Here is a 144,179-nt window from a genome sequence, read left to right as displayed (position 1 = left end):
CACCAATCACATAAATAGCCCCCCCCCCCCCCTCTTTGCCTGCACACAGGCACAGTGTCCACTATTCTATATTCTAACCACGTTTCGGTATTACATTATCTACATTTGTTTCGTTTAATGCTCAAAATTCGTTTAATGATAAATAAATATATAAATGATGTATTATGATGTGTAAACATGTCCTTTTGATATGCAACTCTTGTTTTGTAGGCACTCCAAATGGATCTTTTGTAGAAAGTGAACTAGAAAACAGTCAACAGCCGTGTTTTAGCGCACGTGTTGGAGATGGCCAGACAGGCAGTGTTTCGTCAATGTTTCCTGAAAGGTAAAGAACACTAGTTATTAAGCGCGGTCCTCGTTGAAGCAACAATTTGCTAACTGCTTTCAAAAATATAACACGCACAACAATAATACTGTATGTACATTTAGATTTTCAAAGAATGAATGTAAAACACTTCTCGAAATTTGAAATGATTTTTGATAATTTTATGAAAACGTAAAAAACATTTGTCTCAATATAGAATTATAGAACAGATTAACGATGAGTGATTTTTTTAGTAGCTTCACATCAATACCAAGATCAAGCACAGACTCTACGTCCTCCATAGCACTGATTAGTTTGACAGAAGAATTTGCAGTCGAAGAAGATGCCAGTTCTTCCAGTATCGCTAAAAAGCCAGACGGTTTTTTTAGCTTTCTTTTCAAACGGTAATCTCAAGTTAATCTATAATTCCGATATATTATATATTTTCATATTCGAAAAAATATTTTACTGTATACTCTATATGAGCCCCGAACACTATATTTAAATACAACAAATAACGATGGGGGCCTCGGTGGCAGAGGGGTCTATGTAGTTCGTCATGACTACTAATGATCACTAGCCTGTCAACACTGAGGTGTCACTGTGGCGGGGTGTGTATTACTCCCATCTTAATTGACAAGGATTGAGAAATAGCCAAAATGTGCTGAAAACGTCGTAAAACCCCAACCAAACAAACAGACATACAACGATGTTTAATTTGATGTGAGCTGCCCGTAGCGTAATATAATTGAGCTGGCTTGATTATTATTATTAACATACAGTGAAACCTGTATTAAGAGACCACCTAAGGGAGAGCAAAAGAGTGGTCTCATAAAACAGGTGGTCTTTAAATACAGGTTCAATTTAAATGAAATGCACTACTTGAGTATCTATAAATAGTGATCACACAGGTGATTGCTTAATAAAGGTGGTCTCTTGAGCAGGTTTCACTGTGTATACTATATACAACTCGTCTAAACATCAACCCAACAATGTTAGATCTGTAAATTTGCTTTCGCAAATTTTTGGTTCTTCCCTCGCCGGGATTCGAACCCATGCTACTGTGATATCGTGACACCAAATCGCCTGCACTGCAGCCGTCCCGCTAGACCACACGACCACCTGGGCTCTCAAAAAAAGAGCTGTCGCTGGCCATGTGTTACCTTTCCACGTCAGTTTTAATCTAGCGGCGTACTACAGTACATGATATATAAGGCATGAAGATGTTATTGTTACAGATCAGCTAAATTATCTATAGTAAAGGATCCTACAAATTAATGTAATATACAGTCACAGAAAATAATTATATTTATAAGTACGTCTGAGTCAGTGACAACTCTACAATAGATGTATCCATCGGATCGCCATCAATGATGGTGATACATGGCTGTGTACATAATGTATATACAACTCGTCTAAACATCAACCCAACAATGTTAGATCTGTAAATTATAATTATTTTCTGTGACTGTATATTACATTAATTTGTAGGATCCTTTACTATAGATAATTTAGCTGATCTGTAACAATAACATCTTCATGCCTTATATATCATGTACTGTAGTACGCCGCTAGATTAAAACTGACGTGGAAAGGTAACACATGGCCAGCGAAAGCTCTTATTTTGAGAGCCCAGGTGGTCGTGTGGTCTAGCGGGACGGCTACAGTGCAGGCGATTTGGTGTCACGATATCACAGTAGCATGGGTTCGAATCCCGGCGAGGGAAGAACCAAAAATTTGCGAAAGCAAATTTACAGATCTAACATTGTTGGGTTGATGTTTAGACGAGTTGTATATACATTATGTACACAGCCATGTATCACCATCATTGATGGCGATCCGATGGATACATCTGTCACTGACTCAGACGTACTTATATATATGTCGTGTACAAGTTGCGATTTTGTACAGGTTATAACATGTACAAAAATATTGTACATGTTATAACTTGTATAATGCAAAAATACAAGTTATAACATGTACAAAAGTACCTCGTACATGTTATAACCTGTACAAAATATTGCTTAAAAATGGTTTTAACTTGTACAAATTTGAAAAATAAAGATATGTATCTATTATTGCAACAGATTTTATTAACCTCAATAATTTTTCATCACTTTTTTTTTATTATTCATTAATGCTTGTGTGTTTTGTCCATTTCTGATACAGTTAATGTCCAGGGGTCTGTATTGCGAAACATTCCTAAAACCTTCTTATGACATGTCTTATGATCCTCTTATCTCATAAGAAACACGACGGGTGCCACATGTGGAGCAGGATATGCTTACCCTTCCGGAGCACCTGAGATCACCCCTAGTTTTTAGTGGGATTCGTGTTGTTTATTCTTTCGTTTTCTATGTTGTGTCATATGTACTATTGTTTGTCTGTTTGTCCTTTTAATTTTTAGCCATGGCGTTGTCAGTTTTTTTTTTCGATTTATGAGTTTGACTGTCCCTCTAGTATCTTTCGCCCCTCTTTTATGACTATCTATTTTCCACTTTGAAGGCAACAGTTAAAGACTTTGGTTGGGTTGTTGTTTCTTTGACACATTCCCCATTTCTATTCTCAATTTTATTTACATAAGTCATGCTGAAGGCCAAACATGTTGAAGAGTATAGATCCAAAGATATTTATAACGAAGCGTGGTCCAATGAAAACAATTTCAGCTCTCTCTTGCTTTTACAGAGTAAGTATGTGAGACATTGCTTTAGTTTTTGCGTGCTATAGGGCATTGTTCCTAAAAAATTCAGATGAATTTGGTAACTAGTATCTAATGTATTGTCATTAATGAATTTCAAAGAGAATGTATGCGTATAGTCAATAAAAGAGAAAAGATATGAATGCTTTTAAAAATAGTGTCACACTGATGTAAGCCATGATGGACGGCATAAAACATACAATTAAATGAAAACACATTATGCCAACATATATCATGAAGCATACATTTCTGAAACTTTGTGGTCATTTTATTCTAAAGAAAAAAAAAACACATTCTGGCCTCTTGATTGTTGTTCTTTATTCATTAGTAAATTTAAATGTTTATTTTACTTTATTTAGATTTATCTCAATTTTTGTACAAGTTAAAACCATTTTTAACCAATATTTCGTACATGTTATAACATGTATAAGGTACTTTTGTACATGTTATAACTTGTATTTTTGCATTATACAAGTTATAACATGTACAATATTTTTGTACATGTTATAACCTGTACAAAATCGCAACATGTACACGACATATATATATATATGTATACGTTTGAACGTTGTTATAAATTTAGATTTGTTTATATATATATATACATTTATATATAATTCAGTATATAACTATTAACGTTATATTGTGTAATTTAAAACATTCATTTGTATGATACATGTGATAGATGTAATATCAATGTATTTTAATCTGTGTTTTTACAGTCTCTCATAACTCTTTTTAGAGTGGCTCTTTTATAAACTGTTAATATTATATTGTGTTGTATATCAAATGTTTTAAAGAGGTGAGACTCTAATAAATTATTTGTTTGTTTGTTTGTTTTTGTTTGTGATAGTCACGCCTTGTTAATTTTACAGGTCCTTGAGAAGCAGAGAAGTCAAGCTGATTTGTTGACCACTAAACTGAAGATGGAGATAAACAGAGAAAAGCTTGAAACAAAAAACTTAAAATTAAGAAACACTATAAGCTTCGTTTAGAGATAAGGATGTTAAAACAGTCTGTTCAGAGTGAAGAGAATGCAATGTTAGCATTGTCAGTGGTGCAATCAGACAATTATTGTAGCTAGATATTAATTGAACATACAGTATTGATACTTTTAAATTTTATATGTTTTGTATTGTTCACCAATTAACCAAATTAGGATGAAAAGGGAATGAATGGTTTTTTTTAATTAGAGTGATGTATGGGTTTAAACAGTCATATTGTTTATATACTGCATTGATGTATGCCCTCACGGGCTTATTTATGATTGAATAATAAAAAATTTCTTATTGTCCTGCCATCCTCTGGACCATTGTAGTTCATCTGACCAACATCTTCCTGATTTTCACCAGATTCATCATCTTCCATTGGCTCCCGGAGCATGATAGCTATGTTATGTAGGATAGCACAAGCACCAATTATTCTACAAACTGTGGCGGGCTTCGCTTCCACCAACCAAACACCCTTTCTATAGTGCAACGCGTGCGGGTATGTGCTCTATTATATGCCTCTTGGGAAGGTGTAGCCGGATGTAGATATGGTGTAAGTAGGAACTTTGAGCATGGATAGCCACTGTCACCAAGTAAAAAACCGTCATCTATTGAACGGTGTCTAGTTTGTAGGTAGGTACTGACATCAGAGGCTCTGAACATGTGGCTGTCATGGGTACTTCCTGGCCACTGTGCATCAACGTTTATAAATTTTCCTGTTAAGATTAAAACATCAGTTGAACAATCTGTCAGTAAAAAGTAGCTGTTAAACAATCTGTCAGTAAAAAGTATCTGTTAAACAATCTGTCAGTAAAAATCATCCGTTGAACAATCTGTCAGTAAAGAGTATCTCTCGAACAATCTGTCAGTAAAATACATCAGTTGAACAATCTGTCAGTGATCTTTTATAATATGTTTTTTTAAAGGATAGATAAGTTTACCAGGATCGTTTCTAAATTTTCGGGCACGGTAAACAACATTTCCGTAAAAATGAGGACGTGCTTTCTCAATTGAAATAAGTCGTCTACAGATACAACCAAACTTTAAAACCAAATCTTTATATCTATGGAAGAATTTAGTAAAGATTTTAAGTAATCTGTTGTAACGAAATCCCTGGCTTAATAATTTACCAGTAATACATAAATTACATTTGTTAAAACCAAAAACGTCACAACCGACACGGGCATAGCGAACTAGTTGTGAAATATGAATAATGTAAATTTTAAATTGGTGCCAAAGGAACATCGCCATTCAAAAAGGGGAAATTAACATTAGGGAACGAAAAATCGTCCCTTTTGTCGTGCATTTTAGTGTGAAGTTTTCCCGTGTAAAACTGAAATATATAAATCTATGAAAGGACAGTTATAACCGTATAATTTTTTTTTAAAGTAAGTTCCTTATATTCTGAATATAAGCCCTGATGTTGTGTGACACTTATTGGAAAAAATTTAAGTTCGATTTTTCAAACGGTGGAGGAGAACCGTGAATAAACAATGTGTATCACTCACTAAACAACATACTTTGCCATAAAACAATTGTGTTTTATTTGGCACAATATTATAGACAGAAAATGTAAGTTCAAAATATTGGAATAGATAGAAGACAGTATTATAGATACATACTTGACATTCGAGATTAAGATTTTAAGAAGACAGCCTAGTATACTGTTTGTATTGTATACTTTACAAGTATTTTTGACTTTATTGATATTACAAAATTCGAAAAGTTGAAAAGTTCAACAGCACAATTTTGTTTGTTTTTAACATTAGACTATATGTCAGTGGTAACAATAGACAAAACATTTGTCACAACAGAGTGAAACAACTATAAACAAGAATCAGCGTAACTAAACAACTTTTCATAATATTGACCACAAGTTGATTTTGTTAAGTTGGTAGTGAAATCTTTGCCTTCTGCAAAGCTTAAAACATCATTTTATAGAAAAGAATAACTCTCTATACATAACTTTAACAAAATCAAATCTACACAACAGAAATATTTTTTGCAAGGATTTAGGTAATTTTTGTCAATAATAGTCTAAAGAGATAAAATAAATCACTTGTTTTAAAACACTTTTAAATCCCATTAACTTTTAAAAACTACAAAATCTTTTTACAAATATTTTGATATCTATTTTGTAAAAATCTGGTTATATGTTCCCAACACAAACAATATCATTCATTACAAAATAAATATGAATTATATTTAAAAGTAAGCTATTAAATTTAAATCACAAAATTTCAAGTCTTGAACCAGTATTGCAATCATGTAAGCAATCAGATAACTGAAGGTCTAAGTTCTGTAACTGTGTTAAAATCTGATTTTCTTTATAATGGGGGAAGTAAAATTAAAACTGGTAATGTCAAACTTTAAGACTTTATCAACCAATGGAACGAGTTTACAACGCAAAGACCTTGTTCTATACATAGATTGTACTGTGTTTTTATATAAATATTTCAAATAACGTAATATTCACGACCTCTACCGTTTTATTTTTCGGAGGAACCACATACCAGAAACACAAACAAATACAGGCAATTTGAAATGAAAAATACAATCAGTTACATGTATAAACAAGAATGTGTCCTCAGTACACAAATGCCCCACTCGCACTATCATTTTCCATGTTCAGTGGGTCGTGAAATTGGGGTAAAAACTCTAATTTGACATTAAAATTAGAAAGATCATATCATAGGGAACATGTGTACTAAGTTTGAAGTCGAATGGACTTCAACTTCATCAAAAACTACCTTGACCAAAAACTTTAACCTGAAGTGGGACAGACGGACGGACGAACGGACGGACAGACGGACGAACGGACGCACAGACCAGAAAACATAATGCCCCTCTACTATCGTAGGTGGGGCATAAAAAATCCAGAGAAACTTCAAAGAGAATCGACAGGGTATATAGAACATTTAGTGTTTGTAGAAATATTTAATATCTCTATTTTTTTCTGAAAAAGGCATTATCTCCAGCTGATGAGTATTAAACTATAAATAGCAGAATGACTTATAAAAGATTACTGTAAATTGTTTTTAAACGTTTCCCCTAAAATAGTTCATTGTTTCCTAGGGAAATTATTGTGTGTTCATTCATTGTAACGGATCCAAAATGCTCGTCAGGGAACATATAATTTAAAACTGCTTCACACAAAAGAAGAATATAAACTCAACTTTTTGGGCATTAGATTATAAGTTCGGATAATTCACTTTTTTTTTTGTCTTATTCATAAATACCGCTGTTTATTCATCAGATCCAATATTCTCTAGGCTAGGGAATGTTTTAATCGTTTTTTTTCCCGATACGTTTATCATTTTTTTCCCGATACGTTTATCATTTTTTTCCCGATACGTTTATCATTTTTTTTCCCCGATACGTTTATCATTTTTTTCCCGATACGTTTATCATTTTTTTTAAAAGGACGATACAAAAGAGACAATAAAGTATCATAAGTTGTAGTCACTATAATTTGGGAAAAAAAAACCAACCCGGACAACGTTAAAAAGACAAACAAAATCTGTAGTACAATGCATAAACAACTAAAGACTGAGCAACACGTCTTTCACCATCAAAACAGAGGTCAATGATCCAAAGCGTTCTGGAATAGTAATTTGATCATCTGCTCCAAATGTGGTACTCGTTGTGTTGCGCACGCTATTTGTGTTAAATTCAGTTATTAGTCTCATTTGGAAATGTCGCAATAAAGAAAAAGAAGGTATGAGTGGTGTTATTTCAATTACAAACAGATATTGAAAATATCAAGGGAATATTCAATATTCAAGTCAGAAATGTGGCAGTTGTTATCATAAAAGTCAGAAATGTGGCAGTTGTTATCATAAAAGTCAGAAATGTGGCAGTTGTTATCATAAAAGTCAGAAATGTGGCAGTTGTTATCATAAAAGTCAGAAATGACTTGGTACATGCATTTTCTTACGTAGAAAATGTAGGATAAAGGTGCAATACCAACATTGATTTCCCCTTATAGTTTTTGTTAAATTTGCACTTTTCAAAAAAATGTGTATCTTTGTTTAAAATAAAGTAATACTTGGCATGAGTAAAGTTTAATCCTGTCCAGTACTATAGACAAAATATTCACATTTCATTGCATATGAGAAAATAACCATCACTGGAAGTTAACTATTCAAACTTCTCCCCTTATTTAACCTGTGTACAAGAGTTAGTAACCATGTAACCTCAAGTTTACCAAATTTTCTATAGAAACCCCAAATTAAAAAAAAATAATGGTGCTTTGAAATACCCAAGACATATGTTTATGACACAGAAATGTACTGCAATAAAATGTAGGATTAATTACCTACAACTATCAAATTCAAGGGAATATTTTTTTTTACCTTTTTTTGGATGTGACGTACCATGATTTGGTGATATTACACCTAAAACCTAGTTTTATAACTAGCTAGACCTCTCAATTGTATGACAGTCGCACATAATTCTATTATACTGACAATGATGTGTACACAAACAAACACATAAGAGAGGCGAATGAGACACTACAACGCAAAAAGGGAAAATGACAAACAGACAAACAGACAAAACAAAACAGTAAACAAAACAAATCAAAGAAAACCAAAGACTGAGCAACATGAATCCCACCAAAAACTTCGGATGAAATTATGTGCTCCGGAAGGGTAGCAGATCCTATTCAACATGATGTGGCACCCGTCGTGTTGCTCATGTTAGTACAAACCCGGTGATGTTATCAAATTTTACTGTTACAAAATGTTAGAAATTATCTTAAATCAAGGAATGTATCTCCCTCATGTAAAGCTCTGATTCCCTGTCCGGCTTTGGCTATACTTTTTGTACCTTTTTGGATTATAGTTCTTCATCTTTTAAATAAGCTTTTGATTTTCAAGTATTTTCAACTTGAGCATCAATGAAGAAACATTTATTATCGAAATGCGCATCTGGTGCAGAATTGCTAAAGTTAATAAATAAATCTCCTGTTTACCGGAGGTCTGATGGAACTTCATTTTTGCCTTAAGTCAACGATTTTAATAACTTACAGAAAAAAACACCCTAATAATGTTAGACCAATTGGGCAAATTTACCTGAATACCGTTTTACAAAATTCAAGTTCCCTTCTAGCGTTTGATTTTGAAAATTATGTAACATAAACTTTTGAATTAAACAAACTGTTGATAGACTATTAAGAATATTTGTATAAAAAGCAAACACGAAGACATCGGTTGTAAATAAATAGTAAGAGTTATTTCGCCTGACGCATCCCATTCACATTCATTTCAGTGAATACAATAAACCTTTTGATATATTAATACTAAATAGTACCAAATGCGTCTGTGATTCGTGTATTCGTCGTTCGTCTTTCCTGGCTCATTAGCCAATATGTACAGGCTGATCTTGTGCAAGGGGCATCCATGACTGTACTATTACGAGGGGCGTTCATGAAATTCAAACACAAAACGCACTTTATAAGAGATGTAAACGGTCGACCCGTATAAGGTAGTGTGTAACGTTCCTAACACAAAAAAAGAAACGCTCATTTTTAGAGGTTGAGTAGACCCTACTTACGGTGCCCCGAATGGGACTCTTGTGGTTTTGTACTCGAAATTCAATTTTGTACGGACAAAAGTGAGTTTTGTTCAACAAAAATGAGTTCAGTTTATAACAAAATTTGTAGCATTCTATAAATATAAATTTTGTCATACAAAATTATCTTTCAGTGGACAAAAGTCATTTTTGTAACACAGACTTTACTTGTGTTAGCTAATTTGAAAATTAGGCGACAAAAGTCAATTTTGTATGCAAATTAGTTTAGTTTGGATTCTGTGAACTAATTTGCATACAAAACTTAGATTTTGTCACAAAATTCAATTTTGTGTTTATTTTTGTGTAGACAAAATTGAGTTTTGTTAAACAGAAGTGAAAATTTAACACAAAAGTTAATTTTGTGCCACAAAAGTCAAGTTTGTCTACACAAAAATAAACACAAAATTGAATTTTGTCATGAAAATTAAATTTTGTGTTTATTTTTTTGTAGACAAACTTGACTTTTGTGACACAAAATTGACTTCTGTCACAAAAGTCAGACAAGAAAAGGGGTATCCAGTGGACCATGTTTAACCAGCTAGAAGACCTTGATTTTGCTGATGACATTGCCATATTATCAATAACAAGTGAACACCTCCAAGAGAAGACCAACATACTTACCAACTATGCAAAGCAAACTGGTCTGAATGTCAATGCCAAGAAGACCAAGGTAATGTCAATAAACACCAGAAATACAACACCAATAACAATCAATGATCTGTCAGTGGACAGTGTTGAAGATTTCACCTACCTTAGAAGCATCATAAGCAAAGATAATGGAACAGGGGAGGATATAAAGCCAAGACTATCTAAGGCACGCGCAACATTTGCTAGACTTCATACAATCTGGAAGTCTAACCAGTACAGTTTAAGGACCAAACTGCGAATTTACAACAGCAATGAAAAATCTGTCCTACTGTATGGTTTGGAAACTTGGCGTGTTTTAGTGAGTGACCTTCACAAAGTAGATGCTTTCCATACTAGCTGCCTTAGAAAAATCAACAAAATATTCTGGCCAAATAAGATCAGCAACAAGAGCCTTTTGAAGAAATGCAATGCTAAGAGCATAACAGAAGAAATTAAACAACGAAGATTTAGATGGTTAGGTCATGTACTGAGAATGCCACAACACCGCACACCTAAAACAGCTCTATATTGGACACCACCAGGAAAAAGGAAATCAGGGAGGCCTAGAATCACCTGGCGAAGAACTGTAACACCAGAATTAGAAGCAATGGGCTACACCTGGGGCTAAGCCCAGTACATGGCTAAGGACAGAGAGAAGTGGAGGCAGTTTGTTGTGGCCTTATGTCCCACTTGGGATGAAGAGAATAAGTAAGTAAGTAACAAAAGTCAAGTTTGTGTTCAATTTTCACTTCTGTCTAACAAAACTTAATTTTGTCTACCCCAAAAAAAGTTTTAATTACAAAATCACAGGATTCTAATTTGATCAACATGTTAATTGCGTACACATTCAATTTTGTCTCACAAAATTGACTTTTGTGTTTTAATTTCCATATCAGGTAACAAAAGTCAATTTTGCATGAAAATAAGTTTATATTTGCATACCTATTTGACAAAATATTAAATGAATTTTGTCATCACAAAATTGAAGTTCTCATAAAACAAGTCTGTATCACATAGTTTTGTAAGACAAAAATGATTGTGTTATGACAGAATTGAATTTTGTGTACACAATTTTGATTACAAAAAGTTCAAGTCCAATTCGGCGCCCCGTACTACTTACATCACCGTATATGTTTTAATGTTTTCCCTTTTTCATAACCAGTTGCAAAGGTACAAAGGAACGTGGTGGGGTTCGTGTTACGTATTCTTTAGTTTTCTATGTTGTGTCATGTGTACTATTGTTTGTCTTTTTCATTTTTAGCCATGGTGTTGTCAGTTTATTTTCTATTTATAAGTTTGTCTGTCCCTCTGGTATCTTTCGTCCCTCTCTCTCTTGTATACATTTTTCAGGCATACTTTAACAGTTTATAAATACAAAAGTAATGATCTATTATAAAAGAAGAAATTGTCTGTTATTTCCAAATACATTCTTTACAGTCTATAATATTGTATTACTGTTTTATTAAAGCATATATACATCATTGTTTTATTACATACATTTGGTTAAACATAATTGAATGTTGACTTCTATAACTGTAAAGGTAAGTTTTCCTTCGTTCCAATGACCATCCACCAAACCACCGATCTGAACTCGACTTCAAACACTCATGTTGCTTTTATTTGTAACATTACAAAATCCATTCCAAATGCTCAGATTTCAATTATATATTTGAAAAATGTTGCTTATACTTATAAAAAGAACCCGTTCTTACAAAATAGATAAGGTTTGGAAACGTACTTTTCGTGAGAATTGAGCCTGTAAAAAGGCAGTATTTTAGTTTTCAAAAAAGATTTTTAAAATACAATATTCAATTATAAATCAACAAAAACAAGAGCTTGCACATTGACATCAAACAGTTCGCGTGAAAATCAATCTTAATTTGGTGCAGACACTTTATACTATGGCTTTCTACCTCAGGCATAGATTACCTTAGCTGTATTTGGCAACACTTTTAGGAATTTTGGATCTCAATGCTCTTCAACTTCGTACTTTATTTGGCTTTTTATAACTTTTTTGGATTCGAGCATCATTGATGAGTTTTTTGTAGACGAAACGCGCGTCTGGCGTATATATAAAATTTAGTCCTGGTATCTATGATGAGTTTATTTATAAGAAAATGGTGGGTGAAAACTGATTTTATAGATAGCTTAACATCCCACGTTTGGAACACTTATAGCTCCGAAAGTAACCAATTATTTTAAATATGTGCACTTTCCATAAAAGCTGTCTCTAGTTTCCAAAGTAAGTACCAAGCTTGTTAAATATTACCAAATTGTGTTCATCAGAATTAGCTGCATAAAAAGCATAATTGTTAAATGAACACTAGTTAAAAGTGGTTTATTATTATTAGACTACGGCTCATATAAAAATATCATTCTCTTTGTTGTATTGAAAGTTAAGTATCAGAAGACTTGTATTAATAAAAACGTATAAAATTGATTGACTGGTAAAGATGAACATGCTAGCATTTAAGTCGAAAAACCTAAATACAAGCAATGATGAAAAAAAACATCATAACACAATTTAAAAAAAAAAATCCTTACTGTAATATACGGATGTAAATCAACAGACACTACTTGAAATCTAGAAACTTTAAAAAGGCAACAAAACGCAGAAAGGGTTAAAAAAGAGAGAAAGTAGAATAATAATATAAAAGTTAACGAAAAAATGAAAGATAGGGAAAGACTAGCAAGACTAAAATAAGTGATGTAAACCTTGAAAAAAACCAAGAAAACAAAAGAGAAGAGATGATGTGATATCGTCGAGATAAAAAAATAAATCAAGAAAACGAAGAAATGCAGGCCACTGTCTTTTTCTGTTTGCAGTCATCAAAACTCAAAAATGAAGATTGCGGTCGAACTTGGTGTACACATATGATTCCGAGAACACTAATGCAGACTAACTTGTAACAAGTGGAAAGACATTTTTGGCACATTTTCCAATGAAAATATCGCGATGTAGATAGAGGACAGACAGTCATCTTTACCGAAAACACCAATACACATTTTATTTTAGGAAGTTGATGTAGTTATATAACTAACAATGTCAAAGAGTAGCGAAAATTACCAAAGGAGTGAAGATTCCTACCATGAAAGGGGTGACGATATTTTCGAGAATACAAAAGAAGCCGATGATATTGTCTCACCATAACAGGAAAATGCAGATGAAGTAAAGTAGTTAGATAAATAGCATGCTTTTTGTCAGACCAACCATAATGAGGAATATTATATACATATGTGGTGTGTATCAAAGAAGTTATTTAGCTTTTATATTCGTCGAACTAAGAAATCTGTATACGGACAATTGTGGCAAAGCCAGATAAGAATGCGAACGAAATAAAACTTGATGACAACATTTAATTGTTTGAGAAAAGGTTCTATCTATCTACTGAAGCCATCAAGAGAGGTTCAACAAAAGAAAGAAGTATTTAAAGTAAAAACAGATGACCATTTAAAGCATCCAATGACAATAATACTTCAATTTGCTTAGAATAATTTAGCTCCTTGAATTCAGACCTTAACCTTGGATTCACAATGTTTAAAAAGATGAAACCCGAAAATGTGAGGAAGGTGATAGAAATGATTGTAGATCGTGTCGTCACTGATGAGTCTTATATAGACGAAACGCGCGTCTGGCGTACTAAATTATAATACTGGTACCTCTGATATAAAAAACAAGATGTGGTATGATTGCCAATGAGACAACTGATAACTATTTGTAAGGTTTGTTGTGAAAAAATCGATAAATTGAAGAAACGAATAAATTTATTGAAATCACAAAACATAAGCAGCAATAAACCAAATGTTCTCTTGAAAAAGATCACATTTCAGCATTGAAACTTTTTCAGTATCACACCACAACAACAGAATCTTTCTTGGGGACACAACTTTTAAATAGCGACCGAAGAGAGTCAATATACAAAGATCACGTTTTATCATTGGGTCTTATTGAATTAAACAATCCCAAATTAAGAGACGTATTTCCTGCATTTCAACAGAGACAGACATAATTAACTTGAAGAAAAAAACAGAATTTTTTTTAGAAGTGTCTCAATAACATATTCACGGAGCTGAACGGCAGCAATAACAATAATTAATGTATGTACTTCGTAGAGGCCTTTGGTGTGAAAAGATCTTTGAATTCGATGATCTGTTCACATTGAATGCTCCTTGTTTATTTGGGTTTCCGTATTTCTTTTTCAATATTTAGTTTTTCAAAAGAAACTATATACAAATCAATTAAAACAATGAAAACAAAATTATTCACAAATTAGTGTTTAAAAAAATCACGTGCGGATTGAATGAATGAAATGCAAAGGCTGTCATTGCGCGCTGCACTCGTGTATGAGGGACAGTGAATTGACCAAACAAATTAATATACACTATCAATGTCAGCAAATTCAGATCAAAAAGAAAACTGTATCAATAATCGAGATAAATAAGAATACCTAGTCATATTATGGCGACACTCGTTAGCCGACTACCACATCTCGTAAGTCGATCAGAAAGCATTAACTGCTTTCAATGCATTTCCCGCTATGCTAGTTCACACCCAGTAATGGTACAATCTGAAACAAAACTCACTCGGAATAAAGGGGGCCTATCTGAATTCCGTATGCATTTGTTGTAATATTTCAACATACAGTACAACTTTTAATTGGGTCCAAATCCCTCCTTTTTCATATAATTTAAATAGACGCATTTCAAGTTCTTTTTTATGAATAAATCATGTTGGGTGACAACACGATGTTGGCCAGAATAACATAATTGAACATCCGACTCTTTCTGTGACCATATAGCTTAAGTCTTGCGACATTAATAATGCACATATCGGGACGTCGTTTACAGCTCATATCATTATCAACTATTTTACAAGTTGATGTGACTACAACTTGTTGATGAAACACTGCTTTTAACCAGATACAGGACGAACAGACAATTAAACGGATGCGCAGATCAAAAAATATAATGCCCTCACCTACGGATGCCACATGTGAAGTAGGATCTGCTTACCCTTCCGTAGCACCTGAGATCACCCCAGTTTTGATTGGGGTTCATGTTGCGTAGTTTGTAGCTTTCTATGTTGTCTTCTGTACTATTATTTATATGTTTGTCTTTTTATTTTTAGCCATGGCGTTGTCAGTTTATTTTCTCTCTATGAGGTTGGCTGTCCCTCTGGTGTCGTTCGTCCCTCTTCTATCGTTAAAAGGGGAATAAAATAGGCATATACAAATTCTAATAACGTTTACCATTTGAATAACTGAACACCAAAGTATCTGATTATGATGTCATTAACTGTTTGCTGGGTCTATACGTGGGTTTCCTTTCATCTTTATGGTATTATACTTAAATGAAAATATAATTTCAAAATTACAATATATCATTTCCTATACGGTCCTCAAAATAAAACGCCTTGTAAAATAAACGAACGTCTGATAAGAGTTTAATTATGTTACAGCTTCGAATAACTCCCCCAACTTTTCATACAAAAGAATAAATCTGATGGAATATTAAAATCTTGATTAATGTTTCATTAAATATTAAACCGAATAATTGATTGTTGGTATTTTAGGAAATGAGTACTGATAGTGGTAATAAATTGGTCTATTTATGGTAAAATGACTGATTCGACTTTAGAAGCAAGAACAAGTACGTGGTTATGTAAAATTACTCTTGTTATTTTCCCGATTGAAGTCATGGAAAAAAAATTCTAGTTACAGAAATGTTGATTATTAGCACTTTATATAACTCAAGAATGAATAAAGGATAAAATCTAAACTATCATTGCAACTCTACCTTAAAGTTAAATCTAAACATGATTCTTGCATAATGTTCATCTTTCTCTTAGCCATTTCTAATTCCAATAAAACATGCACGTGACTGATGTGACAGTTGATATTGCAACGTCAATTTTGTTTAATATGACATAGAAGCTCAAAATGGACATTTCTGTTGTTGTTGACCCAGAGGAATCTCAATTAAATCATTCTTCAAACATGTACGGTTTTGATCGTGAAGCTGCTTGTTATCTAGAACATATTATTTTTGTTCATTATTTTTCTGGCATATCGTATATATCTGATTAAAAGTACTACAGATCTGTACTGTATCGGTAAACCTCGGTGTAAATATTTTGACAAATATGGTCTACACATATAACATGAATATAGAGTATGACAAGGAATTATCATTCCTTAAATACTGAAGTAATTTATTTTTAATCTTAAGGCAAGAGCAAAGAAGTTTGAGTCGCTCACATTTCAATCACAAATATGCTTTGGAAAGGAAGCTTTTCCATATGATAAAAGTGATATATGCTAATCGTACAATTGATATATAACGTGACGGTACCCAAATTGCACCTATTTTGACAGTTTTTTCATCTACGTTTTTTTATGATAAAGACAAACATGTCCATTCTGTGTTTATTTTGTAGCTGTATCCTTCTTTATTATAAAGGTACACCAATTTAATTTTTATTCCATATGAAATCATAGAAAAATTGGTCTAAACTGACCTCCAAACCGGCAATGATTCTGAAATGAGGAGTACCCAAATTGCATCCATGCTTAAATTCACATCGTCAAAAGTCTAATAACAGAGCTTTTGTTTAATTTCTTCAAATATTTTGAACAATTAGATATTAGTCCATGCTTACTCTTCATTATTTTTTAAATGGATACTTGTAACATATTGTATTTGCTCATTTTAAAAAGATGACGTTTTGATGACGTCGCATGGCGACGTTTCAGTACAGTTTGCTTTTTCAGTAAATACTTCATCTGTTGATAAATACTGTGAACGTTTTGTGCATATCTAAATAGTTTTACCTATGTTGAAAGATGTGCTTATTATCAAATCATAAAAATACAACTTGTTTAGTCTCTAGGAAATCTTGTAAGATTTTCGCTGCTAGTTTTGCTAAATAGGTGCAATTTGGGTACCGTTACGTTACTACCAAAAGAAATCAAAAGTATAAAACCCAAGTATTACAAGTATTTGAGCCCTTATAAGCATTTAAGTTTATAAATTAAGTGATTCTTAAAATAGTATGCTTGAAACTTTATGATGCGTCCTTACAAAGCAAAAAAAAAATCCATACGCTTATAATATTGACTCGAACGAATACTGTAATTATAAACACTATTGATTGGTAATTTTGGGGTCAGTAAAATTGGAAGAGGAAAACAACACAGTGTTCTTATTATTTGTTTAGCATTTCTAGCTCTTGAATATACATGTATGTACTATATATTCTTTTACTAATTAATGATTGTTTCATTCTGTGTTTGATGAGAAACCAGATTTTTTATTTTAGATAAAACAAAAATAATAGATTCTCACTTTGACTTCGTTAGATTATAAGCCTAAATTTTTTTTCTCATACTATAAAACCAGTTATTTTATTAGTTATTTTCCGTAGTTAAACTGTATTTTCGTATATGAATAAATATTCCGTATCAACTTCACAAATAATACACGATGGTCTTGGCGTATAGATTCTAGCTACTGACTTTGTTTATCATTTAAATATCGTAAACATATTTTTAATTTGTCTTTGTTAATCATTACTTTTACTGTTAAGTCTATTTTGGTAAAATCAATTTGAAGTGGTTCGGTACTTATATATACATGTTATAAGCGGGAGGTTTGGCATGCCACAAAACCAAGTTCAACCCACCATGTTTTTCTTAAAATGCCCTGTACCAAGTCAGGAAAATGGCCATTGTTATATTATAGTTTCTGTGTGTGTTTCATTTTAATGTTGTGTTTCTGTTGTGTCGTAGCTCTCTTATATTTGATACGTTTCCCTCAGTTTTAGTTTGTAACCCGGATTTTTTTTCCCTTATCGATTAATGAATTTCGAACAGCAGTATACTACTGTTGCCTTTATTTATATATCTCGTTATTGTGTTATTGTGCTTTTTTTAATTCTTGTCTTTCGCTACTGTGATTTGTATATCAGCTTTTTCGTTTTTCTTCGTTGATCATGATATATTTGTTTGTTTTTATAGTGATTAAGATTATAACAAAACATTGACTGCTGTTCACCTTCTTTTGATTGGCTTTCAAAAATTCGGGTTTGAGCGTTCCAGTTGAAAGTAAATTCCGAAAAGCGCTTCGACGCATGATATTTATGGATTGTTTTCAGTTTATGTAGGTTTGATTTGTTCAGACATCTTTGTTAATAAAACTGTCATGCAATTGAGAGGTTTAGCTACCTATAAAACCAGGTTTTATCCATCATATTCTACAGAAGTGTACCAGGGCAGGAATATGACACAGTTGTTATCAATTCTTTTGATGAGTTTGAGCTTCTGATTTTGCCATTTGATGAGGGACATTCTAATTTGAATTTTCCTTGATGAGCAGTATTTTTGATTTTTACTTTATATGTAGGATTTACAGATACATAACAGAACCTACATTTTAGTGCTGAAAAGTTCCGACATCATTTTCGCAATCACCTTCAGAAATAAATAAATGAAGATGACTAGTTAAATCCATAGTGGTAACTGTTACATGCTGATACGACCCAAATCTCCTTGGTCAATATCATACCAAAAGTCACAACAAAAACCCTGTTATTATTTAACAAATATATAAGATCAATGCTCATATGATAAACTATCTTTATGGATGCATGAATCTATGTTATTGTTGTATTGTTGTAGAGAAAGGATTATTTGCTGCTGATCAATTTTTCAAAATGAATGTCTAAGTTGGTATGCCCTGTTTTTTCATCCAAAGGAGTCAATAAGCAAAGCATTACGATACTTAAGTGCATTGTGTAGTGGAAATTCTAATAGATGAATAGGAAAATATTTTGTGGCCAACCTTTACATTTCACATATCGGTGACATTGTCAGAGTCGTTGGTGAACTAGTAAATTGCTTTAGACCACTTCTATTTAATCATTTTGGTGATGATGTTATCAGAAAAAACTGAAAAGGCACAGCGAGCCAATCGCGTTCAATCCATTGAAGAGGATTTCAATCTTGTGAAGATAAAAATATGAGTATAAAGAAGTCCATTTCAAAGAAGAATTGGTGAAGTCGTTGATGACCGATTTATAGGTGACCTATTGATCCGACATGAATCCACTTTTTGCGTATTAAACGACAGTATATTAGGAATCTAATGCTTAGCAGAACTTACGTGCAGAGAAGTTCCCCACATCATTTTCGTAATCACATACAGAAATTCATAAAGGAAGTTGATTAGTCAATCTTATCATTGAAAATGCTACAATCTTCATGTCCTTGGTCAATATTATACCAATAATGACGCTTGGATTATTCAGCAAATATTAAAGACTAGTGCTAATAAGCTTAACTACAGTCATCGATACAGGTGCATTGGGTCATTGATGGAGAGAAAGAGTTATGTAATGCTAATCAAGGTTTGAAAAATAATGTCTGAGTTAATATGAACTGTTTATTAAGGGAGTCTAACAGCAAAGATTAGGGTTGGTGAAACTAATACATCACGACTGGATACTTAAGGTCATTGTTGAGTGGAAAGTGCTCACGGATGAATAAAAAGAAGGAAGTTTCTGGATACATTGTGTGACCAACCATTTCACATATTAGGGTCCTTGTCAGAATCGAGTATGCACTAGTTAATTGATTAAGACCACATGTAATAATAATTTCTGCCGTGATGATATCGGAACATATTTATAAGACACAACAATGCAACCGAGTTCAAAAGTTTGAAAAACTTGTGATAATAAAAATATGTGTATACTGAAGACGATGGTGCGAGCAAACAAGATACGTTTCCGGAATCATTTTTTTGTCAAGAACAAATGGTGGGTTGAACCTGGTTTTGTGGCAAGCCAAATCTCCCGCTTTTATGGCAATGTTCAATATAACATTGAAATGACAACATTACATGACAGGACTAAGAAACACACAAATAATAGCTATCAAAAGGTACTAAGCTTATAATCTAACACGCCAGACGCGCGTTTTGTCTACATGGGCATTTACCAAATAAAATCTACTTTAATAACAAAAAGATGACAGTTTTGATTTTCATTTGCAATGAAAGACTAGACGTAATCGATGAATAAGGGAATACCTTTTTCCTAGCTCAATCTGGTGAAGATTGCCTTTGATCAAAGACGGGTTGGAGTCCCAGAGGTCACAATGTAATTTGTCAGCGAGAAACGTGTTCTACTGATTGCAATCCAAAGAATGATCAGGATAAATAAACAGGGCTATCATTAATAATATCGACGTGCTGACGGTACATGTGTTCAAGGGTATGTGTGCTGTATACATATGGAAAATGTCCGTTCCGACTGGTGAGGTTACAATGTATGTACCAGCCACTTGTATGTAACTTACGGACTCCTAATAACCTAACGATAAATTGATAAAAATTGATAAAAAAAAAAGGTTCCAGTTTCAATAGTGTTTACGCATAGTTGAAGATATTTAAAATTTTAACAAATTAAAATAAAAAAATCTTAATGAACTTTAAAGTCTAAGTAACAACATGCAAACTATGATTGTTGTTATAATTTAAAAAAAATGGTTCTTGCATGTGTTTTTTTCTGGTACAAGTAGACATCGGTTTAATGCAATCCTTTTTCCGTCATACTTTAAAATAATTCTCAATCTAAAAAGACTAGCAAGTTAACTGGGCGTTTGTTTCCATCGGCCTAATACTGACTTAATGTTGAATGTAAAATATCAATAGAAATCAAATGGGATAAAATTAATTATTAGGCATATAACGAGTTTTTTTCTTCCCTAGATTTATAAAACTGCTGGTCTAATATTGTATACATTTGGTATGTTTTATGTACCCAATCTTGCTAATAGAAACAATCATAGTTTCTGATTTTAATTCTTAAGTTTGTATCCTTGGTAAACCGCAAATTATTTACACTTCGTTGAAGACCTCTAAATAAATATACAGTTCTTTTTTTTTATTGACGAAGTTAGAAAATCTTCATCAGATAAAAAATTTCTACATTAAAACTGCGTCAACTGATTCTACAAGTAAAACGGTCTGTCATTGTGGAAATATATAATTATAAGTAGACCGAAATATGGACTAGTACTATCTATAATTATAGAACCTCAGTAATTGAATATATATATATACCTTGATACGTCAAATTGTATTGAACTTTTGGAAAGAAAACTGCGCTTTTCCACGCCTTTAAAAAAAAAGCATTTAACAATCTTAACTTGTTCTTAGTACGAGTGACCACTGTATAATCAGCAATAAACAATCAATTTCAATTATAATGTTGATTTCATGATAGACTGAAACTTCGTCTCAATATTAATAACAAAATTACAGAAGGTTTAAGGCTTATATGCAACATTTCATAACATATTATTGGAGAACCTTTCAAAAGCTTTATGTTGTCAAATAAGTACCAACAACGGTGCGACGCTCAATATTTGGAAAAATGACGGGAATTCAAGACTTGTAAGGGAAAATGATGATGTATTGATTAAGTACATCAGGTAACATATGTGCCCTTCAAAGCATTGTTGCCATTGTTCTTAAACTCGCAATAAGCTAGACAATTCCCTACTTGCATTTAAAATGGACGTTTATACACCCCGTGCTTACTTACGCTTTACATTTAACTGAGGGTGTGGATAGCTCACTGAGTTCTATATTATATCCCCCTTTTGGTTCAACTAAAAAAAGAAAATAGGCCAAACATATGTGCGTGTCTCAAATACCATTTAAACCCAATTAAAAATAATTTCTCAACACTAATTTGTTATATAGACGTAATAGTAAATATTATACAATATTAATTTTGGATTACACTGACCCAGAGGTTGCTTAAATATTTAAGAAGAACTGACTAGTTGATATAATATACTTTTTGTTTCGGAAAAAAAAACGAAAATTATCAATTCAAATAATTTTAGGTTCTGTTAGTTTTGTTTAGTTTAAACATTTCGAATTCGCCCAAAGCAAAAGGGATTAAACCAACTAAACAATCGATAATGGAAAAGAGGGATGTGTCAGAGACAACAACCAGACCAAAGAGCAGAAAACAGTTGAAGGATACCAATGTGTCTTCACCACGGCGAGAAGAGGAGGCGGATCTCAGCTGGTCATATAACAAAAATGTGTATAAGTTCAATGAAAATGGACGCAACACTAAACTTTACAAGAATAAAAAATGTTCTTCACGTGGGACATGCGCAAAAATGCGCTTGAGTTTAACACACAGTATACATACAGTCAAACTCTGCTTAAGATAAGTCCGAGTCCGATGTCAAAATTGGAAACAAAAGTTACTGAGCAAAATGACAATGAAACATAAATTAACAAATGACTACTAGAAGTTACTGTATTACAAGCTCCATGCCTTATTAAACTGATTGAAAGATTGTGTCTTCATCAAATGAAAAGCAGACAGAATGCCTCCCGTTATGGATTTAGTATCATAAAATAATTTAAAAGTATATGAGAAGAACATACGCTGTATCATGCCAGCAACTGGTTTTTGAATAAAGGTGTATATTTTCGATGCAAAGACCCTATGCTTGAATCAATTAAAAATATGCCATCTTTAATGACGTGACAACAGTAGCGCAACTATATCCCTTTGATATGGTTATATTTATGAATTAACTGTTTACAAAATTTTGAATTTTTGAAATACTAAGGCTTTTCTACCTCAGGCATAGATTACCTTAACTGTATTTGGCAAAACTTTTAGGAATTTTGGTCCTCAATGCTCTTCAACATCGTACTTTATTTGGCCTTTTTTTTTTTTTTTTTTTTACTTTTTTGGATTCGAGCGTCACTGATGAGTCTTTTGTAGACGAAACGCGCGTCTGGCGTATATACAAAATTTAGCCCTGGTATCTATGATGATTATATTTACAACCACTGGGTCGATGCCACTGCTGGGGAGATTTATTCCCCCGAGGGTATCACAAGCCCAGTAGTCAGCACTTTTGTGCTGACATGAATTATCATTGATATGGTTATATTTATAAATTAACTGTTTACAAAATTTTGAATTTTTGAAATACTAAGGCTTTTCTACCTCTAGCATAGATTACCTTAGCTGTATTTGGCAAAACTTTTAGGAATTTTGGACCTCAATGCTCTTCAACTTCGTACTTTATTTGGCCTTTTTTACTTTTTTGGATTCGAGCGTCACTGATGAGTCTTTTGTAGACGAAACGCGCGTCTGGCGTACATACAAAATTTAGCCCTGGTATCTATGATGAATATATTTCTTTATAAGTCTGTTTAAAGGTTAAGTTACCTTAAGAAGTCTTCCCAACAATGCAATATATTACAATACAAATTGAACGTAAGAATGCAATATATAATTTAAACAACAAAAATATTTCTTAACTATATTGACAAAAGGAGAGGGAGACACAGAAAGAATAACAGAGATAAGGAGGAGGATGTGGTGATGACGAAATGTGATTTACATACATGATTTACGAATAAAGGTTCTCTTGAGTAATGAATAAGAATTGGCGAATAAAGGTTCTCCGGGTCGGTAATGTGACAGTTGTTGTTCATTCGGTTGATGCGTTTTATCATTTGATTTGCCATTTGATTCTGGATTTTTCGTTTTGAATTTTTCTCAGAGTTCAGTATTTTTATGATTTTGCTTTTTTTTTGGGGGGGTGGGGGGGGGGGAGAATAAGGATGTTATATATATATGTTATATTTGTTATTCCCGTGGGATTTTGTCTATGTGTGTTACATTTTAGTGTTATGTCGTTGTTCTCCTCTTATATTTAATGCGTTTCCCTCGGTTTTAGTTTGTTACCCCGATTTTGTTTTTTGTCCATGGATTTATGAGTTTTGAACAGCGGTATACTACTGTTGCCTTTATGTATTAAGGTTCTTTTGGGTAATGAATAAAAATTACCGAATTTAGGTTCTCTTGGGTAATGAATAAGAACGAGCAAATTAAGGTTATGAATTGGAATCACAGAATTTATGTACGTGTAGAGATTTCTCCGTCGAGAACAACATTTCAAAAATAATAAACACAAATTAATCTTCTTCAAAGAGACAAAAGTACTCAACTGAACTTACTGCCAAAAAATACAATGTTGGAATTCGGGAAGCTTCGATCGATCGATATTCTTTCAACATAATGGTAACTTAATATTTTTGTATAAATCATTATTTTGAGGAAAAAGCTTTAAATTGCACTCTTTGACTTAGTTTTGAAGAAACGTCATTATAAACTCTTGTGTTTAAACCATATACTGAAAAATAACACCCAAACAAAGATATTTAAGAAAATTTCTTAACACTTTTCCTACAATATAATTTTATTTTGAAAAAAAATGAGTTTCTGATATATACCATGTTATTTTGCTCTTTAGTGTTCTCATTTATTTTATATAAAACTGCAGATATTTTTCCTGATCCAATTTCTTTCAAATCAGTTGCAAACGGCAATTCATTACCTTTGACTATTCATAGATATAAGTTAAATGGTTGTAAATCTTTTCAGCATATTAAGAAGACTGATTAATATTCAAATTTCAATGAGTGGAGTAAGTGCAGTTAAAATTGGCCATACTTCTTATACAGTTAACAATAACGTTTGCATCATCACTAGCTAACACGAACCTGTAAAAGGGAAAATATTTTTAAAATTAATTCCAGCGCAATTTAACTGAAAGAGATGTAATTATAAAAAGACTGAGAATTTTTTGAAAATCATTTTATTAATTCTATTGGGTGAACATTTTAAAAAAGACAAGGGTTCGGGTTACAATTTAATGATTCATAACACGCAATGGTTAAAAAGTGAAAATGTACCATTCATAAAAATCAAGGACATACTATCCAAAGAACATCTTAACGCCAAAACTATGAATGAATATGAAATAAGATCATAGAACCTGAAGATGATATCTGTCTTTATTTACAAGGTAAGTTGATCATAAAATATGATACCAATTTATTAGGGTGGAGATGGTGCGATAGCATTACAATCATTGCTCTGTTAATTGTTAATTTAACAACCTTGGGACTACACGATAACATATGTACACACCTGATTATACATACTATAGCCCAAGGGTTAGTAGTACCTATACAATGTCGTAGGTACATGCATTGGAATTGGACGATAACGTTGGTGGCCAGAGGCAAATTAAAAATAATAGACATTTTTTAAACAGAGATTTTAAACTCTGTAAATTATCGGGGTTTTTTTGGGGGGGGGGGTTTATTTCTTATTTCCCTCCAGCACCTACCAACTATCTGATTCTTAAAAGTGCAATACCCATATCTCATGAACCACTTCGGTGGTCTCGTTGCTTTGCCTAGAGTTCATCTCGTTATACTACTTCACCTTTATTTGGCAAAACCTTTTGGAATTTTGGGTCCTCAATGCCCTTCAACTTCGTACTTTTAACTATTTTGTATTCGAGCATCACTGATGAGTCTTTTGTAGATTATATGCATTTATGTCATACACAGTTTTAATCCTATGTGAAATGAATTTATTATCAAGAAAGAATATTACTATTGCGGGAGGTTTGAATCCCGACTGGGTCAAACCAAAGACTTGAAAATTGGCACTTGATGCTTCTTTGCCAAGCATGCGACAATAAAGTAGTAAAAGGAAAGTCTTTCTGCCAGGGAAAATGTTCATGTATGGTGACATGTTATTCTTGTGGTAGTTCCAATAATTTACCTTAATTTTTGGAAATACTAAGGCTTTTCTACCTCAGGCATAGATTACCTTAGCTGTATTTGGCAAAACTTTTAGGGGGTTTGGTCTTCAGTGCTCTTCAACTTTGTACTTTATTTGGCCTTTTAAACTTTTTTGGATTCGAGCGTCACTGATGAATCTTTTGTAGACGAAACGCGTGTCTGGCGTATATACAAAATTTAGTCCTGGTATCTATTATTATTTTATTTGCTAATTCTTATTCATAACCCAAGAAAACGTTAATTCGCTAATGTATCATTTGCGAAGTTGACGCTGAATATTTATGATATTTTTTAGAAAACTGACAATACATTACTAGAAATTAAGTTCTATGAATGCTAGAATTGGAGAGGTTTGTTTGAATGAGGAAATGCTGCTAGATCAGATTGTTTGAATGATACATTGAGAGATCCGGATGACTTACTGAGAAAAATGAAAGTTTATGGTGTTTGCCTTGTTGAATTGAGGGATCAGGTTGTGCGATGAAATGATACATTCTTTTCTACGATTGATTAAATGCAGCACCAATATAAAAAATAGGGGATGTTGTATAATTGCCACTAAGATAACTATCCACCGAAGTTTAAAAAGTTAGGTTGCATGACTAACGAATGCGATATTTATTTGTTTGACCGATTAAACACTAGTAACCCGAATTTAGCTTGAACGGACAAAAACGTGTTAACGCTATTTAAATGAGATTAATTGTTATTTGATAAAGATTGACAAAAATTAAAAAATATGTTTACTTCATTTCAATTCATTTCAATTCATTTTAACGCCAGTCAAATAGATTTCTTTGCGGTGAATCAATTGAAATCAAGTTGCTGGTAATGTACGTCCAACTATTAGGCCACGCCCCCGTTAAACTATTTCAAACAGGCATCAATTCGTTTTAAACATCGTTGAGACCCGAGCTTTGTACAGGTAAATCACTCAAGCAAGACAAACTTTATTTATTTATCGGGTTTTTTTTCATCCAATTTTATCGAATTCAGTTAAATGTGTGTATTCTTAGTAAAGTCGCATGCTTCACAATTGTTAACAAATGAATGAACAATAGATGTGACATTTTTAAAAGAAATTTAAATAAAAACATTAAAATATTGATGCACGGTTTAAAAAATGTGATTCTGTTGAAAATAAAATAGTAAACTTGCAAACTTTCAATCCATTTGTTCTCATCGAGGTCCGCGTTCATGTTTCAATGCGATACGTAACATGAAAGTCCAATATCATATGTTACAAATGTATAGACTCTACGATGTCCGAGTTCTGTCCGAAATAAATAATTGATAGCACTTATAAGACATAATGTTGGAATATTTGTCTTTTGTTGAAGTCGACACGTCTCCCTTTAGATGGCTTTCGGTTATTTCCGTAGTTCGGTTGCTGTCTCATTGGCGTATATCTTACATCTCTTTTTTTTTCGTGCATCACTTATTTATCATGTGCACTGATGGCTGAAAAAATCTGATCATATACCTCGATAGCACTGCCTGTCACGTTTCTTTTGCATCAAATAGAGCGGTTTGATTTGGATTTGAATGGGTTTTACTAAACGTCTAGTGGCAAATATTTCACCCATAATACAGACATTATGTCAGTGGCACTTCTGACGAAAATTCAAACCACAGATTACAAATTGCGTTTTTTTTCTGAAGTTTATTAACGAATGATATGCTGCCTTATACTCTAATATCAGTTACCCATTCGTGAACGTAATGGACGTATGATGAATGAAGTTCCATGTTTTATCTTTTATATAAAATTTAAAAGGTTCAACCGGGTTGAATTATTACATTTACAAAAAAACATCATTTTATTTTTAAAATAAATTCAACAACAATATAAGTATATTTTAAAAATTTAATTGACAGTTTATAATCACCATTATATACATATAAAGACCGATGTCGATAACTCCATTGATCTTTTTTATCGTTATATTTTTAGCACGAAATAAATACAAGACACGATGGATAAAATCTAATGGTTTATATTTCAGTTTCGAATCAGATTTTTTTAGGCACAAGTGTTACTACTCATTTTGATAAACAGTGAGACGCTTACTTGTAATTCGGAATTGACGAATAAACGTAGCGAAATTACCGTACTTATAGATTATACTTTTGTTTTCCATCTTAATTGTATTGTCATTTTAGGGACCGTTATAGCTTGCTGTTCAATGAGGACCAAAGCTCCGTGTTGAGGCCGTACTTTTGACCTCTAATTAAATTATACCATGTGACTTGACGGAGAGTTGTTTCATTGGCACACATACCACATCTTCTTATTTATATTAAACGGGAGCAGTTTATTACATTTTCATTTAGATAAAAAAAAATATAAAAATTCAGTGAATCAAATGAATTTGTAGCATATTGTTACATTCAAAAGTATTTAATTTTGATTGATAGTATACATTATTTTTATTGCATTGGTCCACAAATAATGCCCAGTGTCAAATATTACACATCGATGACCACTTAGATTAGTTACTTTAATTAAACTCATTTCCTTGGCTGGTAGTACACGCTTGTATTTTGTCCTTTAAAGTTAGTCTGTCGGTTTAATCATGGAAGTAATATTAAATATTAATGAATCACAGTTTAAGGAGAATTCTTCGTCATTTGCAAATAGATAAAAAAAAAAAGTATGAAAATTTGCTTACGACTGAATTCAGGCCGAGAGAAATATGTTTTGTTTTATTTCAGATTACGATTGAATTCAGGCCGAGAGAAATATGTTTTGTTTTATTTCAGATTATTTAGTACATATACAAAAATATTCTTAATCTTTTACAATTTACAAATAAAATTTGATAGTGCTTTTTATGCACATGGTAGATGAAACCTGTATGATCTAATTTTTTCAGAGGTTTGTGAAATATTGAAAATAGTACGTTCCGGCAGTGTCTCTGGTTCCGGAAAACACAATTCGCTATATAAAATGCTTGTAAAATTCCGTTACATGTGGTACGCTCATATTTGAATACCTTCCTATAAGAAAGTGAAAAAAAAAGTTTTTGAAATTCACCTAAAAAAGATTAAACGAATAGTTTAACTTACTTTTCAAATATCGAATACACAAATAAATCTCTAATTTATCCACGCTTGAAATTTGTTTTTACTGACAGGTGTCTGCTGGTATTCGATTGGACATCAGTATCAATGTAGGCGTAACAGCCTATCATATTTATCCAATCAGCTGTCTTGTGTGCGATGACATACGGTCCACTTTTTCCTTGTAATGAATTATAAATTGATTGCAATAAAAATTATTCAATACACTATAAAGCAAACAATGTCCAGCCCAAAAATGACTTACACGACGCTATACTATACATATTATACTTAATAATTATTTACAAATTAAGACAGCGTAAAAATAAAATAATAACATTAATAATAATTACTATTTAACGGTAGAGCTCTGAAATTAACGGGGACTACTATGTTATTAGTATGATAGTCCCAGCAATTTAACAAATTGATCATCAAAAGGACGGTTGTGCAATTGTGGTCCAGGGACTTGCCGGTACGTCTAAAACCCACCCAGACCGCTTTGGTGCACTAAGCCCTAAGACATTTATGGAACACTACAGCGAACTTTCTAGACAAATTTGATATTGTCAGATAAAAATAGCCAACGCTTATATTGAAGAATAAACAAGTCATGAAAAGAAATATTACTATACATTGTACGGACATTTTGACTAATTCACTAGCTTTGATACAGCGGAAGCAAAAACATCGAGCGTAGCAAAGATAAAAAAAATAATAATGCTAAAATTATGTATTTTTAAATCAAAGGACAAAGCGTACGCAATGTCACCCGGAATCCGAATCTGACTGCATGCCTAGCAAATTACTACAAAATTAAACCAAAAAAAAAGGAACAACGCATGTTAGAATCAGGAAAAAAATGGATTTAGATTAGATTTGTGATCATTGGAATTTATTAAGACTTTTTAAAATATCAATTTCTAGGAACTTTTTTTAGATCGAAATTAATAAAGTTCATATATAAGTCATGATGTGGTACAGCTCACACCGATAAATATATTACGGCATATTCATATAAAATTACAAATAAACCTTTCAATAATGAATTCTTATAAACTGATGTTAAAGCTCATAATATAAGAGATATGGGATATAATTCAATTTGACGGCAACCAAACGACAAAAACACTATAGATAAATCAAGACCGCATGTTTAGTCTTCAACAAGAAACATGTGTCTACACGAAATGCCAAGCTCTAAATCGTCATGAACTTGTAGATACAATATTCAAAAAACAACAATATTAAAGTCTAAATAATATAAATATTCATTATTCACACATATTCTAGATTTTCTAAATCGTTTGAGACACGTATGCAACGCCCATGTATTTTCCGTTCACATAATGTTTTGACGGTTTTCCTTTTTTATTTATAACGTCCTACAAACATTGCTCAGACTAGACAGCATGAAAGACTAATTTTAAAACACTTTTATAAGTCAGCGTATAGGTTTATTCCTTGAATGCCAACATCCTTTGATCTACCGACAATTTACCTATAAATAATGTTGGCTTTCGAGGAATAGGTGCAAAAAGTTATCACAACACGAGAGCATGCTTATCAAAAATTGACATTTAGAGGTATAGGGGGAGGGTTGAGATCTCACAAACATGTTTAACCCCGCCGCATTTTTGCGCCTGTCCCAAGTCAGGAGCCTCTGGCCTTTCTTAGTCTTGTATTATTTTATTTTAGTTTCTTGTGTACAATTTGGAAATTAGTATGGCGTTCATTATCACTGAACTAGTATATATTTGTTTAGGAGCCAGCTGAAGGACGCCTCCGGTGCGGGAATTTCTCGCTACATTGAAGACCTGTTGGTGACCTTTTGCTGTTTTTTTTATTTGGTCGGGTTGTTGTCTCTTTGACACATTCCCCATTTCCATTCTCAATTTTATTTAATTCGAATTGAATTCGAATCGAATGCGAATCGAATTCGCTAATCGCGTACATACACGCTTCTTTTTTATTCGAATTAAATGTCCGTGTGAACGAGGCATAATTAAACAGATAGTTAAAATCTAATTCATGTTTGTTACGTTGTTGAATTTTTTTTTCTGATGATACTACTTGAACGAATATGGATTCTCTTAAAATGAAACTTTGAAAAGTGTTGCATCACATGTGCATATTGTGAGAAATTCCAGTTTACACAAATGTGAAGCCTCTTTGGACTTTGAAGGTTTTTTTCAATATTTCTATAGTTGTGTGTGCTGTAACATCCTACCATATTACTTAATTAAATTTCTTGAAACTTTGTATCACGTGTTAGAATACTATTGATGTATTATGTTCAGTTTGTTCAGGATATTTTTCTTGGTAATAATACTACACACTTTTTTGCAAGTGATTCATAAAATGATACTGGTAAGGGGTTTATCGTGTTCGCAAATCATCGGTGTTCTTATAAAACAAAGTAATGTAGTTTGATTGGAATTGAGACAAATTTCCACAAGAGACCAAATGACACAGAAATTCACAAGTATAGGCCACCGTACAGTCTTCAACTATGAGCAAAGCCCATACCACATAGTGGAACTAACTATACACATCAGATGAAACCGGTTTAACTTATCAGATGTAAATAAATAGAAATACTACACAGAATAGACGTGGTCAGGTTCTTGTATATCCAAACAAACAAAAAACACTTGTAAAGTACATCCTCTGAGAAAACTTGCAGTTACTGAGAGCTAGTTCAAAGCCACAAACAACTAAAAAAATCAATCCGCTATAGACTAAATTCTTGTTACCCTATTTTATGGTTAATTGTTTAATTAAAATATTCATATAATTCATGTATATATACGTAACAAATAAATATTTATAATAATATGGAACAAAATAAATCTCTAATATCCTCTTTTAGTTTGAAATAATTATATTTAACTAAATATAAATGTTATATTTATATATATGTCTTATGTTAATAAAACTTGTTCATTCCCAAATTTATTTATTTTTTAATAAATAGTAACAAAAATCATTTTCTTTCTATCTTTATATTCATAATGATTTAACCCTTAAATTTTGCTACTTTTCTTATCAAAATGGGATAAAATGTTACAATTTCATCAAGTTCACTAATTATTTTTTAAAGTTAAATACTTATAAAAACAGAAATATTTTTGTTGGCATTCAAGGAATAGGTAACATATAAAATGTTGGCATTCGAGGAAGACACCAGCGTAAACACGGTGTTTTTTTTAACAAATCGATAATTTCGTTGCCCAGGGATATGAATTTGACATTAAAAGTCCCTCAAACCTTTACAATACCCGGCCGTGTCATTTCCGTTTTAATAGATCGAGAACACGACCTTTTAGGATATGCATGAATTACCATACGTATGTCCGAGCATTTGTTATAATGTATTAACGTGTGACGTAATTTATTTTGAACTCTTTTTTTTTGGGCGCTTTTTTTACCAATCCACTAAACAAGAAACAATGCATGATGGGCTACAACATGTTTACAATCAAACGAAAACAAGAGTTATTTACTGAAATACAACACATTTATTCATGCTTTGCGGTATTATCAATTTCGCTTAGATTTTTTTTTGTATCCATATTTATATCTTGTGATATGAAGTATTCTTTCAATGCTCAGATTAACGAAGAATTATTTCTATGCAAAGAACAGAGTATTAAATAACCAAATAACCCGATATAAAGTCATTTCTGTATGATTGCTGATGACGCAGAGATTTCGGGTATTCGTCCGCAAGACAGCAACGTAACGACAGTTTTAACACAAAGCCAATTATCTTTAAGACAAACTTACTAGTGTAAAGCTAACAGTCGGTGCTAACTTTCATAAAGACAGTTAAAAAAATTAGGGATCCTTGAATTTTGTGCTCGTAAACACAGGAAAGATTAAGAGGGGTTCAAATTTATATTGGGGTCACTAAATTTTCATCGCTTTTCACAAAATTGATTTTATGATATTGTACCCTTTTTTATGATGTAAAAAATAATTTAAATCGATAATTTATTTCTCTATAGGAAACAACAACGTATAATGATCAAGCGGGACAATTTAAAGCCGATTATACGTTATGTTTTCTTCTCATTATTGAAGGCATTGCGGTTGCCTATCATTACTTACATCCATACACTTCATTTGAAACTTTAAAAAAATGTATTCACACAGAAATCACAGCTTATATTAGTGTGGGTGTAAGGGCAGGAAAGTTATATAAAATACAAAACTATTAAACCGTTGTTTTCCCCGTTTGAATGGTTTTACACTAGTAATCATGGGGCCCTTTATAGCTTGTTGTTCGTTGCTAGCCAAGGCTCCGTGTTGAAGGCTGTACATAAGCCTACCATGGTTTACTTTCATTAATTGTAATTTGGATGGAGAATTGTCTCATTGGCACTCACACCACATCTTCCTATATCTATTTTCTATACACCTTAAGAGCGTCAGCCTGAATGTGTGCGTCTTTCTTACGCCAAAATAATGCAGAACGACAAATTGAATTATTAAGGACAGGGATTGATTGAATGATTGATTGATTGTTTGTTGCTTAACGTCCAGTGGCAAATATTTCATGCATATTCAGGACGAGAACAAGTTCACAATATATACACTAGGTATGTTGATACGATAGAGGCCATCTGGGATGATGGTCAGGGAAATTTGGACTGCCACTGGAAAATGAGGATACCTTGTATAGGGACAGAAATTTTGTCTTGCAACAGGCCACCTACGGACCCCTCAAAAGAGTTGTTGCAAGGATTCTTAACGTGCAAAGAGCAAAGAGCGTTGCAGTCTCTTTACACGAGGCATCAGATTTCACGTCCCCCTTCTGACCGGACGTGACTGCAACTTGATACATCCCGCACAGCCAAATGGACGCCCCATTTCGGCAAGCGTTTTACTGCCGGTCGGGAGAAGACTGGCCAAGTGACCATATTTCTATACCCCATTCACCCTAAAGGACAGGGGGTTTCAATACTAACGGATTCCCTGTTAAGAAAATGTAGGTGATCTTTCAGCAATTTGATAATATGCTATTGAAATGCATATCCAATTTATTTATCGACAACTTTATGTCAAAAAAGGTAAATCATTTTGACAGAAAACAAAGACACTTTTCCTTGCATATTAAATATTTAAAAATTGTTATAATAAATGGGTATTTTTTTTTTTAACATTTTGATCACAGCCAAATTTTGTACGGTGTGTAGAAATACCGCAAAGGACTTCTTAGTGCACTGAAGGACTATACAAATCATTGGTGCATTAAGAACAAAGTTTTTGCACTAAGGACATTAAAACGATGTTATTAGACCACAAAAATGGATATGAGAAGATATAAGTATATAACTCATAAATATAAATTTGGGTATCAATATATATCATAATTTTGAAATTGACTTTCTTTTTTATCAGCGCATGCCATGTGACCGAAGGCTTATTGCAAATTCCCAAACATCAATGCTCAGTCAACCTTATCCAATAAACAATTGTCATTTGATCGTTACTAATTGATAAGTTTATGATAGTTGTAGAATAAACTTAATGATTTAGCGTAGTTTATTTTCAACTTGATGAAAGAATAATTTTATTTTATGTACATCTTAACAACACAGGAGTTTACATTTGTACATACTTTCATAAGAGATTGATAGACATTAAGATGGGAAAATGTGGCATTCGTGGGGATCTTAAAAACCCGATTACATCATTATTATATTGTGTGGGAACGGAACTGTACGGTTCCTACATTTTCGACATTCGAAAATATAACAAGTTGCAACATGGAAAGTTTTCCAATAGTGAATCAAATGATACAATATAACGTTTCTTCTAGACATTCAAAACATTCTATATGTATATATGAACCAATCAAATAATAAATGACGTATGCATACAAACGTTTTTCGTCGAATGGAGGAGCTTTTAATATATCGATCAGAACTGTCACACAACAGCGATAAAAATGTCAATAATCATTGAAATACACATCGTTGAGTCCAGAAATTTTAAAAGTACTATTTCTGATGTATGGTCTTACCTGTCTGAAAGTTTGAAAGCCATTGCACCAGTAGAGATTCACAAATTATATTTTTTTCAATATCGGATAAATTAATTGACTGTACAATCGCTTACGAGTTTACTGTACTATCACTTGGGCCTTTCCTGTACAATCGCTTGTCCAACTTATCAAAGCTTATATTCAATAATGATGTGATATAATTTGCAATTATACAACTATCCATCAAATTAATTGGATGTACACATGTAAGCTATGTTAGGCGACCATACCTTATAATCGGCTATATATATATATAAAACAAGTTTTGAACAATTAAATTCGAAAACTAACGGCATTATCTAAAAAAAAACAACAATTTACAAAAACCAAAAATAAAATAATATGCCAGACATGAACCAACGGAAACCACTGAACTAAAAGCCACTGACTTGGGATTTTCACAGAAAGAAGATGACGTGATAAGCATGCATGTGTGTGTACGCTCAACCTCCTAAACTGAAGTGGATGTAAGCAATTATAGGCAACAATCAGGCCTTCAAAAACGAGAAAACCCCTTCCATATAGTCGACCGATCACTAAAAGGCCCCGACTGGAAAATGTGATTTTTTTTAAACTCTAACCAGAGTGCATGTTTATCAGCTTACAGAACTTGAAAACCAAAAAAATCGGTTATAAATAAAAATACGGATAAATATTTTTTTTAAGCTATCTTAATCATAAACAAGCTTCTGTCCTAGTTTAGAAATCCAGGATAGTTAAGAAAGTAATTTAAGTTTCAAACACTTTACCCACAGAGTAATTTTTTGTGGTTTGTAGATAGCTATTGCAACAAAAGTCGGAAGGCTCAACAAAAATGTAATAAACTATTATACTTTGCGAAATATGTGTATCTTCTATTATATCAGTATGTGTTGGTTAAAATAAAATCTCTATACATTTTTTACTATTTCAAAATATCTTTATAAAACATTTCAACAGAACTTAAAAAAGTGAACTTACGGAACAAGCAAACGAACTTAAAAGAAACAAAAATAAGAAGAAAATACACTCTTACATAGAAGTAAAAACTATAACAGTCAGAAAAGCAAAATAGATATGACAGTAATAACTATACCATAAAAAAACCAAGAACAACATGAAATAACATAATATATACATTCTTTATAAGTATACTAGTGTATTCAAAACGGGTCAAGGTTGAATGAACATGAATTTCTATATATTACTGTCAACTGAGTGTGGCGCGTGTCGATAAAATATAAAATAACTTTCTAAATGTGATTATAAAATTGTTTATTTTTAAAACGTTGACTTATATATGCAATGCCTTTTGTGTCAATTGTATCATTCCATCAGGTCCTTTAGTGCAATTTTTTGTTCTAAGTGCACTAAGGGGGACTTTTGCGGTATTTTACCGGACACCCCAAAAAAGAATTAAAGGACAAAACGTTATTATGTGGATTTTTTTCGGAAAATGTTTCATTTGTCAAATATTTGAGAACAAATCTATTCTTTTTCAATTCAATACATTTTAGGTAAACACTTAGAGTTACACATACACGACCCTACATTTTTGATGGAAAAAAATGCATTTTCAATATCGTATAATCTTTTTAACTATATTAAATTTGCGGTTTTGTGATATGTGCATGTAGTTTGAACAACGTCGTCATTAGTGTTTGAAAGAAGCTATAAAACATGATTTAAAACCTTATACACCACATACGGAGGTACATGTATGATACCATTACTAGTGAACGTATGATATAAATGTGAAATAGCCATTGTAATTGCCACGTTATTTTATGGATCGTTCATTTTATTACCTTTAGATTATTAACAAGTGCTATCGAACTTAATCTTTATAGACCGTATATTCAACGCATACATACGCTAATTTTACAGTTTAGAGGTAGAAGACGAAGAAGAATTATTTATAATAGTGCAATCTGAACAAGCAAATAAATAAATACATATTTATATTTATATTAAACAAGTTTTTTATTCAAATGAAAGATAGGATAAGCGCATTTACAAACAAATGTACATTTTGTATGGAGAGTTGTCTCATTGGCACTCACACCACATCTTCCTATATCTATTATATACTCAATGCTACACTTAAATTTAGGTCATACATATGTATTGTTTAAATCTATGAGGATCTTGACGGGGTCCTTCATTTCTTAGTTCAAACGGAGACACGGTTCCTTGATGCGACCTAAAGAGGATAACGAAATTAACTATATAAATGATCTTACATATAAAATATTTGTATTTTGCGTTATTGATCGTTCCTGATGAAGTAAAATCCAGAAACGTGAATTGGACGTATGAAATTTATAAGATAAGATAAGATAAGATTATTTTATTAACCAATCAAGGTGCCCAAAATTTGAGCTATACAATCAAATGAATGAATTCCCTTTTTTTTTTTAAATAATATCAACGAATGATTTTATGTTTCATAATTAAAAATAATATACTTTTTTTATTTTAGCATTTATAATACAATGTATCTTCCACATAAAAGGGCGTAACTCCTAATATCATTCTGACACACTAAACGGATCTTGACCCGATCTGAAACTTTTAAACGTTACTTTTTATGATTTGTCTAGGTTTGTCCAAAACAGTCTTAACAGACTGGATTTAACGCTAGAGCATATCAAAAGGCGTAAGAGAATGCCGACTAATAGCCAGTCAAGATCGTTTAACTAAACCTACCCGTTGTTATCGCAAACTAAAATTTATCTCATATATACAGGATACATGTTCATTTATTACAAGAATTTTTGTACGTCAAGGTGTATGATAGCACGATAATATACGAATCGTAACAACGCTTCAATATGCTCGTCTACTATATGCTCTTCCACAATTTACGCCTGTTTTGCTCCAGCGACCGGTATTACAGTTTAACATAGTTTAAAAGCTCATTGATCTGTTACTTTATTTACAATTTTGAGCAAGACTTAACTGTTTATTATTAAAATTCAACAAATGTCAACATTATCTTCATCAATTTTATTATTTAACAAAACATTGTTTTTCATTACAAGCAATTTCATATATTAATATACAGCTAGTGAATATTTGTTGTCTACCGAAAATATAAGATTTAAATTATATACGCAATCAATAATTTCTGTGATGTTCTTTTATTTCCGTTACATATCTAATTTACGAGTACAAAATAGTAAAACAGAAAAATAGAAACGATAAATATTCAGGAATATCTAAAGTTTCGTAAGCAATTGCAAGGTATCACACGTTACTTAGATTCCACGAGTTTTCATAGCAATTAGCAATTTTTAAAACGAATATGTGAGATAAAGATCTACTGCATTTTGGCAAATTCAAATTATGTTATACTACTATTTTATTTTCAACAGATTCACATTTCTTAAACCGTGCATCAATATTTTAATGTGTTTATCTAAATTTCTTTTCTTCATTTGTTAAAAATTGTGAAGCATGCGACTTAACTGAGAATACACGCATAGACTTAACTGAGAATACACGCATATAACTAAATTCGATTAAATTTGATGAAAAAAAAAGATAAATAAATGAAGTTTGTCTTGCTTGAGTGATTTACCTGTACAAAGCTCGGGTCTCAACGATGTTTAAAACGAATTGATGCCAGTTTGAAATAGTTTAACGGGGGCGTGGCCTAATAGTTTGACGTACATTACCAGCAACTTGATTTTAATTGATTCACCGCAAAGAAATCTATTTGACTGGCGTTAAAATGAATTGAAATGAATTGAAATGAATTAAAAATATTTTTTAATTTTTGTCAATCTTTATCAAATAACAATTAATCTCATTTAAATAGCGTTAACACGTTTTTGTCCGTTCAAGCTAAATTCGGGTTACTAGTGAAATGAGGTATTGCGTTTTAACTGAAATAAGAAATCAATTTGTTTGACTGCTGAAGTGAGATATCAAGTTTGATGACAGATGACATGCGATATTGCTTTGACCGATAAAACGCAAGATAAAATAAGATATCAGGTTAACACTAAAGGCAACAGTTGTATACCGGTGATCAAAAATCATAAATCAATTGAGAGAAAACCCATCAACGTTACATTTTTTTTTAGCAAAACCGAGGAAAACAAAGGAACAACAGCAACACAAAAGTGCAATAAAAACAAAAGCCAAGACACATAGAAACGGACTATTTAGTATTAACTGCCATATGTCTGACTTGGTACTGGGAATGTTTAGGGAAAGTGGATGGAACCTGGTTTAATGGCTAGCCAAATCACCCGCTTAATGAAAATGTTAAAAATAAATATCTCTAAAATGACACCACTACATGACAGAATTGCAGTACAATCACACGCAAGAATATTCATATCAGAGAAATCAAGTTATAAAGTCAAACAAGTACAAAGTGGAAGAGCATTGCGGACCCAAAATTCCCAAAAGTTGGGCCAAATACGGCCAAGGGGACGACCATTCGATACTCTAGAGGGGGGCAGGAGGATTTGTTTTGGATCGGTTAATTATTTTTTTAAACTAAGAGGACTAGTAATCTATTTTCAGCAATATTGAAGCAAGATTTTTCTTTTTCATTAAAACAAGGGACTGATTTATTTCCACAACTATATTTATGATATTCGAAAACATACATTTTTTACATTATTTGTTTATTATAAATCATACATGTATAGTCAAGTCATTATGTACCATTTAATCAGATTCTATCATCATTCTCTGCAGAAATGAATCTTTAAAACTACATACTACTTCCAAACTTCATATAGATGTATTGCATACATACACAGTATTAAAGTTTGGTTGTATCTAGCCTTTTTTTTTTAAAGTATTTGCAAATATAGTTCGTCGAGCAGAGCTAGCCAAACATTTTTTGAAAGGTTGTGGAGCCACTGAAGGCTCAAGAAGCTGTAGAACAAAATCATGCTATTTGGGTGTTCCCCAAGAGCCTTTCTTAAACTGAAAATGCAAGTTCTGTTTTAATATTTTTTTACAATATTTTGGTCTCAAAGTAAAATATAAAGATTCAGTGTGCATACGGGGTATATATCTCCCAATTGATACGATATAACCGTGCTTGCATTTCCTATCATGATTTTCCTGATAGAGGGTTGCTGCTCACAAGGAAACTATTAAACCAAGAGTTCCAAATGGTGAAGTTGAAATCATCCCTACGTAAATTTTACGGACGCCATCACGAGTTGGTTGACCGTTATGGAATAGCGTTTCACAAATGATATCGGATATGTTCCTTAGGCAGCAACCATTTGATTTTCGGGGGGGGCGGGGGGCTATGGTTTTTTTTGGAAAAAAAGTTTGTTTCCAGTTTTTGGAGAAAAAAATAATTTGTTTTTGATTCTGAGAGAAAAAAAATGTTTGTTTCACCCTCAGCTGCCACTATATGTAATGCTTAAATTGAAAGAATAAAATTGTTTTCGACTTGTCGCAAAAAAAATTTGTCCAGAAAAAAAAACCATAGCCCCCCAAGAAAATCAAATGGTTGCTGCCTTACGTCGTAACTACAATCCCCTTCCCTTTCCTGAATGCAATGTGACCTACCGAATTAGACTATTTACCGGATTTGTTATCACATAAGCAACACGACGGGTGCCGCATGTGGAGCAGGATCTGCTTACCCTTCCGGAGCACCTGAGATCACCCCTAGTTTTTGGTGGGGTTCGTGTTGTTTATTCTTTAGTTTTCTATGTTGTGTCATGTGTACTATTGTTTTTCTGTTTGTCTTTTTCATTTTTAGCCATGGCGTTGTCAGTTTGTTTTAGATTTATGAGTTTGACTGTCCCTTTGGTATCTTTCGTCCCTCTTTTAAGTTTCTAGGGACAACATCAAAAGACCTGATGATCAAGTTAAAAATAAAATTACTAAATTACAAAATGAATGCAACACTAACAGAATACAGAAGGGCAATTAATAAACAAAAGATAAATAAATGAGAAACATTGATCCCGAAAAATCAGGGGCTACGTCTGAGGGAGACCTAACTTGCTTCTTGCAAGGCACTCGCCGTGAACACAATTTGATATGGAGACAACCTTTAGGTTTTGAAATGTCCCACATGAGGCATTTGCCTCAATGTTAAGTTACGGCCCTGTAATAAAAGCGAGGTAAGTGTTCCTGAGAAAATATACCCCAAGTTTGATGAAAACATTTCAAGTATATTTAAATAATATTTATAATTTTAATTATTAAAGAATTGGGAAGTGTTTCCCGATTTTTGTGTGGAAAAAATGAATTTATGAAGAGTCTGGTGCCATCTCATACTTTCGATTAAACCTGCTGAGCTATTTATTTTCAATACACTGCAAGTCAGGTAATATATTTTCTAACTACCACAGAACAAACCATTTATTTTTGTGATTATCAAGGCTGAGTTATTTATTTTCAAAATCCTCCTCTGCAGTGGCAGATGTACTAGGAAATGTGAAATAAGGTCGTTTCGTTGTAGGATTGAGATATCTGTATATATAACCAATGACATAAAATATCTGCTTGTTTGTCTCTTGTAATTAGAGATTAGGTTGTATGACTGAGGAAATGATAAATGAAATATATGCTTAACGTCAAGTGGCAAAAGTGTCATGCATGCTCATGAAGAGAAAAGGTAAAATAATAAATGCAAAGGGGGCTATTTCTTGATAAAGAAATAAAAATTTAGCCTTGCAACAAGCCACCTACGGATCTCTCTGAGAGTTTTTGTATGAGTTATTAACATACAGAAAGTGTGGGACTTTCTATACACGAGGTATCGGATTTAACGTCCCCATGATGAACGGACGTGGCTGTGTATTTATACATCTCGTTCAATCAAACGAACACCTGACCTTGGCAAGGGATTAACTGCCTGTCAGAGGAAGACTTACAGTGACCATATTTCTATTACCCAGTCATTTATTTGTGGTTCTGATAAAATAAGATATATCTGCTTGGAAAACTTTAGATTAAATAATGTCAAAAACGAAACAAATGAGTGGTTTCTTCTTTACTTCCGGGCGATATCAGAAAATTTCTAAAAATATAAGATTGTAAAATTTTCAAAACATAGTACTCTTGATAAAGTTAAAACACTGCCCTAAGGTAAATTTCTATTCGCTTGTCTTATTGAGAGTTATGATTTCGGTATTCAATTCGAAGACATTGTTAATTATTATCCAAGGAAGGGATCGTACTATATACGGCAAAATTCAGAGAAATATACACATTAGAGTCTCAAAAGAGCATAACTGCCTAAAGCTATTAGCAGTGATAAGAAGCCATGTGGTCGAGTTATCTAGCATGTCTGGCATAGTGGAACGATCTCGTCCCCACGATATCTCAGTAGCATGAGTTCGATTTGTCTACTAGTTTTAAGATTTTGAATCCATGCCAGGGAAGAACAAAAATGCTGAAGAGCTAACATTTATTGTTTAGCTGATATTCAGACGAACTATATGTACCAATTCAGGAATATGACAGTTGTTTCCCATTTGTGTGTTGTCTTTAAGCTTTCGATTTTGTCTTTTGATAAAGGGCTGTCTGTTTTGAAGTTTCCTTGGAGTTCGGTTTCTTTGATATTTTATATTTTACAGTCCAAAACGGAAACTTAATATAACTACCGCGGTGATTTTCGAAGACATTGTTAATTATTATCCAAGGAAGGGATCGTACTATATACGGCAAAATTCAGAGAAATATACACATTAGAGTCTCAAAAGAGCATAACTACCTAAAGCTATTAGCAGTGATAAGAAGCCATGTGGTCGAGTTATCTAGCATGTCTGGCATAGTGGAACGATCTCGTCCCCACGATATCTCAGTAGCATGAGTTCGATTTGTCTACTAGTTTTAAGATTTTGAATTCATGCCTGGGAAGAACAAAAATGCTGAAGAGCTAACATTTATTGTTTAGCTGATATTCAGACAAACTATATGTACCAATTCAGGAATATGACAGTTGTTTCCCATTTGTGTGTTGTGTTTAAGCTTTCGATTTTGTCATTTGATAAAGGGCTGTCTGTTTTGAAGTTTCCTTTGAGTTCGGTTTCTTTGATATTTTATATTTTACAGTCCAAAACGGAAACTTAATATAACTACCGCGGTTATTTGGAAGTTGTAATTTGAGTATCTGACCACTTAATAATACTACAGCGAAGGAAAATACAGCCAGTTTTTGTGTACTGAATACGATACAGTGTCGTTCATCGTCGGATGAATGTTACAATACTATCTTCAATGTAATAATACCAGTACTTTCAAGTGATCTTAGACCATGACAAGATTAAGAAAATAGTTCTTAATATTCAAGGTTCAATTTGTATATATTTTTTTTCGCTTTTTGATTATAATTGTCTGAACATGAGAGTTAAAACAACTTTTTAAATTGTTATTTGTATGGAGAGTTGTCTCATTGGCACTCACACCACATCTTCCTATATCTATCTATGAGAAAATATTGAGAGAAAACTTATCTTGCGAGTGGCGAGTGTTTAGACTCGTTAGAAAAGCTAACTCATATGTGATTTCAAAATCTTTATCTATCGATACTTTTATAAATTTGAATTTACAGGGTTTGTCTTTCAAAACTTATATTTTTCGAATTTTAATATATCTAGTACTGCTTAAACGTCTAGCGGCTAATATAACAGGTGTATTCTGGACGAAAACCTGCTAATGAGACATACATTAACTCTACTATGTGCTTAAAACTCACACTGAGAGGGTTAATAACGTGCCAATTGACATGGTCATGTATTGTCCACAGAAATCATTATTCATACTATGAGCCGGCAGTATTAACTCTCTCTTATAATGTAGCGTGGTTCGCGGAGTAGCAGTGAATGTCGCGAATTTTATTAATCTTTGGCTTAACACATATTGGGAGCAAAACCATGACTAAAGACCTACCGCACTCGAGGCGAGCATGGCGATTTTTCAATATAATATGATATAATGCTACATAAAATTATATATATATAATAATGAAGGATACTTGAGGTGTTGGGCCTTTTAAGATACTAATATAATCTTGTACACAGCAAGTATCCTCATTTTGTCTTTAACAGACTAAACCCTTTGACTTTTAACGTCGCTAGTATTAATCTCGTGTGGTGCAGACACAAGTAAAGACATAACAATATAACGATAACTATCCGTGTTAAATTTTAACATTAAAATATAAAGTTCTCATACTTTAATACAAAATACTCATAATATAAAAACCAGTTCAAGAGGTAAAAGTAAACAAAAATATTTTATATTCTGAAGCCAAGCTTTGATGTTATAGTACACCTGTGGGACAGACGCATTTTTTCATACTGGATTCCATATTCCATGCAAAGGTCTAGCAACAAATGTATTTAAGATTGAAGACGCGTGTATTCATTTATGTGATTCATACGGGAGTCTACATTAAAAAGTTTTCATATGAAAATTCTTTATGACTTAATAGAAAGGGGACTTTGATATAAGAAAGGAAAAGAGTATTTAGTTGGAGGTATTAATCATTATATACAAGCTAAATAAATGTATCCTCTTTAATGTTTAATGACAACACACCGAAATTTGATGAAGTATCTCGAATAACATAGCTTCGTATCGCTTCTGTTTCTTTCATATCATCTTACAAAAAGGACAGAGAATAATTATTTAACAATAGACGAATTCCTGAAGGGTTTTAATATTAGAAAGAAAAATCTATGTAAGAAAAACTTCAAAGAAATTAAAGTTTATATAAAACTTACTTCAAAGAAGAGAAATTACATTATCATTACGTTGTCATTGTAAATTTTAACTTAGAAATTTGTCTTTAAGACACAATCATTTTTCGTTATGAATTATAAATTAAAAATAAATTGGATAGAAAAGGATCTCATGCACATAAATGGCCGCATTAAACGATAATACATCTTAGTATGTGTCTAGTAATAAACAAATGGTTTCCTCCCGCGAAGTTGGACTTTGTTATAAGTTCTAAATAGAGGACTATGATTAACTAACCCAGTAGCATATACATCTTATTTTATTCATAGTTGATTTTACCACGACGAAGTGTATGATTAATAATAAATCTTTTGGTCATTTCATTGCAAAAAAACCTTGAAGTTTGTTGCTTCATGTCATGTGGTATATTCTAATTGATAAGATTGCAGAATTAAGTTAACTGAGATGTGGTCAATTAATTTTGAACAAGGGATGATTGATCATAGTCGGAACTTTAGACTTAAAAAACGCAGTCCAAGAATCTCTGCGAATGGAGCTTCTGATAAGTGCAGAATCGTGTCAGAACTTAACACCGCTGATTCATCAAAGTAGATTGTAAAGTATTGCATAATAGCATTTCGCGTAAATCAGCTACATTTCAGGACCATTTTAACTTAAACTTGCTATGTGGTATGGGGTTTGCTCATTGTTTAAGGCAGTCATTTTGGTTTCTTGTGGAGAGTTGTCTCAGTGGCATTCATACAATATCTTCCTATATCTAATCAATGATATATGGGAACGAGAATTTTTATTTTTTTTATTTTTAGTAATTTTACCTTAGAAACACTTGTATACATTTGTATGTTTATATCGAGAATCAAGCATTAAAAAGTATTTGAAAGAATCGTGAACCCAAAGAATGAGTAAATTTTCGGTGCCTTACCTTTTTTAAAAGATGATGATTTTTAGACCAGAATTAAGATTCCTTATGTTTCATGGCTGCAATATTCTTGGACAAACTGGGAATTTTAGAAAAAAACAAACATGATATAATTTGTTGTTGTTGTTTTTTCAGGGGGAATGCTGAGCAAAATATGTCGAACAGCATAAGTTTCCATGGCAAATATTACATGTTTATCGCAGTACCTGGTTATGGTAATACCAATGAAATAGCTATACGGTTATATATCAAACTTATATATTCTACTTTGTTATAGTGGAAAGGGATTAATATAAGTTGCAAAACTTGTTTCCCAATCCACTATAAATAAATATGTTTAAACTTTACTTTGTTATAAGAGATTACTCACGGTTGCCCCACGGTTAAACAAATTTAATCATACTACATTTGAGCGAGTACAGATGTGTTTGAAACACGATGGATTGCTTTTTTGCTCATATATTGTGAAGTTACTGTCGCATTGATAGATAACAACATCTTCATTTTTCATATGTATAAAAAAAAAAATTTAATATAATTGAAGATGAAAAACATGTGTTGTTAGAATGCCCAGAATGTGCAGATTTGCAAATGATCTTTCAAACAGTGTATAAAATGTAGAAAGTAGTTTTAGTAAGTTGTGTAATGAGGAAAAGTTGTATTTATGTTTCATAATGACAGAGTAACCCAGTTTGGTATTTTACAGCCAAAATCTGCCATGAAGTACTTTTTACAAGAAAGAGTATTTTATACTCGTATCAACGGTATATAATGTTGTGGCTTCTTAATATTATGGTGTTTAATGCTAAAATATATTGATAGATGTTATACATGTATATGTGATATAAATGTATTTTTAATCAGCGGCATGTGTGTTTTACAGTCTCTCATAACTCTTTTTATATTGGCTCTTTTATAAATTGATTTGTTAATATTATATTGTGTTTTATATCATATGTTTTAAAGAGGTGAGACTCTAATCAAATATTCGTTTGTTTGTTTGTTTATTTTGCAATTTTTGCCTAAAAAGTTATTTTAGTGCTTGCACAGATTCAGATTCATTATTTTAATAGAGTCTCACCACTTGTTATACATTAAAATGCACAATTATTTAATTTAGCTATATCTTGCCGTTTGTTATCTTTATTTCTGTCAAATTTTCACTGTAAAATTCGAATAAGTATTAACCCTTTATATGTACAAAAATATAGTCCATTATACCGGTATGTGTTGATATATGGCCATTAACAGCATCGTAAGCAAGAGCTGCGTGGGAGCAGTCGTTGTGGCGCATTCATGGGGTAAACTGGTCCGCCGTTCTATCTAAAGCTTTGCACCGAAGGAACGGGTTGGAGCTACTGTCACATTGGCATTAATTGGATGAGTCTTACAAATTCAACGATTCGTTAATAAAATTGGCCAATTAAAGTGATAGGAAATTGACCTCAAATGTTAATACAGCGATGCCGCAAAATAAACAAGTATCTGCTAATTTACCACATGGTAGTAGCGCAGATAAATGACCAACGAGCGTGTTAACATGTTTTTGACAAACTGAGCCGGTATCTTTTATTCCCTTAAGAACTCAGTAGGGTAATAATTGTGCTAATTTTTCTTTGATTTGCTATCAGTATAATACATAATTAAAAATAGCCCATGATGTACTAGTCTCGTCGAATTATTAAATCCCGTGGTCAGAATTCTGACCACGGGATTTAGGCCATACCTGTTGTCAGTGTAGCGATAAGTGAACACAACAGGGGTCCAGTTTATTCATGGGGACGATTACAAAATATTTCACACTAACAGAAAAGATAGGAGGGTGATAATTGATGATAAGAACTATTAATCTCACAATTATTACTTTTAAATTGAAGATCTCATTAAAATTCATGGTACAAATTACAGATTTAGTTCCGCGAGTAGTACGAGGTGTTTATAACTACGATTTGTCTTGATATTTCAATAACAAAATCGTGTAACGTGGACTTCACGTTGTTATGAACTTAAGGTGATCTCGATTACGCCTTTGATCTTTTCGGGACTTTAAAAGAATTCGGTATTTCAAATTGGTCTCCACAGCGTGTCGCTTTTCATTTTAAGCTGATAAAACATGCCTCACTCGGTTGTACTTTCCTATGTAAAATTTGATCGAAGTTGTACAAACACGCTGGAAGTGTTTATAAATACACGTGTTTTTGTTAAATGTCTTTGATGTTAAAGTTAAATCAGATAGAATCAGCCAAGTATAAATTTAAGTATTAATCGTGTATTGTGATGGGATGGCTTTTTGATTGACTTCATTTCACACTCAGCTAGACTATCAACACTGGGGCCCACCATAGGGAAAAACTGTAATGACATTTTACTTCTAGGTTAGCGAAGCCGAGTGATGCTCACACTCAGCTAGACTATCATCACTGGGGCCCACCGTAGGGAACAACTGTAATGACACTTTACTTCTAGGTTAGCGTAGCCGAGGGATGCCCCTACGACGCATGTTGGTATCGTCAGATCTCAGAAGCTTAAGCCGGGTGATGGCCCTACGAAGCTGGTTGGAATCGTCAAATCACAAAAGCATAAGCTATGTTAGCGTAGCCGAGTGATGCCCTACGCATCGGGTTTGTATTTTCGAATCACGGAAGCTTTAGCCGAATGATGCCTCTACAAAGCTGGTTCTCATCACAGAATCTTTGGCCGAGTGATTCCACTAATTTGCAGGTTAATTTCTTCGCATCGCAGAAGCTTTAGCCGATTGACGTCCCTAATTTGCAAGTTGGTATTTTCTCATCACAGAAGCTATAGCAGAGTGATGCCCCTACGAAACTTGTTGGTTTCTTCTCATCACATAAGCTTTAGCCGAGTGATGCCCTACGGCGCTCGTTGGTATCTTCACATCACAGAAACTTTAGCCGAGTGATGCCCCTACGAAGCTGGTTGGTATCTTCACATGACAGAAGCTTAAGCCGATTGATGCCCCTACGAAGCTAGTTGGTATCTTCACATTACAGAAGCTAAAGCCGAGTGATGCACCTACGAAGCTGGTTGGTAACTTCACATTACAAAAGCTTAAACCGATTGATGCACCTACGAAGCTGGTTGGTATCTTTCCATCACAGAAGCTTAAGCCGATTGATGCACCTACGAAGCTGGTTGGTATCTTCACATTACAGAAGCTTAAGCCGAGTGATGCACATACGAAGCTGGTTGGTATCTTTCCATCACAGAAGCTTAAGCCGATTGATGCACCTACGAAGCTGGTTGGTATCTTCACATTACAGAAGCTTAAACCGAGTGATGCACCTACGAAGCTGGTTGGTATCTTTCCATCTTTAGCCGATTGGTGCACCTAATGTGGAGGTTGAATTCTCCTCGTCACAGAAGCTTTAGTCGAGTGATGTCCCTAATTTGCAGGTTGAATTCTCCTCATCACAGAAGCTTTAGTCGAGTGATTTCCCTAATTTGAAGGTTGAAATCTCCTCATCACAGAAGCTTTAGTCGAGTGATGTCCCTAATTTGCAGGTTTGTTTCTTTACATCACAGAAGCTTTAGCCGAGTGATGCACCTAATTTGCAAATTGTTTTTCTCGCAATATACAGAAGCTTTAGTGTCATCAAACAAATTAGTGATTCCCTGAAGTATCTTTTTGATAAAAAGTATATTTGAATTGGATTCCTGCTTCCTATTTGCAAATACGATGAGTGTATGTCTTCGAGGTATAAATATATGCATCTTATCGTAAATTGTAGAAAGTCGGTGATGTTTTGTATGAAATTGCACACATGCAAATTCTTGCTATTCATATAAGGTCATTGCTTGTTTTAGTACTAATTTAAGCACCAAGGATATTTCATGGTCTCTTTTATTTAGTAACGAGTGAAACACATACATTGTATTGGTTTTAGTTACTAGTACCACAGACTCTTGTGTTTTCCTCTTATATTTTTATTTTTCATTCGGGGAGGATGTTGCAAATTAGGAATTGAATGCCGGGAAACAAAATAGTCCACAAATACTATATATATATTTATACACTAGGCATTATTCTAGACTAATCTCAGAAGCATAAATGTAAAAAATAATTAAAAAAGTTGTAAAGATTAAATATATCAATAATATATGTGTGATACAGTGCTAATGTATGTCAAAACATTGAAAACGGTGCACACCTTCCGGACCAAAAGTTCACCAAAAGCAGAATTGGCCGTCTTCGATTTCGGATCGCTTAATTTGATTTATAGAAATGTGTAAGCGTTTCAAGGCTTAGACATGCATACACGAATCGAAAACACGGGAAGCAACCCAACCAGATTCTGTGCATCACGCTGCTAAATAGATAAAAAAAAATAACCTTAAGATTATCTAGGAATTTCAAAAATCTAACCCTTTCAATTTTTAGGTTGTGGTCTCTTAAACAACTTTGTTTGGTGAACCACTTTCTGGATCAAGTTAAAGTTTAATACTTTTGTTGAAAAAATAACATACTTTTTTCGTCATAGGTTATAACAGATTTAATTTAATTTTAAATAAAATTATAATCGTAATAAAATTGTGTTTTCTATACCTTGAACTGGGCCCCTGAATGTACACATTTTATACTATGGGAGAATGTTTAACATAAAACGATGTTCTAAGCTTTAAATTAATATAAATGAATTCTAATGTTACAGATTGAATAGAATATTTGTGAATAATTATATAAATTTGTTGACAATTGTTGCTGGTAATCGGTTGGGATTAAACAGTGTGAAATGGGGACATACCACAAAGATCCAATCTCACCGCATGTAAAATATGTATAGATAAAACGATGGTACATGCTGGCTGGTATGTATAGATAATAAGATGGTACATGCTGGCTGGTAATTACTATTTTTGAAATACAACACAGAATGTGCACCTTTTCTTGATCAAATTATGAGTGAAGCCTTAGGAGAAAGTTAGTATACGACTTGTGTGGTACATTCACTGTAAAAAAAAACCAAAGGTGTACAATTGACTTCTCGAAAAGCATAAACATCAGGTTTGCAGGAAATAATTTCAAGGCGTGATTATTATGCTGACAATTTCAGAAAAAAAATATGGTTTTCTTGCGATAATAAAAAATGAGTTAATATGTAAATGTGAGTGATAATGAAACGTCTTAATGAAATTGCGGAGATTTTTTGGTCAAAGGGACAGCAACCTTTAAATTTTCACAAAATAAACAAAAATAATAATTTAGTGGTCAAGAAATGGTCTTCATAGACAGACTTTTGCCAACCATATGCATTACCATATAGCAAGCTCTTAATCAGTCCGCTTTGAAATAATTCTACACAGACCAATGCTAAAAGTTTGTCATCAACACAAAAATATGTAATCGGGACACAGACCAATCAGCTACAACTGAATGATTTATAGAATGAATGTTCCATTTTAGTGTCCAGTTTATATATTTCATGCATATTCGGGACGAGATCAATTGATGCATTAATACTAATGCTAGACTCTGCAAAGTGCCGGATAAAGGGAAGAAATTTTGAACATATTGCATGGAGTAGATTAGTTGAAAGTTCAAGTATCCAAGGTACCCTCAAACGTCAATTGTAAGGGTTCGTTAACTAACAGGTCATAATATTCTTGACATTTTCCTTAAATAAGATATCGGATATACTCCCAAACCACCACCACCACCAATTCCAATCGAATGTGGCTGTGTATGTATATCATCTCGCACAGCCAAAGAAACGTCTTTGATAAATGCAAACTCATTAACTTGTTTTAAAATATCAAAAATAGAATTAGTATTTTTACTAGCTTTTGGGGGTATTAATATATATGTATTGTAGAATTTAGTTTTGATTTAATTTTATATACATGTTCGTACCATGTTGAATTAAAAAAAATAAAATTGTAAAGATTAACCAGAAAACTAAGCTAAACAGTTGCGGATTCAGACATTTTCATAAGTGGGGGCCCAATAACTGCTTAAAAGGGGACCCGCTCCAGTCATGCTTCAGTGGTCCTCTATAATCAACCAATTTTTTAACAGAAATGGGGGAACCCGGACCCCCTGAAAAACCGTCTAAATCCGCCTCTGTCTCATTATGGTAACCAAACCAGTCTTAAATGACAGTCTGACCACTCTAACGTTTTTCTTACTATTTTATCCTAGAACCTTTACTAGAAATAATATCTGACATTATGAAATTCGTTCATCGAGATTTGAAACCTATACGGCATGACCTTTTCCGGATTCCATGCAAAGATTGGATAAAGACTGTTTTCTTCCAAAGTATCTTTCAAGTTACATATACATGTTATTGTATATATTTATATAGGTTTGAGAATTGATACGAGTATATTGTCAAAGATGCAACAACCCGTCCAAAGAAAAGAAAACGTCCCTTGGCCACCAAATGGGTTTACTTCCAGCACCTGGAGACTTACTTCAGCTGGCCCCCTAGACAAAAATGTATACTAGTTCAAGGAAATGAACTATGTCGATGTTCATTAATAAATACGAAGGCGTCACTTATTTCTTAAAGATACTATTTACAAAAATAAATAAAACATATACAGTGAAAAGCTTTTTAAAAACCCTAGTCAGTAAAAAAAGGAAAACTAAATTAGAAATATAATCATATATTTTTATTCTTCCACTTCAATCAATTTCAAACTGAATATTGTACTTGAAAAGCTAGATTTGGACAAAGAAGATACCATTTTTATCTTTTGTTTAATTATTTTCCAACAATTTGTACTGAAAACCCATATATGTTTTCGCACTGAAATATTACATTATAAAAAGTATTAGAAGTTAATTTGAGAGCACCGACTGCAAAATGAACTGTTTAACATTTTTCGCGTGATTATTTTTTTATCTTGTGGTCCAAAATGCATTTAACAAATCATAATAAACTATCTTTAATGTGCATTTAACTGCTTTTTATTCGATTTTTTTCGTCTTTGTAAATGTAATCGAAAAACGAAATTAATTAGTTAAATTATAAATTCATTTATATTATAAAAACTCGTGGTTTGAAACAATCAAAACATTTTTTTTATGACAAGCCCAAAAATGTAAATGGAAAATTTGAAGGAATTTTAATCACTCCTTTGTATTGTAGTGATGTTTGTCAATCTTACTGCTATTTTTTCTTTAGTCCAGGGGTCAGTTGGTGTATTAAAGGGTAATATATCACAAATAGTTCAGATGAGCGTGTACAATGCAAACAAATAGAAATCCGATATTTTTTCTTTGATTTATGTATTTTGTTTGTTGAATTTGTTTAATTCAAATATTTGCTTATATTAACTTTAATATTTCAAGTGGAAAGTAAGGTAATTTTGTTCGTAAACTTTAGTAATTCATAAAAATTACGAAGGCGTGGTTTGAGAATACGCCAGAAACGCCTCTCTAATAACATAATTCTTTATGAGTGACGAGTACATAGGATTTAATTTAATTTGTCAAAGTTTACAGACACGATTTAAATTTTAAATTTACTGATTGGAATTATCACTTTTGATTTGTAATTTAATTAATACCTTTTCATCCGACGTTGATGACTGTTTGCTGGGCGGGAATTAACAGCCTTGTCGTCTGTGAGATTTTTATGAATGGATTTGACTTTGTCAAATGATTAAGTATTAAATGGATTATAACGTTATGATGATTTATAAATTCACCTGAAAATCACCACTCAATTTTATGAATGAAAACAAGTGCACGTGGTTTTTTTCTTCTTTAAAGAATGTATAAATAAGCTGAACCAAGAAAGTAGCTTTTTCCGATAACCAACTGAAGAGAAATAATAATAATAATTTTATTATCAATGAATTAATGTGACCAAATATCGTGAATACTTGACGACAATTTATAAATAATGGAGAGATATACGCTGATAATGATTACAGTTTTTGATTTGTCGTTTGGTATTATGAACCACTATAACAATAGACGGAAAGACATCTGTGAACCAATACAGATACCAATGTGCCAACATATGAAATACAACATGACACGGATGCCAAATCTTCTACATCACAGTTCACAAGAGAATGCAAAGTTACAAATTGAACAGTTCACAGAACTAGTGGATCAAAAATGTAGTGACGTTTTGTTGTTTTATCTTTGTGCAATGTATGCACCTATATGTACAGTAAACTTTCAGTCAGAACCTATCCCGCCATGTCGAAGTGTTTGCGAAGAAGCACGCGCTGGATGTGAACATATATTGAATGAACATAATATTTCATGGCCGGAATATTTAGACTGTTCGTCGCTGCCAAGATATGATAGAGGAGTCTGTGTCAGACCTGCAGCTATTGTTCCTTCTTTAGGAAACAGTTAGTATTATTTTATCTCAGAATTTAAATTCAACATTTAAAAAATGTTCTCGTTTATCGTAGTTTAAAACATTTCCCGTTCTCAAAATTTTAATTCAGCATTTGTAAATGCAAATTTGAAGCATTTCTCCTGTTCTTATCCCTCTTTCACTTGCACTTTCCGTAAAACCTAACCCCCGGATTTGAAGATCACGAAAACCCTACAATGCTATAAACAAGATCAAAACAACTGCAAATTATTTATTTCGTATTGGTTAAGGAAACGTGGAAACTACTTTGTCAATTTTATGACATTCAGCTCACATAAATTAATAATTTGGTCGGAATATGATTGAAATTTATGCAAATTATTTTTGTTTCATCACGAAAATCAAATTTTCAGACATAAAATCAGAGATAGACGTATAATAAAACTATAATTTTTGCCCTTGTTTAAGTTAGGTTAAGACCAGTTTCATAAAGCTTTGTTTGACTTGTTTAACCACATTTAAAAAGAACTCTCTCATATTATTAGCATAGTTTAAAATGATAAGCTGCAATATTTATTTCATGAAAAATGCTAAAACTGCAAAATTGCGTATGACATAAACCTTTGCATTGCTAGATAAATACTAGAACAGATTGGTCACTTGTTCCTTAAATCAAACAATTCATCAACACTTATGCATGGAGATGTCAAAACCATTTACAAAAAGATTTTCGTTTATAAGGTTGTTTTTTTTTTATTTCCAGAGAAAAGTTAAATTTCTGTCAGTAATGCACTTTGTTATTGACGTTTATTTCAATATTAAAGATGTAAATACATTTGTTTACACTATTTACATATTATACTTCATAGAAAGACAACCGAAACTAAAATGAATATTATTTGTTCCTGAAGGATAATATATATATATATAATTTGCTCATTGTTGAAGGTCGTACGGTGACCTATATAGTTGCCAACTTTTACGTTATTTGGTCTCTGATGGAAATTGCCTCATTGCCGATAACACCACATCGTCTAACTTTCATATTGCTCTACATTTTTTTTATCAAGTTTTTGATTGTGTTACGTGTATATATTTGTTATTGAAAGAACTAAAATTTTGCGAAACAAGTAATTTGGATATGATAATTAATATTTTGATAATTTGAGATATGATATTGTGATGATAGAACCTATAAGTTAGCGTATATTAAGGTTCTGGGTGAAGGTTTATTCTTCTATTCCTTCGTGAGAAACTGAGTTAATTGCAAGGAGTTCGTGTAGCTCAATCGTATTTTTTTGTGTATTGTTTTTTTATCTGTTAATCTCTTTCTTTAAGTCATGCTTGAACTAATTTGGCGGTGCCTTGGTCGCCCCATCTTCGCTAGCCAAGGGTTACAATCCATTCCCATTCTCTTCTTCTATTCCCGTTCTCTTCAGAAGAAGAGAACGGGAGTGGATCGTAACGTGAAGAGAACGGGAATGGATCGTAACCCTTGGCTAGCGAAGATGTGGTCGCCCTTTCTTCAACCCCTTTAAAAAAATATGAGCGTGATAGGGAAATAAATAAAAAATGAACATGTCCTTTCCCTTTATATAGTTAAAATATGATTTATGAACAACTGGAAAAAAATAAAAACGGTTGCCACTATACGCAGCCAACCTCTCACGGATGACAAAAATAAAGATAAAAAAGCACACAAAAAAAAAGGATGCTAAGCATTGATGTGTTAACTGTTTTGTTGATAAGGCTCAAGGCTATTGCTGAGAACATACAATATTTGAGGGTGAAGTTTTTTACAATTGCAATACTTGTATTTAGGATAGTTTTTAATCGTTTTGCAAAATATTTCCATAATTACCAAAACGTCTTCCGACAGTAAAGACCACACATGAAAAGCAGGGCGTTTGTCTATTGTGAATGTGCACATGTCAAACTGGAGTTAGAAGTCTATAAAACAGACAAGTAAATGTGTGATGTATTTAAAAAAAAAACGTGAATTGCGTAAAATTAATCTAGAGCTTTAATTAATATTTGATGGCTTTTTAATGTTAACCAATGCAATATTTAAACGAACAGTCAAAGCCAGATACAATCGAAGTGAATATTGTAAGAATGTTCGGTTCTGTAAGATATTTCATGACTGCTGGTTGCAGTTGAAAATGAAAATTATACTTTATAAATTTTGTGCGACCGAACTCGGGAACGCATTACTGGATTTACCTTCATCGGGAATGCTCAAACCCAAATTTAAAGCCAAGGAAGTATAAGTACTTGAACCATGTGACGAGAAGAGCGGTATGATCAAAAAGGGGTATATTAGAATAGCCGACCCCATGTAAGGTCAACTTTGCCAGAATTGTCTCGTTTGATCTTACAATTTACTTCAAGTCATGATAAAAGTTTTCACTCCTCAATTCATATAAAATGCTGATATATGACTTAGACGTGCAAAATATGCAAAACAATTATACCTCGCAAGCAGGTAAACCATTTGCTACGCTCAACGCCAATAAGTTAACACATAAAAAAGATAAATAATTCAAAAGACAACTTGATAAGAAGTAATTCACAAGACAAACTTGATAAGAAGTAATTCAAAAGACAACTTGATAAGAAGTATACATGCCATTAACTATATTTATTAACCGATGTCGTATTGTCTTTATCGATATTTTTCTATATTTGAAATAATAATAAACTGCAAAATAATATATCGCATAGTAACTGAATTAACTTATACAATGTTCCGTTTCATCATACAATCTAAATTAAATTAATGTTTGAACTTGTTAATTCTGTCCTCAAGTGTTGAATTTACACGAAATAAATGTACTTCAGGTTAAAATGGCTTGTGTATTGGACATCAAACAGGATGTGTGTTTCTGATTGATGTAGTAAGCTAAGACCTAACACGCGCTTTACTTTTATAAACATCAATTGGATTAAGATCAGTCGAAATCATTTGACGCTTCAAATTGCAAATATTTACATACTGACAATGTTTATACGTAAATGTCTTTGTCATCTTCACTGTAAAGTTCAGTTCAAACGTTGCTTTTCACGCCAATCATACGAAACAAACAAAAATATCTATGTTGCGTGAAGATGACAGAGACCCTCATCTCTTTTGATATGAAGGTACGAAATGTCATCAAGTATTTGAGATGACAAATTGTCTAATTCACGTGTCGATTTTCTTAAATTTTCATTTTACATCGTTGACCTGACTATATAAGATATGAATAATTGATGTGGGATATATTTGAAGTTAAAGGAAATTACATTTAAAATTGAGACGACAAATTTTATTTAGAAAGAAGTGTAGGGGGTTATTTTTGTCAAAATAGGAGATAGCGGGATCCTTTGAAGTTTTTCTTCATCTCTACTTAATAAACTGTATTTAAAGTAAGAAGTGATAAAAACTTACTGAATAAAAACTTAATTAAATCTGAAATTTTAGTAACTGAAAAATGGACATGAAGCCTTTGAAAAGCACACCTGTCGTGTTACGAACGAAAACTCTCTTTAATTTTTGAAACTTTTGTATGGTGTTTTTGTCAAGGGTAATGACAGTGAGTTTAGCTCCCCATGAACATCGTTACAAATTTGCCTTGGTTTGACGAACTGTTAAGTGCTTTAGATCATTATATTAACATAGAACATAAGTGAGCATTGCATCTACACAATTTATTTCTAACATTTACCGGTGAATCAGAGAACCCATGCAAATTGTACAACAACTGTAATGATTAAAATTTCGTATTGTGAACTTTCCTTTTCTGAGGCTAGCTTTTACTGGTCTGTTTATTTAGACTTTGTGCTCCTTTGTTCATTATCATTGATATGGTCATATTTATAAATTAACTGTTTACAAAACTTTTGAATTTTTGAAATACTAAGGCTTTTCTACCTCAGGACTGGGACTATTACACTAAAGTTAGTGTACTATTACACTAAAGTTAGTGTACTATTACACTAAAGTTAGTGTAATAGTTCCAGCTCAGGGATAGATTACCTTAGCCGTATTTGGCAAAACTTTTAGGAACTTTGGTACTCAATGCTCTTCAACTTCGTACTTTATTTGGCCTTTTTAACTTTTGTGGATTCGAGCGTCACTGATGAGTCTTTTGTAGACGAAACGAGCGTCAACCGACTCAATATAAAACTGTATTAATAAAATAAATGCATGGTATATATTACATGTGAGTTCCACTTTACTTTTGTTGTTTTAAAGATTTAACTGCTGAATTTCTCTTATACGAATCTTTCAGCGTATGTTTGGTTTTATTACCGCAAACTAATGGATGTTTCAGAACTATGGAGTTTACATGCCATGAACTCTTTTTAAACTGTGTTCAGTATTAAAATGTTTTTAATTCCATTGCAGAAGATAAGTCAAAACTGGACAGTCGAGGACCAAACAACAAAATTACAGACTTTGATTTATCAAAAGAAAGTTATTATGAAGGTATATCTTTACTTATTTCTGTTAGTTACTATATAGCATAAATGGCACCTACTTAAATCACAATCAACCTTTCGATGTACGGAAAGTGATAAACGCACACGAACCTTATTGATTGCTGTTCTTTGAGAACTGAAAGAACGGTAAACTTTACGCCAATCAACCGTCTTATTGGTTGGCATACGAATCCCCATCAACTATTTCAGTTTTCACTCGACCATTTCTCGGTCTGTACTCTCAGTGCATACACAGTTCAAGTTACATTCAATTGTAATATGTTATGCAACTCAAATTTTTTAGCCTTTGTTTTAAAATCAATAAGGTCGGAATATGGTATTTAAATAAAACACTTCATGAATGAATGAATGAATTTTCTTCACATATCGTGCTAATTAATATAGACCAGGAAATAGTCATATCTAATAAATTAGTATGATCTTACAAGTGTTTAATAATTAGTTCCTTTACACAGTACCTTATCATTGTCCTCGTTATCTTCAATATCTATTATTGAACTATTCTATAGCAAGTACAGAATGGCGACATTAATATTTTTGTAAACCTTCCCTCCTATAGTTAACTTTGGTCCCCTCTTATTAAACTAAATTGACCCGCTGATGACGGTACATTAAGTTACGCTTGTAAATGGCCATCAGGGCATGTGTCAAACGAAATATAATTTGTACCTAGCTATTAACACCTTATGGCGTATTATTACGCGAACTAAACCTTTCATCGTTATTTGTAAACGATATTTAATTTTGAGTTTATCTTCTCTTCCTTTTATCTCATGATTACGGATAAGATAAGGGGAAATCTTTGTTGAAACAGTTAATTCATATGCATAGTTTGTGTATGATAATTATTTATTTATGTTCTTGTCTACAAAATCCCTTTCATATGACAGTAACGAGGTTTTATTTCTGTCATTTTCTTTTGACAATAATACGTCTCTGTGTGACATATACTTATTAACTTACAAAACATCCATGATAGAGCTTGCCATTTTGAACTTTCGTAATGTTGTGCGTTCTTTATGATCATATCAAAAGAATAAAAACTGGGTTAATAAATATTTAGTTGTATAATTAATTAATTAAGCATATTTGGTGAAACCGGTGTCTACTTTGTACACATTTTCTATTATAGTACTTTGACCACTTCCGTACGTTGTAAAATTTATAATGTTACGTACGCTTGTTTTAAGAATAAAAATGGGTAATTAGCCTTAGCATTTTTAAAACGTCCAGCTTCAAATAAAGAACAAGTTGCTTCTCAAATAAAAAAAAAAAAAGGTGTGGTGTGTATGTCAATGAGTCAGCAACCCGACTACAGTTAGCGTCTGGGTAAGACATTATGATCAATCCCTTAAATGGATCGGAACTTTTTTCTGACAGACTTTAATTACTCTATCAAATGCGCCCACGATCCTAGATGCATGCTATATTTGCTCTGTTTCGTCACAGTTTTGGTCATATTTGGAAAGTCATTGATTTTAAATCTGGTAGATAGTTGTCTCATTTTTAATCATTCCAAATCCCAGGTTTTTATAATGAACGATAAAACGGCCATGATATTTTTTGTATATAGTTTCTGATCGAATTACTTATTTATATATTTGCTTTAGTATTTTTACAAATGTACCATAAGAACATGTCTGTCAATACAAAACGTTTGATATCAGTATTAACACTATTTAAGGAAGATGTTTTAAGCATTTACCTTCTCCACAGGAAATTGTCTATTTTGTTTTTAAATTTGCATTATTTGTTATCAGATTGCAGGTGTAACAGAAAATCAAAGCTTAAACGAAAGGCATATAGAAAAGGAAAATATCATTTTTGTAAGTATGCTATAATAAAATTGACGGTACTAATTTTCTTGCACCAGATGCGCATTTCGACAATACATGTCTCTTCAGTGATGCTCGTGGCCAAAATATTTGAAATCCAAAGCTCATATAAAAGATGAAGAGCTATAATCCAAAAGGTCCAAAAAGTATAGCCAAATCCGTGAAAACCGTATTATTTTCATTTGTAAATGTATACCTTGTACAACTACATGATGAGAGTTAAGGTAATAATTTTTCTGATTGTCATGCCTGATGTTCTGCTTTTCACCAAGCTGGTTATTTTATCAATTCAAAGAATTTTAGTTTCTTGTATATATATATATATATCGAAGTTAAGTATATATAACGTTCATTATCACTAAACAAGTATATACTTTAATTTGCTTAAGGGCCATGCAGCTGAAGCACGCCTCCGGGTGCGGGGGTTTCTCGCTGCATTGGAGACCCATTGGTGGCCTTCGGCTGTTGTCTGCTCTATGGTCGGGTTGTTATCTCTTTGACACATTGCCCATTTTCGTTTTCAATTTTATAACATTTGGTACTAAATAACTACTCGAACTCCAATGTAATGAGTTTTCTACATTACTTTTTATAGTTTAAGTACTTCGTAAATAACTCGTTAATTTCATTTTTTTTATCAAATCCGTATGTATCGGTCAATATAGACTTCATACATGCACAAAGCACCAAAGGAAAAGCCTGTTTTGTAGAAATGAAACTATTTTGGGATCACGCCATTTCCCAATTAAAACAATCCTTTGATGTTTATATAATTCTTTAATCACCCATTTTGATATAAATCTGGTGAATATGTTATTAATTTATCCGTAAAATTCTATCTACGTTCAGTATTTATTCTTTTATGTTTGTAGCTTTCATTCTCGTTTTGTACATTTACATCTCGAGTTCATCTAGTCCTCACTTAGTTCTGATCAATATTTGAACAATTCCGAATTGTTTTCGTAAATTTGGCGACAAGATGAAATTCGATAATTTTTCTTTGATCTTGGAGCAGTTAAAATCTACCCTCAGATGACCAATTCTTTCAATACACAATACTATTTCATTAGATTAATCAGATTTCAATTAGATATTATAGATTGCACTGTACAAAGTTCAAAATAGCTAGAGTGATTTCGATTGCGATTTTTTGGTAGATAGAATGACTGTGAAGTTTTATCAAATTGGACTTCTGTTACGATTTTAGTTAACTTGATTTAATTTCAACTAAGGGAAATATTTGTTTCGTATTAGGGAGCTACCATTTGATTTTTAGGGGGGGGGGGCTAGGATGAAAAATTTTGTCCTGCATTTTTTTTAGCTGTAGTCTCTGTCCTGCCTTTTTATTTTTCACTCTGTTCGGTCCTGCTTTTTTTGTTTTAGTTTATCCTGACTTTTTTTTACCTAAATTGTCGTCCTGACTTTTTTTTTTTTAATTTTGATTCATATTGTTTTCGAACTTCGTTGTAACATGATGGACATATTACACACTGAAACGAGCCGAGGATTCAATTCTTTAACCATCGAGGGCCATACATATCGGAAGGTTAGTGTCCTGAAACAACAACATATCTTACAAATGTAGTACCATAAATCGTGTAAAGCCAGAGTCACCACGCAGTGATATTGTTTGCCTTAAATTAGTGGAGAATAAAGGCTGTTCCCCTGGAGAAGAATCCCAATTTGAAAAAAAATGGCTTTCCCAAACAGTGCAGTCTCAGTATTAATTGTGCATGAATACAAACCGAAAAACACTCATTCAAAAAATTTTCTTATCCAAAATGACTATATGTGCACATTTGAGGGTCTATTTATGTATCATCACTGACAAAATGGGGTCTTATTTTAAAGCAGGGTTTGACTCTTGAAAATGGGGTTGTATATTGTAGTTTCAGTCAAATTCTTAGTTTATTTTAAATTTCCCAATTTGATGAAAATGACGCATATTTTCCCAATAAAAAAGGGTAGAGGTAGTTTGGGAAAAAAAACAATATCACTGCCACGGATTCTATTGTCAAAACACTGATTATATGCTCAACCAAAAACGACTCGATTACAATTTTTAAAATTCGTTTTAAACGAAATATATGAATATAATGGACAGATGGCAATTTCAACAGTTTTACATAATAAAAAATTAGTCTTTATAATTATATTTCAAACGCATGTTCAAGGAATTTTGAGAACATATTTTTGAAAAGAAATTTCGCATAGATAATATTTAAAATGATTGTGTTTCATCTTTTCGATCTACTTTTCTTTTAAAGTAAATATAAAAAGTCCTCAGCAGAACAAATATTTTTTCACTTAAGATTAAAAGTCATATAAATTAGGTAAATATGATTTTAACAAAAAGTACTTGCGCCTTTTCTTTTGATTAGATTTAAACAGCAACGTTAAGTTCCTACTTATATTTACAAATTATCGAACTAAAAAGATTAACTTTTTTTTACAAATTTAAATTCAAATCAGCACGCATGCTTTAAACGTCTTAAGTAGATCGGTTTTGTGTTAGAATGAACATTTAAATAAGTCGGGATATCGCTGTCTTCCTTTTGCTTGACAAATCATGATGGTGTCGGGGGGAATGCAGGTGTTTTTTCCTTGAGAAATGTTAAACTGTTACACCTGTCCAAATGACGACTAAAGCATATCATAATTTATGTAAGTCAAATGCGTTTAATATACTAAAAACTATACATCTACAAACATCAGTGTTTCTAAAAAAAAAATAGAAACCGGACACCTTTCCGTTCTATTTTTACAATAGATATATGAATTGTATATGAATTAAAATCGACTTATAAAATGAATCCTTGTAAAGACATCACCTTCACAAGTAGGGAAACAATATCAAAACTAAGTGAAAAACACGAAACTTAAACCAAAGTTGTGTTTGATGAATGTTATAACTATCACACTTTCCTGTTTGCGCCATTTATCTGCTGCTGTTTCAGTTGCATCGCATTCTTCACATATTATATGTATATATTTTTCAGCAGGTATTCGACTTATAAGTTTGGGTATTCCTTTGGTATCTGTCGCTTCTCTTGTGGAAGTTATGATTGATTGGTTTTTGTTGTTTTAACGCCACTTTTAAGCACCGCATTCAGGCTATTTGGTGGCGGCAAGTTTTTTATTGGTGAAGGAAACCGGAGTGCCCGGAGAAAACCACCAACCTTCGATAGGAAAAACTGACAGTCCTAGTCAATTAAGAGTTGCGTGCACCTGCACGAGAGGGGTTCGAACTCACAACCTCAGTGTTGACTGGCTATTGATTACAGTAGAAACTACTTAGACCACTCGGCCACCCATGCCCCTATTTGATGTTATGAAAAAGTTATCAGCATATGTTAACAACATAACAAGAACAGTTCTGGAAACGAAGTAAACGTCAAAGAATGTCATTAAAATTGTATTTTACATCGTCTATTTTTTTCTATACAAACTGTATTTGTTTTTTCAGCAATAAGAGGAGTCGTAAAAGGGCAAGCCATTGCCAATACCATTAATACGGTTACCAGAGTAACTGTCGTAAAAGTTTACCGGAGTACAAGAGTACACATACAGGAAGGAAGTAGTATAGAATTATGGACAAATTCCACGTGTGTTTGTCCGGAACTGACGAAGAGAAAGGAGTATCTAATTGTTGGATATGAAGATTTATCAACACAAAGACTTTTGTTTTTAGACAGTTGTTTATCCGTCAAGTGGAAAAACAAATTAGATCGACGGATAAAGGTTAGACAAACAATACGTATTTAAGTAACCCATCCTTTTTCTAGCATGTTTTATTTAGAGCTTTGACCAGTTTTCTGTTTATAAATATAATTGTTGAAGTGCACTGTATACCCTAGAAGATATGATGCTTGGAAATCTTAACTCATTCATAGAAGGTGTAGTATGATTGCCAATGAGACAACTTTCAACCAAATTTTTATTTCAAAAGACCAAATGACGTTTTTCTGTCGAATTTTAAGTTTCATGAAATTATCAAATGAACTCCTTCAACTGATTTTTATAGTTTATTCTTATGTTTTACTGTTACGTACACCACTGTCCCAGGTAAGGTGAGGGTTGGCACCTTCAAACTAGCTTAACCCGTATGTGCTAGTCCCAATTAAGTCAGAAGGCTTTAATTCAGTGGGTTTTGTTTGTTCCTGTATATCATATTTCATTTTCGTTGGTTATTTAGTGTTCTCTTTTGAAAGATTTTTAATTTGTCGCTTCGGGACCTTATACAGCTGACTATAGGGTGTGTAAGAACCTCGTTTGTCAAACCTCTCGATGGTTTTGATATCTTCGCAGTATGAGGTTGGTTTTATGACCCACAGAAGTATCCAAAAATGGTGTTTTACTTAACCATTATTTTTTATATTCAAAAGCAATAAAAACGTATTATTTACAACATACATTATTGTCATACTTTTTAGTGTGCTGGTGTGGCTTTAAAATAATCGGCTTTGATCGTTCCTGGTGAATGTTAATTAAGACCTTCGGAAGCATGATATTTATACAGTGATGTTTCCATGTTTTTCAGGAAGAAATAAATCAAAATGTTATTTAACCTCTCCTTCTACTTAATTTACCCAAATAACTTTTTAGTTTACACGTGACGTTATTATGTGTTGGCCGCCCATTAAACAGTGGTAATGGGCTGCTAATGTTTGTTTAATTCTGTTATTCTTGTCGTTTATCTATTTTGAAAAATATTTGTTATTACAATTGGTAATTTACTAATTGTAGTTAACATGCATGGCAACCTGTTTCTATATTGAATTTGACGAAATTTCTAAAATAGCAGTACATTTCTGTCTGATCGTGAAAACCGTCTCGATACAAATACTGACACTTCTACTGCGTCTTTTTACAACAGACAGTGTTTATTTTTATCTGTGGAATGCACTTGCTGCAGAAAACACGTTTAAAGTTCAAAATAGTCAATTAAACTTTATTGGAAAATGCAGTGGTTTATGAAATAAACACTTTGGGATCACCAAAGATGTATTTTATGTTTTTCCTCGATTGCTGATTAGAGAGAAGTTATTGTTCATGTTTTTTTTTATATATATGAAACACAGGAAATGGCTAATGAGCAACCCAATGATAAAATAATTGAAAGACCTCTTGTGGTCTCCAACAATAGACCGGTGATTTTCACGATATACCAATCGTCACGAGTTTCGAAATAACATAAAAAATTGCGGTGCACACTTTATATAACCCGCTACGCGGGTTATTCAGTGTGCACCACGTTTTTTATGTTATTTCTTCATAGCCTACAGAAAAAATATTACAGTCATTCCTTAAATAGAATTATTTTAAATCTTTTGAAACTCGTGACGACATGGCATACAGTAATTTCTTATATTTGAATTCTTAGAATGAAATTGAAAACAGTGTAGCTGTGGCCATTGATTGACACATTAAAATCATCCATTGACTTGGACAATTTAGGTGAACGTTTGTATGTAACGACCAATGCTCACTATGTACTTTTTAAAGACACTTAAACTATGGGGTCACCAAAGGTTCTCAACACCTAAATAAAGTAATTCGAAAAATTAATCAGAAATAACACGATATTTTGATTTATATCAATTATATAAATCAAAACACAAAGGTTATTCATGATTAATTTTTCGAATTATTTTATAATTAAAGGCGTTAAGAAACCTTTGGTGACCCCACAGTTTAAATGTCTATCGTAGGTACGTCGTGAACAGTGGTCGTTACAGACAAACGTTCACGTAAATTGTTCCAGTCAATGGATGATTTTAATGTGTCAATCAATGGCCACAGCTACACTGTTTTGAATTTCATTCTAATTCCATTTTAAACAAGTCAAATCATGAAAAAACGTTGATGACTTCACGGTCACATGACAAAATTATGTCTATGAGCTGATAAACAAAACAACGTCAGCCAATCAGAAGACGCGTTACATCCGAAATTAAATTATTTAGAAATAAACAAAAAATTGCCATCAACAAACAATTCTCAAAATTGGGGAAAGCAACATAAATATATGCCATACGAAAACGACAGACGAACTACCTAAAGGGGACCGTTTAACAAATTAACCCAGAGCGTCTTACTTAAACTTTACCAGGAAGAGTTTGAATGTTAGACTTTTCTAAAATATGCAGTTATTATTAACTGATAATTTATCATTTAAGTGATGGCTTTATTTAAATTAACAGCTATCACAATTTCTGAAATTTCCGCCTTAATTAGCATACTTGCATGACTGTACGATGGTTAGTTAATATCAATTGTCTTTCAGAATTGGGAAAAGAAAATAGCAAGAAGTAAACGAAACCAGAAATGTCGTAGGAAGAAAGGGAAACGGTGTAGAAAAAATAGAAAAAACAAGTCAAAGAGAAATAAAACTAAAGAAAATAGGAGAAATAAAATGATTAGGTAAATATTATTTCCTTCAAGGTGTATTTATTTTGGGACCGGCATATACGCAGTGATGGAAACCCTGTTTCATAGATGACGATGTGTATATTCCTATTGTCGTAACCATAGTCATGTTCTTTTTTCTCGAATGTGACCTACTGAATACGTCGTTATACAAGGCTAGACGCAAGTTTCGTCTACAAATTAAAGATTAATGTGTGACGCTCGAATCAAAAATCATAAAAAAAGATTATTAAGGACAAAGTTGAGGGGCAATGAGAAAAAAAAGGAAATCGACTTATCACCGGGTTTGTACTTACATGTACAAATGACTTCTGCCACATGTGTAGCGTTTGACTACCATTCAAGAGCACCAGAAATGACCCCTGGTTCTTGGTGGGGTTCGTGTTGCTAACTCATTAATTTTCATTGTTTTGTTTTGTATAATGGTAAACCACAATAAAATTATAGCAATCAAGAATTGCACCGTTCCCAATTGAGAATGTACAAGCTGTCGTTTATCGGTGAGATTTAGTTGTTTCCATAATGTCTTTAACTCTAAATCTCTAAATCGTGTTAGATAGATTGATTGTCAATGGGTTTACGCAACCTCAAATATCAAATGCATGTTCAGAGTGAAAACAGATTGTCAAAAAAAAAACATTCAGTGGGCGCAAAAAAAGAGTTGATCAGGAGAATCTGCGCTTTGTAAGAAAAAAAGGGATTTAAATAGTATCAATGCAATGACTATAAACGGTAAACGAAGCCATCGTTACTTTGCCCATCAATTGAAGGTAATTCAAACATACTTTACAATTTAACGCCACACTGCAAAAATGATTATTTATCCTTTTTTTAAGATTTCTTAATTTATTTTCAGAGACAATTCGCTGTCAGCCAATAAAAATCCATGACAGCACATCATTTGCGGGAAAACATAAAAATCCACCATGGAGATAACTGTGATAACTTGTATATTATATTTTTTGTTTTCAATTGTAAATAAATATCATCTAATTTATGATCATGTAAATCGAACTGTGCTATTAACTGTCTCAAATTATCTTGAGAAAATGGTGAAAAGGGTTTGTACAGATGTTAACAGTATAGTTAGTAGTGAGATATATGCTACCTAAAATAAATACAGGTATATGTTCTAACAATGTTAGTTTTTCATGAAATTTACAGTCATCCCTGCAATACTTCATGAAATGCGAAATAATGAATCGTAAATCTTATTGTCAACAAATATGATTTAAGCATTCAATCAATTGTTTGTTCATTTTTATCCATTTATTTGGACGGCTGCATTCTCTTCAGGCAAACCCCAAAAATCTTGTATAGGAAAATGGTCTGTGCCTTAGATATTTTTTTATTCTGCTAATGTTTCAAGACAAGAATTACTGGTTTACCAAAAATGTTTGAAATTCTGATTTACTTTTACTGTAAATCGTTATTCTAGAATGCTGGGTTTAAATTTTGTAACACAAAAAATTCCGACGTGTTAAATCCATTGGCAACAATTTTCCAGAACAAAACATATTTCTGCTCTTTAGACGGGGTGTTGTCTCTTTGACATATTCCCCATTTCCATTCTCAATTTTATTTTAATCAATATAAAATAATAAATTGAATAACTTCACATTCAACACCTACTAAGACGTATGGTATAGTCAGTGCTTTTGTTGAAAGTAAAATGTATAAAGTAATTAAATGGTGCTATCAATATAACTGTATAACACATTTTAACATTAAGTTGGTTGTATATAAATAATGTTTGTTATTGTTATTGTTCTTTAATTGTTTTGTTATTGTAACATTTTTTTTGTAATAATGCATTTTTCCTTTTGTTTGAACGTTAAACGTATGTCTTACGTTGTTCACATCCCGTGACTGTCGAATCATCGCCTGTGTCGACATTATTCATACTTTCGTTCTTGCAATTTATACTTCTTTTAAAATCAAGGTTGGTTTACACTCCAACTAATGTAAATATTTCAAAATGCTCTACACAGTAAACACGATAAACACATATTACAATAAAAATGTCATTTGATGTTCAACATACATATTGTTTTTGCATCAAACATTGCAAAGCTAATGTTCTATATTGTATTTTGTTTTAAATATTTCCACCATCTTTTTCTTAGTGTGATATATATAACCTACAACTGTTGTTTTTCGTTCTAATATGACGTGATGCTATCGATTTGTAAACTAGAAAGGGATACAATTTTCGATAGGCGTTTTTATTTTATTTTGCGCGGAGTCAAAGATGTACATATTGATACCTGTTAACGTCTATCCAACGTTAATCTTGAATTTCATGTCAATTTCGCTGAATGTAATTGAAAAACATACAAAACTGTTATTCTTATATTAATGCATAACAACAAGAATTAAAACATACGAGCATGTTGGAAAAATTCATTCGATAAATACAGAAACATATAAGACATCTCTGATAATTTGAGAATTTTAAAGATTAGTATTGGCGATCAACGCCGTCGTAGATGACATCATATCAAAGAAGCCTCTCAATTTGAAGGTTATTCCGTAACTTCTGTGTATTCGAATTCGGAGACTATCTCATTTAAACTGAAATTTCGGGTATATGTTCTTTCATTTTTGATGCATAATATTAATCGCTCATTAATGGATTTTACCGGGTAACATAACGTCGTGTCGAGTATGGATTTCATGGTAACTAGAAGTTAATAGAAAAAAAGTATTTAAATGATTAAATTAGGTTAACAATTATAAGTTTTAAACACGTTTTCCTGGAGGCATAATTCGTTCAAGTTAAACAGTTGTTGGTCGTTTTTACCTCCATCTTGCAGGGCTTAAATAGAACTACTACATATACTGCACACTAACCTTCGCTTCTGTCTTTTAAATTGCCGTACTTGTCCCATTAGAAGCTAAATAATTCAAACAAGCTATGAATTTGTTGGCATTTTGTTCTGGCCTGGACTGTCATATTTTTTCTGTGTTATCCCTACGATCGGGATGAAATTACATCAAACCTATCCAGGCCATTTGAAAACTTCCTACAAATCTGCGGCATGCATGCATTATTTCTTAATCAAATAATATAAAGATAAGTCTGATTTGTACATTAATGGGAATGACAATTATAAGTTCTAAATTTGTTATTTACTGAAAAGAAACATTTTGCATTAATATATCAATTGTTATATTGTCTGATAATGTTTGTTGTTATTAAATTGCTGAAAACATGTATTTTGTAAAATATTGTCAATAAAAATTTCAAATGAATTATCATTTACTTCATCTTTTTCATGTCACAATTTGGAATTAATCCGTATGCTAATGCCTCTACTACACACAGAAATAAGTCACGAATATGCTATATTTTCCTATTGATGACATATTTGTCGAATTTGGATGTAGACCTTTTCAACAAGTTGTCGACATTCCTATGGGAACTAACAGTGCGTCTCTACTTGCCGACTTATTCTTATTTTGTCATAAAAAAGAAGATCAAAGAAGATTTCACATTCAGATATTGATTATGTTCTGTTCATTAACAGTCCAAACTAATCTGATTGGGTTTCTTTATTATAGCCTCCAGCACTAGAAATGACAGAAACAACAAACACGGCTTCCTCTGTCTCATTTATTTTATCTATACCTCAAATCTGAAACAAGCGATCATCTCAGTAACAGAATCTGTGACTAACGAGGCGATTTTAATTTTTGAATTATCAATACCCTATCCCCACCTTAGTAGCAGTACACCAACTTCACCTGCATATGGAATATACAAATATGTTTATTATAGTGTATACAAAATATGTACAATATTGAAAAAAATCAATTAAGTTACACCCGGACCAATGGACCTAGTAGTCACTTTAAATAGATACTATAGTATTAATTCAGATTGACTTTAGGAATTTTATATACATGTTAATTACACAAACATAAATGTTGTCTGTGTTTTGTTAATGACTGTTCTAAGTATCGAGCTGTTTTTCGAGGATATTAAGACAATGATACATTTATTTTTTCACTGTTATTCAAATTCAATACGGTTTCACTAAGTCCAGAGAATAATTGATTACGTAGTCCATTGTAAGATTGGCATTCAACCAGAAAGTGTAGTTCATTTTCGACATGTCCAGAGTCGCACATTCTGCAAATTTGTTGGTATTCTGGATATCAAACAAAACGTCCTGCTTCCAATCTTAGCGGAAGAATGCCACATCTAAACTGGCCCAGTACCGATCTTTCTCTTCGTTTTAAATTGAGTTTATATATGTTTCTGTTGAATATGTAGATTTAAAGGTTCTATATACACGCAGTTTTGAAAAGTAAGATAAGTGTGTATGTCATTTTGTTGCACATATATCCATAAATTGTTTTTGACACAATTAACATCACATTTTAGCATTTGTTGAGACTTATCATCCGTACCAATTAAAGACATTATTGTTCTTACACTAGATGACCAATTGTTCGTCCATAGGTCGTAGTTCCATGAGTACACCTTTTACAAAGTCTACTATTGTCCATACCCATCAATAGGTTCCAGTAACCACTCAACATATCCGTTGATAGCCAGTTTTGGAGCAAATATGTGAACTAAAAAGTATCTTATATGTACATTTCCCAACTCATTCGGTATTCAAGAGCTTGCAGCAGCTACTCATACTTCGTAAAACGTCACCAGTGTCGGAGTAGAAAGTTGATAAACCTGGGGTATGTCAAAGAACGTCTCGTAATTATTTTAAAACATTTCATCGGAAGATACCAAGACCTAATTGATAGATATTCCATGTCAACTTTACAAATAATACATGACGTATGGATACAAGGTACTGACGTTGTTCATTATATTAATAACGTGTTATAGTATTCTTTTATTTGTCTTTGTAAATTATCACCTTTACTGTTTAGTCTATTTTTGTATTATTCATTTGAAGTTGCTCGGTACTTCCCGTCATTGTGTTATTTTGCTAGGGTAAATTTTTGTATTCTTGTCTTTCGTTTTTGTTTATGTGCCTTTTCTTTATGCCTTTTTTGGTTTTTTTTTGGTTTTTTTTGCTGATATTTTTTTTTATAGTGATAAAGATTAAAACACAATGTTGACTGCTGTACCCCTGACATATTCATCTATAATGTCTGTTAATTTTGTCAATATGAAGGTATTTTATGCGACTGTCCTACAAGTGAGAGGTCTAGCTAACTAATAAATCAAGTATTATCCAGCATTTTCTACTTACGCAAATCTCTGTACAAAGTCAGGAATATGACAGTTGTTATCCATTCGTTTGATGTATTTGAGCTTTAGATTTTGATATTTGCTTAGGGGCTGTCCGTTTAGGATTTTCCTCGGAATTCGGTATTTTTTTTATTTTACTTTTCAGTAATTATTTGTGACGATTACATAAAGATTTATAACTTTGTAGCTATTTTCTTGTGCCTGTACGTCAAATGATGTAGGGTCTTTCAAGGTAATCGGCTTACTAAGTCATAAAGAATTTTTAGATGATATACATGCTATAAGAAACCAACATAGAAAACAAATCATATACTACATATGAGATGGTTATGGATTTGATGAATTGGTGGAATAGCAGCTATTGTCCATCAAATTGTAGACCCGGTTTTTTTTAACCGAAAAGAAACTGTTTTGAATTAATGCAGTAAGAGGTCAAGGTCAGGTGATACCTGCAAGATGGACATGTACATCTTACAGTCATTCAATACATCAAATATAGTATATCTAGTGCATACAGTATTCGAAAAACAAACATAAACGCATTAACTAAACTACTGAACCATGAAAATGAGGTCAAGGTCAGATGACTTTTGCCAGTTAGACATGTTTACCTTACAATCATTTCATACACCAAATATAGGAAACCTGTTGCTTAGTGTATGAGATATGGACTTTACTACGAAAACTTAACCTTGTTCACTGATCCATGAAATGAGGTAGAGGTCAAGTAAAAACTGAACACTGTCTGACGGGTACGAGAACTTTGCAAGGTACACACATACCAAATATACTGTTATCCTGTTACTCATAATTAGAGAGAAATTAAGAATACTAATTTTTCCTAGTAGTCACTGAACCATGAAAATGAGGTCAAAGGACAATGGACATTTGACGGACGGAAACTTTATAAAATATGGCATCTAAATGCAAAGTTTATAGGATTCAGGTCTTTTACCTTGTGAAATATTAATCTATTAAGAGGTAAACTAACGCCGCCGGATCACTATCCCTATGTTCAGCTTTAAGCGACAAAAGTCGGAGGCTCGACAAAAATAATTTTTGTAGGATTTGGCTTTAAATGACGATATATATAAAAATTAGAAGTTAGAAGATGTGGTATGAATGCAAATGAGACAAGTATCCACGAAAGTTCATATGAAGAGGATGGTAGCAATTATAAGAAACTACGACCTTCAACATCTAGAATAAATAACATACCGTATAGTCGGCTATAAAAGGCCCTCACATTAACAATATGCAGAAAACTCATTTAAGGGAACAAATGGCCTAATTTATAACAAAACAATTTACGAAAAACAAAAATGACAGACATGAACCAACGACTGTACTACATACACTTAAAGAATGTTGTGGTGTTAAACATGTCTGTACATGTCTGTGAGAGCTCAATCCTAACTCTAGCATGGGACAGTTGTGTTACAGCATAACATAAGAAAAAAATGGTTTTTCTTTCAAACAAGGTAATAATGTATATCTTTATTTTATAAAATTGGTCATGGATCGAAAAACATAAAATATTGATTGGCTCACAATTAACAGTTGTCAAACAAGAGGAATATACGTTTGATTCATTTTGATTGCTTCACAATTTCTGATCCAATTATTTCTAAAACAAGAGGGTGGTCTTTCATCACAGGCCACTGAGCTTTGATATTGTCTATTTCACGTAAATAGTTTGAAACGCTACGAAGTAGTGTAAACTTGTCAAGTATTTTCCAGAGTCTTTCGTCTGGGTTCTTGTAACTTTTCTTTGCTACATTTCGTAAACAGTTAATCAAATACAACTGTATTTTCTCCACTTTTTCAGGTTCTTGTAATGTGCACTGATCTACAATACAGAAACATTTATTTTATTTTTATGTATCAAAACTAATGAATAGTGCATGTCTTGTATAAACCAAATCGTCATCTTAGGAAAAATTAAATAAGTATAAAAACTATGGTGATACTATTCAACATGTCTTAATAAAGGCAATATTACTATACTGCTGTTCAAGTCATAATTCGATTTAACTGAAACAAATCCGGGTCAAAAATCCAACTGAGGAAACGCATCATCTATAGAGAAAACAAAACGGAACAACAAAAACATTTACTTCTAAGTATAATAAACCTAAAATACCTTTATAATTAGAGATAAGTTTCTGAAACATAATATTTTACGATACAGAAAATCTGCCAAAGTCAATATCTATATATTTTCAACGTTATAAACTTATATGACGAGAGATAAATTTGAAGCGGTATAACAATATCATTATTCATAGATAACAAGTAGGAATTTTGTTACTTTAAATAAAATAGTCCTAAAAGCCTGGTTCTTGTTAAAACAATGATTCCAAATTAGGAAAATTTACATTTTTTTCAGCGACGATGTCTTCGTTTTACTTTGCAAAAAGAACTCTTCATAGTTATCAGGTTTTAACTTGTGTACACTAGACGAGGGTTTCGTCTAAAAAAAAACTCAAATAAAAAAAAAAAAAAAAAGCCCCAAAAAACTTAGCTTTGACATTCACTATATGATCAGTCGTTCGCTTAATATTCCTGCAATATGAAATAATTCAGAAACGAAGTAAGGGAGACAAATCCGTCACATTGAAAGTAAAAGTTGAACAAATAGCAACAAATTAAATAATCTTATAAGAAATTAAAGGGAATAAATTAATACTATAAAGTAAAAGCACAAAAATACTGAACTCCGAGAAAAAAACCCAGAAAGTTCCTAATCAAATTGCAAAAACAAAAGCCCAAAACAACAAACGAATCGACAACTAATACTTAAAGAAAGATTGAAGATAAAACAGCGCTTCCGAATTAGATAAATGAACATATTTTCATTGACGATAACTGTGTTTTACTAAACAACGTGACATCATACATATAAAAAAGAAGATGTGGTATGATTGCAAATGAGACAACTATCCACAAAAGACCAAAATAAAACAGACATTAACAACTATAGGTAACCATACAGCCTTCAACAATGAGCAAAGCCCATACCGCATAGTCAGCTCTAAAGGGCCCGATAAGACAATGTAAAACAATTCAAACGAGAAAACTAACGGCCTTATTTATGTAAAAAAAAATGAACGAAAAACAAATATGTAACACATAAACAAACGACAACCACTGAATTACAGGCTCCTGACTTGGGATAGACACATACATAAATAATGTGGCGGGGTTAAACATGTTAGCGGGATCCCAACCCTAGTATGTCGTCCGCTCTGTAAAAAAACCTGCAGTGTGAAAACATCCATTTATGAAATAAGGGAGACAAAACCGTAAAATGAGGGGGGAAAATAAACAAACAACAATGAAACAAAGAGTTCGATGAAACACAGCTTTAATACGACTATGCACGGGCTTCGATACTTATTATTACTTGTTTATTCTTTAGTTTTCTATGTTGTGTCGTGTGTGCTGTTGTTTGTTTGTCTTTTTCATTTTTAGCCATGGCGTTGTCAGTTTGTTTTAGATTTATGAGTTTGACTGTCCCTTTGGTATCTTTCGTCCCTCTTTTAGATATCTTTGGTTTTATTTATTTTTACTGTGAGTGTTCCTGATGAAGAGACATTCTGAAAAGATTTGAAAATGAGCATAACAGCTATATACGGCAACATATGTGAAAATAACAAATAGCTTGGATGTAGACAAAACAAAAATTAGAAAGCGAATGAATGCACGAGTTAAAAGCAGTTATAGAACCAAAAAATATTCTCCAACATGCTTTTTTTCTGCCCTATACAAAAAAGGGTAAACATTTTTCTTTTTTCTTGCTAATCCTTTCAGCTTTAAATTCTTTTCATTTATACAAGTGTTTACTACAGTAGACAAAAAAGAAAAATAAAACAACCATTTTAGAGAAATAACTCTTACAAGGATACGCCAGACAGTTTTGATCTTTATGGAGATTTGGTAATCATTTTGAACATTTATGGTCCTGTCTCTATCTTTAACAGTTTACAAGATCATTTTACCCGTATGTACTATTATAGACTTCATGGCCATTATGGCTGGTAGTCTTGAGTCACCGGACATATTTTATAACCTAGATGCTCCTAAAATGATTGAAGCCAAGATATGTTTTATTCGTCTAAGTAATAAACAAGGAAAGGATTTTGGAAAGTTAATGGACGACGGACACAATGTGATAGTAATAGCTTACAGCGAACACAGGTGGAATATAGAAAATTAAACACTTTATCAAGACACTGACATTTGATTCTTCCAACCGAGAAAAAAACCAAGAATATCCAACATAAATTCGGATTTAAACAGCCCGATGGAACAGAAAAGTGATACAAATTATTCAACTGTTTAACAACAACAGACATAGAACGAGTAGCAGTAATTCATTAACCAGATTGAATGATAAGAAATGAAAGGTACAACTTTATATATATTCAATGTGTCCAAAGCGTATGAACTGTATATCATAATGTAAGTTTTAATGTCATAGGCTAAGTTAGTTTGTTCATTGTTTAAAACATACGTGGTAAAACAAATAGATACCTGCACAGTAAGAGCACTATTAAAGAACTTTTACGCAATATGCGGCCTTATAAAAGCATCAAATAATTTAATACAATAAATATGTATATGGGAATTACACTCCATAAAATCACCAAAAATACCAGGTACATAAGAAAAATTAAAAATATTATCCATTGGCGCTCAAATCGAAATAGTTGAAAGTACAAATCAAATATGTAGTTGAACATTTTTAAAATCAGAAAAATCAGAAACGTTTTGCCAAATGCCGCTACGACAATCTATGCCTGGTGAAGAAAATCCTTAGTGTTTCAAAATTCAATATACAGTTAAATTGTCCCCATAGCTGCTTCCCTGGACAACTAAGGGTTGATGTAACAGGTGATTATTTTGATAAAATATGTTTAACATTAAAACAAAAATAAAAAAATATACAGTTAAATTAAAAACGATTTTTGTACCTGGTCAGAAATGGTGATACTGTTTTCGATTTCGTGTGTACTGTATATAGTTCCACATGCGACCATTGAATTTCATATCAACGCTCATGTATGTAATAAATCTAATTTGAAAGTTTGAGTTAATACAGAGGAGCTTATGTTCATTGAACACAAATGTTGGTTAACACTACTGGAAAGAACCAACCACTGTCCATTTAGTAAAATGACTGTTCACCAAAATTAATATTTTAATTAAGTATTTGAATTGCTAAATTGTAATAAGACATACCTGTAAATGTTAAAACAATTCCTCTAGCAAGAGTTGCCTCTTCTGCAGAAAGATTACACTTTCTTAAACTTGCTGCACATTCAAACATATAATCTGTGTTTCTGTGGTTTAATAAGGAACTCATTTCCGACTGATGAGCACCAAATATACCAGGGGTTGAAGGATCAGTAATTGCAATTACTCTGAGTTCTGGATGGACCCTTCGATGAAATTCAAGAAACCAATACTCATGGAATCCAGCTAAATGAAAGCAAGATGTTATAAATTTTGAAAAAAGGCACGATTTTGAAACGAACAAACAAAAACATGTCAGGAACGTTACCGTTTTATTTTATTTGTGCGCCTTTGTAATTTTGGTCTCTTGTGGAGAGTTGTCTCCTTGGAAATCATACCACATCTTTGTTTTTATAAAGACAACTAGAATAGTACAAAGATAATTTAAATGCAAAACTGTAATAAGTTGATTGTTTTTCTGAATAAATATACATCAACACCTACACATACAGATATGGTCAGACTGTATAAAACTGAGGCAAAACTTATTTAAAAAAAAAAGGATTATTGATGGCTAGTTAGCTAACGTTAACATTTATTTTATCCTGTTCTTGTCTTTCGACTACTCACAAATAACAACATTCTTATGATTTAATATACGAACGCACATATCGTCTAGACCAGACTGATAAAGTCAAAACAGTTGGAACGGAAAATCAAATTCGAAGTAGAAGTTCATTTAAAGCAGAAAAATCCGAAAGCTTGTATCAAATACGGCTAAAGCTGTCTTTGCCATTGAGAAGACACATCTAAGTGCTTCAAATAATTCAAAAATAATTCAAAATGTAAATTGATTGACTGTAAAAAGTCAATGATATCTCATGTACTACTGACTACCTGGGTTAGTGATACTCTCGGTAACGAAACGTCAACCAGCAGTGTCATCGACTCTAAAAGAATCTATTTTTTGATATTAAAGACACTTCTGTCCAGGTTCATAAAATGTCGTCTTGTCTTTCGACTACTCACAATAAACAACATTATTATGATTTAATATACGGACGCACATATCGTCTGCTCACAAGGAAGCTATTAAACCAAGAGTTCCAAATGGTAAAGTTGAAATCATCCCTTCGTAAATTTTACCGACGCAATCACGAGTTGGTTGACCGTTATGGAATAACCGTTTCACAAATGATATCGGATATGTTCCTTACGTCGTAACTACAGTCCCCTTCCCTTCCATGAATGTGACCTACCGAATTAGACTATTTACCGGATTTGTTATCACATAAGCAACACGACGGGTGTCTCATGTGGAGCAGGATCTGCCTACCCTTCCGGAGCACCTGAGATCACCCCTAGTTTTTTGAGGGGTTCGTTTTGCTTATTCTTTAGTTTTCTATGTTGTGTCATGTGTGCTGTTTTTTGTTTGTCCTTTTCATTTGTAGCCATGGCGTTGTCAGTTTGTTTATAATGATTTAAAAAAAATAAGACTAGAGTGTTGGTATGTCATCAATAGTAAAATAAAAAAAAAAATACCGAACTCCGAGGAAATTTCAGAAATTCCCTAGTCAAATGTCATAATGACACAAAGCTCAAACACATCTGACAAATGAATGGAAAACAACTGTCATATTTCTGACTTGGTACAGGCAATTATCAGTACAAAACGGAAAACGACAAAAACAAATCAAAATTATCTTACATACATTATTTTCAAATACAATAAGGAAAACTTTCATAAAATTGTAAGGATGATTATATTTGACAAAGTGATTGATGTCTAGAAACTGTAAGTAGAATTAGACAAAATTCAGACAAAAACTGATGAACGATTTTTTTGTTTCAAACTTTTATAAAAACAAAATTTTGGAATAATAATTCGCTTTTAGCAACCAATTTCAGTTAAATGTTCAAGAATATAACTGGTGTAATATTGGTTCACAAGCAAATATCTCACTTGCATCCGTATTCCAGAGGCCTTTAATTTAATTCTAAGTTTGAGATGGGTTGCGTATGTGGTATAAAGCATGTTGTCAGAGTTAGTAGAAAGAACAAAATGTAAAAACTGAAAAACGTGAAACAAGGAAGCCAACAGGAAGAAGTATTTTGATGACTGATTCGTACAACAAAAAATCCTGCTTAATCAGGAAAAACGATCGATTACACATATCTAAATGTATGAGATGAAATCATATAGACTTAGAAATAAACTCATCATAGATACCAGGATTGAAATTTTGTATTTGTGCCAGACGCGCGTTTCTTCTACAAAAACTCATCAGTGACGCTCGAATCAAAAAAAGGGTGAAAAGGCCAAATAAAGTACGAAGTTGAATAGGATTGAGGACTAGAAATTCCTAAATGTTTTGCCAAATACAGCTAAAGTAATCTATTCCTTAGGTTGAAAAGCCTTTGAATTTCAAAAAGTTTTGTAAAAAAGTTCATTTATAATTATGATCATATCATTGATAATTCATGTCAACACAGAAGTGCTGAATATTGGGCTGGTGATACAATCGGGAAATAAAAAACGCCACCAGCTGTAACATCGACCAAGTAGTTGTATATAAATTCATCATAGAAACCAGGATTAAATTAATTTTTTTGGCACCAGACTCGTCTACAAAAAATTATCAGTGACGCTCGAATAAAAAAGGTTAAAAAGGCTAAATAAACCACCAATATACAATTCCATGTGTTTGGCTTTACATTTGCATTTTGTATTCATGATTATGACAAGGAAGTGATACTGATTCCTATAAATAAGATAACTACTATCTAGGGCTGATTATGATTCTACTGTTGCAGTTAGGATTATTATGGCATTATTATTTCACTTGTTTAAAACTATAAACATATTTCTTTATTTAATGATTTACATGAATCTTATTTAGTACATATTTCTTAAATGCTTTTGCTATTTGAATTCATTGGTTAAAGATATTTATTTCTATTGTAAAGTTTAATATTTGCACCGTCGCAAAACCTTTGAATGCTCCATTTCTACATACATTTGGCTCTACATAATAAAAGTTGTACTTTGTTGATTAAATTATATATTGTTTTCACTGTTTTTGGTTTTCATTTACTTAGACATATTTTAGCGCATCACATTTGGCATCAGTCGTTTCCGTACAATTCAGTTCACAAACCAGATCAAGCTGTGGTCGCATCCCCGAATCTTCAGCAGAATTGTTCCTGCTACACTACGTAGGATGTCTCTCTCTTAAAGTTACCGAAAATGGATAGCATGTGACGTGTTCAAACTAGACAAAAACACATGTATTCTTCAACTATTCATTCAATGTTGGGTTTTTTTCGTAAAACAAAGATATATCACATTTAAGCTTGAACACCGTGTATTTACAAATGAATTACTTGTACACAGATAAACTCATGTAAGGAAAGAAGATAAACATAAGACGAATTGTTGTTTACTGTAAGGGGATAACTTAATAAATAAAAATACCTTTTAACAAAACAATCTGGTCAGCTGTTGACAACTCATTGAATCCTGGAATATTTCTAGCAAAATTTATCATGTTTCTAATGAATCTATCCATGTGAGAAGCTATTTTACTCATTCTGTTTCTTCGATCATCAATGTCTATACCAGTAGCTTTATAAAATTCGTCATAAACATTTGAGGGTAAGTATCCTAACTTGCCAAATATTTCCTCTTTTTGTTTAAATGTTTCCTGAAAAAAATTAGATCATATTATCTGATTATATTAATTTGTTTTGGTTTATAATTAATTGTTTTAACTACAGTTTTGAAATCGTACATCGAATGCAGATGTCCATAAGATAAATAAATATATCAAATTTGGATTCGACTTACAATTAGTTGATCCTTGTAATGTATTTACACATCAAATAATTGATATTTCTGAATTCTTGAACTCCTAGACACGTCCTACTTTTTTTCTGATTAATCTCGGAGTGAACAAATGTTATACCAGATACAGACAAAATAAGTAAAATGTCAACAATAGGTATACACCAGTCAACATTGTGTTATAATCTTAATCCTATAAAAACAAACAAATATGTCAACATATGAAACACGAAAATGTTTATAGACAAAGTACATTAGCAAAAATGAGAGACAAAATACAAAAAATAGCAAAAGAACACAACGACGGGATGTATAAGTACCGAGCGACGTCAAATGTATCTCAACAAAAATAGACTTCACAGATACAAATAAAAGATTATAAACAACGTCAGTACCTAGAAACCATACTTGAATACCACCGTGTATTGTTGTTACGGTTGATATTGAATATTTATCAACAAAGTCTTGGTTCTTCCGATGAACTAAATAAAAAAAGGACGAGACGTTCTTTGACATACCCCTAATTCATCAACCTTCTGTTCAGACACTTTTGACGCTTTATACAGTCTGTGTAGCAGCAAGCTCTTGAATACCGAATAATTTGGGAAATGAATATTATATGTGCAGATGAAGTTGGTATATTGCTACTAACATTGGGGAAATTAAAATTGTATAGTTTGTCATAGATTCTGGTACTGAGATGACCAAGTATGTCACATTCGAGGAATATGTCTAAGCCTCGAGGTGGAGGAAGCCATGTCCGTTGTTTCTTTTATTCATAGTTCTTGAAGTTATTTTAATGGAATCCAATCAGACAATTTGGATTGTTAATGAAAAGATCATCATATATATATCTGAATTTAAAACTAAATGACCTAGCTTCCTACATCTTCTTGTTTTTGACAAGTGTCTGCAGAAACTCCGATTCAAGAGGTCTGTAAGGAGAGGCGCAAAGTTTATTCCCATGGAAATGCCGATAATTTGTTGAAAAAGTCTACCTCCAAAAACAAATATATAGTAAATAAGAAAGTTAAGCAAACTGTTCACTTGTTTCTCTGTTTAGCATGTTTTTCCTTTTTGGTCGCTATTTACAAAATATACCGTATGGTATCTCAAAGTAATAAATTTACAGTGTCAAGCTTTTCTAATAATGGCTGTTTTCAAATAATGGACGTTGGAAAAGAACGAAAATTTTTAAGAGAGAAGATTTCAACGTTTGTATGATGGTCTGTTCAATCTTATCTACAAACAATCCAGTGCCACCTATTCCCGGAGTATGTTTCTCTTGAAACGATTTTCTATGACTTGCATTTTCTTTCGGACTTTATCTTAATACAAAATAGATAACAACCAAGAATTTAAACCATATATTCCTGATGATTTAGTCAAAGTTATTACTTTGAACTTTTTGGTTGCAATCATTAAGCGGTTTAACCTAAATTGAATGCTATTGTCAAAAATTGACAATGAGTAATTTTCCATTAGTTATAGCCTTCATTTCGTACTCGTTTTCTAGCAAGTGATTCATCGAATGCGACTAGAGCACTATGTTAAACGCATGGTTTGTTAAAATTACTTTCCGTTTTTTGTTTTCTTTTTTGTCATGGTGATGTATTCCTTTGACATTCCTTTTCGATGGACCTTGATGTCCTCTGTTTTCATTAATAATGTTTGTTATTAGAATACTCGCCTGTTACATTTTACCACATAGTTTTACCTGATGCTTGAGGAAAGAATCAATTTTAGGCGATTAATTTGTAAAATATGTATGTATGAGGCTGTCCCACGTAAGAGCCTGTAATTCAGTGGTTGTAGTTGTTTATGTTACATATTTGTTTTTCGTTCATTGTTTTGTACATAAACTAGGTCGTTAGTTTTCTAATTTGAATTGTTTTACATTGTTATTTCAGGACCTTTTATAGATGACAATGCGGTATGGGCTTTGCTCATTGTTGAAAGCCGTCCGGTGACCTATAGTTTTTGATTTCTGTGTCATGTAGTCTCTTGTGGAGAGTTGTCTCATTGGCAATCATACCACATCTTCTTTTTATTTCTAGTTATGTCATGAACTATCAAAACAGTGTAAAAACCTACATATACGGTCTTCTGCAATGCCAACAGTCCATCTGCTTCAAACAGTTCAATAAATTCACCATTAAATTCTTGTTCGATTTGAATTAAATTTTCAATTAAACTGTCAACTTCTTTATCATCTACGTAAATTTCAGACGATTTTTCTTCTATCTTTTCTGTCACTTTTATCTTCTTTATTTCCTTAATGTTGCTTGTTCGTTTTTCGTGTGTGTATCGTCCTATCTTTATAGCTGTAAATGTCAAATGAAAATATTTTTATTAATAAAAGAGAAAAATAAAAGAATAGCTTTTATAGAGTACAAAAGTAGTTTAGCCACTTAAAACTACTAATAAGGTGGTATACATGGTCTTATATCTATCCCTATTTATGAAATTATTCCTTACTTGTTTAACTATAGAATATATCTAAATGTTTTATTATGCTGTGAACAAGGTAAATCCATTTATAAGGAAAAACGAAATGTAATTATTATTTTTAAAATTTTAATATGGACACTTAATTTCTTTTCATCATAAAAAATAAAAAGAAAGCTTCACTCCAAGATTCATGAAAAATTGAAAAATGATTTACTAAGTTATTGATGTCCAAAACTTAACCCATAGACTCAACGTTAATGTTTATACAGACATCAAGGGAATGCAAAATCGATATATGTCGCTTCCGCTACAAACAGTCGCAGGCTGGCCATAAAAAAAGTCAACAACGTCATGGCACACAAACCACAAACCAAAAAGCCACGGAGACAGCAACTTAATGGCACACAAACCAAAGAGCAACAGAGACAACAAATGAATGGCACACAAACCAAAGAGCAACGGAGTCAACAACGTCATGACACACAAACCAAAAAGCAACAGAGACAACAACGTCATGGCACAAAAACCAAAGAGCCACAGAGAGAACAACATAATTGCACACAAACCAAAAAGCAACAGAGACATCAACTTATTGGTACGCAAACAAAAGAGCAGCAGAGACAACAACTTAATGGCACACAAACCAAAGAGTAACAGAGACAACAACTAAATGATACACAAACCAAAAAGCAACAGAGACAACAACTTAATGATACACAAACCAAAAAGCAACAGAGACGACAACTTAATGGCACACAAACCAAAAAGCCACAGAGACATCAACTAAATGATACACAAACCAAAAAGCAACAGAGACAACAACTTAATGGCACACAAACCAAAGAGCAACAGAAACGACAACTTAATGGCACACAAACCAAAAAGCAACAGAGACAACAACTAAATGATACACAAACCAAAAAGAAACAGAGACAACAACTTAATGGCAGACAAACCAAAGAGCAACAGAGACGACAACTTAACGATACACAAACCAAAAAGCAACAGAGACAACAACTAAATGATTCACAAACCAAAACGCAACAGAGACAACAACTTAATGATACACAAACCAAAAAGCAACAGAGACGACAACTTAATGGCACACAAACCAAAAAGCAACAGAGACAACAACTAAATGATACACAAACCAAAGAGCAACAGACACAACAACTTAATGGCACACAAACCAAAGAGCAACGGAGTCAACAATGTCATGGCACACAAACCAAAGAGCAACAGAGACAACAACGTCATGGCACAAAAACCAAAGAGCCACAGAGAGAACAACTTAATTGCACACAAACCAAAAAGCAACAGAGACATCAACTTATTGGTACGCAAACAAAAGAGCAGCAGAGACAACAACTTAATGGCACACAAACCAAAGAGTAACAGAGACAACAACTAAATGATACAAAAACAAAAAAGCAACAGAGACAACAACTTAATGATACACAAACCAAAGAGCAACAGAGACAACAACTTAATGATACACAAACCAAAAAGCAACAGAGACGACAACTTAATGGCACACAAACCAAAAAGCAACAGAGACAACAACTAAATGATACACAAACCAAAAAGCAACAGAGACGACAACTTAATGGCACACAAACCAAAAAGCAACAGAGACAACAACTTTATGATACACAAACCAAAAAGCAACAGACACAACAACTTAATGGCACACAAACTAAACAGCAACAGAGACAACAACTTAATGATACACAAACCAAAAAGCAACAGAGACGACAACTTAATGGCACACAAACCAAAAAGCAACAGAGACAACAACTAAATGATACACAAACCAAAAAGCAACAGAGACGACAACTTAATGATACACAAACCAAAAAGCAACAGAGACAACAACTTAATGGCACATAAACCAAAAAGCAACAGAGACAACAACTAAATGATACACAAACCAAAAAGCAACAGAGACAACAACTTAATGGCACAAAAACCAAAAAGCAACAGAGACAACAACTTAATGATACACAAACCAAAAAGCAACAGAGACAACAACTTAATGGCACAAAAACCAAAAAGCAACAGAGACAACAACTTAATGATACACAAACCAAAAAGCAACAGAGACAACAACTAAATGATACACAAACCAAAAAGCAACAGAGACGACAACTTAATGGCACACAAACCAAAAAGCAACAGAGACAACAACTAAATGATACACAAACCAAAAAGCAACAGATACAACAACTTAATGGCACACAAACCAAAGAGCAACAGAGACGACAACTTAATGGCACACAAACCAAAAAGCAACAGAGACAACAACTAAATGATACACAAACCAAAGAGCAACAGAGACGACAACTTAATGGCACATAAACCAAAAAGCAACAGAGACAACAACTAAATGATTCACAAACCAAAAAGCAACAGAGACAACAACTTAATGGCACACAAACCAAAAAGCAACAGAGACAACAACTTAATGATACACAAACCAAAAAGCAACAGAGACAAAAACTTAATGATACACAAACCAAAAAGCAACAGAGACAACAACTTAATGGCACACATACCAAAGAGCAACAGAGACGACGACTTAATGGCAAACAAACCAAAGAGAACAGAGACAACAACTTAATGGCAAACAAACCAAAGAGCAACGGAGGCAACAACGTCATGGCACACAAACCAAAAATCCACGGAGACAGCAACTTAATGGCACACAAACCAAAGAGCAACAGAGAGAACAACTTAATGGCACATAAACCAATGAGCAACGGAGTCAACAACGTCATGGCACTCAATTAAAAATATATCTACAGGTTTTGTTGTATGTCCTCCAAAGAATGTCTATATAGTGTCAAGCTTGATCTTATTATATAGATATACGCAAACGAATAGGCTAACTTAGTAAAAGACCGGACTTTGTCGTGTCTGTCTGTTTCCCATCCATCCTTTTATTTCTTGTATTATCTTACATTATATTGAATTCAAATGTAACTTGCAATTATTTAGCCATTCCTAAGTCCACGAAATCGAAAGCGGATAATCTTTTTACTTTCAATCTAGACCCGTATGACTTAATATAAAAAAGAAGATGTGGTATGATTGCCAATGAGACAACTATCCACAAAAGACCAAAATGACACAGACATTAACGACTATAAGTCACCGTACGACCTTCAACAATGAGCAAAGCCCATACCGCATAGTCAGCTATAAAAAGCTCTGATAAGACAATGTAAAACAATTCAAACGAGAAAACTAACGGCCTTATTTATGTAAAGAAATGAACGAAAAACAAATATGTAACACATATACAAACGACAACTACTGAATTACAGGCTCCTGACTTGGGACAGGCACATATATAAATAATGTGGAGGGGTTAAACATGTAAGCGGAATCCCAACCCCCCCCCCCCCCCCCTATCCTGGGACAGTGGTATAACAGTACAACATAAGAACGAACTATAAAAATCAGTTGAAAAAGGCTGAACTCATCAGATGAACAAAAATAAAGGCAGCGGAAACTTACCATCATGAGACATTCCTACTGCCAAACACTTTTGATATCTACAATATGAGCAAGACATTCTTTTACCACCACCAAGTTTACATTTTTTGTCCTTTAGGCATTTGTATTCTTCTTTCTTCTTCATTTTGACAATGCAGCGACGAAAAAATCCCTGTAAAAATGCATATAAAAAATGTAACATGTGTCACTCCTTCACTATTTTGTGTGACACATTTTGAGCAGAAACTCTTATCTCCTCGGATCATTTAAGTCACCCCAGCTACACATGTGACACCCGTCGTGTTGCTCATGTTATTACAAAGCCGGTAAATAGTCTAATTTGGTAGGTCGCATTCATGAAAATGGAACGGGAATGTAGTTACGACATAAGGAACATATCCGATATCATCTGTGAAACAGATATTCCATAACGATGCCATTACTCTTAAAAGCAACCGTGAAACATACAAAGTGTAGATTTCTACTCTTGGTTTAGAAAAGGTCACAATTGGGAGGCTGAAATCATCTCTTTTGTCGTGAAGTTTTGTTAATAATCATCATTTTTGTTTTATTTTAAAAATTGACAATTAAAAAAACTAATCATAGATACCTAGATTAGAATTTTATATTTACGCCAGACGCGCGTTTCGTCTACAAAAAGACTCGTCACTGACGGTCGAATAAAAAAATGTTAAAAAGTTAAATGTTAAAGGCGACAAAATCTGAAACGTGTTGCCTTCTTGTGAACATACCTTACAGGGTTCACAGGTATTTGCACCATAATGCCATCCCGAGGCCTTTTCTTCACATACTCGACATGGAGGTAACGAGCTGCTGTCTGGTGGGCAATTTCCCCATTTTTTATGAATGTCTTGCACACCATGGGAACCTTCTTCGTTTTCAGTAAATCCGCTATCAACAGAACCAGCTGAACTCTGAGGTGAGAAATCGTCTGTTTCTATAATTGTCTGTATCCTTTCTACTGGAGTGATCAAACAACATGCTGTCGCCATAATGATATTAATATTTTCCCTGTATGCCTAATATCTAAAACAAAACGAAAAATAACAGTTACATGAAAATTGTATGCGACCGAAGCTCTTTTCTATATTAACTTCGTGAATCCTAAAAATAGACATCTTTTGAAAGTCAATGATATGTAAGAACCGGTACAATCGAAGAGCTATATGACAGAAAAGGACCTTTAAAATAGAAAAGTCCATTAAGTGTCAACTTTACCTGAGGAGGTCTTAAAAATTCATCATTCTATAAAGGGACATTCTGGAAAAGTTACATAAAAAATCACACCATTCCAAAGGTCCTGACTTTTGAGGTAATGCTTTTCTAGTAGACGGACAGTCTAGTCGCAGTTCCGATGTATTGACTACTTTGGTAAATTTTCGCTTATAGACTGATTGTCAACGAGCAGTCCCAAAATACTGACTACTGATATTATGATTCCTAGTAAACTGACAGTCCACCAGCAGGCCCGAAGTACTGACTACTGATATAATGATTTCTAGTAGACTGATAGTCCACCAGCAGGCCCGAAGTACTGACTAATGATATAATGATTCCTAGTAGACCGATAGTCTACCATCAGGCCCAATGTCCTGACCATTGATATAATGATTCTAAGAAGACTGATAGTCCACCAGCAGGCCCGAAGAACTGACTACTGATATAATGATTCTAAGTAGACTGATAGTCCAAAATCAGGCCTGAAGTACTAACTCCTGATATAATGATTCCTAGTAGACTGATAATCCACCATCAGGCCCGATGTACTGACTACTGATATAATGATTCTAAGTAGACTGATAGTCCAGAATCAGGCCTGAAGTACTAACTCCTGATATAATGATTCCTAGTAGACTGATAATCCACCATCAGGCCCGATGAACTGACTACTGATATAATGATTCTAAGTAGACTGATAGTCCACCAGCAGGCCCGAAGAACTGAGTACTGATATAATGATTCTAAGTAGACTGATAATCCACCATCAGGCCCGATGTACTGACTACTGATATAATGATTCTACGTAGACTGATAGTCCACCAGCAGGCCCGAAGAACTGACTACTGATATAATGATTATAAGTAGACTGATAGTCCACCATCAGGCCCGATGTATTGACTACTGATATAATGATTCTAAGTAGACTGATAATCCACCATCAGGCCCGATGTACTGACTACTGATATTATGATTCTAAGTAGACTGATAGTCCACCAGCAGGCCCGAAGTACTGACTATTGATATAATTATTCCTAGTAGACTAATAGTCCACAATAAAGCCCGATGTACTGACAACTGATATAATGATTCCTAGTAAACTGACAGTCCACCAGCAGGCCCGAAATACTGATTACTGATGTAATGATTTCTAGTAGACTAATAGTCCACCAGCAGGCCCAAAGTATTGACTACTGATATAATGATTCTAAGTAGACTGATAGTCCACCATCAAGCCCAATTTACTGACTACTGATAAAATGATTCCTAGTAAACTGGTCATGACAGTCCACAATCAGGCCCGAAATATTGAATACTGGTGTAATGATTCCTAGTAGACTGATAGTCCATCAGCAGGGCCAAAGTTCTGACTTCTGAGTTGACAATTCTTAGTAGACTGATAGTCCAGCAGCACCGGTTTGGTTAATAAAAAGCTTACATATCCAGAAATCAACGCCACTTTGCTTATTTGAATATTATACTAAAGAAATCGGATACGGGTCACGGAAATTACATTAAAATGATAGGGAATTTTGAAAAAATGTCTGTTTTAATTTTAATTTAAGTGATAGTCAGGTTGCCGGGGCAGAAAATTAATATACACAACAATATACACCATTTAAACGAAACATAATGACTGTTGTTGCAAAAATACAGGTTCCTGAGCTATTTTAAAAATCGAAGCGAGAGGCTTTTAATATTGCAGTGTAAAATACAGGCTAAAATGGCTGAAACGTCAAATTTGCAGACTTCGTGTTGAAAATTAGCTACTAAGGTCATTACAAAAACAGGTTGCCGGAGTGAAATTTGAAACTTGAATTTCCAAAGAATAAGCAAGTCCAAACCTTGTATGTGTAGTCGTTGAACTCTAGGTTCCCACGTAAAGTTAAAATGTCACTATTTCAAGAAGAATAAACTCTGTGACGGGCAACTTATAATATCCGTGTTTTAAAGATTTTAATGATTTTAATGATATCATGCCAGTCCAGTTCAAACTACTATCACGTGGTACAATTCTCATTTACATATTATGAATATTAATTAGCAAAACCACTACTAATTTCTGGCTATGACTTGTCATTTATTGAAACTGATTTTTTTCGATCAATTTATTGCTGCTATATGTTGTTAAACTGTTATTAAATGTCTCTATGGTAACTTTATATGTATGTTAGCCGTTTTATCGGTGTTTATATAGAACTAGTACCTGCTTGTTTCAATTGAATTTGAACACCTTTCTCAAATTATAAGTTTCATTTTTACTAGATTTTGGCCACTTTTAAACTATCAACTATAAAGGTGACGTTTTAACCAGTTTAATAAAAATCTGTAAGATTATATATCATCAACAATGATCAATTTCCTTTTTCTATATGACTGATTGAATGGCTCATACAGGTACAGAATATCTTAGTTTGAAAAAAACAAGACATTGTTAAAGGCCGTATGGCGATCTAAAGTTGTCTGTGTCATTTTATATATTTTATAGTCTCTTGTGGGGAGTTGTCTCGTTGGCAATTATAATGTCACATCTTGTAGATGTGTACGGTTTGCTTCTTAAAAAAGCTATTACTTGTCTAGAGCATGATCTATTAATAGCCTAAAAAAGTTCCGTGTTAGATTTATTAACAAAACTAAAATATATTTACTCAAATTAATGCTAAGATATATATTTTTTTTTATTAGAACCACAATGAATCCTTAAAACTATTTTCCGTAGTATTAGTACACTTTATGTTCGTATATAATAGACTACAATGTTTGTATAAAGGTCGTCATCGTTAATATCGATCCGGTTCAAAAGGTGGAATTATATTCTTACGACACATACATACACTACAAATCAGTTATTAAATATCCTGTTGATTATTAAATAAGGAAACATTTTGTTAATTAAATAGTAATAATAATAAATTTTACTCTATGTATGAATAAACTTACCAAATTATTTTCGTGTTATCTCAGGCCAATAAGTGTATGATCACGTGACTTTGACGTAATAATTGTTTACCTGAACGGTCTAGTTATTAAATAACGTACTACATTATGAACTTGGAATATTGTATGATCATTTAGAACATGTAAAGTGCTCTCGGCCAATCAAAGTGTAGCATTTGATGTTCCCTGATTGTGAAGAATGAACCTTAGTCTAGGGATATACTGTTTAACTATTTATACAATTTGCACCTGTCCTTAGTCAGGAATCTGATGTACAGTAGTTGTCGTTTGTTTGTGTAATGTATACGTGTTTCTCGTTTCTCGTTTTTTTATATAGATTAGACCGTTGGTTTTCCAGTTTGAATGGTTTTACACTAGTAATTTTGGGGCAGCTTGTTGTTCAGTGTGAGCCAAGGCTCTAGAACTGTGTTGCAGGCCGTACCTTGAACTATAATGGTTTACTTTTATAAATTGTTATTTGGATAGAGAGTTGTCTCATTGGCACTCATACCACATCTTCCTATATATATATATAAAGAATAGAAATATGTCAAAAATTCAAGAGTCACATTTGTTAAACGGACAGGATTATTTTTAAGGGGAAAATTGGTTGATTATTTTGCTTTGACGCTTTCCGTCGATGTAAGGCGTCAAAGAAAAAGATATTATAGCCTTTCAAGACGTAATTATTTGGACTATTAATATGCATGTAAAAGGCATCAGATTTTTAGCGGGTGCATGTAGTTCAAAGAAATTTTATTTTTCTATTCATCCGATTTACAGCCAAATAGGGACATTTTCGGATCGTTTTTTGTTTCCTGTTTACTTTTATATATTGATATTTTAATTTACGAGTGGGGTAATGTGTATAAAGACCACACTGACATTAGCTAGCACAACAACCTGTACCTTCTGGCTTAAAACTAAATGGGACAAATGGAACTTATGTATACTCCTAAATGAGTGTTTTCTGCATGATGTGACCATTCTTCTAATTCTTAGTTGATATATGTCCTTAATTGTAATTTCATTTTGAGCTGTATTTTTATTTTAAATAATTAAAGTATGTTCTTATAGATTTTCATAAACACTATAAAACAACACAAGTTAAAACAAAACAAAATTTTAATAGAAAAAAATAAACAATTAACTAAGTGAACAAAAGAAAAAAAAACAATTTAATAATGGAACACAAGAAAAATAAACAAATAAATAAGTGAACAAAAAAACATCTCATTAAATCAAGAACAAACTGTATCCCTATCTTCATCATTCTGGCTACAGCAGCAGCAGCAGCAAAGTCGTCCAAACCATTTCCTGAAACGCTGAAATCTACCGGTAAAACCACTGTGAACTGGTATTTCAGTCGGATCTGATTTGGTTGGTTCAGTAATGAGCAGAAATGGGTTGATTGATTCAGCGACTTTATGATTGGTGGAACTAGATAGCTTTGATCTTGTTGTCTCGTGTGTTTCTTTTAATGGAGTAAAAAATGGCTTTAGCCTTGGCCTAGGTGGTTCTTCAATATCACTGAGTGTGTACCATTCACTGTTTGATGTTCTTGCTGTATCTGGATGGTCTAAATCAAAGAAAAAATATAATAATAAATTGTTAAATTATTACACTAAGTTTTGTTGTATTTTAATCGAAACAGTGTAATCATGGTAATGGTAGCGATTATAGACTACATGACAAATGCTTCGGGAAAAATCGATCAATAAAACGCTTAAGACCAAAAGTTTGACAGGCAAAATGAAAAATTTCAGATTATCAAATCCAAAAAGATGATCAACATTAAAAGATTTTTTTTTAATGTAGGAGGCGGCAATCATGATTTTTTGACAATGCATATAAACTTCAATCATGCTTTAATCGCAAAACTAGCGAAATTGATTGTGTCCATTTGGGTGGTGAGTACACTGAGGCACTGATTTTCCGTTAGCAGCTGTGTATGCAATTTCGACATAAAACTTCACTAGATACGCTTTCCACTATTCATATACTCAGACTTGCAAAGGCTTTAAATTAGTAGAATTAATGTCAATTACAACAACAACAACAACAGCACAACAACAACATCAAACGAATGAAATGTTTGTAATATTATAATATTGAGGTTATTACCTTCCTCTTCACGGTCTTTCTCTTTGTTATCGTCTAACAAGGACAAATCTAGCTTTAGTTCTTCTGGGTCTACCTGCTTAGAACTGAATTCAGCTGTCGTTGATTTACTTCTCTGGAAATAAAAAAAACACTCAATTTAAATACTATTTTTTCATCAAAATAGAATATCATGCAATTGTGTTTTAATTGTTAGATAATTGTAAATGGTCAATGCCAAGGTAACGAGACAAAATTTATACAAATGAACAGTGATATACAGTAGTAAACTGAGATACAAAATATTTAAAACAGTGAAATGAGATACGAGATAATTAAAGTAGTGAAATGAGATACGGGATATATGACAGTTAAAAAACTCAAAGCAATATAATCTAACCAGAAATATAAGTTTTCTCATGAACATATATTTACCTTGAAAATCCTGTTTACAAAGCGTCTGACAGAGCCTGTTTTCTTTACGTCATTGGTTCTGTCCTCTAAAAGTATTTCTGCATCACTTCTTGTTCTTATGCTGATGTGTCCTATGAAATATATTGGTATAGTTTTTAAAGTACTTCATCTTTTGTATTTGGTACACGTACTTGTTTAAACATAATATTAGTTATATGGTTTGCTACAGTTCCCCTCCGTTTCCATAGAAGGTAAGTAAAATCAATAGAGGATCTGGTCGAATCCCTATTTTCGGCCGATTTTACTTACTCTTTGTATATAAGTAGGGAGTCAGTAGCAAATCGTATAGCAAATGTGTAACACCACAAGAAATGCCCTGCCAAGAAGTTGAATTTATATGTATAAAAAGTAAACACTGAAATACATAACCTTATTAGATGCATGACGGCCGATTTGAAAGCAATTTTATAAGCTCTGTTGTTTTTGTTTTTGTTTTTTTTTGGGGGGGGGGAGGGGGTTGTTTCCCTCTTTTTCTATTTGTCAACATGTTCCCTTGTTTCCAAATCACACATACTAGTATGCGTTATTAGTTGCATGTGTAAGTGTAATAATTGTAACGGCTTAACTTAATGAAATCTGAATAGTACAAGTTAATATATCGCGAAATAAAGACAATTATTAAATAAGTAGATAAGAACAATGCTGATATATAACAAGGAAAGGCACCTGCAACACGTAAATCATACAGATAACGACTTTTAACGAAAATCAGTCTATCACAAGTGAATGAACATACAAAAAAACAATGCTTTATTGAAATTGCAACAACAACAATACAAGACACACCACCTAATAAATGTTTCCAAGTTTATACGTTATAATTCCATGTTAGAACTTTGATGAAATCATAATAACGTTAAAATTTGTATCAAGTTTCCGAGAGAATCATCTCGTCTGCTAATAGTCAGCTAAGCTATTCCGGTTTTCTTATCATAATCCATTTTATAGTATAGAAAATATTAATAATCTTACAATTTCATCTCAGATGAAAGGAATAAAATGTTCTTGGAATATACTGAAATATTGAAGCGTATGGCCAGATTATCAACTTAACCTTTTTGGTGCCGAAATAAGTTTTTTGTTTCCTAATACACGTCTTACTTTTAATATTCCTATTTCAAAATATCTTATAATAAACTTACTGTTTTCTTTATTTTCATCTGTATCCGCTCTGGGTTTTGTGGCATGTGATTGTTCAAGTTTTTGCTGGAGATCTTTTTGTTCATCGGCGAAAGCTTTCACTCTCTCGTGAAGTTTTGAGACTGAGGCTTTCAGCATGACATTATATTCAGCATTGCTGCTGCTTGGGTACTTTAAAATAAAGAAACCAATAATTTAGCAATTAAATTTGTAATACATTAGTCATTTTCTGTTCTAAAAATATTCAGAACAAACATTCAAGTTATCAAGTGAATACACTCAGTTTTGAACTAAATTATTAATAATTTATTATAATTACAAAAAAGTTAACATTATCAACATAAACAACGACTAGCCTGAATGCGATCGAATGAAACAATTGTATTATGGTTCAAATTTAGGACTTCGTACCAATTCATACTGAGTTGTATAATTTTCATTATTTTGATATTTTTAATAAGATGCAAAATAGGATATCATTGTCTACCTGATGGTACTGCTCATTGGATGGACCTGGTTCTTGCGCAGGTGAATATGACGCTGATGATGGACTCACAGCTGGTTTGTGAAACTCCTCAAACATTCTTCTTATTTGTTCCTGTCTTTTTTTCGCGCGTCTCTCCTCTCTTTCTTCTTTCCATATTTTTTCTCTTTCAAATGCGTCAACAAGTTTTTTTCGCTCTGCATCTCTTACCGATTGAAAGAATGCTACACGGTCCTCTTCGTTAGCTGTTTCTTCTGAATCTAGTGCATCCTCTGTGTCGACCTGATTTTGAATAATCTCCTCTGTACGAATTACTGGTTTTGCTTGTAGGTCCTGGTTCTCTGTCTTGTCGACTTGTGTGTTACATGTTGCATACATACTGTCTAACTCTTTGGTTCTGACATCTTTGAAGAAAGAAATTCTCTCTTCTTCACTCGCAGTTTCTTTGTTACCTGCTTCATCGTTGTGTTCTTTCATTGTTGCAGCAAGTCTCTCAAACTCTTTGGTTCTGAAATCTCCAAAGAAAGCAGCTCTTTCCTCTTCACTCGCTGATTCTGTTGTCCCTGCTTCGTCGTTTTGTTCTTTCTGTGTAGCAGTTAGTCTGTCAAGCTCTTTGGTTCTGACATCTCCAAAGAAAGCTTCTATCTCCTCTTCACTCGCTGTTTCAGTGATCTTTGTTTGTTGAACGGACACTGCATCTGTTTCCGTTTCACTACAAGCAGCATGCAATATAGATAGAGTAAACCCGCTCAAGTTGCGTTCAAAGATCTCCTTATCTTCATCCATTGCTGAAAATAGTATAAAATATATTAAAGACCATGTGACGATAATAACTATAATGTAACACAATTTTAACTAAAAGTTTAATTAGCCGATGTCCACTTGACAAGGTTCATCCTAGTAGGTTTATTCAAACAAAATTTAAGTTTGATTTTATATTTAATTTTCCAGCGTTTCCTCAACCGTCCGCTATAACTCTATAGTCAATTTTAAAATTGAGAATGGAAATGGGGAATGTGTCATAGAAACAACAACCCGACCATAGAAAAAACAACAGCAGAAGGTGACCAACAGGTCTTCAATGTAGCGAAAAATTCCCGCACCCGGAGGCGTCCTTCAACTAGCCCCTAAACAAATATATACTAGTTCAGTGATAATGAACGCCATACTAAACTCCAAATTGCACACAAGAAACTAAAATTATAATAATACAAGACAAACAAAGGCCAGAGGCTCCTGACTTGGGACAGGCGCAAAAATGCGGCGGGGTTATAGAATAGTAGAATACTGTGTCTTCTTCATATGATAATCCAGTCCAATTCCTCCCGTTACGTACGGGTTTAGTACCATACCATCATAAAAAAAAAGTAAGAAGAACATTACCGGGCATAAAAAAGATTTATCCCAATCCAATTATAAAAAATCTAAGATATATAAGAATAAATAATACTTACTCAACTCTTTAATTTCCTGATTCATCTTCTAGATTATACGCTATTCTTTTTTTTCTCCTCGTTCTCTGTGCTTAAAATAAATATAAACTGATTCGCTCGACAACAACGTTGCTACTGAAGATATTATGACGTCCGACGTCAATCGAAGTCGTCACTAATTTTCTCCTTACTTCGCGACGGACAGAAACGCTTTGTATATAGAATAAGTAATCGACGGTGATGAATGTTTTGCCATGAATTTAATGCAATTTTGCTATTATAAGCAAGGAAAGCGGGGAAATACTAAATACTGTTTCAATGGCAAAGAAATCATACATAAAAATCAAAAGCATAAGAGCAAACAGACATAATCTTACGATTAATTTTCAGAAAAATCGGACGATCATTCAAGTTGGAGTTACCGTCCTTTAAATGTCGATTATTAGCGAATTTTGTAGTGTTTTGGTTGTTTTCTTCATAACTATAATAAATTGAGAAAATAATTTGATGGACAAAAGTATTAGCAAGACCAACATATATTATCAAATTATTACAGATACAGCAAAAATGGCATTTTAGGATTCACACATTACGTAAACAGGGATCTCTGTGTTTAGGGTTCACATAGGCTATACCCACTTTTTATAAGGTATGATAATGTCTCCTACCATACGTATCAAGTATCTGCTATTACTTGTACGAACCTCATGAGTTGTGTGGCTCAGTCTGACTGAGCCTAGCCTGGTGACTCGGTAAAAAAAATTCAGGAAAATGTTAATCTTTTTTTGTCTCAGTTAAACTTAAGCCCTCAAGTCAAATTGGTCACTTAAAAACTAGTACTAAAAAGGAAAAGATAGGTACCTCACTGTGGGCATTCCTTGTGGTTAACTTACTCCTGAAAGTCCAGCTAACCCACAACCCGACTGTTTAGTACAAGCAGGCATGCATTTTTGATACCATTTGGCATTTTCAAACTTTCGTTTTTTATTTGGCTTCTTTGAATTTATATACCAATTGGCATCACTTTAACCTTAAAATTAACATCGCATATTCAAATTTGACATTATTGAGGAACGGTACGTAGAACCATTAAAACAGTATTTTTTTTCTAATTCGGGACTACGGAAGTTTTTGTCTTTATATTCGAAATTTCGGGATCAGACACCCCAAACCCCCGACCCCTAAATTTATCGATTTTGGGACTAAATATCTTGCCTCTGAATATTTCGAGAAATAATTTTTTGCAACAGTTTTTTTGATTTTTTTTTACAGAAATAATACATTTATAGTAAACATAGTGGTTTAACTTATACTGTTAAAAGTATAATGACTTATAAGTCCTTGTAAGAGGGGGGATAGGAGGGGTCCTGATCCCGAAATCCCGGACTTAAAAAAACGAAATCCCGAGGTCCCGAATTTAAATAAAGTAAATCCCGAAGTCCCGAAATCCGTAAAAGAGGATTCCCGGATCACGAAAGGGTCAATCCCGAAATCCCGAGCTTAAAAAGGCCCGATCCCGGAGTCCCGATAAAGGTCCTATCCCCCCTCTTGTAAGAGTATTTGAATGCAGATAAAATATTTTATTTTTTTAATTCACTGGATACTGAGAAGCAGCTTAGGTACAGAGAGACACATTTGGTTTAAATCTGTTCAGTTTCAGAAAGGTGTATGCTACCGATGAATGACCAAGGTTATCAATGTATCACTGATAGGCTATTATCCGTAGCCAGAGGGGGGTTCGAACAAACCCCCCCCCTTTTTCAGTGAAAACAAATAAGCACTGTTAAAGTCAACATTCTGTTCGAATAGTGACTGTTAAAGTCGAGTTCGTGAGTCCAAACCCCCCCCCCCCCCCCCCCCCATCCCACACCCTTGAAAATTCCTGGCTACGGGCCTGATATTTAGCTCATACCATATATGGATCTTTTGGACCAATCTCCGTACAGCGCTCGTTTCCTTTCCGTATACTTAGTACACTACAATACATATTTAGTGTAGTGATACGTAGTAAGTACGGAACGGATGTGAGCTCTGCGCCGGAGATTGCTTTTGGACCAGGTGAGCAAAAATTAAGTCGAAAGTAGAAACCGCGAATGAATTTGTTTACGCAGTCCTAATCTATTATAAAATGAAATTATTTATAATTTGGGACAAAATTATTAATGCACACACATAAAAAGTATATATTCTTCAAATACGACACCCATCATTAAGCAGCTACAAGATATATAACGGACTTTGTGTTTCCGCGTAATGTTATAACAAAGCACTACCGGATGTTAATGGTTCGTCTGCATCTTCTCATACTCCATCAATAAAATAAAACAGAATACAGAATACAAGATGCCGAAAGCACAGAAAAGAAAAGCTGATGGAAACCAACAACTTGAGCAAGGAAAACAACTCATTGATGATGATAATAATGGTTCAGAGAGCAGTCAATCTAGCAGTCCAATCAGAGGTGCTCAGAACATTATTTCAATTATTACCTTTTTACCAAAGGCGGATCTAGAGAGAGTGCCCCCCCCCCCTTTACACACACAGTGACACACACACCTTTTGTGGAAAAATTTGTTGATTAGATCTATATATAGCCTATATTGCCTTATTGGCTATAATATAGGGAATCACTAAAGCATAACTTTTATAGAGGGCCCTCTCTTATTAGTGAGGGGGGTTAGGAGGGGTCCTGATCCCGAAATCCCGGGCTTAAAAACACGATATCCCGAAATCCCGGGCTATAAAACACGAAATTCCGAGGTCCCGAAATTCGAAAAATGGAATTCCCGGATCCCGAAAGTGTGAATCCCGAAATCACGAGCTTAAAAACACCCGATCCCGGAGTCCCGATAAAGGTCCTATCCTCCCTCATTAGTGGCGGATCCAGAAATTTTCACAAGTGGGGGCCCGCTCCAGCCACGCTTCAATGATTCCCTATATAAGCAACCAAATTTTTTCCCGAAAATGGGGGGCCCAGACCCCCCCCCCCCCCCCCTCTAAATCCGCCTTTGCTTATGGCAGTCAAAGCCCCCATCCCAGTTTGTTCCTTTAGGCTTTTGGTAAGTTTCCTGTAGCGACAATAAAGAAAATAAACAAGAACTTGTCAGGTTGAGACATGTAAGTCTAAGACTAAGAGGTAACAACAATCATTACATTCTGTGTAGAGCAAAACTTATTTTTATTGTGTACAACAAAAAATAAGGTTAAAAAAAGTTTCTCCTGATTGTAGGAACTTGCATGATATGTTTTGAAACCAACATTCATTTTCCCATTACCTTATGAGTAATGGGATAACTGGGATATATCAGTGTATCACAAACTCTGTCTGACCGACAAAATTTCAGACAATAAATACATTTGGGCAGACAGAAATTTTATTATTTTTAAATTGAAAATATAGAAGAAAAAGTCACAGTTTGGCACAGCCTGATATATTATATGCTCCTTAATGCAAAAGCTTTAAAAGGTTCAGACATGAGTGGTGACAAAATGTTTAAAAAATCTCAAATTAGAAAACCAACTAGCCTACCTTTTAAAATTATTTACAAAAGAAAAAAAAATGTTTACCACTTTTAAAAACAAAGTTGCATGAACAATGATGAAAAAAAAACTATTTTTCTGAGGTATTTTCATGTTTCTTATTTACTTTTATATTTTAAAAACAACTGTATTACATATTATATGATGTTTTCAGATGAAACTCCTATCATACCAAGAAAGAAGAAGAATGAGGGTGGAACAGATGAAGATGTTGGGTAAATCTTTGAATTTTGTATTAAATGACATTTTTGCTCTTATTGGGAATTAGCAAAAATGTTGGTTTTAATTTTTTTCTATTGTGATGATCTTGATTAAAAAATGTATATAACTTTTAAATCAATTATTTTGAACCATCTGACACAGTTAAAAGAAAAGTTTATACTAAACATTTTAATTACTTTCAAAATATAAACTGCAAAAATTGATTGGTACTATTTATATTATTTTGGGTTTTTTTCGGAAAAAGCAACAAGACTTCTATTGTGAATGAAACTATTACTAATATTCAATCCAGAATTGCTGAAAAGAATTGTAGCTGAAAAATACATGATATCACTGCATTAATCAAATGACAAGAGAAATGTGTATGGTCCTCAACCTTTCTTCCACCTTCAATGAAAAATGCATTTAATGGTCTTCAGAATTTTTAATTTTCTATGTTGTTTTATGTGTCTATAAAAAAAGTAGATGCTGTCATAATTATCAATGAGACAACTATTTAACAAAGGAGACTGAACAACAGAAGGTCACAATATGGCCTTCAACAATGAGCTAGAAAATACCTGGTATGAATTGAAAAATGGATAACACTTCTAAAGAGAAAATTATTGGGCTGAATATTATTAAAAGATTAACCAACAACAAGCACAGTAGGTTCCTGGCTCGGGAAAGGTACATCAAGATTAAGGCCCGTAGTCAGGAATTTCCAAGGGGGGGTATTTGGACTTACAAACTCAACTTTTACAGTCACAATTCAAACAGAACATTGACTTTAACAGTGCTTATTTGTTTTCAAGGGCTATTAGCAAATTAATGAGTTGTTTTATTTTACAGACAAGAAATGCAAAAGATGCTGGAGTGCTTTGGAGGTATGAATCTATGCATAATTTGTTGACAACTCACTGAGAAAACAGTTGTCCTTTATTTTGGAACACAGTAAATTAAATACAATTATTTACATATCTTGTTTGAAAGTAACATATCCTTAAAGTTTTTTAACAAGTTTTCTGGGTTCACTGATTATGGAAATGTGATAGTTGGGTTAGTGAGTTTACCTTTTTAGTTTTCTTTAAGTCAAAAGTGTGCTGAAAACTATTTATGCTCAACATTTTGAAAATCAAATTCAGTCATGTACATCCTTTTAGAAAACCTAAGTTATCTCCATTAAAATTGAATAAATCAATTAACTAAAACTGGAGATCAACTCCTTATATGAGAAAAGAAATGATGACATTTTTTTATGATTCCCAAGTTTGACATCTTATTGATAATAATCTTGTGAAAATTATAATAGATAGAGAGAAACTGTAATTTGTAAACATTATAAATGATCTACCATAACATCAAATGATAGAAGTCCTAAATTGACTGTTAAATGTCAGATGAAACCATTTTTAGCTTCTTCTCATCACTTAGCATTCCTCCTTCTCCATTAATTATTACATAAATCTTTTCCTTTGAAACCACTGGCAAGAATTTATCCAAACCAGGCCACAATTATTAATTGGGTGTGTTATATCTAGTTAGCATGGTCAACATGGCTTAAACAAAGTATAGCCTTGCTGTCTGGGTAAATTCTAGCTGGGTAAATTGATATGAAATCTGGCAGGGGAAGAAATAGTCAGAATGTTGAAATCTACCGACTGTCAATTTACATCAAAACTGTCAGAAGACTAATTATAGGAGTTATTGCCCTTCAATGACAACATTTACCAGTTCTTTATTTATTTTTGGATAATTACTTGAAAAGTATGAAACTTTTTATAAAACAAAAACGATAAACTTACTAGACCAGATCAAAAAAAAATTACAATTTTTCAGTTGGTTGGTTTTTTTTTATATTTATTTTCAGAATGTTATCATAGATATATACAAACTTAAAAACAACCATTAAAATCTTTTAAGTCTTATTAATAGTAAAAATCATCAGTTGACTCTTTATTGCAAATAATTGCTCTTCAATGACAATTTTAAGTGATTTTGCCTTTTAGCTTTAGAACTATTATAGAGATCAATTGATACTTTAAGTGACAAAATTTATAAGCAAAGACTAGATCTACAAAGAAGTGAACATGTCTGAAATTGTTGGTCTCTTAATTTAATTCTTGCTGTTTAGTGTCACCAAATGGTTTTCGTCTTTTAATTATAAAAGAGAGACAGACACAACAAAAATGATCAGCATGGCAAGGTCTACAAATGAATCAAATTTTGTGGACATCTTTAGCAGACCTCTTATCGTAATAATTGCCCTTAAATGTTTATTTTTTTATTTACCGTTTTTTGTGTTTTGGACAAAATTATAAAAGATAGAGAGAAACTGCAATGTGAAAAAATAATCATCAATACAAGATCAACGAATAAGAGATTTTTGTAATGAACTGAATTATAGTCTCAGTTTTTTAGACTAACTTTCTATTATAGTTGCGATTTGTGATTTCAGAGTTATGGGACTTTAACCATCACATTGCAAAACATTTCAAGACATGTATCACCCTTACCAAAAAGTGCTAACATGTTGCACATAAGTTGCACATAAGATGCTCACGTTAGAAACTAACATGATTGCACACAAGTTTTTTAACATGCAAATTAGGTGAGCATTTTGTGAGCAAAAAAATTGCACATATGAAACTAACCTAATTTGCATGTTAAAAACCTCACGTGCAACTGCTCATATGAGCTTTTGTTTCACATGTGCATTTTATTAGAATGCTCATATGAGCAGAGCAGTTACTCACATGTTGCACACGTGAATATTATAGTTGACCAAAACAAATTTAAAAAAGGAATATTTTTCAAATTTAAATGAAAATCTTAAATAATTTAGTTGAAAATAAAATAACTGATACATCATGTTAAAAGAGTTATTCTTTAATTATTGTCGGTTAATTATGATTTTCATATCATTTTTTTTTTTTTATTTATAAAACAATAATCATGATCATGACTAAAAACATAACATTACATTATAAAACTAATAGAGGGTCTTGCAAGTTTAGTACACAATGAATGTCTTTGATTAATAAGTACTGTATTTCAAAAAGTTTAAAAAGGAAAAATCTTTATACATGTAGTACTTATTTTGAAGCAACCTGTATATATATTCCCCTAAAGACTTAAAATTGTAATATATTTCAAAATCTGACACAAAAATGAAAATAATGAAATAGAAATGATAACTTACACATAATTAACCACAGCCACACTGGTTTTATCAGATTTCAACAATGCCTTTCTTCAAATAGCACAATATAGGACTTAACATTTTCCATATCCATCTACCTCCATTTATTGCATGCTTTTCATGAATTTGAATTTACAGGAAGTACATGACTGGGCATGTCATTTTGAAAAAGCTCATATGAGCAATGATGTAGGTTAGTTTTGAATGGTTAGAAGAATGGAAAAACTTTTCAAAGTACAAAACTAACATAAAACTAACATGAATGATAAAAGCTCACCTGAGGTTTGAATTGCACATGTGAGCATTATGTTAGATTTTTGTGGGCACACATGAACTATCAAACTGCACATATGAGCAACCTGATTTGCATACAATTCTTACTTGCATCTCATGTGCTTCACATGTGAAACTTATGACTTATGTGCTTTTGTTAGCAATTTCTGTACAGGTACTCTAGTTTCAATACTTCAAACTTCCTATACACCAAACACAATTTATAACCTAAGTTTACTTTACTGTATTAAATTTGTATTAAAATTCAAGTGGTTATGCACTAAAACTAAAAATTGAATTTGTTAGATAAAAATGAAAAATTTGGGGAAATTTTAATCAAGATAGTATAAGTCTGCTTAAAATCAAAACCCCTTGCTCACTGATAATTGTGTTTTTCTCTTTTTCAGCTGACATAACAAAAACTATGGTAGCTAAGAGGAAAAGATTAGAACAGTTGACTCAAAATTCACTGAAAAATACCAACAAAAAGGTGGAAGATATCTGGACAACACAAAAGAATGAAAGGTTTGTCAGGGAGGATTTTTTTTTCTTTCTCTATCATACTATCATTTTAAGAATTTGTAATTATTCAATGATTTTCTAACCCATAGCTATGTTGTAATCAAAATGAAAAATAAATGTGTTACAAGAAACAATATTAATACAGCACTTGTAGTTCGGAGAAAATATTGAGCATAAACTATAATGTGAATGTATGGTAAATTTTAAAAGGTTAACTAGATGCAACTATCTCTTCCATAAATGGTAAATGTTTCACTTATACTTCAATAATAGAAATAATGTATTTTCTGATGCTGAATAAGTTCTGTGATAAGCAATACTACCATACAATGGTAATGTGACATCAAATTTATATTTGTTTAATGATTTATAGAATAACACTTTTTTCAAGGTCTTGACAGAAATCATCTTTTTATGACAGCTTGTCCTGTTACGAATTAGTTTATTTTAAATATGCATCACCACAAAACTTAATTGCTATCACTATTGTAAGAGCGTTATAATATATCAGAAACAATACAGCTTAAAGCCTTAGAGAATTTCAGCATACTTGCTGATATTTGAGGGTAGTTTTTAATTATCTTTTAGGGTAAAACTCCAGGATGAGTACAACAGACAAATAAGTAATGTATTGGGCCAATGGGAATCAGATATAGAAAAAACAAAAGAACAAGAAGAAAAATTAACAGTAAGTTATCACTGACTGGGAAGGCCTATAACAAAAAATGTATTAGTTATCTTTTTTTGAAAATGTCTAAAAATGCTATTATTAATTGTCATGCAAAAAAAAAATTAACATCATGTAGGTACTTTTATACCTTTAAAGGTATTTTCACTTTTAATTATTTTTTTTTTCTCAAAATTGAAATGTATCATCAGTCTAAAATAACTACTGCATAACACCTTATTTTAAAGTCTTTTATTAAACATGTTGTGAGAAGAGTAAATGAAAATACTAACTGTCTGTATGTCCATTCAGTCTTGACTCTTGATTGCCCTCTCACATGTACAATTTTTGCCAGTGTTATAGGAAACTTATATCATATGTTTAAATCATATCATCAATGTTCTTGCATCTCGTTTAAAAGCCATTGCTGATCAATTATTTTAAAAAAAGTTGTGCACCTAAAAAATATGGATTACTGGTTTATGAAAACTGCAATGTTATTGTTTTCATGTGTTCAATTCAAGTCAGAATTTTATAAAACTTATATCATAGGTTTATATATCAGCAATTTGTTTGACACTTTTGAAGGTAAGAACATGTACTAATCAAATAATTTCAAAGAATTATATTCCTTGGAAAAAATAGATTATAAAGGAAATCACATTGCATTTGCTCTGAAGCCTTCCATTTCTCTTTGGATATTGATAAAAAATCAAAATTACAAATAAAACGTGCTATTTTTAGTTATTGTCCTTGTACCTTGGATCTCTATAGTTTGTGCAACGTGGGGGACATTGGAATTCTGTTCTTATTAAGTTTTATTCAATTCCTTGATCTTTTTTTAAAGCAAGCGAAATCACCTAAGATTATTTTTTTATTTTCAGTTACTTTTCAAACAGCAACAAAAATTGTTTCAGCAAGCAAGAGTTGTACAATCTCAGCGACTAAAAACAGTTCAACAGCTGCATGAACAATACTCAAAGGTAACTTGCATCTTTCTGACTGTTGTCTGTTTATTTTACAAAAATCTTCTGCAGAACCAAAACTTTGTATCTGTTGAGCTTTAATAGGCAATTACAACTGATTTTATAGTATGTGCTTATGTTGGCCTGTAACACAACTGTCCCATGTAAGGATGAGCATCCACAAACATGGTTAACCCACCACATTATTTATGTATGTGCCTGTCCCAAATCAGGAGCCTGCAGATCAGTGGTTCTTTTCTGTTGATAAATTGTTTTGTTATAAAAAAAAAAAAAGGTCTATAGAATCTTTTCACATTTTTTATGACCTGCCTTTTATAGCCAACAATGCAGTATGGGTCAAGGCTTCCAAAACGGTCATATATTCCGGTCATTTGTATAATGTCCGGTAAAAGTCCGGCTGGGCAAAGCATGAAACGGTCATATACTTTTTAGTTTTCAAGGCTTTTTCGGTCATTTTTACATAATTCACGATCTTTTTGACCCAACTTTTTGCCTTTAACATCAACACATTTCCGGTCATAAATGTGACATGATGATTAATTACTATCAAAACAACACCTACTTCAATACCTTCTAATTTCAATCAAGGCTAATTAGTAGTAGGACAGCTGAAATTTACCTGTTCAGGTGACAGGTGAACTATGTTCAGTACCGGACATTGTATAAATTGATCGGTTTATTCACAATTGTTTTCTTACATTTCAGCGGTTTGTATCTAATTGATTTAGTCCAAAAGATTAAAATTATTAGAAATTAGTTTATCAACATGATTTGATGAAAAATTTTATAAAAAGGTTTTAAATAAAAAATCGTCAGAACTACGTCGTATGAACTAGAACACGTGTGCGCATGTGCACAGGTGGGAAATTCAAGAATGCATCCTACATTTCTTTAAAATGCAAAAATTATCATTGATATCTGTATCTAACTTTCAATTCAAGTATTTTGTTGAAGAAACAACGTGGAAAGAGCTTCTTCTCTCAGTCGTGCTTTGTAAACGTACACGGATTTTACGTATCCGTTTATGGTCCATGTTTTACCATTGTCAAGTCAACATCCGGTTGAAACGAAAGAAAAGTTTTTGACAATGTCATTTTGCACAAATAAAAAGTCTAAGGCAGATAGGAGCACTCTGATGTGCACACTTTGAATGATGCACTGCCAATTTAACAGTTACATCCCAACATCAAATTCATATCATATCAAAGTAAAGTTTAAATTTTTTTTTAATGTAATGTCAATCATTGGAATGGCCGTCTGATTACCATACTATTGCCTTTTGTGACTAAGTCTTAAGGGATTAAAATTGGGATCAGATATGAAATGTCCGGCTGGCTTAAATATTTGTTGGAAGCCCTGGTATGGGTAATCCTTATAATTTGAAAGCATGCAATAAAGTATGGAATTTGCTCATTGATGAAGGCCATTCAGTGACCTATATATTTGCAAAAACTGCTATAAATTAAGAATATCAAACTTAAGGCAAAAAAAAATTAACAATGTCAACCTATTGTCTATTTATTTCAAAACTGTAAGACAATTTTAAGATTAATGTTCTTTAAAGACGAACAAACATTTTTGTCTCGCCTTGACAGAGTCAAAAAGCAGGACATAGGTATGCTGTTTCAGGCGGTGTATTAGTTTGTGATTAGGTCTAGTTTATGGTGAACCACAAGTGGTAGGTCAATCATATGTGGTATGCAGTTGTATAAGCATTGGCACATATCATTTCCATAGAGATTATTTGTCCCTGCCCCCTCAGTCATGGTTTATTGACTTCCAAACTTTTGGTTATTTTACATGTATTACTTTGTGATAAGGTCAGTTTATGGGTAACCACAGGTGGTAGGTCAATGATATTTGGTATGCAGTTGTATAAGAATTGGTATATCTCATTTTCATGGAGATAATTTGGCTTTGCCCCCTTAGTCATGGTCTATTGACTTTTGAAAATTTTTGTAAGTTATCATGTATTAGTTTGTTATTAGGTCAGTTTATGGGGAACAACAAGTGGTAGGTCAATGATATTTGGTATGTAGTTGTATAAGAATTGGCATATCTCATTTCCATGGAGATAATTATACCCCCGCTTTAAAAAAGGGGGGGTATACTGTTTTACCTCTGTCTGTCTGTCCATCAGTCCGTCCGTCAGTCAGTCCGTCCCATGAAACTTTCGTCACATTTTTCTCAGGAACTACACATCCACCCTTTCTGTAATTTGGTATCAACATTTATATATGTCAGCCATACCGTGTGATGTGTTTTCAGATTCATCACTTGACAACTTCCTGTTTACCGAACACTTGTCTGATTTTACACATGATAGCCAAGTTGAAAATTTTCGTCACATTTTTCTCAGGAACTACAATACAAGGATTTCTGAAATTTGGTTTCAGGATTTATATAAGTCAGCTATACCGTGTGGCGCGTTTTCAGATTCATCACTCAACAACTTCCTGTTTACCGAACACTTGTATGATTTTACACATGATAGCCAAGTTGAAAATTTTCGTCACATTTTTCTCAGGAACTACAATACAAGGATTTCTGAAATTTGGTTTCAGGATTTATATAAGTCAGCTATACCGTGTGATGTGTTTTCAGATTCATCACTCGACAAATTCCTGTTTACCGAACACTTGTATGATTTTACACATGATAACCAAGTTAAAAATTTTCGTCACATTTTTCTCACGAACTACAATACAAGGATTTCTGAAATTTGGTTTCAGGATTTTTATAAGTCAGCTATACTGTGAGATGCGTTTTCAGATTCATCACTCAACAACTTCCTGTTTACCGAACACTTGCATATTTTTACACTATTAATATTATCCACTTGCGGCGGGGGTATCATCAGTGAGCAGTAGCTCGCAGTTTCACTTGTTTAGCTCCGCCCCCTTAGTCATGGTCTATTGACTTTGAAAATTTTTGTAAGTTATCATGTATTAGTTTGGGATTAGGTCAGTTCAAGGGGAACTATTAGTGGTAGGCCAATGTTAATTGGTATTCAGTTGTATAAGCATTAATAATTGGCACATCTCATTTCCATGGAGGATATATGGCCTCGCCCCTCAGTCACAGTCTAATGACTTTGAAACTTATCTTAGTTTACATGTATTAGTTTGTGATAATTAGGTCAGTTTAAGATGAAATGCTAATGTTAAATCAATGATATTTGGTATGCAAATTTGCAAGTATTGTTTCTTTGGGGATTATAAAGCCACATCCCCTCTGCATGCTTCATTGACTTTGAAACTTTTACATAATTTACAAGTTAATTTTGTGTAGATTTGGGAACGACTTATAATAAGTCAATGATATTTGGTATGCAGTAGTATTAGCATTGGCACATCTCATTTACATGGAGATTGTTTAGCCATGTAACTCAGTCATGGTTCATTGACTTTGAATGTTTGCATAACTTGAGGGCCTCAAGGTAGATTAGCGAAAGCTAATTGAGTCACCCTCTGTAAATAAAGTCATTACTTACTTACTTACTTGTGTAAGATGTTAAGGTATTGCTATTTTGATTTCAACATTTGCATTATCAAAATTACAAAAAGGCGAGACAACAGTGATAACAGTTTATTAAACTAGATGTGTCAAAGCAACAAGAATGGCCCCGTCTCAAAATGTTGAAAAATCTGCAATTTCAATAACACCTGTGGACACAAAGATGATCGTAGTCTCACATGTCAAAAATCAGCTCCAATTCTGGAGGCGTATATATAGAAAAAAAGTCTGTATAACTGATTTTCAACAACTTTCAAAGTCGCTAACCCTTAATTTTGGCAAAAATTAGCGGAGCAAAAACGAAATTTAAACTTGATCTGCAACTCTTCATAGTTAGCTCACATACAAAAAAATCAGCCCAATATCTGAAAGCATTTAGAAAAAAAGTCCGTATAAATGCGATTTTTTCAAAAATTTATCAAAGTTCAAAGCTCAAAATTACAGCAAAAATTAGCCAAGTGAAACAAAACTTAAACTTGATATGTAACTCATCATGGGTAACTCACATACCAAAAATCAGCCTAATAACTGAAAGCGTTTAGAAAAAAAGTCTATCAAAGTCCATAGCCCGTAATTTTGGCAAAAATTGGCCAAGCGGAACAAAACTTAAACTTGATCTGTAACTCATCTTGGTTAACTCACATGTCAAAAATTATCCCAATATCTGAAAGCGTTTAGAAAAAAAGGCTGTATAACTGTGCTTTTCAACAATTTATCAAAGTCCAAAGCCTACATGTAATTTCAGTAAAAATTAGCAGAGATGAACAAACTTAAACTTGATCTGTAACTCATCATTGTTAACTCACATACCAAAAATCAGCCCAATATCTGAAGGCGTTTAGAAAAAAAACTCTTTATAATGGTTTGTTGCGGAATGACAGAATTTCGGACAAGGGTAATAAAATTAACGGTATCAATTTTCTTGCACCAGATGCGCATTTCGACAATACATGTCTCTTCAGTGATGCTCGTGGCCAAAATATTTGAAATCCAAAGCTTATATAAAAGATGAAGAGCTATAATCCAAAAGGTCAAAAAAGTATAGCCAAATCCGTGAAAGGAATCAGAGCTTTGCATGAGGGAGATACATTCCTTAATTTATAATAATTTCTATCATTTTGTAACAGCAAATTTTAATAACACAAAAAATCTGTATTTTCATGCCAGTACTTGTTGGGATGGTGATACCCTCGGGGACTAATAGTCCACCAGCAGAGGCATCGACCCAGTGATAGTAATAAAATTAACGGTATCAATTTTCTTGCACCAGATGCGCATTTCGACAATACATGTCTCCTCAGTGATGCTCGTGGCCAAAATATTTGAAATCCAAAGCTTATATAAAAGATGAAGAGCTATAATCCAAAAGGTCAAAAAAGTATAGCCAAATCCATGAAAGGAATCAGAGCTTTGCATGAGGGAGATACATTCCTTAATTTATAATAATTTCTATCATTTTGTAACAGCAAATTTTAATAACACAAAAAATCCGTATTTTCATGCCAGTACCGAAGTACTGGCTACTGGGATGGTGATACCCTCGGGGACTTATAGTCCACCAGCAGAGGCATCGACCCAGTGATAGTAATAAAATTAACGGTATCAAAATACCGTTAATTTATGCAGGTAAAACTATATGGCACCAACAACTTCTTTAAGGGGCCATAAAAATGTTGCCTATGATCTTTGAAATTATAATAAATAAACAAAAACTTTGATAGCTAAATAATAATTAGCAAGCTGCAAAGCAATATTAACAAATAAGTCACCAAAATTGTTAATCATCTCCTAGAAACTTGAAAGCAAAAATGATCAGCAAGACAAGATCTAAAAATAAGTCAACAATGACAAAAATTGAAGTTATTGCCTTTTACTGCTTAAACTGCTGAATTATGCTGTTTTACATTCATAGTTCCTTTAAAAACATTTTGCACACCCAAGAACCAGGACATAATTATAGAGAAGCTTTATTATATATAGCTACCTGTCGGTGACCTTCTGCTGTTGTTTTTTCTATGGTCGGGTTGTTGTCTCTTTGACACATTCCCCATTTCCATTCTCAATTTTATTGACATAGATAACCTCACCAAATATAAAGTTTATTTTTTCTTTAAGGTGTGTATACATACTTAAAATGCCTGGGCCCAAATTTTACTAAAAGGTTAATGTAAAACAAGGAAAATCCTGTTATTGTGTATAGCAAAATTATATCCAGGTGAAATTTGATCCGGAGGAAAATATATCACAATAGTTGTTATTTTTTTATCCCGATGAAAATATTTCCCTGGGATATATTTTCCTTTGCAGTGAAATTTTATCTGGGTAGTTACCTTATTGAATAGTTATTAGGAAGAAAACTTATCCTTTACAAATACTATGAAATAATAATAGTGTATTTGAATTAAAGCTAAATTGTTAAAAAAATGTCTTATTTTCACAAATTATCATGGAAAAAAATTCCTGAAATATTCAAGTAAATATCATTCTTTTAAAAAGAAAATTATCATGAAACATCAGAAGGAAAACCAGAAGAAATTTCAAAGATCGTAATTGTGAAATAATATCATGAGTAAATAAGGTTTATAGTGAAATACATGTGTGAGTTGTTTTCAGATCTCAGTACAAATATAAATTAAAAAGTAAAGGTAGAAATATAGTTGCATTACTACTGTTCACAGTAATGGAAGAAATTTGATTATGATGATATTTTTAACTATATAAATAGCTTTGTATGGGGACAAAGATGAAGTTGATGATTAAATAAAAAACAGATATATCATAGCATAACAATATATTGGAACAAAAGCAATTTTAACAGCTGGATAGTATTTATCTGTGAAATGTTATCTGTCTTATTAATCATGCTGTAAGTCATCTTTTTATATAAAATGAATATATAAAAAATAAGATTCAAGGAAAATTTTCACTATGAAATAGAGTCAGGAATATATTATATTAAGATCTTTAGAAATATAAATTGCTCATAATTACCTCCCTTTGATAAATTATGCAAATTTGTTCTACCTTTGTGAACCATTTTATAATTATAATTTATAGTCAGATGTGACAAAATCCTCGCGTGTAAAACGTTGAAAAAGCATGTATTACACACGAATATCATGTCACTTGACATGTATGAATTATAGTCAGGTATATATTGATTGTGAGTAACTTGCATAGTAGTTCATGGGACTCTATTTCACAAGGTTCTGTGAAATATGGTACGGCAAATATATACCGGTATATACTTTCCACATAACACAAATAGATTTTCACTCCTCTGGAAAAATCTACCTGTGAAATACCATGCCTGGAAAAAATACTGTGACAAATTATCCCCAGGATAAAATATCGCAGAGGAAGAAATAAACCATTACAATTGTTGTAGTGGTAACTTGTTAAGTGTGAAAATTTGAAAAACAACTATAAAGTTCAGACCCAGATTCATTATATTAGATTTAAGGTTGATAAGGATTGGGTAATTTTTACATCCAGCTTTTGAGGTTTTCACATATAAATTTCTAATGCCGGTGACTCAAGTCAGTTTAAAATTGTGTTATCATTTTTCAGGGAATAGGAGAATTGGACAATTGTCATCAAAGTCAGCATTCCACTGTACAATCTGAAATGAAGAAGGAAATGTCTCTGTTACAGAAAAGAATTCTGATGGATACAGTAAGATATAACTCATTAATTTATTAACTTTTGTTTGTACTAATTTCGTATAATTGTCTTATGCAAATATGTAATCAGAATAATATTCCACAGTTCAGGGGAAAAAAATGTTGGTTGGTTTTTAGTTTGTCAACTCCTTGCTTAAGCTCGATATATCAAAAGCATTTACCCATTGTAATCACTTAAACTTCCCAAGTATTTGAAATTGATGCCAAAATTAAGACAAGTTTCATTACTGCTTCATAAATTTTCAAAAATTATACCACACTGGGACACAAATATTGATAAAAAAAATAATTTGCTAAACAATCTGTTTTTGGTTTTGTACATATGGAATTTACAAATTTGAATGACTCATAAGAAGAAGTAAAAATTAAAAAATACCCTTTTCTTTTATATATGAAAAGATTGATTGTTGGTTGCTTAACATCCAGTGGCAAATATGTCATATATATTCAGGACGAGAACAAGTTGAAAATAAATACTATAGGTAGGTCTTGTAATAATAGAGGCCATCTGGGATGATGGTTTGGGAAATTTGGACTGCCACTGCAAAATGAGGGTTTATTGGATAGAGACAGAAATTTTGCCTTTCAACAGGCCTCCTTCTGACCCCTCAAAGAGTTGTTGCACACATGAAAAAATGGTTGACATTTTCCTGTGATAGAAGCATATCAATTGTCTTCTACTTGCAATATGCATTTTTGAAGTGTTTGAACACGGCTGTCTATTATTTTCCTTTTCAAATTATTGAAATTTGAAAACAGAATTTAGCATGCATCAGCATTTAAATAACTTTTTAGTTTTTATTAAAAAGTTATATTACTTATGTTGTGCACTGCATTACTTACATGTTGTTGTTTTTTTCAGCAACAACAAGAGATGGCAAATGTGAGAAAATCTCTACAGACCATGTTATTTTAGACAGAAAGAGAACATTATGTGACTGGATGATTATTGATATGACTTTCATTATTTATTTATCATGTTGTGCAAGATTGTTTCGGAATGAAATATTCATTGTTATCATTGTAGAATGTATTAAAATGTTAGTAACAATATAAGTTTGTTGTGAGAACCTCTAATGAGCAGAAAGTGTTGGTTGCATCTAAAGAGTAGATATAATTGACTGTTCAAATCTATGAAATTGTTGTTAAATAAACATACATATAAAGAGATGTTTTGCAAAAAGCGTGTCTTGAAAGAGGACAATCATTATTATGGACAAAGGAAAATTGATAAACATAAGTCGAATTATTCTACACAGAATTTTCGAAATCTAAAGATAAAGCATCCAAACCCAACAGAAGGGTATATTGTTTCTATCAAGGTCTATCTAAAAAAATCTAAAAAAATAAAAAAATCCACCAGATATAAATAAGGATATAATAAAACATTATTTGAAAAATATATATTCTAAAGGCCTTCAGGAACTATGTTTATTCATTCATAAATGAACATTTATGTCAACTATGGCTTGTGTCATAAACATGTTATTATTAAGACTGGCTTTTTTATTCACTAATTTTTCATTTAATTCATAAGAGGGCCAGTCCTTTCCAAATAAATATTTGAATAACATTTACATCATGAAAAGACCTGGGCAATATGGTTGGGTACTGCTGTTAGTCAAATAGAAATATTACCAAGAAAATTATGCTAAGATGCATTTTGACAGTCAAACTGGTTAATTTTAAACCGGCAATTGTTAAGTGTTACACAAACATTCTCACATTTTGCTTTGCCATATAATTGGTATTATGTAATTGTTTCGCTGGTGGCTAGCAAGTGTAATATATACTTCAGAATACTAGTATGTATTGTGAATTGGTACACTTAGACTGACCACAGTCCCACAGAAACTAAGTTATCTGTATTTTTTCTATCTCTAAAGGAATGACCTATAAAGTAAGCATATTTGAGATAGATATAGGAAGATGTGGTGTGAGTGCCAATGAGACAACTCTCCATACAAATAACAATTTAAAAAGTAAACCATTATAGGTCAATGTACGGCCTTCAACACGGAGCCTTGGCTCACACCGAACAACAAGTTACAAAGGACCCCAAAATTACTAGTGTAAAACCATTCAAACGGGAAAATCAACGGTCTAATCTATATAAACAAAACGAGAAACGAGAAACACGTATATATTACATAAACAAACGACAACTACTGTACATCAGATTCCTACACTAATGAGTTTTCTGAGAAATTTCTACAATTTTATCCTGATATTACATTATTACGGTCAACAAGTTTTTTTATGAGTTTCTGCTCATTGTCAGTTTGGAGACATTGATTATTTTGATGTTTCAATTACGGTTATATCATGATAATGTTAAGCGCTTGAATGATTTAGATAATCAAGTAGTTCTTTTAAATTTCTTGGTATAAGAACTTCAAAAGAGACTTGTTTTTGTGGTTTTTTTTAATCAAATAGGATTTAGATAGGAAGTTAATCATATGCTCCAACTAACAATTTTGGTTCAAACTTTTATTATGCAGTTGTTTTTAAATCTTAGTAATTACAGGTGGAAATCTGAAGACAATCAATCAATAGCATCTTTAAAGATATTTAATACCCATTGATTGCACCATGAAATGGATTTCACACCACATCTTTTTTATATTGTATGAATAGAGACATATAAACACATATAATATGCTTTCTTTTCGTCAGTTTAGACCTATATGAAACACCTCGATCTGTCTTTTATTATAGTTTCTCTTGTGAAATATTTTCTTATTTTTATGTCCTATTTATGGGCATTATGTTTTCTGGTCTGTGTGTCTGTTCGTCCCGTCTGTTCGTCCCGTCTGTCTGTCCCGTCTGTCTGTCCTGCTTCAGGTCTGAGACTACTTGTTATAGTAGTCTCAGTTCAGGTTAAAGTTTTTGGTTGAGGTAGTTTTTATGAAGTTGAAGTCCATTCAACTTGAAACATGTTCCTTATGATATGATCTTTCTAATTGTAATGCCAAATTATAGTTTTTACACCATTTTCACAGTCCACTGAACATAGAACATGATAGTGCAGATGGGGCATCCGTGTACTAGGGACACATTCTTGTTTACACTCTTTTACGATTTTTATCTGTTTGGGTTTTAAAACATTTTGCCATGGTCGTATATTACATGTAGGTTATTCTAGAAAATAGTGATCTTGTGTACAAATATCATTTGATTTGTTCCTTCTATATAGTAATTAACGTAGTTCAGTCAGCAGTTTCTGGACTATCAATCCCTGAGAATATATACCCTATTTGAAGAATCTTCTTAAGGTAAACAACCACTAACTTGGATCTGCATGGTCAGTTAGACAGTAGTATACATTTCCCACAAAATTGGTCCTACACACATCTTACTTCCAAAATATATATATTATTTAGGTTATTTTTGTACAACTTTATCCAAAGTGTCTGAATGCTGGAAGTTGCTGGATTAAACAAAGAAAAAATGGAGCAATGATGTAGTGGTTTTATATCTTAAATTATACTTCTTCAATATGAATTATGATGCCTTCTCAGAATGGAATACTATTGGTTATCAGTTCACAAAAAATGTTCTTGTATTTGAAACGAAATAAATGGCAAAAGAAAAGGAGTTGATATTATCATATTATGAAAATGTTTGTTTCCTCTAAATATATAACCAAAAAAGTAACATGATAAGGTTGGTAGCGTATATATATTTCCTCAGATGGAATTTGCTTATAATCTGTCAGAATGTAGAATTTTTTCACCATGATACTATTTTTCAAGCAAAGTTTCCAAATTTGCTTAGATTGTTCATGAAAAACCATTTTTGGTGAATTATAAGAAAGCTTTGAAATAGAATTTTGAAAAAAACTAAAATAAAAAAACAGGTGTCAATGACCTTATTTACTGGCAACAAGTAAAAATTGAATTTTTTCTATCATACCTCAATGGAGAAAACAAAACTATTTGAGTTATCTCCCCTTGAATGGAAAAGTTGATTTTCTAACAAACACATTTGGTATTTGATAAAACAAATAACAAAAAAAAACAGTCTAACCCATAACCCATTAATCTGTCTCAAACCAGATTTTAGCATTCGTAAGAACTAGACCTATCGTGAACTACTATTTTACAATCCCAAGATTGTTGTAATCAAATGAGTTTTGATGAGTACAGTTGTTGAATAAAGCTGCTTATTCAATTGCATAGAATTCCTGTTCTAATTTCTCATCTGGTATTTCAATACCAATAAAATGATACAGTTGGTTACACTTCACGAGGAAATCAACATCTATGGTTATTACCCTATTACTCTTTTACCAAACATTAAAATCATGCAAGAACACCTAGAACCCAGCACTTCATACCTGTAATAAACGTAAAAAATATTTTGGAAATTTCCGAAGTGAATAATATATATCATAAACAAACAGGTTTACACAGTAATTGAATAAATTCCTTTTGGAGATTTGGGTACCAAATATACAAACAAGGAGATGTTGTATGATTGCCAATGAGACAAATATCCACCAACTTTGAAAGTTCAAATGCAGTGGATAGAAGCAATTGTAGGCAACAATCAGAGAAAAAAACATACCATATAGTCTGCTATAGAAGACACCGACATGAAAAACATCAAACAATTCAATTGAGAAAACTTACAGCATATGTTATATAAAAACAATCCACGAAAAACAAATATGATGAACACAAACCAATCACGACCACTGAACTACAGTATTCTGACTGGGGATAGGCACTTACAGAATGTAGCGAGGTTAAACATGTTTGTAAGTCTGACCTGGAACAGTGGTGTTACAACACAACATACAACAATCAGTTAACTAGGGCTAAACTCGTCAAAAGCGTTGAACAATTCAGTTGACTATGGCTTAGCTAGTTGCTCTTCAACTTTGTACCTTATTTAACTTTTTTGATTATCATCACAGAATGAGTCTTTAAAGACATAAAAGCCTTGTATTTTTGTTGATATTTTTCTTTTTAAAAGCAGTTATCAGAATCTAGGCTAGAAGTTTGTAACTGACTTTTTGCATAACAAGATTTATTTTGTGCTTTTTATAAGAAAATTATACTTGTGAACTTCATTGATAGAAGGAAATAAAGAGTAAAAAGAATAGAGAATAATGTATGGGCAAAATTAAAAAGACTTGATTGATTGTTTTTTTTGGTGTTGAACGCCACTTTGAAGCACTGAATTTAGGCTATTTCGTGGCGGCCAGTTTAAAAATTTTATTGGTTGAGGAAGCCGGAGTGCCCAGGGAAACCACCAGGCCATCTTCGATAGGAAAACTGACAATCCTAGTCAATTAAGATTGGAGTCGAGTGCACTTGCACGAGCGGGTTTCGAACTCACAACTAACAAAATTAGAAAGAAGAGAGGAAAATTATCTATACAATTAAAAGGGAAAAGAAAAAAACCCCTCTCAAGACCATCAATGTTTGTCGATGATGAAGTGATATATAAGTTGTCCGTCTTCTTATTATGTTAATTATCAAATCTTTTTTGTCAAGATATACTATAACTATATAAGGCATCTGACATAAAGCTAAACAAAAACACTTTTATAATTATTTAAGTTAATATTCCAAGAGTCGCCTGTGTATATACTCAGATCTGGACTGATTTATAAAGGAGCCAAGCTTGTTAACCTGCAGGAATGATCTAAGGTTGCGGATATAAGCCATTTTACTAATCTTTTTCAATTAGATTGTGTGTATTTTATTCATCAACAAATCAAAATAAACTTTTCTAGTAAGATTTAATTTCACAATGAAAAATGAATTTAGATCTATCTTCATCTGAGTTTTGCACAATCTATCTCCAAAAATTTACCAATTCAGGGGCAGCAACCCAGCAACGGGTTGTCCGATTCATCTTAAAATTTCAGGGCAGATAGATGTTGACCTGATAAACAAGTTTTACCCCTGACAAATTTGCCCTAAATGCTTTGGTTTCAGAGATATAAGCCAAAATCTACATTTTACCCCTATGTTCTATTTTTAGCCATGGAGGCCATCTTGTTTGGTTGGCTGGGTCACCGGACACATTTTTAAAACAAGATACCCTAATGATGATTGTGGCTAAGTTTGGTTAAATTTGGCCCAGTAGTTTCAGAGGAGAAGATTTTTGTAAAAGTAAACGGACGCCAAGTGATGAGAAAAGCTCACTTGGCCCTTTGGGCCAGGTGAGCTAAAAAGGAGGGTCATTTTTATATAAAACCTCTCAAAAAAGGGAGAAGCAGTGCTGTGTATTTACTATTAATCCATTTATGCAACAATTACCACTTGTGGATCAGGATAAAATAACATGTGCTTCCTGTCATCTAACAAATTTTAATTGGAGTGACAGTCTAATTTGAAATTATGGTGTTTTTTGAAGTGGTGCAGATGATAAGCCCGACATCATTTAGATGTGATTTCTCGGGCTTAGTTGCAAGTTATTAGATGTCTCCCATTTTCTATAGATAAATTGTGTTCACTTTTCTTAATTTGTCATCAGCTTTCAAAATTCAGATTTGGAGCAAGACATACTTTTCTTGTGAAATGTATTAACATGTTTACAAGCATTAAGTTTTCTATTTCTTTTAATTCTTTGTCTTTAATTTTTTTGAAATTCATTGTTCATAATAATCTAACTTTTCTCTTAGAGAATCAGATTTTTTTTGTGAGGAATATTTTTTCGAAGTTTCCAAGACCATTTCCCATTGATATTATTGCATAAGGGAGCTACCATTTGATTTTTATGGGAGGGGGAGGGGGGCTAGGATGAAATTTGAAAAAAAAGGCAGGACAGGATTTTGAGTTAAAAAAAAAAAAGGCAGGATGAGTAACTTGGCAAAAAAAAGCAGGATGACAATTGTTGTAAAGTCAGGATAAGCTAAGAAAAAAAAGGCAGGACCGAATAGACTGAAAAATAAAAAGGCAGGACAGAGATTACAAATTAAAAAAAAAGGCAGGACACAATTTTTCATCCTACCCCCCCCCCCCCCCCCCCCCCCCTAAAAATCAAATGGTAGCTCCCTGAAGATATGGATGCGTGTAAAAGTTGCAGTGATTGTATTGAAAATAAGAATGTTTGTTAAGCTGCAAATACTTGATAAACAACACATACTTTAGAGTTCGGCAATTATTTCTAGAAGTATATATCATGTAATTCTCCGGGATACTCAAATTGACATAGATAATAATTTATGTTTCAAGTAAGTTTGACGTACAAATAAAATGAAGGACAACAGCCATAAAAACATGACAAAAAGCGTCGGTTAACGCGAGTTATACGTTAAGGAACGGTAAATATATCATATCATAAATCATATTTGTCAAATACAGCTGGATTTTTATCTTCTTTTACCACCTCAAAATTAATGAATTTTCCATCAGCCATAATTCATAGATTAACCAGCAAAATAAAACAGGACGGCAAAGCAAGAATGCTTTTAAAAACATAAGCTACAATTTAGCATAACTTATCACATGTGTCTGCATCTATAGTTCGAGTAGGTAGTTTGTGCATTACATATTATTTCTATAATGCAGTATAATATAATTACTGCATTTTATGAGGCAAATGTTTGGTTTTATTTACTTTGGAGTGGGTTATAAAATTTACTTGTCCCGATTGAAAAATCGATGGATAACTTTTCAAAACATCGCTGTATTATAAATCATATCACTAATTAATAATAGATTCATTTAACAATACTTGAAAACAGATCTTTTAAAGAGGTATGATCAGTTTCCTCATATATTTTTTAACTCAGTATCAAAATATGAAAGTTAAAACCAGCTGGCATTGGAATATAAAAGAATCAAATAGTAAACATGCTTTAACTATAATTTAAATCACATTCACAATGTTCAGCACTGAACATTGATGTCGAAGACAGATCATTGTTCATCAATATCGCAAAAACTTATCATGGACATCATTAACCAACACGAACAGCAGACATGCACATGTATCTGAAACACCAACCTTTTAACTTTATACATTTTTGTTTAGAATTTCCTTTTCCTATTTTTGCTTTATTTGATTTATAGGTGTGTGTTTAGTACGTTACTCTCGGTTGTACTAAGCACAAAGGCACATATTTTCTCAAGACACTTAATTCTATGCGATTTCCTAGCGATTTTCAACTGTCATTTAATGAAGTGCATTGAAGGACAAACAGAATTAAGTGGACAAAACATATGATAATAACTAAAACCAAGTCAAAGTACAAGAATATTAACCTGAAAAACAATTCTTGTATCAAATATAAACAGATACCCATATGAACGACCCAAAGGTGCACTTTGATTCACATTAGAATCAACATTCATAGAAATCACATGCATAATCAGCTATAAGTATGTTAGAATTAAATTAATATAAAATATAAAAAACAAAAGACGCGTGTTCAATGACATTACTGTACAGAGGCTCCAAGCAATCTCCATCTGATGAGTCAATTACGACCAATAGCTAATATTTTCTCTGAGAAATGCCATTTCAGGACATTAAGGCAGTAACTATTTACACTATCAATCGACTTATCGTAAATAACTGTTACATTCTATTTACACTTAACGAACGAGCGTCTTAAAAGTCATCGGCAATAATTTATTGGCTAGGCTGTGATTTATTGTTCTCGACATGTTATTTTCACAGCACAAGAAAAAGTTTGAAGATACCAAGGTGGACAATAAAAAACCATGAATTGGAGATGGACATAAATCGACCCACATTATTATTTGTTTACGCTTCTCTTTCAGGCTGGCGAATGGACTAAAATTATAAACACCTGTTTACTCACTAGCATGTAATCAAAAGACATTTGGTTTTGTTTTTTTTTTGTTATATCAGAGAACACTGGTAGACTAATTCTACGATAAAATGCAACTAAAAAAACACAAAATGCATAAATTTTAAGAATTTACTTATATTAGAATGATATTTTCCAGATAGATGTACATATAGCTATAGCTTGCTGCTTAACAGTGGCGGATCCAGGGGGAGGGTTCCGGGGTTTGGAACCCACCCCTTTTTTTGGACGATCAATGCACTTGAATGGTGAAATATAGTTGGACCCCCTTTGTCATGGATTGGGACCCCCCTTTTAAAATGGCTGGATCCGCCCCTGTGCTATGTCACATGGAGATCTTGTTCATTTTTCGGTAAAAGTTCAATATGGCTTGCTTTAAGTTCTGAACGGAGAAAATTCTATGATTTGTTTGTAATCTCTTGTTTATATGGTAGGATTCTGATCTCTAGACAGACCCCTTTTGTTTTTCATGATAGTCTTGAATATATCTTTCCATTGAAAAATAATATGGTTGCTTGTTCTAACCTAAATCACAATAAGAACATGTAAGGTAGCGAAAGCGAATTTTTTTTTATCGAAGTGATGAGGTGACTTCACAAACGTAAGGTTATACTGTGTCCGGGTTTGATGTCTAGGTTTAAATAACATTGAATGCTTGTAAATTTAAAGAATTAACTACCATTTAATCATTGCCGTTGCTTGAAGACATGTCTGTCCCTGAGGTACTATTTAACAATGTCAGTAGCATGTGCTCATGTTATGTTTTTTATAGGTTATATCTCCCTCGTGGAAAGTCGACTTTGCATAAATTATGCTATTTTGATTTGATCCATTCGGTTTTTGTACTCTTAGATGTTTTTTATGTTTTGTTCTCTTAAAATCACCTTTTACAGCTTATTCCCGGAACACATGACATCAAATCTATCACGTCATAACAAAACTAAGATTCAAAAGTGGTGGAAATCTAGAGCGTTTATTAACTCTTAGATTGTCACATTTCTAATTTACCAATTATGTTAGTGTGGTTTAACTTATTAAATTGGTTGAATTCGATAAAGCAGTTGGTATTATATGATTGTGACTTCTCTGTTTAATTCCTTCTTTGTGTTCTTTTACTGTTCTTGACTTCCTAGAGCGTTTCTTATGAAGCTAATTAAAAAAAAATACGTGCATGTCGCGCACACAAACTATATATATTCTAGATTATATTTCAACGACAGGATCGGTACCATTACTTGTGCCGGTCAGTTTTCTAGGACACCACCTCTACAAATCACCTGTTCTTCTATTCGTTCAAGGTAAATAACAATGTGTGTCGTAATGAATTACAATTATAGTAGTTTCTTTGATATAAAATTGAATATTTGTGCTATAACACTCCCGCAATGATTTTTCTTCTCTGTTTTATTGTGTCATTTTCTCATACCTTTAAAAAGATAGGTTACTTTTGTTGTATCCGTTTAATACAAAACAAACAAACAATCTAGTTACATTAATATGAGAATACGTTTGGTTGTAAAAATGAAAAACAACACTTCAAGAAATGTGTTGTGATCGAAAGGTTTTTCTGGAATTTTGGCTCTTACCAAACAAAAATGAATTGAATGAAAACATTCCTATTAAGTTTAAATATCAATAAACAGTATTTGAGAATATTTATAAAAAAGAACATTCCTTAATAATTATGTTGAACATTTTTGGTACCTGCACCCTCTAACGTTAATAAACGGGATTCGCATAATTTTATTGGTCACTGAAGCTATTTACACCCAAATGGTTCACATAAGAAGTTATGAATAGTCGATTGAACGGACAGACACTATCATTTTTAGTTTAATTTTAATATTTTATCATATTGTTGTGTAAATTTGCACTGAATATTTTAATGTATATGTAAATTTCTATTATTGTCAATTTATGTTCTTTAAAAATATGAGAGTTGCCATTTGTTTGGTTGTAAACCCAGTTGTAAATGTTTATATAAATTTTATGATGTAGAGAATATTAAATTTATACAATGCAAAAGGTTTTTTTTAATTTGCAAGAATATTATCCCATCTGTGTGAATCAAAACCACACGGTTAAATAGTTTAGACATTAAGTTTTAATGCATACAATTTAAATATATACCAAAGGCGATATGTAAATGTTTTTGACTGGTGATGATTTTTTTCTGGCATCAAATTGGCCTCAACTTTACCAGATCAATTCTTTGGAGGGAGACAACAACACAATTTGTTTTACATAAGGGGAAGAACATTTAATTCTGAGGGGACTGGCAAATTTGATGAGGTCAGAATATTTATATCAAACATAAAGGCGACCAGATTATTCATTTACATTTATGGACTAGGACCAGAAAAATTATTTTTCAGTTCATTCAAAAAGAGCATTCAATATGAAGTCTTGACTATATATTCTATTGATATGAAATACAATCAATGATGGAATCAGGGACAAAGGAACGAGGGTGATATTATCAAGTATTGTAAAATTTCTGGCGAGCGTAGCTAGCCAAAATTAAATTTGAAAGATTTTCTAAACAAAATTATAATTTTTAATGTCGAAAGGAGGGGGTGAAATACACTATGCTCCTAAAAATAATGTTTGTCTGGTAAACTTTAGAAACTGATGTAATAAATTTCCACATGCAGCTATACACAACAAATGTAATGTGCACAATTGTTTATTTGAAACAACAATTATAGACAAATGTCAATACGTTATATCAAGCTCTAAATGAGTTTGGTATATCTCTCTTTTCACAGATTAATTTAATCATGCATCCAAAATGGTGTTTGGCAATTCATTTTTAATAAAACTGAATGATTATGAATTTTCAAATGAGCACTAAATTTTGGGCCAGATATAAGCTTAATTGACTTTACACTACGGGAAACCAGGACTAAAGTAGACTTATATGAATAAACACACCTTGACGTTAAAATATTGATATTTTATTAATATTTTCCAGACATACATTGCAAAATTATCTAAGAAATTCTAAGTTTTGAGCTGCCTTTGTTATATTGGTTTTAGTAAAAGAATTGTATTTTGTTGCACCTGAATCGTGTAACTGTCAAGCTATTAAGATTTTTACGTAGGTACCAGATATCGTTAGATCTCAATAATTTATGCATTTCATGACATATTGATATGGAAAAAAACTTTGGAACACAATTAACATACGTCATTCTCACTTTATGAATTTAAAAATATAATTAAAAAAAAATTGGGGGGGGGGGAGTATATCTTAACATCTTCCTTCTCTCTATAGATGCGATATGGTGAACCCAGATTGAGTTATATCATATACATTATATATATGTGCTATAGTGACCACTTCCAAGACATCATAGCAGATAAACACATTTTAAGTTGATGTGTGCAGTTATTGTCATTTTCTAGTTTCAGCAGGTATAAAGATGAGAATCAAAATAAAGGTACAAGTTAACTATTTTTAGCATACTACACGTTTTTAATGGAACCCCTCCAGTAGAGTCGACACCAAATGTTTTCGAGAGTCATAAACACGCTTTAGAAATAAAGACAAATCCTAAGCTTAAAGTCATGATGATATAATTAATGCACAGCAAAGTTAGAGTACATGTGTTTCTGTAATTACCATCTAAAAGAGAGGGGGACTTCAAAATCTAGTTACTCTTTTCGTTTTGGTTTCTCGTGTTTAAAGAAAATTAAACACATTGTTTGCTTTAAGCAACGTATAGTCCGCTTTGGGGAAGGGTTCGAATTTGATGAGATATAATCATAATTTTTTACTTCTTGAGATATAATTTTGAGAATATTCATAAAATGGAATACACTGTAACTTGTCATACTATTCACAATAATATAACAAAGACGTGGGCAATACTACAACCCAGATAAATCCACATCTTTGGTAATGATATATTTAAGTGGTGAATTGTCTTTTCGTCAAATTTATAGAGATTTGTTCAATTTTACTTAAAGTATGGTAACAAATCCCACAAACAAATAAGTTGCTTTTTAACGATTCTGTGTATTGGTCTATTTGGTATTTCAGCTTGCAAACTTTTTTTTTTGTTTCATTTTTGTCTGTTAAACTTTTCGATCGTACCAGAAAACGTACTGTACGTGCCGATTTATTTAAAATTTGAATATTTTATTTGGGAAATAAATCCGTCCAGAATACAGAAAGTTATAAGGTCACGGATTGAGTCTATTGTATACATATGTAAAAGGGAATTACTTTTGATGTCGTCTTTTAAGACTTCTATCGAAGTGTATCAAAAAGAGGTAGAGCCATTACCACCTTAATTAATTCCATACGTGTTTGTTTTCTTAAAGGGTTTCAATATTTACATAAATTCAACTATATGTTGAATGCCACTTTTCAATCGACAAAATGATACAACAGATACAGTCTGTCTTATAATCTGAAATTTGAAATGAAAGTCGGTGGAGAGACAAAAGAAATGATTTCACTTTCCCAATTTACATGTTCTTTGTTAGCATTCCAGAAGCGCCTGCAAATATAATACATATACCCTTGTTTTTTTCTATCACTTTTGAACATAATCATATCATGAGCTCAATAGAGGGGAAGCTATTTAACCAAGAGTTCCAAGTGAAGTTGAAATAATCCCTTCGAAAATTTAACGCACTCAATAACAATTTGGGTAACCGTTATGGAATATCTGTTTTACAGGAGACTTCTATATGTTCTATTTGTCGTGACTACAATCCCGTCCTCTTTCCTCGAATGTGAACTACTGAATTAGACTCGTCACCTGGATTGTAAGTAGCATGAGCAACACGACGAGTGCCCATGACATTTGGAGCAACAGACATTTACCTTTCCGAAGCACCTAAGATTAACATCGGTTTTTGGTAGGATTCATGTATCTCAGTTTTAATTTTTCTATACTAGTAGTTCAATATGTGTACAATGATTGTCTTTTTATCGTTTTTGTTTTTTGGACATGTCATTTTCATTTTGTTGTACGACTTGATTTGAATGTTCGTTCCTTTGGTTTCTTACGCCTCTCTTTACTTTTTAGTAACATCGCATGAGACATGCATGCGAATATAGTAATAGTAAAAAGACAACATTTTCTACAGTAATTCACACTACTTTGATGTGTCTCAATTATAGTGTTGGAAATTATTCTGTAACTGCAAGTACCCTCGTTCGACGACCAAAATATTTCATTTATCTCAAATCTGCAAAATAAGTAGGTAAATGGGAAGATAGATGGATAGGTAGAAACGTTGCCCATGGTTAGATCTGTTTTGTTTCCTTTGTCCACACGGTTGTTGTTTTGACGAGAATTCGGTTGTTGGTGATTGGGGGTGTCAATTGGCACTGTTCAATGTTTTTGGAAATTCTTGTGGTCTCCTTTGCTGTGCTTAAAATGCTTTTCAGAGTTTAATTTCTAAATGTAAGAAAAAAGAGTGATAGAAGAGAGCTGTAGAGAGGAGTACTTATAATTAATTTTTACTAACCTATTATAATAAATGCATTCAAATATAAAATTGAAAGCGACACAAATAAGATAATTGTGTTTATGTAAATGCATTTCATAGCACGTGTTTATCTCAATTTTTACACAATGAAGCAGTAAACGAGAAAACTTAAAGTGTTTAAGAGTTTTTCCTGCCACTTATCAATATTCTGGTGTTTGTCAAAGTAATCCTGATAATTGTATATTGCAGTTACTCCTAGGCATGTGCCAAAAAGTCGAAAAAATACCAAAGGGAAAATCAAAAGTCGAAGTGATTCAGACATAATCATGACAAAAATCGAAATCTTTGATTCAATAGTCTTCAAAACACTACGTAAAACTTATCAGATTGGGCAACATGCACTAACACCACTCAAACTGCAGAAATCAAAATTACAAATGTTTTCATGTTTGCACAGTAGATACCAGGGCCCGCCCGTATGTGCTTCAGTAACGAAATAAAATCGTAGTACTAACTTATTGTAGCTAGGATATGTAGAAAACCGTACGTTTGGAACAAATCTTGACTTTAGTAGATTTATGCATACGGGCCTAGTATCATTGATAGATATAGGAAGACTTTGTATCGTTGTCAGTTCATAATGGAAAGGAAAACAGATGAAACAGCAAGGTTTTCAAGTATATTTGAAAAGATATACAGCAGACTGCAAAAGTCTGGGCAACACGAACACCACTCAACCTGCAGAAGTCTATATAAATACTATATAACCATTAGTTGTTTTTTTTTTTAATTTTTATAAATTTCCTGTTACATAATATGATTTTTTTCGAAAAACTAAGGATTTTCTTATCCCAGGAACAGATTACCTTAGCCGTATTTGGCACATTTTTTTTGGAATTTAGGTCCTATATGCTCCTCAACTTTGTACTTGTTTTGCTTTATAACAATTTTGATCTGAGCGTATCTGAAGAGTCTTATGTAGAAGAAACGCGCGTCTGGCGTATTAAATTATAATCATGGTACCTTTGATAACTATTTCCCTATTTTTTGCACAGTAGAAACCTGTATCATAGATATAGATATATGGAGACTGTGTATCGATGTTAGTTAAAATATTATAATGTAAAGGAACAGCAACAATTATTCCGTTATACATGTATCACCCGTCATGGGATTTTAAAGTCACATTTCATTATTTTTCTTCTTTCTTTGATTCACCCACGCTTCAATTTCAATAATATGTACGAAATATGAAGCACGCTATATTCATTGTATTACCTTTAACTTCACGTTCATCTACAAAGCAACTTGATACAATTTGTATTGTGAATTATATCGTAACTGTACAATTTGAATTGGGGAATTTAATTATAAACTCATTGAAAAATGTCAAGTAAATGAACTTCGTCAATATATCTGGAAATAAAAACTAAAGAATTTTGTAATAGGTGTCATTTTGTCTTTAATGTGTCTTCTTTCCTCTTGGGTTTAGAAAAAGCAGATGACAAAGATTGAGGAATCGGGGCAAAGACAAAACAGTTGCATGGGCAAGGTGTCCCACTCTATGATTGCTCTAGGAAAGAACGACTCCTTCCGTACAGTTGCTTTACATGATGTATTTTTAAATGCCTTTTCGTTGTTATTTCTGGAAGGGTGTTTTTGTATAAGCTTACTGTATGTGTATCAATTTTCACATAGTTGTTTTGTAGCTTATACATCATTATAAAGTTAATAATTCATAAGAGAAAACACTTGTAACGAAGAAGATGTAGACACTCATGTACTTTTAATGAAAAATAAGTGTAGACTGTCAAGAAGATGTCAAATGTTTAATAATTAGGACAAACTTTAGTGACTATGATTGATTACTTTCGAGAAAATCTCTAGACTGCATATCGCGTTTAAATCACTGGTTCTCTAAACAATCAACTTTTTTTTATACTTGTGTAGGTCCTTTTTGGCTTGTTAGTTATGTTGTAGAATTTTTGAGAGAGGTGTAATTTCATTATATGCAACATTCTTTAGATAAATATATATTATATTATAATTCGGATAAAGATGAATTTTTGTACATTGTGTTTATCAGTAGACTGGTTCATGCTTTACCGTCTACTAATCAGTGAAATAACCAGAACTGAATAGTTTAACAAACAAATACATTTTGTACCAAAAAAATACAGATGATATTTATACAATTGAAAGTGACACAAATTATATCATATTGACGATTGTATATTTTAATGCATTCTCAAAACATGTGTTTCTCTTAACTTTTAAATAATTTTGCAGCAACTGGGAAAACTGTGAGTGTTTGAGAGGTTTTTATGACAGATTATCACTTACTGTGGGGTCTGGTAATTGTCAAGTTATAATGCAGTGAATTCTCAAATCAAAGTGTGTCATCGACATATACTTAGTATATACATTGTATCATTGAACTTCCACTGAACTTATTGTAGAAAAATCGACCAATTCTGTGATCTAGAACTTACTTATATATAGATGAAGATGTTCAATAGTCTGTTACAAGTAGTCACAACATTTTAAGACATGGAGTAGTTTAGAACTTGACATGTTATGTAGACTCCTGTCATATTTCGATCTCTATAGATCTTATTTTATTTGTGTGTCGTTGAGGTGCTGTCTCATTGACGTTCACTTTACAGCTACTGTTATTCAAATCAAAATCGTTAAATCCTTACGATTAAATCTTACGAAATGAAATCATTAATATTGTAACCTGCATGTTTTATCAATCAATATAGATATGAATGGAAACACGGATGATACGAACATAATCAAAGCGGTATATCACCTACTAGGTTTCTGAAATATACATTTAACATTTCAATATGAATCTCCGTTTCACTTTGTCTTTTAATCATTTCAAAAACAGCGGTATATGTTTGTTGGAAATGACTGACTGCTTTTCCATTTATGAGTAAGATCCGGACATAGATGCTTTCGTATGGCATTGTTGAATGTTAACATATGCAGTCTTATCCGGTATAATACACGGGGAGTGTCCGTATATGTTAATAGAGTTCTATATATGGTCTAAGACTTTTCTGGCCGAACCAAGTATAAAAACGGTAGCACCCGTGTTTGTAGTGACAGTCTAAATCGTACCTTTCTCGCTTTTTATCCGTTTCCAATATGATATGTGTATACATATTAACCGACCATGTATAGCCAATGTACAACGAAAATACATGAAATTTTAGCCACTGGACCTTTACGACGCCAATAAATAATCAATCAGAAATCGAGTATCAAAACTAATGTCCAAGAACTTACGTTGACAATGGTTTAAATTTTCTTTTGGATAATGCAAGTTCCGAATTATACTCATTCATAATTCTAAATAACTTCAAAATGTTCATCTTTGAGTGTTTGTGTATACAAATAGTTATCAATGGTACAACGGTACCAGGCTTTAATTTGATGCGCCAGATGCGCGTTTCGTTACATAAGATTCATCAGTGACGCTCAGATTCAAATAGCTAGAAAGCCAAACAAGAACAAAGTTGAAGAGCATTGAGGATCCAAAATTCCCAAAAAAGGTGCCAAATACAAACACCGTCTCTTGAAATGTAAATAAAATTAATTTATATATGCTGAAGCTTAATTCAGAAATAAAAAAAGTTTTAAAAAATTGTACACAAGAAAGGAAATCTTTACAAAATGTATGATGTCGCTTGTTTTTTCTGACTGGACATTTTAACCATCGACGGGCCGGGCACACGAAATGTGTCGATGAGCACGTAACCTTGCTATAAATTATAATTAAAAATATCAAACAGGCTCATGCAACAGTAAAACAGTAAAATGTAAATATTCTTAGTTCTGTCTAATCTCTTTTTTTTCATTGATAAAAATAAAGAAATTAAATGTAAATGATTCGCTCATATGGTTGCTATTTCATAAACTATATAAATAAATAAAAAAGTCAACAGTGAATTTACATGTTTCGAGTAAAAAAAAATGACTATACTCAAAGTTTTTCTTTTTCTTTTATTCAAAACCCTTATCTTGTTTTTTTTTACATTGTATTTTTCCTCGAGTTAAAATGAACGCCACAAAAGCCAATTTGTTGTAGACCGATATTTTGCAGGTCATTTCATTCAACACAATCGATGTTACTGCTGCTTCCCTTCCTCAGCTGAGCACATGTACATCCATGCTTCATCAAATGTTAACTCAAGGGTCACCAAGACATCGGTGGTGTTTTTAGTTGTGTTTTGACAAAATTGAACCAAAATGACTGCCAATAGCGAAATATTATTCAATTTTCCACATTTATAAAGAATGCAAATCATATTTTTTTGTCTTAGATTGAGATAATGCCCTCTCAGATAGAGATAAAATAAGGTTTAAAAGTACCATTGAAAATTATTTTTGTTTCTGTTTCACCCTCAACTTAACTTTGATTATATTCTTGGCTACTTGTACAGTATATGCGAATGACACGTTTTCCTCATAAAGTGAATATCTGTCAAATAATTATGTACAATAAAAACTTACCCAACCCTTATCTGGAGACATGTGGTTAGAAGTACAACCACATGTAATCAACTTACAGTGGTATTTTTAAGCGAAGTGTATATATGTTTTGTTAGTTTAAATAATGTCGTTAGATTTTGGAATAATCTACCAAACAGTAAATCTTTCCTCTCATGTTTGCTATTTCATAAACTATATAAATAAATTTAAAAAAGTCAACGAATTTACATGTTTCGAGAAAAAAAAATGACAATGCTCAAAGTTTTTTCTAGTTTTTATTTTATTCAAAATCCTAATCTTATTTTTTTTTAATTGTATTTTCCCTCGAGTGAAAATGAACGCCACAAAAACCAATTTAATTGCCGTCAGTGTATCATGAGGAAGAATTCCGTTTTATCTTAGCGTGTCCGAAATGTAGAATTTAGAGCAAAATGCAGTAATCTGGTGAAGTCCAAGTGTAAAAGCACTTTTGAGCATACAAAATATCATTTTCTTTTTAATGTATCTAAAATCAAAGACACTCCAGTGCTATAACATGCACGAACATTCAATCGTTCTGTTTACTTGCTTACTTGTGAAATTTTATATATATTGATATTATACATGTACTAACGAACCGTAAGGGTTTAAGGTAATACAGAATATGAAAGTTAGAATACTCCTCGTTGTTAAATAAGTCTTCACATGTAAATAGTTTGTTAATTTTATCTGGTAAAAATTCTTGGACGTTAATTTTATCAGTTAATGAATATGTTGATAAAGGATTGACTATTTAACGCAACAATATCATTTATGAAATTATACACACGTACGAATAAGATCTCAAATGGAAGTTTTACAGTTACTTTTGTTACATCGAAACCATCGTACACCTTGCAGCAGACTTTCTGTTTGAAAGTATTGGTATTGATCATTTCAACAATTTAGAATTTAAAAAACTTTTTAATTAGATTCCAAAACTAAAAAATGTAGTTCAATGATATCTATCATGTCTATGCGTGAACTAAACGTGCAGTGTTGGTCTCTCCATTTTTTTAAAAGTTCAAAGTACTGGCGAAAGTGGACTATCTGTTTAGTTCAAATGCACAGACAAAAAATTATATTTGTATCCTTTGTACAATTCAAAATACACAGAGATCTAAAAAAAAGTTACATATGTATTGTTTTGCTGATTGTAAATGATTGTATGCCACAAACCATACACATACATTTCAAGATATTAGAAAGACGAAAGCAAAGATGATAAGAAAAAAGTCCATACTACCGGATAGCGATGACAATTTTGTTTACCATATAAATAACGTACCCCCTTATAATATAAAGCAATAAGAAGTGTATGTATTATTGTATACGATTGTAATTGACATTTAGGACAATGAAGAACGTGTTGATTCGATTGTCCAGTTATTTTCCGTGGGCGTGATACAGTGACCAGAGATATAAGAAAATACTTACTATAGAAAACAATTTATATCACAAAGTTATCAACACAATCAATAACAAACTCAACAAAAATGGAATTCTCATGAAATCATTAGCAGCACTATTGTTAACATTGTTAACATTGTTCGTATCAACAAAAGGTTGCACAAAATTCAAATATCGTTTTGGACAGTGCCATCCTTTAAAGTTGTTTATATCTACAAGCTTCGTTGGGTTTTGCATCCATTCAATTAACTGTTGGTAACTTATTATAAAAACATCAGAATAATAATGTAAAATAGTTAAAAGAAAGTAATTCATTGCGTCGTAATTGTGCTTTTCCCTGAGCCAAGACGAGTGCATAGTGTAAAATAACGGGGCTCTAGAACCTTTGTAAAAACTGTGAAAGTTTACCCAGAACAATTGGAATGCTTCTTCTTTATTCTCTGGACGACATGAGTCGAGGTAGAGACAACCTATCGGTGCGAATGGTTTCTCTAACATCATGACTGGTACTTCCCATAATCCCGAGTAACTTCCTTTGGGACATGGGCGAACGTTGCAGTCTAGCTGCCATCCAAAGTCTAGTGTGTTTGGCCAAAACTTACTGCTGAAGCCGTTTTCTGTCGCTACAGTCATTGTTGAATCGTACTGAAAGTTTTCCTCTTGTAAAATTGAATAAAGTTTGTCCCCTGCTGATTGTAAAAAAGGACTTCTCCATCCTGTAATGTTCTGTATTGGAATTCCCGTTTTCTGGGCCAAGTTTTTTCGTTGTTGGACTATTTCGTATCGAAGCTGTTCTGTTGATGCTTCTTTCCAGAAGTCTGTCGGTGTTCTGTGGGTGACGCTATGGACAGCAACCTCCATTCCCTTGCTATAAAGATCCCGCACCAAATTGTACTCTGTATAATTATGCGAAACAAACATTGTCATAGAAATGGGACAACCATTTGGATTAAAACGATTGTTTAGGAATAATTTCTCATACATCTGATAATTTTCCGAATTCACAGCATCATCAAAAGAAAACACAATTATTTGTGGAATTTCTGAGGGTAAAAGATTTCCTGGGGTATCCCGGCCCCCACAGTAACAATTCGGCAGTCGACAATTGCTGTCTTGTAAACATATTTCCGCGCCAACCATTAAGACACATATTAGTAAAATATATTGTAAAATATCAGGCGAAAACATGTCCTTTCTGGTAAAATATGGCAAATGACAAATTTTTGTAATAACCACTAATTAATATAATCCCACGGAATGTAATCTCATACAAACGACTGCTTTTGTTTTTTATGGGTCCGTCCTAAGGCCAATTAGTTTTTGTCCTTTTTTATGAAACATTTGTCATATCACACGCAGGCTGTAGTATACATTGTATAGCAAAACGTAATATATAAGTTAACATCCATTTATAAATTTCTGATCATGTTCATGTATTTCCAGTGTTTTGTATCAGACGCTATTATAGTATGCATCTTAAGTTATCATCTATTTTCTATTGATAACATATGGGATATTATTACCAGCGATAAAAGACGAGAAATTTCACAATAAAATTGCAGTCACTATAAATTTCCCAGTATTGTAGTCGATTGTGTTATCTCTAGTTAATCTTACAAGTTAGCCATTGGCTCAACAAGATAACAACAATCACGCCTCCGTCAAAGTTTTATATATACAATTTATACTATCAAAGGCATTTATCTCCTAGGACTTTGTGTGTGTCCGTCAATTAGTCAGTTTTTGTCAGTCAAATGACGCCCCTTTTCTTCAGCAGCATTAATGCATCTACACTGCTTGAAATGCAGAATCCAAATAAATGTATTGAAGCACGTGATGGGATAAACTGGTAATGCACAGCGGTTTACTTGTGTTGAATTAATTAGTTTCCTCGCTGACATTTCTTCTCAATTTCAAACGAAATTGACGAACAGCATGAATATTTTTCATTTTAATGTATTTTAATATAAATATTCATACAGATAAACGACTGAAAAGGTTGAAAGTTTTGATAGAAATATTTCATAGAACATGACAGGGCATATTGATTTTGTAACATCGCTAGAAAAATGATACTTGAAAAAGATCTATAAGATCAGTGAAATGAAAATAAATTCAGTGTACAATAAAGTCGATTTCTGAGAGGTGGATTCTATTAACATTTCAAGAAAGAAAGAAAAAATATCAGATCAGTTTTACCATTTGTGTAATTTTAGCATTTTTATAGGTTCTACTATTACAAAGATCAAATATGTATCTATTAGACAGGTTGGTTCGTTTGCAACGGTGTGTCTAGTAAGTGAAGCCCCTGTCTTGTACATGCGTATGGAAAAGAGAGGCGAACGATACATACGTGGTATAACCAAACTCTCAAGTCGAAAAGGAACGTTACAATGCAGCGGAATTCTTAAATGAAAAGAAGCGCATATGCAAACTGAACAAATATCTAATTTACGTAAAATTTTAGCATCTTTTATGAATTGAATTTCTTTGTCCTTAAAGGGTCATCGTATCACATTTTTTTCTACCGTGGTGAAGTCTTTGAACGTGCCTTTATACTTTATTCTATATTCATGCTACCCTTGTGCATTGTGTTTGGTTCCAAACTTTTAAAATGCTTGTTCTGTCCTGTTGCATTCAACAGTTTATAACAACAATTGTCTATACCAATACAACACACATTACATATTTTTTATTCTAAAAAAATCAGAACTAAGTTCCAGTAGTTTACTTAGCTTTTTATGTTACTCGTACAGAAGCTGGAAACATAAGGTTTTTATTGCTTTATTGATTTATTAACTAATACTTATACATGTAAAAAATATAATTGATTTTACGACCTTACAGGATTAGAATGAAATTCAAAACAGTGTGGCCATTGATTGACACATTTTATTCATCCATTGACTAGGACAATTTAGGTGAACGTTTGTATGTAACGACCAATGCTCACTATGTACTTTTTAAAGACACTTAAACTATGGGGCCACCAAAGGTTCTCAACACCTTAATAAAGTAATTCGAAAAATTAATCAGAAATAACATGATGTTTTGATTTATATCAATTATATAAATCATAACATAAAGGTTATTCCTGATTAATTTTTCGAATTATTTTATAATTAAAGGCGTTAAGAAACCTTTGGTGACCCCACAGTTTAAATGTCTATCGTAGGTACGTCTTGAACAGTGGTCGTTACAGACAAACGTTCACGTAAATTGCCCCAGTCAATGGATAAATTTAATGTGTCAATCAATGGCCACAGCCACACTGTTTTGAATTTCATTCTTAATGACATGCCATGGTCTCTTCAATGTCAGTGGTCTTAGGTGTATCAGAAACTTCATTTAAAAAAGTCTGCGATCCTCTAAAAAAACTTCAACTGCGTCCAGTGGAGCTTGTTTGATAAATTTCTTTTCAAAGTAAAGTAACAAAATTCAAAACTCAAAGAATTTCCATATATTAGCCACATCTGCTAGAGGTGTGTAATTTTTTTACTTTAATCCAGCTTGTTAATCTCCGCCAAATTCTGCTCGACCTTAATTATACCGTTGTTAAATTTAGCACATATTTATTATAGAACAAATGAAAACAAATAATCCTCTGATTCCATATTAAGTTTTGATTAAGGAAACACAGACCTGGTATACTCCGCCTTATCCTATACATTTGTTATTATTGATTAAAAGATTCTTGGAATACTTACCACTGGAAGTCGATCAATCAATCAACTGATCAATAGTTTGGATTTGTAAAAACGTAACATGGATACGTGTATATATGTCAATGCTTACACATCTCTATAAAATAAAATGTATTTAAGATTCACTGTTAAGTAACCTTCTATTTTTCTACCCTGTAATTTTCCCCATCTTTTCAAAAGATTAATTACTTTATACGACTTAAAAGGTGACGAAGGTCAACGTGCTGTAAATTTTATTACATAGTTGAAAATAAAACTAAAGGACTACTTGAAAATTTTCACATACGTGACAATCATTTTCTAAACCCCTTAAAAACAAAACTTTAACGACGCACTTCAGTGCAATTCAACATATTTTACAGTCACAGAATTTATTTCTATATGGGACACTAAAAACATTTTTAGTTTGTCTACTGAAATCTTTGTAGATTGATACATGATCAAATCACATGTTACACAAAAAGCATTGATTACTATAAATAACAAAGAAATTCATCTTTATATCAATTATGATTTTTTTTTGACGTCTCAGAACTGTTAGACCAAAATGGCTATGCAATGCACAGTTTAATTACTTTATAATTTGACTTGATGTATATCTTGGCCATTCTGTAATCTAACATGCTTCATAAGACTTCATTTACATACTGACCACCTTAGTCTGCTCACATGTATATTGTTTCTAAACTAAACGACTATCCTACAAATGGGAGGCTTAATTAAGGTAGATCATAGGTATATATTTCTTGAGATAGAATTTTCTTATACTTTGGCAAAATGAACTATGCTTCTTTCAAAATTTATTCATGAAAAAGTATGGGTCACCGTGCTATTGTCAAAACTACGAGTCGTTGAAAATTGTCTATATTGGTAAGTTTGTTCATGCCAAAAAATTGATTCTTGTATAAATATTTTGAGTTACAAAATTGATCACCAAGTTTTCTTTATGTAAATAAACAGTCTAACCAATAAATTGCAAATCTGTCTCCAAATTTGCAGATTTGGGCAAAAATTAGACCGATTTTGTACTGAGATTTTATAATTGACTGTATACCACGAATTTATCTTAAACCTGGTTGAATACATGTCTTTTCCGTTGAAAATGTCTCTTCAAAGTAAAAAAAAACCAACTATGTACGGGGCGCCGAATGGGACTCTTGTGGTTTTGTACAAAATTCAATTCTGTCATAACAAAATCATTTTTGTCTTACAAAACTATGTGCTACAGACTTGTTTTGTGAGAACTTCAATTTTGTGATGACAAAATTCATTTGTGTAGACAAAATTCATTTTTGTCATGACAAAATTCATTTTTGTAGACAAAATTCATATTTGTCATGACAAAAGTCAATTTTGTCTAAAAGGTATGCAGATATTTGCATACAAAATTGACTTTTGTTACCTGATATGGAAATTAAATCACAAAAGTCAATTGTGTGAGGTAAGATTCAATTTTGTGAGACAAAATTGACTTTTGTGAGACAAAATTAACTTTTGTGAGACAAAATTGACTTTTGTGAGACAAAATTGACTTTTGTGAGACAAAATTCAATTATGTGAGACAAAATTCAATTTTGTCAATTTTGTTGAGACAAAAGTCAATTTTGTTAATTTTGTTGAGACAAAAGTCAATTCTGTCAATTTTGTTGAGACAAAAATCAATTTTGTTGAGACAAAAGTCAATTTTGTTAATTTTGTTGAGACAAAAGTCAATTTTGTTAATTTTGTTGAGACAAAAGTCAATTTTGTTAATTTTGTTGAGACAAAAGTCAATTTTGTCAATTTTGTTGAGACAAAAGTCAATTTTGTGACGACAAAATTCATTTTTGTGACGACAAAATTCAATTTTGTAACAACAAAATTGTCTTTTATGAGACAAAATTGACTTTCGTGAGACAAAAATCAATTTTGTTGAGACAAAATTCAATTTTGTTGAGACAAAAGTCAATTTTGTCAATTTTGTTGAGACAAAAGTCAATTTTGTCTCACAAAAGTCAATTTTGTCAATTTTGTCAATTTTGTTGAGACAAAAGTCAATTTTGTCAATTTTGTTGAGACAAAATTCAATTTTGTCAATTTTGTTGAGACAAAAGTCAATTTTGTCAATTTTGTTGAGACAAAATTTATTTTTGTCAATTTTGTGTAACAAAAGTCGATTTTGTATGCAAATTAATTCACAGAAACCAAACTAAACTAATTTGAATACAAAATTGACTTTTGTCGCCCAATTTTCAAATTTGGTAACAAAATTCAAGTCTGTGTAACAAAAATGAATTTTGTCATGACAAAAGTGACTTTTGTCCGCTGATAGATAATTTTGTATGACAAAATTTTAAATTTGTAGTATGATACAAATTTTGTTAAACTGAACTTATTTTTGTTGAACAAAAGTCACTTTTGTCCGTACAAAATTGAATTTTGAGTACAAAACCACAAGAGTCCCATTCGGCGCCCCGTACTATGACGTCCATTCGCTGTATCCTCGTATTTTTCGCCGTTCAAATTTTATTATTCCAGTGTTTAAGTTACTTTGAAAATTGCTTTCCATTGACGCTTTACAGTTTGAATTGAATTATAAAAGACTTTCCTGATCTATTTGACATTCTAAATGACAGGAGAAAAATCATCTAGGATACGAAATTATTGATTATATATTCTTGAAATTGAAATTTGCAAAATGCCAACAATTGTCTAAATAAATACAAATCGAATAATGATAAATGTATGATAGAAATCTTATCATATATAATTTTGCTATTTTTTTATTTACCTAAATGCTTATATCTATACATTAACAGAGATGAGCGGTACGGATATGAGACATATGTTTATCTCGAATCAATACAAATAGTTCGCTATTGGCTTCGATCTGATAAGGACATACAAACTTCCCCTCGGAGGAATACCATAATGGTGATCGTTGTCAAAATTATTTAACATATTATTGTATCCGCCAGCGGCTAATGTTTGTGCATTTCGGTGAAAATATTTTTTTTTGTGGTGACATCTGGTGGCTGTCAGTACGAAGATTCATAGATGGTTATACTTATAGGTTAAACTTTTCAGGGCAATTGGATTCCGTTTCACGGTCGGCATACAGGTCCATGATGATCACATCTCTTGATCTTTTTACTTTTTATTATGAAAATCACGAAAAGAACGTCATGTGTCATAGAAACACTCTATTATATCATTTATATATAGCTTATGATAAAAAAGTCAAATCTAAACAAAAACTTTGTATTGACATTGCCTATTTAATTCAATTTAGTCGTTCTTTTATATCATTTTAAAACGTCTCAAAAAAATGTCCACACGTTATACATTTCTGCTGTAAAAATTATATGCATACTGCATCTGTTCAAGTTCAGATATAAAACTGTTTAATACCCACCCATTGTCGAAAATATAAAATGTATAAGAAAGCTCCAGTTAAGCATCAAGCTCACTGAAATTTATATTTATTTCTGACAATATCGTTTTTCTAGTCTCAATCTGATATTTTTGACAGAAATCTACTCGAATAACGTGTAACGAACACACCTACAGTTTATACAACTGTTTGCTCAAAACAGAAGATGGTTACTATAGAAGACACTATTTGTTTACTAAATGTAAAGGCGAATATATCCTAAAATAAATTTATTTATTATATACTCTAAATATCGGTAATCTATTCTCAAAATGTTTCACTGGAATAATATGGTAAGTCCCTGAGAATTCTCCTGTTCGGAAGTAAAACTTTCTACAGAAATGCCGTTTTAATGTATAACTTCAAGGAAACTTCAGGTCGAAGGTGCAATGCGTTGCGTAGACATGGTGCATCGCACTTTGCACGTGAAAAAACCATTGCAGCAACTCTGTGGTTCAGAAGTTGGCCTGGTGCAAGGGAAAGTATAGCCTTGCATAGGCTACCTGTTACATTAAAAGAAAACTGGACGTTAAAAAGCAAATATCAATCAATTAATTTATAAAGTATAAAGTGTTTTCCTCATGTGCGTATAGTTTTGACTTCTATAGATGTAGTAGCCGTCAATAGATCAACCTTATAAAAAATTATAATTCATTTAGTTGAATTTTATAAAATGTGCACATGACAGCATGTCAGTTGAGTGAAATTACTTGATTAAATCCATACTCTTTGCCTTAATACATCGTTCGAAAACTAATTTCACATGATTTCTGTGTCTTGACACATCTTTCAAAGGGCATTGTTCAAGCTTGAGTGACTTTTCAATCTTCATCCTTTTAGAAACTGTCCACGGAAACCCTGTTTAATCCGATCTGAAGACCAGTGTTCGAAGTTGAAGTTAATTTACATTTGTATGTTCAATAGGCCGATACTGTGAGGTTCTATCGTTTGATAATGAAATAATTTTAATAGAAACATATCTAATTAATTCCCTCGGTTAGAGCGGAAGCCTTTTAGTTTTTCCAGAGTGCAAATATTGAGTGGATGTCGCATGTTGTATTGTTCCTTTCTGTATTGAAATCCCACAAACCAGTCGTGGACGTTGTTATTGAATGGAGTGACCGCAATCAGATGTAGATTTTTAATAATGGCATTTTCATTGAATGTAACAGAAAAACCGGTATCATCGCATTTATACGATCAATACAGTGAGTTGTGTTCTCTGTATTACTTCCATTAACTTTAATACGTTGAAAGCATTTCTTTAACAAAAAATATTCCTAATATCGAAAATCACAACAGTTCGTATAGATTGTTTTCTTCAAAGACTTTATTCTTTCTAAAATATATTGTTCATTAAAACAGTTATTCCGAAGGCAAAACATATCGTTATCGACTAGAATTCTGATATACGAAGGATTAATGTGCATTGCTAATGAAATGATATAAAATCAACCCAATTTGATCACAAATCTAGATCACTTAAATTTCTAAAACTAGTACGGTTTTAACAAAGATTTAATTCCGCGTATCCGGGTATTTCTATATCTTGGTTTAAGATTAAAATGGTTTGCATGCCTGCTATGAATTCAAATAGGGCCTGCGTTTGTTCAGTTCATTATAATTTCCTGTTTTAAAGTATGAATTATATTATAAAATAAATGTTTGCTCGAATAATCGTTTATTTCGTCAGTTTTACCCTTCACATATTTTTCAGTTTGTACCAATATGATTGGTATACAATACAAGTGAGCAATGGCTTCTCTCATTTTTTCAATAATACACAATTAATATATTATTGCACTGTTTGTTTTTCAAATGTCCGTTCTAATATAGCATTACTTGATTATTATTAGGATATAACCCGGTTTTTTTTATCGATAGAGCCAAGACGAGATAGCTTTAAACTAAAAATAAACTTAATGTAACTTTCCAAAGAACTAAAAATTTATATTCTTTATGTTATGTCCAAGTTAAAAACGTCAAGTGGACAAAATGGTTATACACAATACAGCTTGTCAAATGGCACTTAGCAACCTATACGATATATACAACCATACATCTCCTTTTTTTATAAGGGTGCTTTGGTCAACATAAAATTAATATGGAAATATAACGTCAGGACAGCTAACTGATTTGTTAGAGGATATAGTAGCCAATTATTGAGAAATAAAGGAATGTTTAAGTGTAATAATGATAATAACATGCCAAAGACGGCAAAGATACATATTTCTACGTCATTCCTTTATATCCATTGACACTGAAATGAGTAATAATTAAACATTTTACTAACTTCACACGGTTGACCAGAGATAATCCATAAGTTCAAGTTATACTTAATGGTGTATTGAATTTTTATCAAGTGACCACATTGAAAATTGTGTATTAAAGATATCATACCACCAGGTGGCGGACAATAATCTTTTATATTACACGATAAGCAGCAATAACTATCACCTCTTATCATATGTAAACAAAAAGTTGGGCTTATGTTATTAAATAAATGCCAACTTACATTAAAATGACACGGCATGTAAAGATAATACACAGTATACTATAATACTTTCCAGAATCAGAATAGATATCGGAAAAATATAAATATGCTAAAAATTACAGTAAAGTATTTTTTTATGGTTTTAAATATTTTATGATTTAACTTGGGATCAATTTCTTTGCTTACACCGATAGAAAATTGCATGTCCTGTTGGATTGCTGAGAGAATGTTTTCTCGATTTGTCGTTTTGTCACTATTTATTTTTGTAATATGCCTCAAGTCTATGAAGAGAGCCTTTTTGAATATGTTAATTCACATGCATCGTCTTGAAGATGCATCAAATATTTGCCACTGGACTTTAAGCAAACAACAATTAATCAGAACATTCGTTAAATCAGTACAGACATTCGTCTACCTCTAACGCTATTTGTTGAAAAATTGTATCGAATACGTTAGATTATCCATTGAAGCAACATTGCTTGTAACAATATGGCCTTTAATCAGATAATCATTACTAAACAAGTAGTGTCAGCAAGTATGAACTAAACACACGCGGCACGTGCGTAACATGAATGCATGAAATCGATGTCCTTCGGAATTTATCTCGTTACTAAAACATCTGCACGTGATACAGATCGAAATATCGTAATGACAATAGCATATAACACACTTGATCTAGCGTGCAGTATACACAGACCATTTACTGATTGATTGTTGATTGTTTAACATCCAGTGGCAAATATTTCATGCATATCGAAGATGACAACAAATTAACAACAAATCCAAACTGCAGATGCAGTACAATGAGTCGAGCGAGATGAACATTTTTACTTTCATTGAGAAAATATGCCTTGCAACCAGAAAATCGAGAAAAAAATACGTCTTGTTATCATTTAAGCCCATTCACGTATAGATTCTCGATATGAATAGATCGTCACTGTATTTTGTTACTGCATCATAACAGTGTATGGTAGATTTTTTTTTTTTTTTTTTTTTTTGATAATAGGGTCCATAGAGGTGACACGGGGACAGAAAGTCTGTATGTAGGCAATGTTTTGTTTATGTCCAACTGTT

The 144,179-nt window shown here is 32.5% G+C and overlaps 5 protein-coding genes across 5 annotated transcripts; 2 read left to right on the top strand and 3 right to left on the bottom strand.

Moving 5' to 3' along the window:
- The first annotated feature begins 52,805 nt into the window (after nt 1-52,805).
- LOC139482283 (secreted frizzled-related protein 3-like) lies at nt 52,806-69,922 on the top strand. Its single transcript, XM_071266079.1, has 6 exons — nt 52,806-53,949; nt 58,309-58,389; nt 60,164-60,229; nt 63,705-63,979; nt 66,525-66,661; nt 67,524-69,922. The coding sequence occupies exons 1-6, from the start codon at nt 53,487-53,489 to the stop codon at nt 67,555-67,557; spliced, it is 1,056 nt and encodes a 351-aa protein (XP_071122180.1). The 5' UTR covers nt 52,806-53,486; the 3' UTR covers nt 67,558-69,922.
- Nucleotides 69,923-73,376: 3,454 nt separating this feature from the next.
- LOC139482282 (retinoic acid receptor alpha-like) lies at nt 73,377-91,195 on the bottom strand. The gene is made up of 7 exons (XM_071266078.1): nt 91,102-91,195; nt 87,675-87,969; nt 86,944-87,094; nt 83,068-83,297; nt 80,605-80,833; nt 77,136-77,375; nt 73,377-73,740 (listed from the first exon to the last, which is right to left on the bottom strand). Exons 2-7 carry the CDS (start codon nt 87,933-87,935, stop codon nt 73,481-73,483), a joined length of 1,371 nt encoding a protein of 456 aa, XP_071122179.1. The 5' UTR covers nt 87,936-87,969; nt 91,102-91,195; the 3' UTR covers nt 73,377-73,480.
- Nucleotides 91,196-92,205: 1,010 nt separating this feature from the next.
- Nucleotides 92,206-96,858, bottom strand: LOC139482281 (uncharacterized). Its single transcript, XM_071266077.1, has 6 exons — nt 96,751-96,858; nt 95,300-96,084; nt 94,815-94,983; nt 93,634-93,743; nt 93,223-93,334; nt 92,206-92,677 (listed from the first exon to the last, which is right to left on the bottom strand). The coding sequence occupies exons 1-6, from the start codon at nt 96,773-96,775 to the stop codon at nt 92,340-92,342; spliced, it is 1,539 nt and encodes a 512-aa protein (XP_071122178.1). The 5' UTR covers nt 96,776-96,858; the 3' UTR covers nt 92,206-92,339.
- A 2,139-nt stretch (nt 96,859-98,997) lies between these two features.
- On the top strand, nt 98,998-114,375 carry LOC139482341 (synaptonemal complex protein 3-like). The gene is made up of 8 exons (XM_071266186.1): nt 98,998-99,190; nt 100,424-100,484; nt 101,323-101,357; nt 104,353-104,470; nt 105,056-105,155; nt 106,019-106,117; nt 113,207-113,311; nt 114,182-114,375. The coding sequence occupies exons 1-8, from the start codon at nt 99,073-99,075 to the stop codon at nt 114,233-114,235; spliced, it is 690 nt and encodes a 229-aa protein (XP_071122287.1). The 5' UTR covers nt 98,998-99,072; the 3' UTR covers nt 114,236-114,375.
- Nucleotides 114,376-133,518: 19,143 nt separating this feature from the next.
- Nucleotides 133,519-135,268, bottom strand: LOC139482280 (chitin deacetylase 7-like). Its single transcript, XM_071266076.1, has one exon. It carries the CDS (start codon nt 134,681-134,683, stop codon nt 133,541-133,543), a length of 1,143 nt encoding a protein of 380 aa, XP_071122177.1. The 5' UTR covers nt 134,684-135,268; the 3' UTR covers nt 133,519-133,540.
- Nucleotides 135,269-144,179: the final 8,911 nt, after the last annotated feature.

Source organism: Mytilus edulis, chromosome 7 (genome assembly GCF_963676685.1).
Source record: "Mytilus edulis chromosome 7, xbMytEdul2.2, whole genome shotgun sequence".
Taxonomy (NCBI): Eukaryota; Metazoa; Mollusca; class Bivalvia; order Mytilida; family Mytilidae; genus Mytilus; species Mytilus edulis.
The sequence above is the reverse complement of the archived record's forward strand: the minus strand, read 5'-3'. Positions and strand labels throughout refer to the sequence as shown.

Coding starts and splice junctions, on each gene's coding strand:
- LOC139482341 (XM_071266186.1), top strand. CDS start 99,073: ATGCCGAAAGCACAGAAAAGAAAAGCTGATGGAAACCAACAACTTGAG. Junction 106,118..113,206: donor TGCATGAACAATACTCAAAG/GTAACTTGCATC, acceptor ATCATTTTTCAG/GGAATAGGAGAATTGGACAA. Junction 113,312..114,181: donor AAAGAATTCTGATGGATACA/GTAAGATATAAC, acceptor TGTTTTTTTCAG/CAACAACAAGAGATGGCAAA.
- LOC139482283 (XM_071266079.1), top strand. CDS start 53,487: ATGGAGAGATATACGCTGATAATGATTACAGTTTTTGATTTGTCGTTT. Junction 58,390..60,163: donor AAAAGAAAGTTATTATGAAG/GTATATCTTTAC, acceptor ATTTGTTATCAG/ATTGCAGGTGTAACAGAAAA. Junction 60,230..63,704: donor AAAAGGAAAATATCATTTTT/GTAAGTATGCTA, acceptor TTGTTTTTTCAG/CAATAAGAGGAGTCGTAAAA.
- LOC139482281 (XM_071266077.1), bottom strand. CDS start 96,775: ATGAATCAGGAAATTAAAGAGTTGA. Junction 96,085..96,750: donor TCAGGAAATTAAAGAGTTGA/GTAAGTATTATT, acceptor TACTATTTTCAG/CAATGGATGAAGATAAGGAG. Junction 92,678..93,222: donor GAAAGACCGTGAAGAGGAAG/GTAATAACCTCA, acceptor TCTTTGATTTAG/ACCATCCAGATACAGCAAGA.
- LOC139482282 (XM_071266078.1), bottom strand. CDS start 87,935: ATGGCGACAGCATGTTGTTTGATCACTCCAGTAGAAAGGATACAGACA. Junction 87,095..87,674: donor ATACCTGTGAACCCTGTAAG/GTATGTTCACAA, acceptor GCATTTTTACAG/GGATTTTTTCGTCGCTGCAT. Junction 83,298..86,943: donor AGTAGGAATGTCTCATGATG/GTAAGTTTCCGC, acceptor TGACATTTACAG/CTATAAAGATAGGACGATAC.
- LOC139482280 (XM_071266076.1), bottom strand. CDS start 134,683: ATGTTTTCGCCTGATATTTTACAATATATTTTACTAATATGTGTCTTA.